At 47.2% G+C, this 121,797-nt stretch overlaps 5 protein-coding genes and 1 pseudogene across 33 annotated transcripts in view; 3 read left to right on the plus strand and 3 right to left on the minus strand.

Annotated features, from left to right (window-relative positions):
* LOC129394721 (orphan sodium- and chloride-dependent neurotransmitter transporter NTT5-like) overlaps positions 1–552 on the minus strand; it is a 3,539-nt gene extending 2,987 nt beyond the window's left edge. Inside the window, exon 1 of one of the 2 annotated variants that reach the window (XR_008622076.2) lies at positions 294–552. Coding sequence is in view for 1 of the 2 variants with exons in the window: in XM_055103547.2 (XP_054959522.1) it covers positions 1–103 (103 nt within the window). In the remaining variant the exon portion in view is untranslated. The other variant, XM_055103547.2, reaches the window with a different exon arrangement.
* An 18,803-nt stretch (positions 553–19,355) lies between these two features.
* Positions 19,356–20,687, plus strand: LOC106634122 (small ubiquitin-related modifier 1-like; annotated as a pseudogene).
* A 13,948-nt stretch (positions 20,688–34,635) lies between these two features.
* SLC6A16 (solute carrier family 6 member 16) lies at positions 34,636–80,372 on the minus strand. Of its 4 annotated transcripts, XM_034946175.4 has the most exons (13): positions 77,140–80,372; positions 57,644–57,740; positions 56,058–56,536; positions 55,478–55,635; positions 55,165–55,291; positions 54,776–54,951; positions 54,425–54,535; positions 54,000–54,241; positions 39,236–39,422; positions 38,696–38,897; positions 38,091–38,250; positions 35,475–35,637; positions 34,636–35,262 (listed from the first exon to the last, which is right to left on the minus strand). In XM_034946175.4, exons 1-13 carry the CDS (start codon positions 77,297–77,299, stop codon positions 34,993–34,995), a joined length of 2,532 nt encoding a protein of 843 aa, XP_034802066.1. In that variant the 5' UTR covers positions 77,300–80,372; the 3' UTR covers positions 34,636–34,992. The 4 variants fall into 4 exon arrangements, with proteins under 4 accessions (XP_034802066.1, XP_063456561.1, XP_063456560.1 ...); XM_063600491.1 differs by lacking the exons at positions 57,644–57,740; positions 77,140–80,372 and adding an exon at positions 70,139–72,472 and having other exon boundaries at positions 38,091–38,196; XM_063600490.1 differs by lacking the exons at positions 57,644–57,740; positions 77,140–80,372 and adding an exon at positions 70,139–72,472.
* Positions 80,373–80,486: 114 nt separating this feature from the next.
* Positions 80,487–85,699, plus strand: CD37 (CD37 molecule). 4 transcript variants are annotated; one of them, XM_003814315.5, is made up of 8 exons: positions 80,487–80,698; positions 80,803–80,875; positions 81,997–82,121; positions 82,235–82,309; positions 83,024–83,128; positions 83,799–84,035; positions 84,431–84,514; positions 85,353–85,555. In XM_003814315.5, exons 1-8 carry the CDS (start codon positions 80,630–80,632, stop codon positions 85,428–85,430), a joined length of 846 nt encoding a protein of 281 aa, XP_003814363.1. In that variant the 5' UTR covers positions 80,487–80,629; the 3' UTR covers positions 85,431–85,555. The 4 variants fall into 4 exon arrangements, with proteins under 4 accessions (XP_003814363.1, XP_003814364.1, XP_008965188.1 ...); XM_003814316.6 differs by having other exon boundaries at positions 80,494–80,664; XM_008966940.4 differs by having other exon boundaries at positions 80,530–80,664; positions 80,803–80,871; positions 85,353–85,699.
* TEAD2 (TEA domain transcription factor 2) lies at positions 85,697–107,629 on the minus strand. Of its 20 annotated transcripts, none has more exons than XM_063600493.1 (13): positions 107,537–107,613; positions 104,963–105,200; positions 104,554–104,618; positions 102,368–102,430; positions 101,100–101,111; positions 100,451–100,558; positions 100,287–100,345; positions 96,439–96,503; positions 93,832–93,974; positions 92,319–92,492; positions 88,372–88,539; positions 87,563–87,715; positions 85,697–86,549 (listed from the first exon to the last, which is right to left on the minus strand). In XM_063600493.1, the coding sequence occupies exons 2-13, from the start codon at positions 105,192–105,194 to the stop codon at positions 86,436–86,438; spliced, it is 1,356 nt and encodes a 451-aa protein (XP_063456563.1). In that variant the 5' UTR covers positions 105,195–105,200; positions 107,537–107,613; the 3' UTR covers positions 85,697–86,435. The 20 variants fall into 20 exon arrangements, with proteins under 20 accessions (XP_063456563.1, XP_008965186.1, XP_057156584.1 ...); XM_008966938.4 differs by having other exon boundaries at positions 100,442–100,558; XM_057300601.2 differs by having other exon boundaries at positions 107,497–107,581.
* On the plus strand, positions 106,872–120,785 carry DKKL1 (dickkopf like acrosomal protein 1). 3 transcript variants are annotated; one of them, XM_008966935.4, is made up of 5 exons: positions 106,872–107,070; positions 109,703–109,875; positions 110,631–110,771; positions 110,915–111,007; positions 119,818–120,785. In XM_008966935.4, the coding sequence occupies exons 1-5, from the start codon at positions 107,040–107,042 to the stop codon at positions 120,127–120,129; spliced, it is 750 nt and encodes a 249-aa protein (XP_008965183.1). In that variant the 5' UTR covers positions 106,872–107,039; the 3' UTR covers positions 120,130–120,785. The 3 variants fall into 3 exon arrangements, with proteins under 3 accessions (XP_008965183.1, XP_003814365.1, XP_034802081.1); XM_003814317.6 differs by lacking the exon at positions 106,872–107,070 and adding an exon at positions 107,629–109,130 and having other exon boundaries at positions 119,818–120,784; XM_034946190.3 differs by lacking the exon at positions 106,872–107,070 and adding an exon at positions 108,112–109,036.
* The last annotated feature ends 1,012 nt before the right edge of the window (positions 120,786–121,797 follow it).

A 121,797-nucleotide genomic window follows, 5' to 3' on the forward strand; every position in this document is an offset into this window, starting at 1 on the left:
GCTGCTTCCAGACCCGGATGTTGTCCACATGCAGCCACTGCCCCATGATCACCTCCATGTATAAGAGCGGGATCCCGAATAAGAGAAGCATGAAGAAGTACATCAGGATGAAGCTGCCTGGGAAGGGAGCCAGGGGCTGTGCTCAGGCAGCCAGGAGTCCTGGCCCTGTCCCCATTTTCCCCTAGGAGCCCACGTGCCCAACCCCAGCTTTCTCCTCCTTCAGGGCCCAGGACTCCAAGCTCCCAGCCTTGAAACTCCTTCCTTAAGCTCAGGACCCAGGCCCCTGGCCTTACCTCCTCCGTTCTGGTGACACAGGTAAGGAGAACGCCACACGCTGCCCAGCCCAACAGAGAAGGCAATCTGGATCAAGATGCTCTCAGTGTTTTTAGGTTGAACGAAGTAGTTTTGGGTCTTGGTGGCCTGGATCTCCTCGGTCTTGAGCCTCCAGGACAGGGAGTTGGGGGTCTGGAATTTCTTAGAAGACTCTTTCTCTGTCAGATAATTCCTCAAGGGACTCCGTGGCTTTCTTCTTTCAGGCCCGGTAAATCCTGAGAAAATCTTGGGTCACCAAGAGCAGCAGAATTTAAAGGACACGTCTCAGGTGCCAGGCTGTGAAATTTCATAACCAGGGCTTTGGAGAAATGAGGGCCAGAGTTTAAATCTTGGCCCTTCTCCTTATGAGTTACTAACTTATGGGCAATATACATATATATTTTTTGAGATGGGGTCTTACTCTGCCGCCCAGGCTGGAGTGCAGTGGCATGATCTCAGATCACTGCAACCTCCGCCTCCCAGGTTCAAGGGATTCTCCTGCCTCACGAGTAGCTGGGATTACAGGTGTGTGCTACTATGTCAGATAATTTTTGTATTTCTAGTAGAGACAGGGTTTTGCCATGTTGCCCAGGCTGGTCTCAGAACTCCTGACCTCAAGTGATCTGCCTGTCTCGGCCTCCCAAAGTGCTGGGATTACAGGTGTGAGCCGCCACACCCAGTTCTGTTTTTCTCATCTTAAAAGCAGCGGTGAATTTCAAAATATTTAATAAAAGCTATGGTGTGAGCACTCACCAATCAGAATGAATGCCAGCCATAAACACTGGAGTATCAGCTGAACACCAGTCCTGTCTGAAATGATTAAAATAACACAATGGAATATTGAGTGCCAAGAGCACAGTAAACAATGGATACACTCAGGTTTCTTTCCCGTTGACTTCTGGTGTACTTGGAAACTTTTAGGCCCAACTAATGCACATAGACTTCTAGGCCAGGTTTTACAAACACAGCTGTTTATCACAGTCACTGGGGGAGCTCTAAAATGATAGAGATTCCTGCCTTCCATTCTGCTAGCCTCACTCCTCTAGATTAAGTCTAAGGTGAGGATAGAGATGGGTAGAATTTTTTTTCTTTTGAGACACAGTCTCACTCTGTCGCCCAGGCTGGAGTGCAGTGGTGTGATCTTGGCTCACTGCACCCTCTGCCACCCAGGTTCTAGCGATTCTTCTGCCTCAGCCTCCCGAGTAACTGGGATTACAGGCACGCACCACCACACCCGGCTAATTTTTATATTTGTAGTACAGACAGGGTTTCACCATGTTGGCCAGGCTGGTCTTGAACTCCTGACCTCATGATCCACCCACCTTGGCCTCCCAAAGTACTGGGATTACAGGTATGAGCCACTGCGCCCAGCCACGATGGGTAGACTTTAAAAGCTTCGTTGGGATTCCACCTTTGGAAAGGCAGCATGAGGAGCTCTGTGGACCCACTCCCTAGTAAAACAAGTCAACTTGTGAGAAATATAAAGAAAAACATTTACGGTCTCTAGAAATTGTCCTAAGGGCATATAGCAAGTGACAAAATATTTATTCAAGAAAATATACTAAAATTCTGGGCAGGCACGGTGGCTCACACCTGTAATCCCAGCACTTTGGAAGGCCAAGGCAGGCAGGTCACTTGAGGTCAGGAGTTTGAGATCAGCCTGGCCAACACGGCAAAACCCTATCTCTACTAAAAATACAAAAATTAGCGAGGCACGTGCTTGTAATCCTAGCTACTCGGGAGGATGAGGCAGGAGAATTGCTTGAACCCGGGAGGTGGAGGTTGCAGTGAGCCAAGATCACGCCACTGCACTCCAGCCTGGGTGACAGCAAGGCTCCGTATTAAAAAAAAAATTTATATATACACACACACACACACACACACACACACACACACACACACACACACACACACACACGGCTCTTTCTCTGCCTTGCTTCCAGTTGAAGGCTATAGTATCTTCCCAGGAGGGACAGGCCACCAGCATTTCTCATTCCTCTCCAGCTACCTGTTGCAAGTGTGGTAAAAAGGTCAGGAGCTCCCTTCTTCTATCCAGTACTGCTCCTCCCCTCTTTTAGGGCAGAGGCTCCACCCCAGCCATTTGAGAATACTGGAGCCCTGATCTCCCCTGGCCCTAGCTCATGTGTAAGGCTAAGGTTACATTCCAGGAGAGGCAAGTTGATAAGAAAGTTTAATGCCCCATCCAGCAACCTGCTGCTAAGGCAGCTGTGTCGCTCAGAGAGAAATAGGCCACTGTCCCTACCCATCTCTGGAGATTTTACTCAGGGAGAAAGCCAAGCCTTCAGAACAAAGAGCTCTGAAAGTCTCTCCCCAAAGAACTGACTTGACTTGAAACAGCGTGGGAGAGTTCAAGCCTAAGGGCATGCTCGAAAATGGTGGAGGAGGTTCTGTTGGTAAGTAATTAAGAGGAAGCTGGTAGCTTCATGAGACACAAGCTAAACCACAGGCCAACTAGTATACCAGAGAGAATCAGGGAAACAGCTAAGAAGGTCCCTCCTGGGTTCAGAACAACTCTCAAACACCAACCTCTTAAACTACTCCTTTAAGGGAGCCTAAATTTAAGCGGACCAGATGCAGAACAATTAATGCCTCAGAGCATTGTCAAAAACAATAATCAGGTGGCAATTAGTGGAGCCTAAAAGCTGAGTGTGGTGAGGGAAAGAGACAGGAGAGCCCACCTAAAACCACTGTCATCCTAGGGTGACAATGCATGTCTAAAGCTGTGCCCTTTGAGGAATATACATTATGACCAGCAGGATTTATTCCAGGAATGCAAGGTTAGCTTAATATCTGAAAATCAATGTTATATCAATAGAATAAAGAACAAAACCCAATAAAGAACAAAACCCATATGATCATCACAGTAGATATATAAAGAGCACTTGACAAAATCCAACATCTTTCATGATAAACACTCAACAAACCTAGAAATAGAAGGAAATCTTGACTTGATAAAGGGAATCTACAAAAAAAATCTATGGTTAACATCATACTTAATGGTGAAAACTGAATCCTTTCCAAGATCAGGAATAAGACATGAGTGTTTTTCTCACCACTTCTGTTCAAGATTGTACTGGAGATTCTAGCCAGAGAAATTAGGCAAGACAATAAAATAAAAGACATCAAGAATGAAAAAGAAATAAACTATCTCTCTTCCCATATAACATGATCTTCTATAAAGAAAATCCTAAGGAATCCACTAAACTATTAGAACTCCAATAGGTTCAGTAAGGTTGCAGAATACAAGATCAATATACAAAAATTGTATTTCTATATACTTGCAAAAAATCCAAAATTTAAGAAAACTGTTCCATATATGATAGTATCTGATACAGTTTGGATGTTTGTCCCCTCCAAATCTCATGTTGAAATGTAATCCCTACTGTTGGAGGTGGGGCCTGGTGAGAGGTGTTTGGGTCATGGGGCCAGATCTCTGATGAATGGCTTGTTGCTGACCTCTTGATAGTGAATGGCTTCTTGTGAGATCTGGTTAAGAGTGTGTGGCTCTTCCTCCTCTCTCTCTTGCTTCTGCTCGTGTGTAGTAGAAGTGACATGCTGGCTCTTTATGACCTTCCACCAAGATTTTAAGTGTCCTGAGGCCTTCAGCAGAAGCAGATGCTAGCACTATGCTTCCTGTATATCCTGCAGAACCGTGTGCCAAAATAAAACCTCTTTTCTTTATAAATTAAAGCAGCATGGGACTGGTATAAGGATGCACAATAGACCAATAGGAATACCAGTCAGGTATTCCTTTATAGCAATGCAAAAGTGGCCTAATTCAGTGTCAAAAAAAATAAAATACTTAGTAATACATTTAAGAAAAGGACAAACTTTTATACTCTGAAAATTACAAAACGTGTTGAAAGAAGATTTAATGAAAAGAAATCCCATGTTTATGAATCAGAAAACTAAGTATTAAGATGGCAATATTTCCCAAGTTGATCTATAGAATTAATGCAGTCCATCTCAAAATCCCTAGCTGGCTTCTTTGCAGAAAATGACCAGCTGATGATATAATTCATCTGGAAATTAAAGGGGGCCCAGAATAGCCAAAACAAACTTGACAAAGAACAATGTCGGAGGACTCATGCCTCCTGATTTCAAAACTTATTATACTGCTACAGTAATTAAAGCTGCATGGCACTGGTACAAGAATGCATATAAACCAACAGGATACCATAGGATAGAATAGCCCAGAAATAAACCTTTATGTATATAGTCAATTTTCAACAAGAGTGCCAAGAGTACTCAATGAGAAAAAGACAGTTTCTCCAACAGATATTGGGAAAATTGGATATCCACATGCAAAAAAAATCACCTTGGATCCTTACACTATACACAATAATTAACAAAAGGGATAAAAGAGCTACATGTAAGAGCAAAAACTATAAACCTTTTAGAAGAAAATGTTGGGGGGCAAATCTCTATGACCTTGGTTTGGCAATGGTTTCTTAAATATGACACCAAAATTTGTCCTTTTGTGCATCAAAAGACATTATCAGAGAGTGAAAAGATAACCCATCAAATGGGAGAAAACATTTGCAAATCAAGTATTTGGTAAGATTCTAGTATCCAGAATATAAAAATAACTCCTACAACTGAAAAAAAACTAAACTCAGTTAAAAAAAATGGGCAAAGTATGTTAATTAGCCCTATTGCGCCATTTCACTACATATACATGTTCCAAAACATCACGTTGTACATGATAAATATATATAATTTGCATCTGTTACTTTAAAAATCAATTTTTTAAAAAGGGCAAAGGACATCAATAGACATTTCTTCCAAGAAGATAAACAGATGGCCAAAAAGCAGATGAAAAGATGCTCAACATTGCTAATCACTAGAGGAAGGCAAATCAAGACCAGAGTTACCATTTCACACTGACGAAGATGGCTACAAGAAAAAAAAAAAAAAATCAGTGGGAAATAACAACTGCTGGGGAGGATGTGGAGAAATTAGAATCATTATGCATTGAGGATAAGAATGTCCACTGGAGCAGCCATGGTAAAAACCAGTTTGGCAGTTCCTCAAAAAGTAAAACAATTACCATTGGATCCAACAATTCCACTTCCGGGTACATACACACCTGACTTGAAAGGAAGAACTCAGGACGGGCGCAGTGGCTCACCCCTGTAATCCCAGCACTTTGGGAGGCCGAGGCGGGTGGATCACAAGGTCAGGAGATTGAGACCATCCTGGCTAACACAGTGAAACCCTGTCTCTACTAAAAATACAAAAAATTAGCCAGGCATGGTGGCAGGCGCCTGTAGTCCCAGCTACTCGGGAGGCTGAGGCAGGAGAATGGTGTGAACCTGGGAGGCAGAGCTTGCAGTGAGCCAAGATCGCGCCACTGCACTCCAGCCTGGGCAACAGAGCAAGACTCCGTCTCAAAAAAAAAAAAAAAAAAAAAAAAAAAAAAAAAAAAAAAAAGATTTAAAAAAGAATAAACTCTGGTATACCCTACAATGGAATATTATTCATCTATAAAAAATGAAATTCAGATACATGCTATAACATGGATGAGCCTTGAAAACATGTTAAATGAAATAAGCCAGACACAAAAAGACAAATATTATGATTCTATTTATATGAAATATCTAGAATAGGCAAATTCATAGAGACAGCATATTAGAGGTTACTAGGGGGGTGCTGGGCAGAGGGAGAGGAATTACTGCTTCCCAGGTGCAGAGTTTCTATTTGGGGTGTTGACATGTTTTGGAACTAGATAGAGATAGTGGTTGCATAACATTGTGAAAGTACCAAATGCCACTGAAGTGTTTCTTTAAAATGGCTAATTTTATGTTATGTGGATTTCACCTCAATAAAAATAATAAAAGATGATGAAATAATGCTACCAGACAGATAAAAGTTGGGAGAATTTGTCATTAGCACATCAGCACTGCAAAAAATATTAAAAATCTTTGGGCTGAAGGAATATTATTGGAGCTGGAAAGAGATGTAAGAGTAAAATAAGAGACGCAGAAACACATACTGCGTGATTTCACTCATACGTGGAATCTGAAAAAGTTGATCTAGAAGTAGAGACTAAAATGGTGGTTACCAGAGTGGGGATGATGGGGGAGTGGGGTGCTGGGGAGTTGTTGGTCAAATAATACAAAATTTCAGTTAGATGAAAGGAATAGGTTTAAGATAACTATCATTCAACATGGTGACTAAAGTTAATAACTACATTGTAACCTTGAAAAATGCTGAGATTTTAAATATTCTCACCACAAAAATAATAGATATGTAAATTAGCTACATTTAGCATTCCACAATGTATATATATTTCAAAACATCATATTGAACATAAATACATATAATTTCATCTGTCAGTTAAAAAATAATAACATAAAATTTAGAAAGGAATAAAGAAAACCTGAAAGGGTGACCCAGCTACTACCTAGGTCAAAGTAGTCCTAGCTACTCAGGAGGCTGAGGAGGGAGGAACACTTGAGCCCAGAAGTTTTGAGGCTGCAGTGAGCTGATCATGCCATTGCACTCCAGTTTGGGCAACAGAGCAAGACCCTGTAGGCAAATTTGAGACTAATGAGTGCTTAAAGTAACAATAGCAGCAATGTATTGTGGGGTTCATAATATGTAGAAGAAAAATATTGGAGAACAATTGCAAAAAAAAAATGGTGGGAAAAGTAGAAATAGAAGGCAACTTCCTTAATCTACAGCTTCCTTAAGCCTATAACTAACATCACACTAAACAATGAAATATGAATGCTTTTCTCTTGAGTTTGGGGACAAGATAAGGATGTTCATTCCACATTGTATTAAAGGTCCTAGCCTGTACAATAAGGCAAGAAAAGTATAAAGATCAAAATAAATAAAACTTTCCTTATTTAAAGGTGATGTAAGTATACTGTCAAGAGATCGTGTATGTAGCTGGGCACAGTGGCTCATGCTTATAATCCTAGTACTGTGAGGCAGGAGGATCAGTTGAGGCCAGGAGCTCAAGACCAGCCTGGGCAACATAGCAAAACTCCATTTCTACAAAAATTAAAATAAAAAATTAGCCAGATGTGGTGGTACATGCCTGTAGTCCTAGCTACTCAGGAGGCTGAGGAGAGAGGATCTCTTGAGCCCAGGAGTTTGAGGCTGCAGTGAGCTGATCATGCCACTGCATTCCAGCTTGGACAAAAGAGTAAGACCCTCTCTCAGGAAAAAAAAAAACCCAGATATTGTATATGTAAAAAGAATCTACAAATGGATGGAATTAAGTTTGTAATCAAATTTAGCAAAGTTCCTAGATATATAAGGCGATTGTACAAAAAATTTTATTTTTATATACTAGCAACAAATAATTGGAAAATACTATTTTAAAACATCAAAGACATTTAATACTTAGTAATCAATGTAGTTAAAATGTGTAAGACCTCGCTGAAAACTACAAAACAATGCAAAAGACTTAGAGAATTTTACCATGTTCATGAGTTGGCAAGTTGAACATTTTTACAACGTCAATTATCCCCAAATTGATCTACAGATTCAGGGCAATCTTAAACACAAAATCCCATATTGTTGGGGTTTTTTTTGGAAACAGACAAGCTCGTTCTAAAATTATATGGAACGCCAAAGACCTTAGAATGGCTAAGGCTATCTTGAAGAAGACCAAAGTTGGAAGACTTAACTTACCGTGGACTTATCTTACTATCTTAAGATTTGCTCTAAGGCTACATAATTAAAATGTGAGGGGAGGGGCGGGGGAGACGGGGGAGGGGCCAGAGAGAGGGGCAGGAGTGTGGTGTTGGCAAAGGATAATAAATAGATCAATGGAAAAGAGAGTCCATAAATATACTCCAGCTTATGTGGTCACTTAATTTATAATAGAATTGCCACTGCGATTGGGTGGCAATGGATGGTCTTTTCAATAAGTAGTGCCAGAATAATGATATCTATGTAGAAAATAAGCTTGAGCCCACCTCACATGACACACGAACATTAATTCAAGATGAATCATAGATATAAATGTGGAGGGTAAAACAAAAGAGATTCCAAAAAAATATGAAAATATCACTTTGACTTTGGGTAGCACATTTTCTTAAATATACACAAAGAAAGCACTAAGAAAATTAGAACTCAACCTCATTAAAATTAAGACGTTTTTAAAAATTCAATGACATCTTTAAGAAAGTAAATAGGTAAGCCACAGACGGAACACATTTGTAATGCACACATGTGACAAATGACTTGTATTCAGAATATAAATAATGCCTACAAAACAATTTAAAAAAAGCCTAAGAAAAGGTGAAAGACTTGAACAGGGACTTCACAAAAGCAGCTATTCAGATGACCAATAGCCATATAAAAGTGCTAGATATCATTACTCATGATGAAAATGCAAATTAAAGCCACAATCAGGTACTACCGCACAGCTACCAGGACGACCAAAACTGAAAACACTGAGCTCATCAGATACTGTCCAGAATGTGCAGTGACCACAGCGCCCTTTCATCGCTGGCGGGAGCGGAAAGTGATTTCACCATTTTGGACGGGTGTTTGGCAGACTCCCTAAAGACAAAAATGCCTGTTCTATGACCCATAAAGTCACGTCTATGTGCATAAAAATATGTACGAGAATATTTGTTGCCACTTTATTCACAATAGCCTCCAAATAGTGGCATATTCATACAATGTAATACACAATAAAAAAGATCCAGTTACTGATGCCCCCAAAACACGAAGCTCAAAAGCTTTTCAGATTTAATAAAATTAATAATTTTAATGGTTAATAAAGTATATTCTTTTTAAATTTAAAAATATTTAATTGACAAAAACTGTATATATTCAAGGCATAATATGATTTATGTATACACTGTATAATGATTACCACAATCAAATTAACACATCCATAACCACCATAATTATCGTGTGTGTGCACGTGCGGATGTATGTGATGAGGACACTTAAAATCTGTTCTCTGGCTGGGTGTGGTGGCTCACGCCTGTAATCCCAGCACTTTGGGAGGCCGAGGTGGGCAGATCACCTGAGGTCAAGAGTTCAAGACTAGCCTGGCCAACGTGGCAAAACTACTAAAAATACAAAAATTAGCCAGGTGTGGTGGTGGGTGCCTGTAATCCCAGCTACTTGGGAGGCTGAGGCAGGAGAATCACTTGAACCCAGGAGGCAGAGGTTGTAGTGAGCTGAGATTGCACCAGTGTACTCTAGCCTGCACGATGGAGCGAGACTCTGTCTCAAAAAAAAAAAAAAAATCTGTTCTCTTATCAAATTCAGGTAAATAATACAGTATTATTAACTGTAGCCACCAGGTATATATTAGATCCCCAGAACTTAATAATCTTATAACTCAAAGTTTGTACCCTTTAACCAACATCTCCCCATTCCCCATAAGCCCTAGCATCTGCCAAAGCTGCACAGCAGGAAAAAAAAAAAAAAGAGGCTAGGCGCGGTGGCTCACGCCTGTAATCCCAGCACTTTGGGAGGCCGAGCCAGGTGGATCACGAGGTCAGGAGATCGAGACCATCCTGGCTAACACGGTGAAACCCCGTCTCTACTAAAAATACAAAAAATTAGCTGGGTGTGGTGGCGGGTGCCTGTAGTCCCAGCTACTCGGGAGGCTGAGGCAGGAGAATGGTGTGAACCCAGGAAGCGGAGCTTGCAGTGAGCGGAGATCGCGCCACTGCACACTCCAGCCTGGGCGACAGAGTGAGACTCCATGTCAAAAAAAAAAAAAAAAAAAAAAAAGGCAATCTATGGAATCAGAAAATATTTGCAATCTACATCCGAAATATGTATGGAACTCATACAACTTAATAGCAAACAAACCAAACAGCCTAATTAAAAAGTGGACAAAGGACCTGAGTAGATATTTCTCCAAAGAAGACATACGAATGGCCAACAAGTATATAAATAAATGCTCAACATCAGCCGGGTGCAGTGGCTCAGCACTTTGGGAGGCGGAGGCAGGCGGATCACCTGAGGTCAGGAGTTGGAGACCAGCCTGGCCAATATGGTGAAACCCCGTCTCCACTAAAAATACAAAAAATTAGCTGGGCATGATGGCATACGCCTTTAGTCCCAGCTACTCAGGAGCTGAGGCAGGAGAATCACTTGAACCCCGGAGGCAGAGGTTGCAGTGAGCTGAAATCATGCCACTGCACTCCAGCCTCCTGGGCAACAGAGTGAGACTCCATCTCAAAAAAAAAAAAAAAATGCTTTGGCTATTCAGGGTCTTTTGTTATTCCATACTCTGGGCGGCAGGCCACCTAGGAGCAAAGGCAAGAGACTGAGGGCACGAGCTGTTCCAGTATAGTAAAATATATAAAACAAGAAGAGTTATACTAGATCATAGACATGATTACATATGAATATCATTAATCATTAGTTTGTAGCAATTTCTTTTTATCCCAATATTATTATAATCCTCGCTCTACAATCATAACCTAGGAAAAACCAGGCCATACAGAGACAAGAGCTGAGCGGACATAGTGAGAAGTGACCAGAAGATAAGAGTGCGAGCCTTCTGTTATGCCCGGACAGGGCCACTAGAGGGCTCCTTGGTCTAGCGGTAACGCCAGCGTCTGGGAAGACAACCGTTGCCAAGCAGACTGTGGTCTAGCGGTAGCATCAGTGCCAAGGAAAAACACCCACTACTTAGCAGACCGGGAAAGGGAGTCTGCCTCTCCCCGGGGGAGTTTAGAGAAGACTCTACTCCTCCACTCTTGTGGAGGGCCTGACATCAGTCAGGCTCACCCGCAGTTATCCAGAGGCCTAACCGTGTCCCTGTGATGCTGTGCTTCAGTGGTCACTCTCCTAGTCTGCTTTCATGTTCCATCCTGTACACCTGGCTCTGCCATTTAGATAGCAGTAGCAAAATCAGTGAAAGTACTAAAAGTCCCTGATATGCAGAAATAATGGCATAAGCTGTCTCTCTCTCCTTTCTCTCTCTGCCTCAGCTGCCAGGCAGGGAAGGGCCCCTGTCCAGTGGACACATGACCCAGGGGACCTTACCTATCATTGGAGATGACTCACACTCTTTACCCTGCCCCTTTGTCTTGTATCCAATAAATAACAGCATAGCCAGATATTTGGGGCCACTACCAGTCTCTGCCTCTTGGTGTTAGTGGTCCCCCGGGCCCAACTGTCTTTTATCTCTTTGTTTTGTGTCTTTATTTCTACAATCTCTCATCTCCACACACAGGGAGAAAAACCCACCGACCCTGTGGGGCTAGTCCCTACACCATACAAATTTTAGGATTTTTTTGTGAAAAATGTCATTGGTATTTTTGCAGGAATTGCATTGAATCTGTACATTACTTTGAGTAGTATGGACACTTTAGCAATATTAATTCTTCCAATCCATGAGCATTGGATGTCTTTCCATTTATTAGTAATCTCTTCAATTTCTTCCACCAATTTTTTATAGTTTTCATTGTAGAGATCTTTCACCTCCTTGGTTAAATTTGTTCCTATGTATTTTATTTTTGGTATTATTGAAAACAGGATTGCTTTCTTGATTTCTTTTTCAGATAGTTTGGTGTTGGTATATAGAAACACTAGTGATTTTTGTATGTTAATTTTGTGTCCTACAACTTCACTGAACTTGTTTAATCTAACAGGTTTTTGGGGAGGCTGTAGGGTTTTCTATATATAAGATCATGTCTTCTGCAAACAAGGACAATTTGACTTCCTTCTTTTCAGTTTGATGCTTTTTTTTCTCTTGAGATGGAGTTTTGCTCTTGTTGCCCAGGCTGGAGTGCAATTACATGATCTTGGCTCACCACAACCTCTGCCTCCTGGGTTCAAGTGATTCTCTTGCCTCAGCTTCCTGAGTAGCTGGGATTACAGGCATGCGCCCCCACCCCCGGATGCCCTTTCTTTCTTTCCCTGGCCTAATTGCTCTGGCTAGGACTCCCAGTACTATGTGGAATAGAAGTGGTACAACCTTGTGTTTTTCTGTATTTTAGAGGCAAAGCTTTCAACTTTTTCCCCATTGAGTATGATGCTAGCTGTGGGTTTGTTATATATGGCCTTTATGGTAACCAACTATGTTCCTGCTATATCTAATTTGTTAAGGGTTTTCATCATGAAGGCATGTTGAATTTGAGATCATATGGTTTTTGTCCTTCTATTAATGTGATGTATCATGTTTATTGATTTGCATATGTTGAACCATCCTTGCATCCCTGGGATGAATCCCACTTAATCATGGCAAATGACCTTCTTGATGTGCTATTTTAAAGAAATAGCATCGGCCAGGCCCAGTGGCTCACACCTGTAATCCCACCTTTTTGGGAAGCCGAGGAGGGAGGATTGCCTGAGCTCAGGAGTTTGAGACTAGCCTGGGCAACATGGTGAAACCCTGTCTCTACTAAAATACAAAAAGTTAGCTGGGCATGGTGGAGTGCACCTGTAGTCCCAGCTACTCAGAAGACTGAGGCAGGAGAATCACTTCAACCAGGTGGAGGTTGCAATAAGCCGAGATCACGCCACTGCACTCCAGCCTGGGTGACAGAGTGAGACTCTGTCTCAAAAAAAAAAAAAAAAAAGAAGGAAAGAAATGGGGTCTATGTTGCCCAGGCTGGACTTGAACTCCTGGACTCAACTGATGTTTCCACCTCAGCCTCCCAAGTAGCTGGGAGTACAGGCACGTGTCACCATGCCCAGCTACAGTTCTTTAAATGTTTGGTATAATTTGTAACTGAATTCATTAGATCCAGAGCTTTTTTTTAATGGAAAACTTTTTATTAATTCAAGCTTGTTGCTCATTATTGGTCTGTTCAGGTTTTCTAATTCTTGATAATATTGGCTGGTTATATGTGTCCAGGAATTTATCCATTTCTTCTAAGTTTTCCATATAGTTGTTCATAATAGTCTCTAATGATCCTTTGTAGTTCTGTGATACCAATTGTGTTGTCTCCTTTGTCTTTTTTTTTTTTTTTTTTTTTTGAGACAGTCTCACTCTTGTTGCCCAGGCTGGAGTACAATGGTGCGATCTCAGCTCACTGCAACCTCCGCCTCCCAGTTCAAGTGATTCTCCTGTCTCAGCCTCCCGAGTAGCTGGGATTACAGGTGCCCACCACCATGCCCAGCCAATATTTGTATTATTAGTAGAGACAGGCTTTCACCCTATTGGCCAGGCTGGTCTTGAACTCCTGACCTCAGGTGATCCACCCACCTCAGCCTCCCAAAGTGCTGAGATTACAGGCGTGAGCCACTGCACCCAGCCTTTGATCTATTTGAATCATCTCTCTTTCATACTTAGTCTAGCTAAAGGTTTGTTGATTTTGTTTATCTTTTCAGAAACCAACTCTTTGTTTCGTTGATCTTTTGTATTTAATTCTCTAGTTTATTTCTGTTCTGATCTTTATTTTTTTTTTTCCTTTACTAACTTGGGGTTTCATTTGTTCTCATTTTTCCAGATTTTTAGAGAAAATCCCTTAATCAGAAAGGAAGACTAAGAGAAAAAGGAAGAAAAGATCTACAAAACTAGGAAAAAGTAACAAAATGGCAGTAGTAAGCCCTTACCTATCAATAATTACCATGAATATAAATGGATTAAATTCTCCAGTTAAAAGACAGACTGGCTGAACGGATTAAAAAACATGACCTAACTAAAGTTGGCCATTGAACAATATGAGTTTGAGCTGCAGGAGTCCAATGTCATGCAGATTTTCTTCCACCTCTGTCACTCTGAGTCAGCAAGACCAGCCCTTCCTCCTCCTCTCCCTCAGACTCCTCGATGTGAAGACCACGAGGATGAAGGCCTTTGTGTGATGATCACTTCCACTTGATAAACATTAAATATATTTTATCTTCCTTATGATTTTCTTGATAACATTTTTTCTCTAGGTTGCTTTATTGGAAGAATATAGTGTATAATAGATTCAACATATGAAATATGTGTTAATTGACTTTTTATATTGTTGGTAAGGCTTTGGGTCAACATTAGGCTATTAGTAGTTAAGTTTTGGGGGAGTCAAAAGTTATTCGCAGATTTTCAACTACATGGGGGTTGGTGCCCCTAACCCTACATCATTCAAGGGTCAACTGAATATGTTGTCTACAAAAGACTCGCTTCACCTGAAAGGACACACACACACTGAAAGTGAAGGGATGGGAAGATATTTCCTGCAAATGCAAAGCAAAAAAGAACAAGTAGTTATATCAGATAAAATAGATCTTAAGCCTAAAACTGTAAAAAGAGACAAAGAGGCCATTATAGAATGGTAAAATAGTCAATACAACAAGAGGATATAACAATAATAAATATATATGCACCCAATATTGGAACATCCAAATTTATAAAGCAAATCTTAAATAAACCTAAAGGGAGAGATAGACTGCAATACAGTAATAGTAGAGGATTTCAACACTCCACTTTCAGCAGTGGACAGATCATCCAGACAAAAATCAACAAAGAAATATCAGAGTTAAACTACACTCCAGACCAAACAGACCTAACAAGACAATTACAGAACCTTCCATCCAGTAACCATGGAATACACATTCTTCTCAAAACCACATGGAACATTATCTAGTATAGATGATATGTTAGGCCATAATACAAGTCTTAACAAATTTTAAAAAGCTAAATCATATTATCTTTTTTGACAATAGAGTAAATCTAGAAATTAATAGGCAGAACATTGGAAACAAATATTTGGAAATTAAGCAACATGCTCCTAAACCACCAATGGGTTGATAAAGAAATCAAAAAGGAAATTCGACACAAATGAAAATGGGAATACAGCATATTAAAACCTGTGGAGGCTGGGCATGGTGGCTCATGCCTGTAATCCCAGCACTTTTGGAGGCCGAGGCGGGAGGATCACTTGAGGTCAGGATTTCGAGACCAGCCTGGCCAACATAGTGAAAATACAAAAAATACAAAAATTAGCCAGGCATGGCAATGGGTGCCTGTAGTCCCAGCTACTCAGGGGGCTGAGGCAGGAGAATCACTTGAACCTGGGAGGCAGAGGTTGTAGTGAGCCGAGATTGTGCCATTGCACTCCAGCCTGTGAGTGAGACTCCGTCTCAAAGATTAAATGAATAAAACCTACAAATACAGCAAAAGCAGTACTAAGAGGGAAACTTAAAGCAATAAATGCCTATATAAAAAATATTTGAACAATTAGTAAACCTGACTGACTGTGGCCTGTTAGGAACCAGCCAAACAGCAGGAGTTGAGTGGAGGGCAAGCAGGGATTATTGCCTGAACTCTGTCTCCTGTGAGATCAACGGCAGCATTAGGTTCTCACAGGAGCTAGAACCCTGCTGTGAACTGTGCATGTGAGGGATTTAGGTTGCACGCTCCTTATGAGAATGGAATGTGTGATGATCTGAGGTGGAACAGTTTCATCCTGAAACCACCCCCCACACTAGTGCCAAAAAGATTGGGGACCACTGAATAAATTGCTTCTGTAATTAGTAACTTTGCTCCAAAGCAAACTTCTGGTGAAGATGACTTCACTGAATCGTACCAGACATTTAAGAAGTAAATGCTGTCAGTTTGGTATAAAATCTTCCAGAATAGAAAAAGTGGCAAGACGAGTATAACTTGAGTACCTAGTCTAGCAAGGGAATTATGATAAAATCACACACCAATGTCATTCATAAACCTTGATGCAAAGGTCCCAAAAAATAACCAGCAAATGAAATCCATCAATACATGAAAACTATATATCACAAATGATTTTGCTTAAAAGAAAATCAGTGATGACATAATAAGGATACAGATCATATGATCATCTCAATTTGTAGAATATTTGATGAAACCCAATAACCATTCATTTATTAACAAAAGTAGCTGGGCATGGTGGTTCGTGCTCTGATCCCAGGACAGGACTTTGGGAGGATGAGGCAGGAGGACTGCCTGAGGCCAAGAGTTTGAGATAAGCCCTTGCAACACAGCAAGATCCCTTCTCTACAAAATAAAAAATAAGATAAAAGCCAACCTCTTAGCAAATTAGAGTAGCAAAGAACATCTTTAATTTCATAGGAGGTATTTATAAGAAAAGCATAAAGTAAACATTATACTTGATAAAACGTTGAAGGGTTTTCCTTCAAAGTCAGGAATAAGACAAGGATGTCTGCCACCATCCCTTCTAGTCAAATTGAATTTAAAGTTTGTGTAGATTGATGGCCTTCATGGTACCAAGTCTTCAATTTTTCCTATATCCACCCCCTCTGCAATGTGATTCTACAGTTTCTCTAAGATCATATCTACTCTCCTGTTCCTTGAACCTGGGCTTGTGTGCCGATTCAGCGCCTATGCTGCAAGAGACCTTACTTGTTACTGCTTATTCTCTAACTCTTCCGCCATCACTATGAGGACATGTCTGGGCTAATCTGCTGGAAACTGAAATATATATTAGAGCTGAATCACTCCAGTGGTACCAGCTTAAGCTAGTCTAGATTAGCCAAGAGGCAGCCCATTCCCTTTTATATTAGCTGAGCCCAAAATAATAACTCATAAGCTGTAATAAAAAATTCTTGTTTTAAGTCACTGAAGTTTGAGGTGGTTTGTTATGCAGCATTATGGTGGCAATGAGTCATTGACACAAGGTACAATAAAATGAAAAAAATGGTTTAGAAAAGAAGAAATAAAACTATTATTTATGGATATGATTCTGTATATAAAAAGGAAAAAAATCACCGAGCGCAATGGCTCACGCCTGTAATCCCAGTATTTTGGGAGGCCTAGGTGGGCAGATCACCTGAGGTCAGGAGTTTGAGACCAGCCTGGCCAACATGGTGAAACCCCATCTCTACTAAAAATACAAAACTAGCCAGGCATGGTGGCGTATGCCTGTAGTCCCAGCTACTCGAGAGGCTGAGGCAGAAGAATCACTGAACCCAGAAGGTGGAGGTTGCAGTCTGTGAGATCATGCCATTGCACTCCAGCCTGGGCAACAAGAGCAAAACTCTGTCTCAAAAAAAAAAAAAAAAATCTATAAATACATTACTAGGATTAATGAGTGAGTTTAGCAAGGTTGCTGGATACAGGGTTAATAGAAAACAATAGCATTTCTACATACCAGCAAGAAATAAATAGGTAATAAAAAAATAAAGATAACATTTATAATAAGATATTTTCTGTGCCTAGGAATAGATCTAACACAAAAGTACAAAACTTCTATACCAAAACCTATAAATTATTATTATTGTTATTATTATATTGGTGTCTTTTGATGAAAAAATGTTCTAAATTTTAATGAACTCAAATTTATCAGTTCCCTCATGGTTAATATTTTCTAAAAGCTATTTAATACATCTTTCTTTCTTTTTTTTTTTTTTTTTTTTTTTGAGACAGAGTTTCGCTCTTGTTGCCCAGACTGGAGTGCAATGGCACGATCTTGGCTCACCACAACCTCCACCTCCCAGGTTCAAGCCATTCTCCTGCCTCAGCCTCCCGAGTAGCTGAGATTACAGGCATGCACCACCACACCTGGCTAATTTTGTATTTTTAGTAGAGATGGGGTTTCTTCATGTTGGTCAGGCTGGTCTCAAACTCCCAACCTCAGGTGATCTGCCCGCCTCGGCCTCCCAAAGTGCTGGGATTACAGGCATGAGCCACCGCGCCCGGCCCTAATACGTCTTTCTTAACCCCCAGATCATGAAGTTATTCTTCCACATAACTTCTAAACACTTTATAAATTTGCCTTTCATGCTTAAATCTGTTAATCCTCATGGATTAACACTGTTCTTGATAATAATAATGATTATAGGCTGGGCATGGTGGCTGACCCCTGTAATCCCAGCACTTTGAAAGGCCAAGGCAGGCAGATCACCTGAGGTCAGGAGTTCAAGAGCAGCCTGGGCACGATGGTGAAACCTCATCTCTGCCAAAAATACAAAAAATTAGGTGGGCATGGTGGTGCATGCCTTTAGTCCCAGCTATTCAGGAGCCTGAGGCGCAAGAATCTCTTGAAGCTGGGAGGCGGAGGTTGCAGTGAGCCGAGATCATGCCACTGCACTCCAGCCTGGGCAACAGAGAGACCCTGTCTATAATAATAATAATGGTTATAGGTTTTGGCATAGAAGTTTTGTATTTTTTTATTAGATCTATTCCTAGGCACTTAAAATAGCTTCATGTTATTATAAATGTTATCTTTATATTTTTCATTACCTATTTATTTCTTGCTGGTATGTAGAAACGCTATTAATATTGTTCTATTAACCCTGTATCCAGCAACCTTGATAAACTCATTAATCTTAGTAATGTATTTATAGATTTTTTTTTTTTTTTTTTGAGACAGAGTCTTGCTCTGTCACCCAGGCTGGAGTGCAGAGGCCCGATCTCGGCTCACTGCAATCTCCATCTCCCAGGTTCAAGCGATTCTCCTGCCTCAGCCTCCCAAGTAGCTGGGATTTCAGGCGTGCACCACCATGCCCAGCTAATTTTTGTATTTTTAGTAGAGACGGGGTTTCATCATGTTCGTCAGGCTGGTCTTGAACTCCTGACCTCGTGATCCGCCTGCCTCGGCCTCCCAAAGTGCTGGGATTACAGGCGTGAGCCACTGCGCCCGGCCAGATTTCCTTTTTTGGGCGAGTTTTGCTTTCTTCTTGCATACTAACCTATCTCCTTTTTATTATAAAATACACATATTCCAAAAAGTGAACAAAACTGAAATGTTCACCTGAATGATTTATTGTAAAGCAAATGCCCCAACCATCCTAGCCAAGATTGAAATCTGAGTATCAGGAAACAATATTTAAGATTAAAAGTACCGAACACATTAGAGACGTATAGTACATGCTCAACACGCAAAGAAAAAAATAACAGCCACAAGCCTATATGTACCAAACAACTGGAGAGCTAAATATTTAAGGCAAAACACGTATAAAACCAAAAAGAAATTGATCAAAATATAACTACGATGGCAATTATCATACAACTTTTTCAGAACTCACAGATCTAATCTAATAGAGAAAAAAAGGACATAGAGAAATTGAATAATGCAAACAAATATGATTTAATAGATACTTAGTCATATTAGAAATGAACAATTTTAGGGAAGGGAGATGGATTTGTGAACCCTGGAGTGCGGTTCTGCCTACTCGAGGCCGCTGCTGTGTGGAGACCCCTGGGTGAAGCCACTGTCATCATGTCTGACCAGGAGGCAAAACCTTCAACTGAGGACTTGGGGGATAAGAAGGAAGGTGAATATATTAAACTCAAAGTCACTGGACAGGATAGCAGTGAGATTCACTTCAAAGTGAAAATGACAACACATCTCAAGAAACTCAAAGAATCATACTGTCAAAGACAGGGTATTCCAATGAATCCACTCGGTTTCTCTTTGAGGGTCAGAGAATTGCTGATAATCATACTCCAAAAGAACTGGGAATGGAGGAAGAAGATGTGATTGAAGTTTATCAGGAACAAACGGGGGGTGGGGGGTGGTCATTCAACAGCTTATTCTTTTTTTATTTTCCCTCGATCCTTTAATCCTTTATTTTTAAAAATAGTTCCTTTGTAATGTGGTGTTCAAAACGGAATTGAAAACTGGTACCCCATCTCTTTGAAACATCTGGTAATTTGAATTCTGGTGCTCATTATTCATTATCATTTGTTTTCATTGTGCTGATTTTTGGTGATCAAGCCTCAGTCCCCTTCATATTACCCTCTCTTTTTTTTTTTTTTTTTTTTTTGAGACGGAGTCTCGCTCTATCGCCCAGGATGGAGTGCAGTGGCGCGATCTTGGCTCACTGCAACCTCCACCTCCCGGGTTCATACCATTCTCCTGCCTCAGCCTCCCGAGTAGCTGGGATTACAGGCACCCGCCACCACGCCTGGCTAATTTTTTGTATTTTCAGTAGAGACGGGCTTTCACTGTGTTAGCCAGGATGGTCTCGATCTCCTGACCTTGTGATCTGCCAGCCTCGGCCTCCTAAAGTGCTGGGATTACAGGCGTGAGCCACCGCGCCCAGCCTACCCTCTCCTTTTTAAAAATTACGTGTGCACAGAGAGGCCACCTTTTTCAGGACATTGCATTTTCAGGCTTGTGGTGATAAGTAAGATCGGCCAATGCAGGTGTTCATAATGACTTTCCAACTGGCCCTGATGTTCTAGCACGTGATTGCTTCACTCCTGGACTGTGACTTTCAGTGGGAGATGGGAGTTTTTTCAGAGAACTGAACTGTGGAAAAACAACCTTTCCTTAACTTGAAGGTACTTTTAAAATTTGAGGGTCTGGACCAAAAGAAGAGGAATATCAGGTTGAAGTCAAGATGACAGATCAGGTAAGAGTGATGCCTAACTCCAAAGATGGCTTCACTGAAGAAAAGGCATTTTAAGATTTTTTTTAAATCTTGTCAGAAGATTCCAGAAAAGTTCTGATTTTCATTAGCAATTAATAAAGCGATACATGTAGAAATGAATAAGACAGAACACTGCTCTTTTTTATTTGTTCTTTTTGGCCTGGGATATGGGTTTTAAATGGACATTGTACCAGCTTCATTAAAATAAACAATATTTGTAAAAATCGTAAAAAAAGAGAAATGAACAATTTTAAAAGAGAAAATAACCTTAATGACTTGGAAATTAAGAAATATGCTTCTGTGGTGAGAGGGTCATTTGAGCTCAGGTGTTCAAGACCAGCCTAGGCAACACAGCAAGACACCCATCTCATATCTATATATCTATATATATATACACACACACACACACATACATACATACACACATACATACACACACACACACTTCCAGATAATCCTTGGATTAAAAAGAAGCTAAGTAGAAAATTACAAAGTTTCCAGGTAGCATAAAAGTGTGTGTGTATATATATATATTTCCAGATAATCCTATACACACACACACACACACACACACACACACACTTCCAGATAATCCTTGGATTAAAAAGAAGCTAAGTAGAAAATTACAAAGTTTCCAGGTAGCATAAAAAGGAGATTATTTCATATCAAAACCTTTGACATACAGCAAAAATTACACTTTACTGAAGACTAAAGATGATGAATAAAGGAACTTAATACTCCCCTTAAGAAATCAGAATAGGCTGGGCGCAGTGGCTCACGCCTGTAATCCTAGCACTTTGGGAGGCTGAGACAGGTGGATCACTTGAGGTCAGGAGTTTGAGAAATCAGAAGAATAAAGACAAAACAAACTAGAAATTGTAATTAAAAAGTTGACATTAATAAGATAGAAAATAAAGTAAAAATGCTAAGTAAATCCAAATGCCACTTGTGAATCTGATTGAGAAAAAGATAAATAAAAATAACAAAACGTAAAAAATGAGAAAAGAGACACAGCCATCAAATTTAGAATTTTAAGGACATATGCTATATGAAATCCTAGGTCAACAAATCTGAAACCTTAGAGGAAACTGAAAGTGTCTGGCAAATGTAAATTACTAAAAATAATCCAAGAATTTTGGGGAAAATTAATGGAAAGGGTTGGAAAGATGAGTAGAGATTTACTGCACAAATGGGCTCTGGGACCAGATGGGTTCAGAGATGAGTTCGATTTAACCTTTAAAAAGCAGATGGTTCTAATGTCAATTACACCAGGCTGCTCAAAGTGTGGCCCACGAATCCTAAGCATCACCTGGGAGTGTGATAAATGCAAATTAATGAACCTGAATCCAGATTCACCCCATAAAAATCCCTAGCGGGCGGCCGGGTGCAGTGGCTCACGCCTGTTATCCCAGCACTTTGGGAGGCCAAGGCGGGCAGATCACGAGGTCAGGAGTTCGAGAACAGCCTGGCCAACATGGCGAAACCTGTCTCTACTAAAACTACAAAAATTAGACGGGAGTGGTGGTGCACGCCTGTAATCCCAGCTATTCGAGACGGCTGAGGCAGGAGAATCGCTTGAACCTGGGAGGCGGAGGTTGCAGTGAGCCGAGATCGCACCATTGCACTCCAGCCTGGGTGCCAAGAGCAAGACTCTGTTTCAAGAAAAAATAAAATAAAATCACTAGAAGATGGGGCCCAAGGATCTGTCTAACAAGCTTTCCAGGTGACTTTCAGCATACTAAAGTTTGAGCAGCACTGGCTTAGGATCACAGAAAAAATAAAGAGCTCCTCAATTTACCTTCTGAAGCTAGCATAACTTTAATGCCAAAATTTATAGAAAGTAGAAAAAAAACCCTCATTTACAAAGACGAGATGAACAAGCTAAATATTAGCAAGTAGAATCTAGAATATATCAAAAGGATAATACATTACACCTACGTAGAATTGATCCCACAAGGAGAGTTCAATATTTAAAATTCTATCAACAAGTCCACTGAATGCTAAAAAGCCATTTGGCAAAATGCGGCAGTTCTATGAATATACTAAATATCATTGAATTGTCAACTTTTTTTTTGAGACGGAGTTTTGCTCTTGTCTCCCAGGCTGGAGTGCAATGGCATGATCTCAGCTCACTGCAACCTCTGCTTCCCAGGTTCAAGAGATTCTCCTGCCTCAGCCTCCCAGGTAGCTGGGATCACAGGCACCCAACACCATGCCCGCCTAATTTTTGTATTTTTAGTAGAGATGGGGTTTTGACATATTGACCAGGGTGGACTAGAATTCCTGACCTCAAGTGATCCACCCACCTCGGCCTCCCGAAGTGCTGTGATTACAGGAATGAGCCGCCATGCCTGGCTGAATTGTAAATTTTAAATAGGTTGATTGTATGGTATATGAATCACATTTCAATAAAGCTGTCACAGAAGACTATCTTAGGCCTCTGGACAAAAGGGAGCTTGGGAGTGTCTGGTAGACATCTCTGATAGCAATAACTTTCCTTAACCCTACCCTTATGGCAGATACACCTGACAGCAATAACTGAAGCTGCCTCTGAGAATGAGGGTTGCCACGTAGAGGTTGCTAGGGGAGGATGCTAAGTGAAAATGCCCTATGAACTGCTTTTTTTTTTTCTTTTTTTTTGAGACGGAGTCTCGCTCTGTCACCCAGGCTGGAGTGCAGTGGCGCAATCTGAGCTCACTGCAACCTCCGCCTCCCAAGTTCAAGCGATTCTCCTGCCTCAGCCTCCCAAGTAGCTGGGACTACAGGCGCCCGCCACCATGCCCAGCTAATTTTTGTATTATTAGTAGAGACGGGGTTTCACCATGTTGGCCAGGCTGGTCTCGAACTCCTGACCTCAAGTGGTCCACCTGCCTCAGCCTCCCAAAGTACTGGGATTACAGGCACGAGCCACCAAGTCTGGCCTGAACTGCATGCTTTTTGCAAATGGTTGTGGTTCTCCTGTCCAGTCCACCACCACTGGCCCAAGCTGCAAGTTCCCCCAAATAAGTCCTGTGTTTTGTGTGCTGGCTCCGGGTCTCTTCTTCAGCCTCTTGAACCTGGTGCCATGGCTACTGAAGTTAACAGGCATTTGGCACGACAACTGATGATCCCAGCAGGAGGTTGGAGAAAATCCTGTGCACGCAGAGTCGATGGGATTGGAGAGGAGAATATCAACGGGGGGCATCTCGGGCTGGCTGGCTGTCCACGTCTGTGTGGGGCTCAACAGCCACTATCCTTGATGGATGAGGCCCAAGGCATGGGTACAGAGATGCCCCCAAAACACTGAAGGGTCTGGAAGAGCTATTGCAGGAGGTGGATCTAACTAAGCAAAAGTTAGATGCCTAAGCTGTGGCAGCTGCGGTTGGCTGGCCACTCCTGACTGTGCTCTGAGCAGCCTCGGGGGCCGGGCTCATGGCGCAGGTGAAGGTGCATCCATTACAAGATGAACTGCGACGACAAAGAGATGCCTAATTAGATCAGACTGAAACATCAGAGACCGACTGTCCTGCCTGCGGGCACGGGATGACAAAATGGAGAGACCCTGGCTTGTCAGGTATGGTCCATTTGAAAAGCTGCTGGCTGCTATGTCAATGAGTCAGGGCCCTCATGACTAAATCATCCTGGGACCCTAAGTTCTGGGACCCCATGGAGAGCTCTAGTGGGGAAGAGAGTGAGGCCTGGGATGAGCTCATGAAGGTGCCCATCCTCTCTGCACGTTTGCTGGTCAACACCAAGATGAAAGCCGACCAACCACAGATGTAGGGGGTCACCCTGCAAGACTTGCCCCTGCCTGGAAGACACCGCAGTGCAGGATTCCACGGTTGTGGAGTTGGTGGAGCTGGGAACTAGGTTCAGGCAGAAGGGGGAGACAGTCGGTCATAGGGTGGCTTCTCTGTCTATGGGACATGGAACAGAGATGAGTGAAATGGCATCCATCACCAACCATCCGGCCCTGAGGTAGTGCCTCGATGGCACCAATAATGAGGATCGGGCCACCCCCTCCTTAGCCGGGTGGTTGCGAGCTGCAAGGCAGCCTGGCCAAATGAAAGGAATGTCCCGGCTGGGTGCAGTGGCTCAGGCTTGTAATCCCAGCACTTTGGGAGGCTGAGGCAGGAGGATCATGAGGTAGGGAGTTTGAGACCAGCCTGGCCAATATGGTGAAACCCCGTCTCTACTAAAAATACAAAAATTAGTCGGGTGTCGTGGCAGGTGCCTGTAATCCCAGCTACTCGGGAGGCTGAGGCAGAAGAATCGTTTGAACCTGGGAGGCGGAGGTTGCAGTGAGCTGAGATGGAGCCATTGCACTCCAGCCTGGACAACAGGGCGAGACTCCCTCTCAAAAAGAAAGAAAGGAATGTCCCCACATCTCCTTTGTGACGACAGATTATGGAGGAATTGAGGGACATTCTCTGGGAATTAGGGGTGACGCTTGCTATCTACACTGAGCATTACCGAGGCCCTGACAAGGAGCTTTTCACTGCGGGCATGAGAAATGCCATCTTACAGTAGGCACACAACCAATGGTGTGGCACACTAGCGTCTATCTTGAGTCCCTTCGTAGGATAGCCAGTGTCTCAGGCGGCCCAAAGGGCCACCGCTTAGGAGAAACAGAAACTGCACAGGCGAGGGGTGCATGCTGCTGGGATAAAAACAAGGGAACCAAAGGAAAAACAGCCAAGGGGCTGTCGGGGACCCCCGACAAATGTGTGACCAGGTAGTGGCAGGAACACCTACTGTGAAAATAGATAAACAGCCTAATGCTGTTCTGGTCAGACTGTGGCAGAAGCTCAAGCCAAAACAGCACTTCACGAAGAAGCCTCAGGCTCAGCCCACTGCCCCTCCCACAGAGGGATACAGGCACCAACCCCTTTAGACTGGGACAAAGGCTAAGGCCCCAGGATCCTGGTAAGAGCAATGGCGGCTGGGTGTCTGGAGACTGGCGGCCACATATAGAGCTAGCTAACTATATATTGGTCACCTAAGAATGCACAGGCTGGCTGGGTGCACTGGCTCATGCCTGTAATCCCAGGACTTTGGGAGGCCGAGGTGGGAGGATCACCTGAGGTCAGGAGTTTGAGGCCAGCCCGGCCAACATGGTGAAACCTCCTCTCTACTAAAAATACAAAAATTAGCTGGGCGTGGTGGTGGGCACCTGTAATCCCAGCTACTCAGGAGGCTGAGGCAGGAGAATCACTTGAACCTGGGAGGCGGAGGTTGCAGTGAGCCAAGATCGTGCCACTGCACTCCAGCCTGGACCACAGAGTTAGACTCCGTCTCAGAAAAAAAAAAAAAAAAGGCAAAAAACCAAGAATGCATCCAGGAGGCAAGGTGGCTTATGCCTGTAATCCCAGCACTTTGGGAGGCTGAGGTGGGCAGATCACGAGGTGAGGAGTTCGAGACCAGCCTGACCAACATGGTGAAACCCTGTCTCTACCAAAAATACCAAAAGTTAGCTGGGCACCAGTAATCCCAGCTACTCTGGAGGCTGAGGCAGGAGAATCGCTTGAACCCGGGAGGTAGAGGTTGCAGTGAGCCGAGATCGTGCCACTGCACTCCAGCCTGGTGACAGAGTGAGACTCCATCTCAAAAACAAAACGAAACAAAAAAACAAGAATGTACAGGCTGTTCCCAGCGGATACTGGAGCTGAATGCACTCTCGTATGTGGTGACATCCGTGGTTCCAGTGGCCTATAACAATAGATGGTCGGTGGGGGCGGGGGTCGTGAAAGTCAGACAGGTTGAGCTAGTATTACAAGTTAGGAGACTGCTGCCCAAACCCTATTTAGTATACAGAGCTCCTATCCCAGAGTACATCTTGGGAATGGCTGTCTCATCAGGATTGTGACCCTCTGAATTCCGACTGAGTTAGGATGGTGAAGCGCGTGATCCAGGGGAATGCGAAATGGACACCAGCACAGCTGCCAGCCCCTCTGTGAATAGCAGTATTGAAACGACAACACCTGACCGGGCGCGGTGGCTCACGCCTGTAATCCCAGCACTTTGGGAGGCCGAGGCGGGCGGATCACGAGATCAGAGGATCGAGACCGTCCTGGCTAACACGGTGAAACCCTGTCTCTACTAAAAGATACGAAAAATTAGCCGGGCGCGGTGGCGGGTGCCTGTAGTCCCAGCTACTCTGGAGGCTGAGGCAGGAGAATGGCGCGAACCCGGGAGGCGGAGCTTGCAGTGAGCCGAGATCGCGCCACTGCACTCCAGTCTGGGCGACAGAGCGAGACTCCGTCTCAAAAAAGAAAAAAGAAACGACAACACCTGCCAGGAGGTCATGATGAGATCGTAGGGACTGAAAAGGAAAGAAGTCTGGGTAGACATTATAAGACCAGTGAACAGCCCATACAATAGCCCTACATGGCCCATGTGGATGCCTGATGGGACACGGAGAATGACATATTACCGGGAGTTCAACAAAGCGGTCCCCCTAATGTATGCAGCTGTTCTCATATCGCCTCCTTTCTTATGAGGTTAGGAGAGGGACTGGACGAACCTCATTTTGTCATTGCATTCACCTGGTATATTAGTCCGTTTTCAAGCTGCTATAAAGAACTGCCCAAAACTGGGTAATTTATAAAGGAAAGAGGTTTAATTGACTTACAGTTCAGCATAGCTGGGGAGGCCTCAGGAAGCTTACGATCACAGCAGAAGGCAAAGGGGTAGAAAGGCACCTTCTTCACCAGGCCGGGCGAAGGAGGAAGAGCCCCTTATAAAACCATCAGATCTCGCGAGATCTCACTCACTGCCACGAGAACAGCCTGGGGGAAACCGCCCCAATGATTCAATTACCTCCACCTGGTGTCTCTGACACGTGGGGATTATAGAGATTACAACTCAAGACGAGATTTGGATGGGGACACAAAGCCTAACCCTAGCTGGGCGTGGTGGCGGGCGCCTGTAATCCCAGCTACTCAGGAGGCTGAGGCAGGAGAATGGTGTGAATCTGGGAGGCGAAAGTTGCAGTGAGCCGAGACCACGCCATTGCACTCCAGCCTGGGCAACAGAACGAGACTCCCTCTCAAAAAAAGAGCCTAACCTTATCACCTGGGAAGAACAATATACCTTTACTGTCTTGCCTTGGGGATATTTCCATAGCCTCACTATCTGTCAACGCCTAGTGGCCACAGACCTCAGTAGATGGACTACCCTGGAGAGGGTACATGTTTTCCTTTACATTGATGTTAAATTCTGAGTCTTTTGCCAGCTAACTTCTGAGTGTCCATAGCCCTCACCTTGCTGTCTCACTTGGTTAACAGAGGATGGGCGGTCAATGCAGACAAAGGCAGGGTCCAGGCTTATCAGTCCAATACTTGGTGTCATCTGGTTGGGTAAGACTAACGGTGTTCAATTTGCCATTCTACATATGGTGCAGGCCTACCCACATCCTACACCACCAAAGCGGCTGCAAACCTTCTTAGTTCTTCTAAGGCCGTGGTGTCCTTTTATTTCCCATTTGGCTCAACTCCTTAGGCCACTGTACCACTTAGTCAAGAAGGGGGCCAACTGGGACCGGTGGCAAAGGCAAGGACACAAACTTGTGCCTTTAGGATTCTGGTTCCAGCTATGGAAGGGGACTGAAGTTACAGTGTCAGGGAGCTATAATTCTGCACTACGTGTTATGCCTTACAGCAAGTGGAAGATGTTCCAAAGGGGTTCCCATGCTAGTACATACCCAGTACCCCATAGTAGGTTAGCTGGGATTACAGGTGCCCGCCACCACGCCCACCTAATTTTTGTATTTTTAGTAGAGACAGGGTTTTGCCATGTTGGCCAGGCTGGTCTCAAACTCCTGACCTCAGGTGATCCGCCCACCTTGGCCTCCCAAAATGTTGGGATTACAGGCGTAAGCCACCACGCCCAGCCAGCCTGTGCATTCTTAGGTGACCAATATATAGTTAGCTAGCTCTATATGTGGCCGCCAGTCTCCAGACACTCAGCCACCATTGCTCTTATCGGGATCCTGAGGCCTTAGCCTTTATCCTAGTCTAAAGTAGGACACCTTCCAGAAACCAAAATCTGGGAATGCCCAGACACAGATTGTGGCCAAATGGCACGCATGCCTGCAACAGAGGAGTACACAAACTAGCACAGGGTTCCGTTTGCTGCTTGGCCCTGTCACCTATGTGACAGCTGAAGGACAGTCTTTGACAGAGGCACTGAGCCTCCACATATTCCCTCCTTTATATAAGAGGGACAGGCCCCAATTCCTGACCAGGCCTGGTACACAGATGGCTTGTCACGAGGCAATCCTTCCACCTGTATCCAGCTGTCCACTGAGAGTATCTGGCTCGATACAGGCAAAGGACATGTAGCCAATGGGCTGAGCTGCCTGGATGGTTTCTTCTAGGAGCCGGACCCAACAGTCCTGTGCACTGACATCTGGGCACCATCTTTAAGGGGCCCACCATGTGCCTACTACAAGGAGAAACACAGGATTGGATGGTAGCAGGCAGCCCCCTTTGGGGGGCTGATATGGAAGAACATTCTCCACTGCACCTGGGGGATGCATGTAACAGTCTAGCGTCTGGATGCCCACACTGCATAATATCCCTATTGTCTTACTCCAGCCTCATGTGACACTTTGTAGAGAGGGGGCCAACCTATTTGGTATTGCAAACCAAGCACCAGGCCACTCTCGGGGTGATGCTGTCTCAGAAGGACACAACTTCCTGTTTCTTGTAAAATGACCATGAGGCTGGGTGCGGTGGTACATGCCTGTAATCCCAGCACTTTGGAAGGCCGAGGCGGGTGGATCACCTGAGGCCAGCAGTTTGAGACCAACCTGGCCAATATGGCAAAACGCCACCTGTACTAAAAAACAAAAAATTAGCTGGGCATGATGGCGGGCGCCTATAATCCCAGCTACTTGGAAGGCTGAGGCAGGAGAATCGCTTGAACCCAGGAGGCGGAGGTTGCAGTGAGCCGAGATCCAGCTACTGCACTCCAGCCTGGGCAACAAGAGTGAAACTCTGTCTCAAAAAGAAAAAAATGACCATGACTTGCCCCTTCTTGTACTCACTAAACATCTCACTTTTCACCCATAGATGGTATGCAGCAAACCTCTTGCCAGCTGGGCACAGACGGTGGTCTCTCTCCAGAACAAAACAGACTGTTGGGTCTGCAGAGAGCTGCCCCTCTCCTCCACTGCGGGCCCGCCATGGTGCCTCGCAGCAGTTAACCTGAGTACCTGAAGCCACTTTTATATTCATTATTTTTTTCTGTTGTAGTTTGTATTGCTGCTGTGGTGTCTGGCTGCAATGCTCCTCCGCATACCTGGCCCCAGGGAAATGGTGGAAGAATGGCACAAGAATGTGAGGGCCATTCAAAGGTATGCTAGAGTGGCCAGGTCGCAGTGGCTTACGCCTGTAAACCCAGCATTTTGGGAGGCCAAGGCATGTGGATCACTTGAGGTCAGGAGTTCAAGACAAGCCTGGCCAACATGGTGAAACCCCATCTCTACTAAAAATACAAAAATTAGCCAGGTGTGGTGGCACATACCTGTAATCCCAGCTACTCGGGAGGCTGAGGCAGGAGAATCACTTGAACCCGGGAGGCAGAGGTTGCAGTGAGCCAAGATCGCACCACTGCACTCTAGCCTTGGTGACAGAGTGAGACTCCGTCTCAAAAAAATGAAAAAAAAAAACAAAAAAAAAACACAACAAGGTGGGTATGCTGGAGTGGAGTGTATATGGTAGACACCCCTGGCAGCAATAACTTAAGCACACCCTGAGGATGAGGGCTGCTGCATGGAGGTTGCTGGGGAAGGGTGCTAAGTGAAAGTGCTATATAAACTGCATGCATTTTGCAAGTGGTTGTGGTTCTCCTGTCCAGCTCATCACCACTGGATCACCCTGTAAGTTATCTCAAATAAACCCTATTTCTCGTTTGCTAGCCCTGGGTCTCTTCTTCAGCCTCTTGAACGTGGCGCCATCCCTATTGAAGCGTCCCGCATGTCAGGGATGCAAATTAGAAAGCAGAATTAGGCCAGGTGCAGTGGCTCATGCACTTTGGGAGGCTGAGGCGGTCGGATCCCTTGAGGCCAGGAGTTCGAGACCAGCCTGGCCAACATGGCAAAACCCCATCTCTACTAGAAATACAAAAATTAGCTGGGCACGGTAGTGTGCGCCTATAATCCCAGCTACTTGGGAGGCTGAGACATAAGAATCGCGTGAGCCCGGGAGGTGGAGGTTGCAGTAAGCCAAGATCGTGCCACTGCACTCCAGCTTGGGCAACACAGCGAGACTGTCTCAAAAATAAAAAATAAAAAAGGCTGGGTGCAGTGGCTCACGCCTGTAATCCTAGCACTTTGGGAGGCCAAAATGGGCAGACCATGAGGTCAGGAGTTCGAGACCAGCCTGGGCAACATGGTGAAACCCTGTCTCTACTAAAAATACAAAAATTAGCTGGGCGTGGTGGTGCACCCCTGTAATCCCAGCTACTCAGAAGGCTGAGGCAGGAAAATTGCTTGAACCTAGGAGGCAGAGTTTGCAGTGAGCCAAGACCGAGACACTGTACTCCAGCCTGGGCAACAGAGCAAGGCTCTGTCAAAAAAGAAAGAAAGAAAGAGAGAGAGAGACAGAGAGAGAGAGAGGGAAACACACTAAGAGAGAAATAAAATATTTTTTCTTTCTTTCTTTGAGATGGTAAGCCCCTACTTTTCAATCCCCCTCTCCCAAGTTCCACCTCCAAAACTGGACCGGGGATGGTGGGGAGGTAGGTGGGAGGGGCCTTGAGGCAGAAGGGAGGATGAGTGCCCTGGGTTCCCAAAAGGGAGGAGGTTGAAGACCCAGACTATTTGATGAGAAGGAGGAGCCCACCGCCGTCTCTCTCCCTTCCCCACATTACCCGATTCAATAGCACAAGTCTTCAAGCAGATAGAGCATTTGGACTTTGGGGGGTGGATGGGCTGGCCTAATAGGGCACAGGAGCCAATGGGTGATGACACAGAGGTGCACGCCCCTGCAGCCCTCCTATCTTCAAGCTTGAAGAGCCAGACTTCAGAGGTCTGGAAACTTCGGATGCCTCTGCTCTTTCCTTTCTGCAGATCCACCTCTTGAGTCCTGCCTGCCAATGGTTGGGGGTGTCTTCTTTTCCTTTATCACTGAAACTTACCCGTGGGCTCTAAGCAATCTAAAAGCCTGAGATCTCTGAGCATTTAAGGGAAACCCATTCCCTGGATCTTTGGGAATCCCAATCACCTCTGCCCACAGCCCCCATCCCCAGCAGGTAACTGACAGGCCCCAGTCTCCTTCTGGGGAGTACTTCAGCACCCTCATGGCACTACCCTCCCACAAGTTCTTAAAGACCCACTCAGTGATCATCCACTGGGCAAGTTCAGTTGATTTGACCCTGGGATAAAAACCCGTGGTGCCCAGTACTGAGCAGCAATGGGACTCTTGGTGAGCTCAGCAAAACAGCTTGTTAGTAACTGGTTGTGGCACTGATTTACAGATGTACTCGGTCCACAACACAATGTTCAAACCTTGAGTGCAACCTCTTTTTAGAAATAATTTTAGACCTATAATAGGATTATCATGTATCAGTAGCAAGAACATTAATATCTTTCCCATCTTTGTTGAAGTCACCATTTCCCAGGTTTCCCTTGGCTAAAGGCCAGCCCGTGGATAAGGCAAGCCTGGTAATCTAGTATCTGAGTTTGCCAGAGCAAGGGGAGGGCAGGAACTCAGGGCTGGACATTTGGCTTTAGAAAGACTGTGATATGGTTTGTGTCCCCATTTAAATCTCAACTTCAGTTGTATCTTCCAGAATTCCCATGTGTTGTGGGAGGAACCCAGGGGGAGGTAATTGAATCATGGGGGCTGGTCTTTTCCATGCTGTCTCATGATAATGAATAAATCTCATGAGATCTGATGGGTTTATCAGGGATTTCCACTTTTGCTTCATTTTCTTTCTTGCCGCCACCATGTAAGAAGTGCCTTTCACCTCCCACCAGGATTCTGAGGCCTCCCCAGCCATGTGGAACTGTAAGTCCAATTAAACCTTTTTGTTCCCAGTTTCAGGTATGTATTTAACAGCAGCATGAAAACAAACTAATACAGTAAACTGGTACCAGCAGAGTGGGGTGTTGCTGAAAAGATACCCGAAAATGTGGAAGCAACTTTGGAACTGGGTAACAGGCAGAGGTTGGAACAGTTTGGAGGGCTCAGAAGAAGACAGGAAAATGTGGGAAAGTTTGGAACCTCCTGAAGACCTACTGAATGGTTTTGACAAAAATGCTGATATGAACAATAAGGTCCAGGCTGAGGTGGTCTCAGATGGAGATAAGGAACTTGTTGGGTACTGGAGCAAAGATGACTCTTTATTATGTTTTAGCAAAGTGACTAGTGGCATCTTGCCCCTGCCCTAGAGATTTGTGGAACTTTGAACTTGAGAGAGATGATTTAGTGTATCTGGCAGAAGAAATTTCTAAGCAGCAAAGTATTCAGAAGGTGACTTGCGTGCTGTTAAAAGCATTCCGTTTTAAAAGAGAAACAGCATAAAAGTTCAGAAAATTTGCAGCCTGATGATGCAGTGGAAAAGAAAAATCCATTTTTGAGGAGAAATTCAAGCCAGCTGCAGAAATTTGCATGAGTAGCAAGGAGCCTAATGTTAATCCCTTAGACCATGGGGAAAATGTCTCCAGGCCATATCAGAGACATTCATGGCAGCCCCTCCCATCACAGGCCCAGAGGCCCAGGAGGAAAAAGTGGTTTTGTGGGCCAGGCCCAGGGTCCCCATGCAGTGTGCAGCCTAGGGACTTGGTGCCCTGTGTCCCAGCCACTCCAGCCATGGCTGAAAGGGGCCAATGTACAGCTCGGGCTGTGGCTTCAGAGAGTAGAAGCCCCAAGCCTTGGCAGCTTCCACATGATGTTGAGCCTGCGGGTGCACAGAAGTCAAGAATTGAGGTTTGGGAACCTCCGCCTAGATCTCAGAAGATATATGGAAATGCATGGATGTCCAGGCAAAAGTTTTCTGTAGGGGCAGAGCCCTCATGGAGAACCTCTGCCAGGGAGGGAAATGCAGAAGGGAAACGTGGGGTCAGAACCCTCACACAGAGTCAGAGTCCCTACTGGGGCACTGCCTAGTGGAGCTGTGAGAAGAGGGCCACTGTCCTCCAGACCCCAGAATAGTAGATCCACTGACAGCTTGCACCCTGAGCTTGGAAAAGCCGCACTCAACACCAGCCCATGAAAGCAGCTGGAAGGGGGGCTGTACCCTGCAAAGCCACGAGGTGGAGCTGCCTAAGACCATGGGAACCCACCTTTTGCATCAGCATGACCTGGATGTGAGATCTGGAGTCAAAGGAGATCATTATGGAGCTTTAAAATTTGACTCCCCTGCTAGATTTTGGACTTGCATGGGCCCTGTAACCCCTTTGTTTTGGCCAATTTCTCTCATTTAGAATGGCTGTATTTACCTGATACCAGTACCCCCACTGTATCTAGGAAGTAACTAGCTTGTTTTTGATTTTACAGGCTCATAGGTGGAAGGGACTTGCCTTGTCTCAGATGACACTTTGGACTTTTGGATTAATGCTGAAATGAGTTGAGACATTGGGGGACTGTTGGGAAGGCATGATTGCTTTTGAAATGTGAGGACATGAGATTTGGAGGGGCCAGGGGCAGAATGATATGGTTTCACTGTGTCTCCATTTAAATATCAACTTCAATTATATCTCCCAGAATTCCCACGTGTTATGGGAGGGACCCAGGGGAGGTAATTGAATCATGGGGGTGGTCTTTTCCATCCTAATCTCGTGATAGTGAATAAGTCTCATGAGACCTAATGGGTTTATCAGGGGTTTCCACTTTTGCTTCTTCCTCATTTTTTCTCTTGCTGCCATCATGTAAGAAGTGCCTTTCACCTCCTGCCATGATTGAGGCCTCCCCAACCATGTGGAACTGTAAGTCCAGTTAAACCTCTTTTTGTTCCCAGTTTCAGGTATGTCTTTATTAGCAGTGTGAAAATGAACTAATACAGACTGGAAGCCTTGTGACAGGAAAACTGAACATCTGAGACATCTATAGGAAAAAAAGATCTGCTTACATCCAGTCCTTAGAGTTCCAGTAGACTGATTTATTGACCAACAGCATTGCTCCTCCAGCTCCATTCCAGGAGACAGGCACCCCAGAAGTAGCAGGACTGGTAGACATCACTAGTATTGTATATGCGTTGTGCATGTATGTGTGTTGAGGAAGAGGATGGGGAAAACAATGATGGTGGTCACCAGTAAGATGGGACCCAGGAAGGGACTGCAAGTCCAGGCCCCATGAACCCCCCCAAAGAATGCCCCTCCTCTTGGAAATAAAAGTGGTTCTGGATCCAGGGAGATCAACAGTTGCAAGCTGATATTAAGAGTTGCCTATTGGATCTGTTCTAAGGGGTATGTTATGTGAAGCCAAATTAATGAAGTTAGGAAGTCACATTACAAGTTGATGGGTACTTTGTTTCATCAACTTGTAGAATTTCTTCCTTTTGAACCTCTTTACTGGGTGTTAGCTGGTGACTTAGTGGTAGGGATGTGGAGGCTGTCATAGGCCCGTCTCCGCTCTTGGGCCTGAAGGGAATCCTATGTATGCGGCAGTATACAAAGTATGCAGGGATGGGGAGGATGACAATGGCAAAAAGGGTGATCATCAAGAGCAGTGCCCATGGTGGGTATGGTCGAAGCACCTCTTTTGACTGTGGAGAGATGGGAAAAGGGTTCAGAATATCAAAATCCCCAAGAGAAGAGGAAGAGTTGTGGAGGGGAAGGATGGGTGGGGAACCAAAGCAGAAAACCCATGAGTCTTCGGGCAGTAAGAGAATGAGATGACTGGGTTCTTTCACCCAGAGTGAATTGAAAGGTCTGGCCCCCACTCCCAAAGGGGTTCTGGGTCCTGGGGGAGGCTCACAGTGCTTGAGTCCCAGGACATGTAGGTGATCGGCTTCATACAAAGATGAACCATCGTGGTCACAAAGATGATTAGCAGCACAACTGGACACAGATGGGGCCACAGCCAACCAAAGACGGGAGAGATGGGGTGGCCCAACAGGATCGTCAGGTCTGCAAGGAACCTGGAGAAGGGCCACCAGAGTGTGGGATGCCCAGTTAGGCCTCACCACCTTGGAGGCAGGGCCAGCCCAAACTTGGCATCTTTCAAACATTCTATTGTATCTCTAATCTCATTTCATCTCAAGTCTTGTCTTCTCTCATCTTCCCCCTAGTCAGTCTGTCTTCTATCCTAACCCAAGAAACTTTTCCAAACACCCCTCTCCTGCTCAAGAACTTTCCATGGGTATCCAATGGCCTCAGGAGAAAGGCCAAGTCTCTTTCATTCATCCCATAAATATGAGAATGTCTATGATGTGCCAGGAACTCTTCTAAGTGCTGGATATCCAGCAGTGAACAACACAGATAAAAGAAAGTGGCATTTGGCCCTTGGTGAACTTATCTAGTTTATTTCAGCCACCTATCCAGTCTCCTTTAGTACATATTCTCAATCTCAATAAATATACAAGTGGGGTCTTTTGGTCTAGGGTGCCCATCACCCTATCTCCACCTATTCATCTGTCCAGGCTCTGCTCAAGCATCCTCTTCTCTAGGCCACCTTCCCTAACTCTCCAGTCTTCCTTAACTAACCATCTATGCCCCCGGAGTTTCCCTGGCTACCTCTACTATAGACTTACCACCGGGTACTGGGATTTTCTGCTTATATACATCTTTCTCTTTGGACTCTGAGCTCTTTGAGAAGAGTATCTCAATGTAAGTCATTCATATCCCAGTACCACAAGGCTTTCCTGACACAAAGTCTCAAGAAAATGTTTGTTGGGTGAGTTAATAAATGAGTTCATAAGTGAGCAAACTGACTCCAAGAACCACTATCAGATGAAAATGCTGAGGCTTTCACCCCTGAATTATACCAGGAACTCTTCTAAGTGCTGGATATCCAGCACTGAACACAGATAAAAGAAAGTGGCATTTGGCCCTTGGGAAACTTATCTAGTTTATTTCAGCCAACTATCCAGTCTCCTTTAGTACATGTTCTTAATCTCAATAAATATACAATTGGGGTCTTTTGGTCTAGGGTGCCCATCACCCTATCTCCACCTATTCATCTGTCCAGGCTCTGCTCAAGCATCCCCTCCTCTAGGCCACCTTCCCTAACTCTCCAGTCTTCCTTAACTAACCATCTGTGCCCCCGGAGTTGCCCTGGCTACCTCTGCTATAGACTTACATTCCACAGTTATATCTTCCAGGTCTCACTCCCAGATTATCTTGTTCTCTTTCCCAGGTAGCTCTACCTTCCAGAATCAGACCACTTCTCTTAATCCACAACTCTTCTACTTTTGACCAAGCCATTCTTAGCTCTCACTTGAAATATTACATAGCTTTCACCAGGCGGGGTGGCTTACGCTTGTAATCCTAGCACTTTGGGAGGCTGAGGCAGGTGATCACAAGGTCAAGAGTTTGAGACCAGCCCGGCCAACATGGTGAAACCCCGTCTCTACTAAGAATACAAAAATTAGCCGGGCGTGGTGGTGCATGCCTGTAATCCCAGCTACTCAGAAGGCTGAGGGAGGAGAATTGCTTCAACCCGGGAGGCGGAGGTTGCAGTGTGCTGAGATCGCACCACTGCACTCCAGCCTGGGCAACAGAGCAAGACTCCATCTCAAAAAGAAAAAAAAAAAAAGAAATATTACATAGCTTCCAACTCTTATCCTGGCTTCACTCTTGACTCTTCCTGGTCTGTTCTCCAGACAGCAGCCATAGATACCTTTTTAAAAAACAAATCTAATAATGGCACTCCCACCTGAAAATGTCATTCTCCTACTCAAAACCCTCCAATGCTTCATCTGCCATTCTGCATACAAAGCTGAGTCCTATCGTGGCTTACAAAACCCTTTGACTTGGCCACCATCACTTCTCTAGCCCCATCTCCTAATATCTTCTATTCCAGCCTCTCTGACTTCCTTGTTTCTCAAAAACTCTAGGCATTATGCTTCCTCTGGCCTTGGTAATTTCTGTTTCCCTGCAGGGAGCACTTTCCTCAAAATCTTGTCATGACTCCCTCCCTCCTATCATTCAGGAGTCTGCTCACATGTCACCTTATCGGAAGGGCCCTCCCTAAAGTCGTATGTGACTTGGTGCCCACACACACTCCCACTATGGGCCATCTGACCTCACCCTTTGATTCTTCCTATCGCCTGTATTTATTTTCAACGTTTTTATTCTTTATTTGCTAATTTGGTTATTGTCTCTCTAGACCACTAAAATGTAAGCTTTCTGAGAACAGGAATACTTCTTTTATTCAATGCCCCTATCCCTGATGACTAAAATAGTGCCTGTCACATATTCAGCACCCAAAATATATGTGAAAATGGATGAATGAATAAAAAGATTTCCCAGAAGACTCTGAAATTAAGGGTCCCTATGTCACACTAGGTGGGTTGACAGTAGAGGCAACAAGAAAGGGGTCACCCTTCCCTATAGTCCCATGCTTTGTGAGAACCTGGGCTTAGGACATCACCTCCTGGCCCCATAGGCCCAGGATACAGCCATGGTTTCAAATACGACAATGACGATGATGGGGAAGACTATCCAGTAGTCACTCAGCAGTCTGATGAAGTAGCTGCCTGAAGGTTGAGTGAAGAAGAGGCCGCACACGAACATGAGCAAAAAGACTCCCACTGGAGAAAACATGAGATCTGGATCAAGGTTAGAAGTCAGGGCTGGGTGACAAGGGCTAAGTAGAGGTCATAGACCAGGGCTGGTGGCAGACCCAGTGGTACCCGGGCAAGGTGGCTTACATCTGTAATCCGAGCATTTTGGGAAGCCGAAGTGGGCAGATTCCTTAAGCGCAGGAGTCTGAGACCAGCCAGGCAACATGGCGAAAGCCCGTCTCTACAAAAGCTACAAAACTTAGCCGAGCGTGGTGATGCACGCCTATGGTCCCAACTACTGGGGAGGCTGAGGTGGGAGGATCCCTTGAACCCAGGAGGCAGAAGTTGCAGCAAGCCGAGATCACACCACTGCACTCCAGCCTGGGCTACAGGGACCCTGTCCCAAAAAAAGAGTCCCAGTGGTGTCAGGGGATCAGGGTCATTGTTAGGAGTAGGGCCTAGGTCAGAGTACCTATGAGCAGCTTTGTATGTTTCCTGAAGAAAGAGAAGGTGTCCTGGAGTGGAGTAATGATGCCCTGCATAATCCCTATTGCGCTGCTCAGCCCCATGGCCAGCAACATCAGGAAGAAGATAAAAGACCAGAAGACAGACGGAGGAAGGAAGGACATGGCTTCAACAAAGGACAGGAATGCAAACTTTGGGCCCTCGCTAGCCTGCAAAGAGAACAAAGAAGTGTGAAAGTGTCATTGAACTAAACAATAACAAAAAAATATAGACAAGTATACATTCTATCTTCCCTGGAAAACTCCTGAAAATCCCTGGATCACTGAGAAAATCAGATGTCCAAGCTAACCCCCTGACATGGAAAATCAATCCACCTAGCATTATCCATGGAAGGCCATTCCGCAAACTATAGTACTTTGTATTACTGAGAGCCACAGATGATTCTGGTGCTTCCAGGATTTTTGCTGGTGCTAATAAAAGCTAAAATTTCTGTTGTGCTAAAGGCTTTCAGGAACTCTAGGCTCCCCCCTCAGCTATGTTTACTGACCTTAAGAAACTGAGTCTCTATGTTGCACTCAGTCACCTCGCGGAGAACCATGCTTTTGATGTGCTGGGGAAGGCCACTGAGCCAGGCATTGTAGATGGAGGTTGGGTTGTAAAGCAGGTTGACAGGGGGCTTGGCGTCAGGAGGCAGTTTCCCTAGGTTTATCAGCTTTAAAAGTATTTCAGCATTCCTGGGGATAGAGGGTTGAATCAAATCGAACCATTTGGCCCAGTAGGAGATAGTCTCCTTTTCCCTTATCTTCAAGATAAAAAAGGCTATCACTGGCTTAGCATTACTGATCTGGGTAAGATAGAGCCTGGGATGAATCCTAGAAGGCACCCGCCTTCAGGGACGTGAATTCGTTTGCGTGATCCTGGAGAATTTATGACCATGGGAGAGCCTAGGAGAAGCATTTTCTACAGTCTTCTTGGGGACTCTGTGGTCTCTGCTCTAGTGATGGGGTTTCTTATTCACTGTCTACCTTCCCTCTCCACTGAGACTAACGGGTAAAAGCCAACTTTCTAAAGTTCCTATTACAGCATGTCCGGGAGCACACAGACTATGATCATAATGTTCCCATGGAGTCGTGCTGTGTGACAGCAACTGCTGGTTCGACTTTTTGATGTGAGCCCTGCTGACCATTTTGGCCTCATATGTCCCTATGGCCCTCTTCACATTCCATGTTCTGGCCAGATTAACTACTTACCGTGTCAGGGCCCATCATACCCCCTCACACACAATACCAACTCCACCCCCACCACCATTCTTCACTTGGCTAACTCCTACAAATCCTTAAAAATTCAGCTCATTGATCGAGACCATCCTGGCCAACATGGTGAAACCCCGTCTCTACTAAAAATACAAAAATCAGCTGGGCATGGTGGCACGTGCCTGTAGTCCCTGCTATTCGGGAGGCTGAGGCAGGAGAATTGCTTGAACCTGGGAGGCAGAGGTTGCAGTGAGCCAAGATCGCGCCACTGCCCTCCAGCCTGGGCGACAGCGAGACTCCATCTCAAAAAAAAGAAAAAATTCAGCTCATTGCTCTGTAAGAACTGCAATGGACAGCTTGCCAAGGTTCACTGATAAAAGCAAAAGGCAAGCAAGTAGAGTTTGATCACATTTTAGAAAATAAAATACTATATGCTATTCCAGTAATAAGCTAGAGATTTGAACCAATTTTCTCATTGGAAATAATTTAAAAGGCTGGAAGATATTTTTAAATCTTCTAACAAAATAAAAATGTTGACAAGATAATAAGGAATTATCAGGCAAACGTTGAAGTACAGGCAAAGCAGTGGAGAAAGGGGACTTCCAAAGATACTTTGTCCCAAAGATGTATGCCAAATACAACAAACTGGACCTGCAGTTTCCAATTTTATGACTTTTCAGATACAAAAAGGGGCCATGGAGGCCAGATATAAAACACCAGAGCCTGCCCAAAATAAGGATCAGAATAGAAGTTCCCCCCTTAAATCTGACACTTCAAAGGGCTACACCTTCACAATAAAAATGAAGCAGAAGCTTGCTCCTGGCCCTTCTACACAACTGGGAATGCAAGGAAAGCTGTTTCAGAAATGATCTACAGATTTGATGTAATCCAATTAACACCACAGCAGGATTTTTATTTTCTTTTTCTTTTTGAGATGGAGCCTCGCTCTGTCGCCCAGGCTGGAGTGCATTGGTGCGATCTCCACTCACTGCAACCTCCGCCTCCCAAGAATTCGAGCGATTCTCCTGCCTCAGCCTCCCAAGTAGCTGGGACAGGCGTGCGCCACCATGCCCAGCTAATTTTTGTATTTTTAGTAGAGACAGGGTTTCATCATGTTGGCCAGGCTGGTCTCAAACTCCGGACCTCAGGTGATCTGCCCGCCTCGGCCTCCCCAAGTGCTGGGATTACAGGCATGAGCCACCACACTCAGTCTGGGAAGGTAATTCTAAAATTTTCTTGGAGAACAAAGATCTACAATAGTCAAAACAATTTTGGAAAAAAAATAGCACAGTTGGAGAACTCATACAATTTGATTTTAAGGTTTACTATAATACCTTAGTAATCAAAGCAGGGAGGTATTGGTTTAAAAAAAATAGACATGTTAACTAATGATACTGAGTAGAGCCCAGAAACATATTGTGGACAACTAATTGTCAACGAAGATACCAGGAGAAAAATCTTTGCAACCTTGGCCAGGCGCAGTGGCTCATGCCTGTAATCCCAGCACTTTTGGAGGCTGAGGCAGGCAGATCACTTGAGGTCAGGAATTCGAGACCAGCCTGGCCAACATGGTGAAACCCCGTCTCTACTAAAAATACAAAAATTAGCCAAGCGTGGTGGCGGGCGCCTGTAGTCCCAGCTACTTGGGAGACTGAGACGGGAGAATCACTTGAGCCTGGGAAGCAGAGGCTGCGGTGAGCCAAGATCGTGCCACTGCACTCCAGCCTGGGCAACAGAGTGAGACCCTATCTCAAAAAATATATATATATTTGCAACTTTGAGGTAAACAGAACTGTCTTAGGATGTAAAAAGCTCAAAACATGAAAGAAAATTGATAAATTGGGCATCATCAAAATTATGTCTTTTCATCAAAAGGCTTCATTAACGAAAGACAAACCCCAGAATGAGATATAATATCCACAATATGTACAACTGACAAAGAACTTGCATTTAGGATATATAAAGAATGCTTACAACTCAATAATTTCACCGCCCAAAAAAAACCCTGATTTTTAAAATGGGCAGTAGACTTGAAAAGATACTTTACAAGACAAGCTCTGTAAAAGGCCAATAAGCACTTTCCAAGGTAGCCAACATTAGTAGTCCTGAGAAACAGGCAAATTAAAATCACAATGGCGTACCACACCACACATCTGCCAGAATGGTTAAAATTAAAAAGCCTGATGTCATCAAGTATTGACAAGGATGTGGGACAACCAGAACTCTCATACCATACTAGTAAGAATGGAAAACTGATTTAAAACCACTTTGGAAACAGTTCCACAAATTCTTATGAAATTAAACATACTGTTACCACATAACCCAGTGACCCAATGATCCTTCTCTTAGGTGTTTATCCAAGATAAATGAAAACATATGTCCATACAAGGACTTGTACATGAACTCTCAAAGCAGCTCTACTTGAGACAGCCCTAAACTGGAAACAACTCAGATGCCTATGAGTAGGAGAATGGATAAAGAAATTGTGGTATAATCATAAAATGGAATAATACTTAGGAATAAAAAGGAAAGAACCTCCAATACATCCAGTATCATAGATGAATACTAAAAACATGCTAAGTGAAAGAAGTCAGATATAAGAATGCATATAGTATGATTCTACTTACTCTGAAGAAAAAAAAAGACAAATCTAATCCATGATGATAGAAAACAGATTGGTGATTAATTGGGGCCAGGAGTGAGAGGAACATAGGTAGAAAATATGAGAGTTTCTAAGACCTAGATGATATAGTAAAAAGGTCTAACAAATGAGATGACATGGCCAGTGAGTCAGAGACAATATGTGAACAAACAATGGCTGAGAATTTTTGGAACTAATGAAAAAAGTAATCCATAGATGCAAGAAGCCAAAAGAATCCCAAGCAAAATAAAAAGAATTCCCCATTAGATATATTACAGTGAAGGTGTAGAGAAACAATGTTAAAAGGTACCTGTGCATTGGCAAATAATTTATGAATTAAAAGTCCTTAAAAGCACTTGCAACAACAAAAATTGACAGACAAGTGGGATCCAATTAAACTGAAGAGCTTCTGCACAGCAAAAGAAACTCAACATGAAGGAGAGAAAATATTTGCAAACTATGCATCCAACAATAGTCTAATATCCAGAATCTATGAGAAACTTAAGTAATTTGATAAGCAAAAAATAAATAACCCCATTTAAAAAATGGGCAAAGGACATGAACAGATACTTCTCAAAAGAAGATATACATGCAGCCAACAAATATATGAAAAAATGCTCACTGGTGTGTTTCTCGCCACACCAATCAGAATGGCTATTAAAAAGACAAAAAATAACAGATGTTGGTGAGGCTGCAGAGGAAAGGGAATGCTTACACACTGTTGCTGGGAATGTAAATTAGTTCAGCCACTGTGGGAAGCAGTTTGGAGATTTCTCAAATAACTTAAAAGGGAACTACCATTCAACCCAGCAATCGCATTACAGGGTCTATATACCCAAAGGAAAATAAATCGTTCTACCAAAAAGATACATGTACTCATATGTTTATCACAGTACTATTCACAATAGCAAAGACATGAAATCAAGCTAGATGCCCGTCAATGGTAGACTGGATAAATAAAATGTGATACATATATACTGTGGAATACTATGCTGCCATGAAAAAGAACAAAATCATGTCCTTTGCAGCAACATGGATGCAGCTGGAGGCTATTATCCTAAGTGAATTAACATAGGAATAGAAAACCGGCCGGGTGTGGTGGCTCACGCCTGTAATCCCAGCATTTGGGAGGCAGAGGCAGGCAGATCACGAGGTCAGGAGATCAAGACCATCCGGCTAACACAGTGAAACCCCGTCTCTACTAAAAATACTAAAAAATTAGCCGGGCATGGTGGTGGGCACCTGTAGTCCCAGCTACTCGGGAGGCTGAAGCAGGAGAATCATTTGAACCCAGGAGGCAGAGGTTGCAGTGAGCCGAGATCACGCCACTGCACTCCAGCCTGGGCAACAGAGCGAGACTCCATCTCAAAAAAGAAAGAAAGAAAAAAAAGAAAGAAAAGAAAAGAAAGAGAGAAAGAAAGAAAGAAAGAAAAAGAAAGAAAGAAAATCAAATACCACATATTGTCACTTATAAATGGGAGCTAAACATTGAGTGCACATGGACATAAAGATGGCAGCAATAGACACTGAAGACTACTAGAAGGAGGAAGAACGGAGGGGAATGAGGATTCAAAAACTACCTATTGGGTACTATGCTCACTAGCTGGGTGATGGGATAATTCATACCCTAAACTTCAGCAACACACAATTTACCCATGTCACAAACCTGCAGATGTACCCTCTGAAACTAAAAAAAAAAAGTTGAAAAGGTAAGAAAGGTTGTTTGTGAAAAAGACAAATTACCTTCAAACTGACAACTGAATTCTCAACAGCCATAAAGAAAGCTGGGGGCCGGGCACGGTGGCTCATGCCTGTAATCCTAGCACTTTGGGAGGCCAAGGTGGGCGGATCACAAGGTCAGGAGATTGAGAACATTCTGGCTAACATGGTGAAACCCCGTCTCTACTAAAAATACAAAAAATTAGCCAGGCGTGGTGGCGGGCGCCTGTAGTCCCAGCTACTCAGGAGGCTGAGGCACAAGAATTGCTTGAACCTGGGAGGCGGAGGTTGCAGTGAGCCAAAAGCCTGGGTGACAGAGGGAGGCTTGGTGTAAAAAAAAAAAAAAAAAAAAAAAGAAAGAAAGAAAGAAAGAGAAAGCTGAAAGATAGTAGGCTATCTTCAATGTGCTAGGAAAAAAAAAAAAAAAGCACTGCCAAGCTAGCAATCTATATCCAGATACAACAGATTTCAAAACACAGTGAAAGATATTTTCAGAAAAGAAAAGTAGGGAATTGGCCACTAGCAGACTATCACTAAAGAATAATTTAGGCTGGGCATGGTGGCTCACGCCTGTAATCCCAGCACTTTGGGAGGCCAAGGCAGGTGGATCACCTGAGGTCAGGAGTTCAAGACCAGCCTGGCCAACATGGTGAAACCCCGTCTCTACTAAAAATATAAAAACTAGCTGGGCGTGGTGGTGGGTACCTGTAATCCCAGCTACTTGGGAAGCTGAGGCAGGAAACTGCAGTGAGCTGACACAGTGCCGCTGCACTCTAGCCTCAGCGACAGAGTGAGACTCTGTCTCAAAAAAAAAAAAAAAAAAAGAGAGTAATTTAAAGGATATTCAAGTAGAAGGAAATCCCTCATGGAAGGGCCAGGATGCAAGATAGAATAAAGATCAAAGAAAGCAATAAATAGGAAGTAGTACATCTAATTGAACATTAACTATATAATAAAACAATAATATCTTTGCATTTTAGCAAAATAATATGAAATAAAAATACATGAGGTGCATGCTTGTAATCCCAGCTACTCGAGGGGCTGAGGCAGGAGAATCACTTGAACCCAGGAGGCAAAGGTTGCAGTGAGCTGAGATTGCACCACTGCTCTCCAGCCTGGGTGACAAAGTAAGACTCCGTCTCAAAACAAAACAAAACAAAACAAAACAAAAACATGATATAACATTCAAATGTAAGTTAGGAATGCATGTAAATGGATATAAAGAGTTTTGGAGCCCTTATCTTGAGAGACAGTGAAGTACTGATTACCTTTAGACATCGATAAATTAAGAATGCATATTGTGAATTCTGGGGAAATCACTAAATCACTGAAAGAACAGAAAACAGAGTGGATAACTTCCAGACTAGTGGAGGAAAAAAAAATGGAATGATAAATAACTACTAAGTCAATCCAAAAGAAGGCAAGAAAAGAGAAAAAACAAAATACAGACCAGGAGAAACAAATAGCAAAGTAAGATGGGAGACAGAGCCAATTATTTCCTATCATGATGGCAGAGAAAGGGATCCAGCCTCCCTTTCTCTATAAAGAGCAACAATTTGGCAACTATCCTTGAACAAAAATTACTCTGGGCCGGGTGCGGTGGCTCATGCCTGTAATCCCAGCACTTTGGGAGGTTGAGGTGGGAGGATCACTTGAGGTCAGGAGTTCGAGACCAGCCTGGCCAACCTGGGGAAACCCCCGTCTCTACAAAAAATACAAAAATTAGCTGGGCATGGTGGCGCGTTCCTGTAATCCCAGCTACTTGGGAGGCTGAGACAGGAGAATTGCTTGATTCTGGGAGGCGGAGGTTGCGTGAGCCGAGATCAGGCCACTGCACTCCAGCCTGGAAGTCAGTGAGACTCCGTCTGAAAAATAAATAAATAAATAAAATAAAATAAAAATTACTCTGGAAGAATTGAGAAGTCGGCTTCAGCTGACTTTTAGTGGGAGAAAGAACCCTAGAAAAACCCACACAGAAAGGATGGAAAGAACAATTCCATTTTGCCCACATCACCCCATCCCCCGAGCCAGCACTGCTCAGCATGGAGAGGGAATTCCCTGGCTCGCATAACCCTCTTTCAGGGATAATGAGAGCAGGCTGTACCATCAGCTTCCCCAGTGTTTTGGGACACTGCCCAACCAGCTTCAGTTTCACTCCATTCACATTTCCGTGGGGACTGGCATTGCCGAGACATACGGAGATAATGGGGAACCAAGAAGTGGGACAGGCTGTCAGTATCAGCCATGCTGGTGGGAGCCACAGCGCCCCCTAGTGGCCTGCTCAACACGGGACTCTAGCAGACTTCTGTACTGAGGACCTCAACAGCACTCCTGGCCACTGTGCAGCTCCCCACAGTTTTCACCACCAAGAACACCTTGGTGTTACCAATGGCTGATGCCAGCACCATTTTCTGCAGAGGAACCAAGCAGCTTTCACAACTGAGGAAACCAACTGCCAGCACTGCAGCAGCAAAAGCCCTGTAGTTTTTTCCATCTTCACAGTCTCCAGGTGCCTGGCCCTCTAATTTCTCCTTCCTCTGTCCCTGAAACCACCTAAGCTGTTCAATACCATGGTCACCCAGACCAGACCCAGGGACTCACCCCAGTGGCCATCGCATTCTCTGGGTGCCTAAGCCAATACCCCTCCTCTATGGAGTCACCCCAGCTGCTGCCTCTACAAGTGCTCTGAGCCAAGGACCCAGCACAGCTACCATGCATGTGCCTGCACACAGCCATGCCTCCCCATCCCCAGGTTCTAACTCCAGCATCACGTTTGCACCCTCAGCTAGGCCCCGCGGCTGCATGTGCACACACGCCTCCAGCTCAGCCCTGCAACTGCCCACGTACATGCAGATGGCCTGACCTCTGTGGCCAGACTGCAGCAGGCCCCTGCAGTTAGGCACAAGCTGTCAGCCCCCACTGCCACATGCATGCCCTTAGTCAACCCCAGCCCCTGCCTCTGACTCCACCCCTTGCCACCATTAATGAGCCTGCAGCTAGCCTCTGCTGCCATGCTTGTGCCTACAGCCAGCCTCTACAGCAGAGTGTGTGCACACCGACCCCAGCCTCCACTGCTGTGAGTCCTGGCCCCTAGATGCTAGGCAAGAGGCACAGCTGAGGTCCCAGAAAACTCTGTGGGAGGTTCACAGCCACTGTGGACCTCCCACAGCTGTTGCCCCCAAGGACCATGCAGGTGTCAACATCACAGCCCCCAGCTGCCTGTGCTAACAAGACTCTGTGTCCCTCCAACCTGGACCCACCACACGCACCCCCACCCACAGTTGGCACTCTGTGCCACTGGACCCAGTGCCAGAGAGCACCACTCTTCTCCCCAAAAAAAGCATTTGAAGTTAATGCTTCTTCAAATGCTTTTCTCAAGACTATAAAAATCATGAAGAATTGGAGAATCATGACAACACCAAAGGAAAACAATAAACTTCCATTAGCTGACTCCAAAGAATTGCAGATCCACTAGCTGCCTGACAAAGAATTCACAATAATGGTTCTAAAGAATCTCAGTTAATTATAAAAGAACACAGAAAACAATTTAACAAAATCAGGAAAACAATAGAACAACGAAAGAAGAGGCTAAACAAAGGCACTGAAAACATGAAAAAGAACCAAACAAACATTTTTGAGCTGAAGAATAACAATAAACAAAAAATACAATAGATGGCTTCAACAGCTGACTAGAAAAGCAGAAGAAAGAATAAGCAAATTCAAAGACATCATTTTAAATCATCCAGTCAGAGGAGAAAAAGAAAAAGAAATGAAGATGACCAAAGAAAGTCTACAATATCTATGGGAGGCCATCAAGAGAACATTTACATAACAAGATTTACAGAGGAGAAGAGAGAAAAGGACAAAGTTTATTTTCAAAAATAGCTGAATACTTCCCTAATCTGGAGAAAGATACAAACATCCAGGTACAAGAAGTTCAGAGGTCTCTAATAAAATTCAACCCAAAGAAGAGTTCATTGAGACATATTATAAACAAATTATTTAAAACTGAAGACAAAGAATTCTGAAAGCAGAAAGAGAAAAGCATATCACATATAAGGGAGCCCCAGTACAAGTATCGACACATTTCTCAACAGAAATCTTACAGTCCAGGAGAGAGTAAGATGATAAATTCAAAGTGCTGAAAAAAAATCTGACAACCAAGAATACTTTAAAAAGTATGTAGGCCGGGCAGGGTGGCTCACGCCTGTAATACCAGCACTTTGAGAAGCCAAGGCAGGCGGATCATGAGGCCAGGAGTTCAAGACCAGCCTGGCCAATATAGGGTTTAGTAGAAACCCTGTCTCTACTAAGAATACAAAAATTGGCTGGGCATGGTGGCGCCTACCTGTAGTCCCAGCTACTTGGGAGGCTGAGGCAGGAGGATCGCTTGAACCCGGGAGGCGGAGGTTGCAGTGAGCTGAGATCACGCCACTGCACTCCAGCCTGAGTGACAGTGTGAGACTGTCTCCAAAAAAAAAAAAGAAAAAAAGCCACACCATTAGAATAGGTCTCATCTAACGCCCTTCAGTCATTTGATTTATACAAGTGATAAGGTTTGGGGCACAAAACTATTATCATATTACTATTAATTTTACTTTATATTTGCCCTTTTTAAAACTTTGTATCTGTCACTTGTTAAATTTCTACAGAAGTACAACTCCTAACAAAATAATGCTGGCCCAGCCAAACACTTTGAGATGATAACAAAAGACTATGGAACAGACAAAATTGAACTTCATAATGAACCTCAGATAGACTTAGCCTAAGAGATACTCCCTTCAAATGTCCCTTGTTGCTCAAATGTGGCTACAAGAGTTTGACACTGACTCCAAGTCACCCATCATTCCCCTCAATGTGACATGAGACCAGCAACTGGGATAGGCCCATCATGACATTGAGGGACAGGAAAACCCAAATATGAATGATTGATCAGTGATGCTTTTGGAGAAAGATCTTGATCAAAAGAGGAAATGTGAACGTTATCAGAATAAAATGGAGTCACTAATGCTAAGAAAGCCCTAGCAAATTGAGCCAAGGAAGGCCATGAAGAGAGGGTTCTCACACTTGTATGTCTGATTAGAAAAACAACTACAAAAACTATAACCATGCATAAAGGCCATTGCAACCTTACACACACAAAATATTCCTGCAGAAACATCTGCCCAACAAACGCCTATCCAACCTTGGACTGGTGTCACCCTTGTTATTGATCTCTGTAGTCAAGGAAAATTATTTCAAAACAATTATGTTATCCTTCTCATTTTTTTCCTTTAAAAACCTTTGTCGGCTGGGCGCGGTGGCTCAAGCCTGTAATCTCAGCACTTCGGGAGGCTGAGGCGGGCGGATCACCTGAGGTCGAAAGTTCGAGACCAGCCTGACCAACATGGAGAAACCCCGTCTCTACTAAAAATACAAAATTAGCCAGGCGTGGTGGCACATGCCTGTAATCCCAGCTACTCGGGAGGCTAAGGCAGGAGAATCGCTTGAACCTGGGACGTTCAATGCACTCCACCAGGTGGGAGAAAAGAATTTTAATATATACAACTGGAAAATGACTACATATCCAGAGTATATAAAGAACTCCATAGAAAAAGACAGATCATCCAATATATTTTTTTTAATGGGCAAAAATGAACTTGACCACACATTTTGCTTTAAACTATGACAATACAAGTATTTGCACGAGTGAGGTAATGAGAACTTCCATACACACATTTCATATACATACAATTATAAATTGGCACAGATACTATGGAAAGTAATTTGGCATCATCTGTGAAGCTGTAGATATATGTGGTAGATTGAAGAAATACAGCCACAATATTTTGGAGCTCCTCCAATTAAGAGGTAAAGTCTATTTTTCACCTTTGGAATCTGGGGTAGCTTTTTTACTTCCTTCAACCAAGAAATGTAGCAGCAATGGAAGCAGTCCTATACTTCGCTTCAAGACACTTTGCTGAGTCTGCCTTTGTGCTCTGTGAGCTACCATGTGAAGAAGACCAAACTAGCCCCATGGAGAGGCCTCATGGAAGAGAGCAGCCCTTGCTGGCCAGCCAATTGACTACAAACAGGAGTGAACCCAGCCACCACCACTTAAAGAAGAGCAGTGCCGGCCGGGTGTGGTGGCTCACGCCTGTAATCCCAGCACTTTGGGAGGCCAAGGTGGGTGGATCACTTGAGGTCAGGAGTTTGAAACCATCCTGGTGAACATGGTGAAACCCCGTCTCTACTAAAAATACAAAAATCAGCTGGGTGTGGTGGCTGGTGCCTGTAATCCCAGTTATTCGGGAAGGTGAGGCGGGAGAATCGCTTGAACCCGGGAGGCGGAGGTTGCAGTGAGCCGAGATTGCACCATTACACTCCAGCCTGGGTGACAAAAGCAAAGATCTGTCTCAAAAAAAAAAAAGAAGAAGAAGAAGAGCAGTGAGCAGCGCCATCCCTGCTGGGCTCAGCCCCCAGCCAACCCTCCAGCTAAATGCAGCCATGTCAGTGAACCCATACAAGCCCAGCAGAAGAGCTTTCCAGCCAACCCGCAGAATCATGAGATAAATCATTGTTGTTTTAATCCATTTACTTCCAGAGTGATTTGTTACCCAAGAATAGACAACTATGCCCCAACAATCTAACTCATATCCCAGAAAAATGTGCACATATGTAGTACATCAGGAACATGCATAAGAATGTTTGCAGCAACATTGTTTTAATAGCATAAAACTGGAAAGACTACAAATGTTATCAATAGTTGAATGGATTTTTTAAAACTGTGGTATATTCATATACTGAAACATTATACAGCATTTTAAAAGCACAGATTAGGCCTGGCACGGTGGCTCATGTCTGTAATCCCAGCACTTCGGGAGGCCGAGGTGGGTGGATCATGAGGTCAGAAGACCAAGACCGTCCTGGCTAACACGGTGAAACCCTGTCTCTGCTAAAAATACAAAAAATTAGCCGGGCATGGTGGTGGGCACCTGTAATCCCAGCTACTTGGGAGGCTGAGGCAAGAGAATGGTGTGAACCCAGGAGGCAGAGGTTGCAGTGAGCCGAGATCGCACCACTCAACTCCAGCCTGGGCAACAGAGCGAGAGTCTGTCTCAAAAGAAAAAAGAAAAAAAAAGAGCACAGATTAAAGTTATACACAATATGGATAAATATTACAAACATGTTGGATGAGAAAAAGAAGGCACAAAAGTAAGCAAAGAGAATGTATATATGAGGGAACAAATAACTAAACATATTGCTTTATATAAGTGGACAAATTATATTGCTTAGCTATGCATACATAGATGATAGAATATAAAGAAAAACATTAATCACTATCCTTAGTTCTTTGTTTTTTTTTTTCTTTTTTTTTTTGAGAGACAGTCTCACTCTGTTGCCTAGGTGGAATGCAGTGGCACAATCTCAGCTCACTGCAGCCTCCACCTCCCAGGTGCAAGCAATTCTCCTGCTTTGGCCTCCTGAGTAGCTGGGACTACAGGTGTGTGCCACCACGCCCGGCTAATTTTTGTATTTGTTAGTAGAGATGGGGTTTCACCATATTGGCCAGGCTGGTCTCAAACTCCTGACCTCGTGATCCATCTGCCTCAGCCTCCCAAAGTGCTGGGATTATAGGCATGAGCCACCGCACCCGGCTTGTTTTTCTTTACATTTGATCATCTATGTATGCGTAACTACTAAGCAATATAGTAACCACTATCCTGACTTTTATGATGGTTACCTCTGGGAGGCAGTAAAGAGATTATGATTAGAAAAAGATACACAGAGAGCATCTAGGGTTATTCTAGTTCTTAATACAGGTGATGTTTACTTCATGGTTCGTTACACAGTACATTGTTTTATATACTTTTTTCTTTCTTTTTTTTTTTTTTTTTGTTAGAGGCAGGGTCTTGCCCAGCTGATTTCAAACTCCTGGGTTCAAGCAATCCTCCCACCTCAGCCTCCCTAAAAGCTGGCATTACAGGCGTGAGCCACTGCTCCCGGCCTTGTTTTATGCATTTTTCCATATGTAGGTAATAGCTCATAATAAAAGGTTTTTTTGAAAATACACAAAAAAACTACCATTACACTCCCACCAGACTGGCAACAATTTAAAAGTCCAACCAAGTTTAATCAAGTGTTGTGCAAAAAGTAGAACAAATGGAAGTCTCACACATCCCTGATGGGAGGGCAATGCATTACGCCACTTTGAAAACCAGACAATATATGATAAAATTGAAGGGGAGCACACCCTACTCAGCAATTCCTTTCCTAACTATATGCTGTCAAGAACTCTTGCACACGCACACACGTATATTCCCAGGCATCTTCTAGAAGAAAATGGTGGTTATTTGTGAGGGTTAGGATTACTAGGAGAGGTCGGGCGCGGTGGCTCACGCCTGTAATCCCAGCTTTTTGGGAGGCAGAGGCAGGAGGATAGCTTGAGCCCAGGAGTTCAAGACCTGCCTGAGCAATATAGTGGGACCCTGTTCTCAAAAATTTAAATTAAAAAAAAAAAATCTGCTGGGAGACAGAGGAAGAGGAGGAGGAAGCAAAAAAAAAAAAAAAAAAAAGAAAAAGAAAAAGAAAAGAAAAAGAAAAAAAAAGATTACTGGGAGAAATTCAACTCAGGGTTGCCTCCTCTGGAAGGCCCCATCTGACTAGTCCAGACAGAATTAATGGCTCTGTCTCCTGTCCTCACCCATCACTTCAGTTACCAGTTAGCACAAGTTTTTGGCTGTCTCATTCTCCTTTCCTTCCCCCTCCAAAATTGAAAACTTAATGAAACAAGGACTGTGGTCTGATTCACCTGTCCAAGTCTCTGTTGTATAGAAAGAACACTTTCTAAATGTCTGTCTGATGGATGTTTTTGGAATTAATGCCTAAAAATAAGAAAAATAAGAAACAGGGGTGATCAGACAATCAAGGTTCTAGTACAGAGAATCCTTTTGGAGTTTCTGCTAGATTGACAGAAATCCCCAATTCAGGAGTTAACAGTTAAGAATGGGGGCCTTAGGGCGCGGTGGCTCACGCCTGTAATCGCAGCACTTTGGGAGGCTGAGGCAGGCAGATTATGAGGTCGGGAGATCGAGACCATCCTGGCTAACATGGTGAAACCCTGTCTTTACTAAAAATACAAAAAAATTAGCCGGGCCTGGTGATGGGCGCCTGTAGTCCCAGCTACTCAGAAGGCTGAGGCAGGAGAATGGCTTGAACCCAGGAGGCAGAGCTTGCAGTGAGCCGAGTTCGCGCCACTGCACTCCAGCCTGGGTGAAAGAGTGAGACTCCATCTCAAAAAATAAAAATAAAATAAAATAATGGGGGCCTTCTACTTCTCCATTTTTCCAAGGATAGCCTTGGAAGTCTCTGTGTGGTATGGTCTTGGATGGTATTTTGTTGTGTATCTGGGATTAGAGAAGCCTTCAATGTTTGCCATTTTTAGTACATCCCTGTTAGCATAACCACTCTGAGGTGGATAGCTGGCAATCTCTGAGTTTGAAGATTTATTTGTAGGGTGGCAAAAGGCTCTGAGAAGGATAATATATGATAGGAGATTCTATTGTCTCCATTTTTAGCTATGGGGAAGGTAGAGGGCTTGCAAGTGCACCCAAGGTTGAAATGTGTGAACGTGGGTCTTTGCAGCACCTTTAAGGTTAGGGTCTCAGAGTTTTAAAGTTCCCTGGGGCTGGGACCCTTAACAAAGGGGCCGGCCTTACCTCTCACAGCAGCGATGTGTGATGACTGTCGCCCAGAAGCCCAGGACACAGAAGTTGAAAGATGTGAAAATCAACAAAGTGAGCAGGTTTATCACAGACACGAGAAAGGCATCACTGAGACAGTTGTTGGACTGCGGCATGTAGGAGGCTAAGGAGGCAACGGAGCCAAGGCCTATGCCTGTGTTAGACAAAACTTGACCCCCTGCTAGAGACCACACACTCATATTGTACACATCCGATATCTAAAAGAGAGAAGACAAGCATAAGGGGGTTGTAAAAGAAGAAGCAGAGGACAACTATAATAGAAATGTTGCAGGGAGGAGAGAGGGAGATACAGAAGTAAAGAATGGGGAAAGGAAGCTCTAAGAATAGGCAGCTGTGGTGCCCTACAAGGCCTGACGGGGGAGTGAGGAGATAGATTTCACCTTGGCAACCACCAACTGTTGAAGGCCAAATTTTGCCCCTTCCAGGAGTAGAGTCCGGATGAAGAAACCGACAATGATGAAACAGGGGAGCAGTACCAAGACATAGATTACCTGAATCGAGAGTGGGACATATCAGCAACCGTGTACCAGTAGGGGTCAACCAACAGTTAGGAGGGATCAAAAGTTCTGAGTCAGAAATGAGTAGGAGTTAGAAGAAAGCCTTCAGCAAGAGTCAGGGGCTAGGGGAGTAAAAGGCCAAAGGAGTAAGAGATTAGGAGATCAACAAGTAACAAATTGAGGTAAGGGCTAAAGCATCTGAGAATTTCAAGGAATCCAATACTGGTGGCTCACCTTCCCAGTGGACTTGAGCCCATTGATCATGAAAGCACCAACAAGACACCAGCAAAGAAAGAAGGGCAGGACCAGACTGTAGACTGGTGACCCGCCATCCTCGATTCTGTCTGAGGCCTTCAAGGCCTGCTGGTACCAGAAGTATATGGAGGGTGTTGTCCGTTCACATTCAGGATCTGGGGGGACCTGGCTTTAGACATGCCTGCTAGACAAGGTACCCCCTCTTCTTCCTTATCCCCTCCCCCACCTCCCTTTTCTCTTTCCCTCTCCCATTTCTTTTTCCTTCTTCTTCCTCTTCCTTGTCCCTCCCCACTCTCTCCTCTTCCAAATTCCCTTCTACTTCTACTTCTCCATTTTTCCCTTCTCTTCTTCTTTCACTTCCTCCTCACCAAAGCCACTAGAGTTCATCGTTAAGGGACATTTCTCCCATGGAACGGGAAACTGGAAGGACTGGCTCATGTAGAAGATGATCCAGGAATTGACCACATTGAAGTACAGGCCGAGGATGAAGCACACCTGGGGGCCAAGGAGGATATGGCTGGGGAGGAAGAGCAGGGACAGGAAAAGGGAGGGGATTTGACAGAGGATTGGGGAACCAAAGGGATCTGACCCATGGAGGTATTCACAGGGCGCATTTCAGGAGGAGGGTTGGGATGGGGGTGGGGTGTAAAAGTCAGGCCTGGGCAGCCATGGGCTCCTCACCATGAAGCTAGAATACCCCACACCACCAATCCAGGGGGCAATGATCTTCCATACACCCATGCCACCCTGACGCATGCTCTGACCAGCTGCCATCTCCAGGAAGAGAAGAGGAACCCCGACCAGGAACAGCATGAAGATGTAGATGGCAGCGAAACTGCCTGTGAAGAAGATTCAGGAGGGACTCTGAGAACCATGTGGCCTTTCAGTGCCTGGACTCCAGGAGCCCAGGAAAACATTCTCCCTACCAGCGACCTCTTCCAGGGCCACAGGCATCAGGGCTCACCCATGTCTACATCCCTCACGGTCCCAAGTGTCCAGTCCTCTGGCCCCCAAATCCTGGAAGACCCAAGTACCTAGTTTCCAGCCCATCTTGGGCCCAGGCCTCCAGCTTTGCCATCCCCATGTTCAGATACCCTGAACCTCTCATGATCCTAAGTGTCCAGGGACCTGGCTCCTATCCTGCTCAGAGCACCAGGTCTTTAGTCTCTACATATCTCAGAAACATTCATGGTTAAAGCCTGGACAGGACTCTGTCCCGATTGCCCCTTGTGGACCCAGGTTTCCTGGTCCCCAGACTTACAGCCTCCACTGTTAAGCCACAGGTAGGCAAAGCGCCAGAGACAAGATGGCTTCATAGAGAAGCCCACCTGAGCCAGAATATACTCAGTTTTGCTGGACCAGAACGGTCGGGCAAGGAGGACCTCACTCTCTTTCTTCTCTGTCATCTGCACCTTCTCATGCACGGGTTTCTGGTTCAGGCCTGAGGCAGTTAACGCCTCCAATACAGAAATTTGCTTGGGCTGACTGGTCCTGGCCTGAGCCTCTGCAACCCGGGCTGCTGAAACTTGGGCCTCTGAGGTCCAAGATGTTGCAGACCAGGTCAATGAACCCTTGTCTTCCCACGTTTGACTTCCTGGGACATTGTCAGAAATCACTGTGCCAGTCCATGAGGTGTTTGCCAGCGAGGATGTCGAAGGCTGGGCCTCTGTCTTCATCTCAGACAGACTCTCTGGGGCAGCTCCCACTTCTGCAAGGGAGGGTTCATCTTCCTGAGGAGACCTGAAGGACACCAAAATCTGTAGATTTTAGATTTTAGAGTCAAGTAACTACTGAGTTACAAAACAATCCTCAACATCTCCTTAAAGCAAATTTTATACCACCACTGACATTTAAAGCACAAAAAAATCTCTTGCGTAAGTTTCACTTCTTAGAAATGTTTTCACGTGGTGGCTCACGCTTGTAATCCCAGCACTTTGGGAGGCCGAGGAAGATGGATCACCTGAGGTCAGGAGTTCGAGACCAGCCTGGCCAACATGGTGAAACCCCGTCTCTACTAAAAATACAAAAATTAGCTGTGTATAGTGGCAGGCACCTGTAATCCCAGCTACTCAGGAGGCTGAGGCAGGAGAATCGCTTGAACCCAGGAGGCGTAGGTTGCAGTGAGCCGAGATCAGGCCACTGCACTCCAGCTTGGGAGACAGAGTGAGGCTCCATCTCAAAAAAAAAAGAAAAAAAGAAAAAAAAAAGAAACGTTTTCTTGTACAGGATAGGGATAGAGACAGACATACCCAAGAGTCAGGAATCCCTGCAATCAAAGGATTTCTTTTTTTTTTTCCACCTACTGGATTCAAGCGATTCTCCTGCCTCAGCCTCCCAAGTAGCTGGGATTACAGGCGCCCACTACCACACCTGACTAATTTTTGTATTTTTAGTAGAGCCAGGTTGGTCTTGAACTCCTGACCTCAAGTGATCCGCCCACCTCAGCCTCCCAAAGTGCTGGAATTACATGTGTGAGCCACTGCACCCAGCCTGAAATAAAAGGATTTCTAAGAACACTGAAGTACTATTTACAGAGGGCTTCTGAATTTAAAAACAAAACTAAACTAAACTAAACTAATTTAATACTAAATCTGCCTTGTAACCTTAGAAAAGTTACTTTACCTTTCTGAGCTTTCTAATCTGTAAAACACTCAGATCTCTGCTCAAATATAGCCTCACCAGAGATGTCTTCCCTGTCCACCTATCTAAAATAGCAGCTACCTACCCACAACTCTCTTTACTTCATGGCATTTCTCATCTCCTGACTTTATTATCTATTGATTGTTAATTTATTCATTGTCCATCTCTGCCTACTGCTCTATCTCCAGCAAAAGGATGGTGTTCTACCTCACATCTAGGGCTATTCTCCTCCTTAGTCTCCAAGTTCCCGCCACTCTGAACTTCTGTTGGCTCTTCAAATACAAGAGAACGGGCAAGGAGTGTGCTGGAAAAAAAAAAAGTTACATGAAAGAGAGGAAGAGAGAGGGGAAACTGGAGTTTTCTTTCAGTGGGGGAAGGAGCATGCTTTCCAAAAGCAGAGGCAGTAAGTGGGCCTCAAGGCAGCACTGGCACATTTGGGTGACATGGATAACTGCTTGTGAGACACAGCTTCCAAAGAGCTCTTTGTTACTCAAGAAAATGCTTATAATTCAATTACAGGTTAAAATCATAAAACTAAGATACAAATTTCTATCTTTAGTTCTATCTCTACTACATTTAAAAATGCAATGAAAGGCTGAAAGGAAATACATCAATATACAGAAGATGATCAGGCCGGGCGCAGTGGCTCACGCCTGTAATCTGAGCTACTCAGGAGGCTGAGGCAGGAGGATCGTTTGAACACAGGAGGCAGAGGTTGCAATGAGCCGAGATCGCACGACTGCACTCCAGCCTGGGCAACCCTGTCTCAAAAAAAAAAAAAAAAAAAAGACGATGATGGCTACAAATATGTTTATATCCTTATCCCTGCTTTTACATTAAATTTTTTAAAATCTTGTATTACTTTTTTTTCAGACACAGGTTCTCACTCTGTCACCCAGGCTAGAATGCAGTGGCATGATCCACAGTTCACTGCAGCCTTGAACTCCCGGGTTCAAAGGATCCTCTCACCTTATCCTCCAAAGTACCTAGGACTATAGGCATGTGCCACCATACTCAGCTAATTTTTAAAAGTTTTTTTCAAGATGGGAGTCTCACTATGTTGCTCAGGCTGGCCTCGAACTCCTGTGCTCAGGTGAGTCTCCTGCCTCAGCCTCCAGAGTAGGTGGCATTACAGGCACAAGCCACCATTCCCCACTCACCTGTATTACTTTAATAATCAAGAAAAATACGGCCAGGCATGGTGATTCATGCCTGTAATCCCAGTACTTTGGGAGGCCAAGGCAGGCGGATCACTTGAGGTCAGGAGTTTGAGACCAGCCTGGCCAACATGGCAAAACCCTATCTCTACTAAAAATACAAAAAAAAAAAAAAATAGCCAGACAAAGTGGCAGGCACCTGTAATCCTAGTTAATAGGGAGGCTGACTTAGGAGAATCACTTGAATCGGGAGGCAGAGGTTACAGTGAGCCAAGATCATACCACTGTACTCCAGCCTAGGTGACAGAGTAAGACTCTGTCTCAAAAAAATAATAATAATCAGCCGGGCACAGTGGCTCACGCCTGTAATCCCAACACTTTGGGAGGCCGAGGTGGGCGGATCACCTGAGGTCAGGAGATCGAGACCATCCTGGCTAACACGGTGAAACCCCATCTCTACTAAAAGTACAAAAAATTAGCCAGGCGCAGTGGCGGGCGCCTGTAGTCCCAGCTACTCAGGAGGCTGAAGCAGGAGAATGGCGTGAACCTGGGAAGCGGAGTTTGCAGTGAGCTGAGATCACGCCACTACACTCCAGCGTGGGCAACAGAGCGAGACTCCGTCTCAAAAATAATAATAATAATAATAATAATAATAATCAAGAAAAAATATGTATTGATAAGTGAAAATAAAAAGATCATAATGGACAAAGAAATCCAATTGAAAAAGCTCTCATCAGCGAAATCTGGACAAATCAGAACATCAAAATAAAGAATAGTAACAGATGAGAACCAACAGACTAAAACAAGAATCCATGAATCCACAGGGATACAACTCAGGAAAAGGAAAACCTCTTCCTTATAGTAAAATACAAACTAATAAATGTACAAGGAACGATGAATTAGAAGGTCACTGCTTATCATATACTAATCAAGTTGTACACATGAAATATGTACAGTTTTTTACTTGTCAGTCATCCGTCAATAAAGATGTCTTTTTAACAAATCATTGTTTGGAAATTACCAGAGTAATAACTGACACAAGCAAGAATCATCAATGGTTGCTAAAACAAGATGATGAAAATTTGATGGGGACAGGATAATTGCATAGTATTACTGTATCTCCCCACAAGATATTCCCCCCCAAAAAACCCAAGAAAATAGTATCTTTAGAGTATTACACACTACCTAAACCAATAATAGTCACCTGATATCATATAACTCCTGATACAATGCATTAAGAGCACAACATCATTTCTGTGGGATTCCTGCCAAAAACATGCAACAAAACTCCAATCGTGAGGAAACATCAGAAAACAAATCTAAATTGAAGTACATTCTGTAAAATAGCTGGCCTGTGCTCAGTAAAAATGTCACAGTCAATGAAGACAAGGAAAGATGGAAGTGTTGTAAGTCTGAAATTATGTCAAAATTTTGTTAAATTTTTTAAACTTCCAAGCACCTGCCACTCCTACAATTCACCATCAAAACAAAAGGAAGTTTCTTCTAAGATAGCCACATGAACACCAATCTCCAAACTTACCCACAATCTCCCCCTACCCAACAAAAAAAAACCAATGATTTTAAAATATTACAAATATGGGGATATCTGCATCATTTCCGAAAAATAGGTTCCATCCTCATGTCAAAAACAGAGAAACTTCTGCTACATAAACAAGAAACAGGACCAAACTGTAATCACTGAGGAGTCAGTTCACATCTCTTTTTCCTGATGAAGTGGTTCAGTGTTTCAGGAAGTAAGTAAATACTTTCCCAGCAACTTGTGGGAAATAAAAACAATCACTTGCCAAAGACCTTCTGCTCCAGTGAACCAATAGCTTCCAGAAGCTGTATGCCAGAGAATGCAACAGCAGGTGGGCCACTCCTCTGTTATTGGATTTATTGGAGTTATTGGTGGGTTGATGGGCGTCTCCCTGAGACAAATGATGCTTCCGCAATATTAAGAGAGAAGCAGGAAATCATGCAGGCAAGAAAAGGCTGAAGAAAAAATTAGGTACAAAAATCCAGCCTTTGGGGCTGGTCATGGTGGCTCATGCCTGTAATCCTAGCCCTTTGGGAGGCTGAGGCAGGAGATGTTTTATGTAAGCTTCGTGGTAACTACAAAGCAAAAAACTCAGTAGAGATGATTCAAAGCATACCACTAGAGAAAATCAATATAATTAGTCACATTGATATAATAAAGAAGAAAAATATTATCATCTCAAGAGATATAGGAAAAACATACAATACAATAATGATTTAAGGAGAAAAACTTCTAGCAAACCAGGAATAATTTCCCTAACCTGATAAATGGTGTCTCTCAAAAAAAAAAGATTATACTTAATAGTGAACATATGCTTAAACATAGGCACGTATTTAATAATGAAGTGAAGAAAGCTTGCCTTTTGAAATCAAGAACAATCAATGAAACCAGCTATCAGCACTTCCTTCCCATTGCATTAAATATTTTAGACAACACAGTAAAGCAAGGGGAATAAAAGACAAAGATTAAACAAAACTCACTATTCACAGATGATATATCTATGTGGAAGATCCAGAATACTACAGATAAATTATTTAAATTAATAAGATAATTTAGCAAGATTGTTGGATGCAAACAGCAATAAATGAACATTATTTATATGTCTATGCTTGCAATACATAATTAGAAAATAAAATTTTAAAATAATAATGCCACTTATAAAATAATTTTTTAAATATAGAGTAAAATCCTGGGGAGGTAATGGCAATAACAGCAACATTGTTTTAAAATCTTCCCAAATACCCACATGAAAACAAGTAGTTCTACTAGATTGCAAGCCCAAAATCCATGGATAATATTTACAATATCAAGACAAACCCCAAAAGACAAGTCTATGAGAACAAACCATAAGAGCCACAGACCTGTATAGAATCGGCATCTGTGTGGGAGGAAACAAAGGAAGCAAGAGAGCATCTGACAGACCTGGGGATGGGGGACAGGGAAACCAGCCTCTCAAAATAATCAACAGGTACTCACCAGAAATCATGGGAAGGCTATTAGAGAACAGCAGCTAAAACTAGAAGATGTCTTGCCTAATCCAATAACAGTTGAGTGCATGGAGTCAACAATAGAAACTTAAGGGACCAGGGCAGACTAGATTCTATGAACTCTTAAAATTAACCAACCAGGGATCTTTTCCAACCCAGAGGCCACAATGAGGAGAAATTCCTGTGAGTAAAGCCAAATTGAGCAATACAAGAACAAGAATGATGAAGGATAGGCCAGACACAGTGCCTCGTGCCTGTAATCCTAGTACTTTGGGAGGCCAAGGCAGGAGGATCACTTGAGGCCAGGAGTTCAAGATAAGCCTTGACAATGCAGTGAAAACCCATCTCTACCAAAAAAAAAAAATTAAAATTAAAATTAGCCAGGCATAGTGGCACACGCCGGTGGTCCCAGCTATTTGGGAGGCTAAGTGGAGAGGATTGCTTGAGCCCAGGAGTTCAACGTTGCAGTGGGCTATGATCACACCACTGAACTCCAGCCTGAGCAACAGAGTGGGACCTCGTTCTCTAAAAAAATAAAATAAAATAGGCCAGGTGCAGTGGTTCATGCCCGTAATCCCAGCACTTTGAGAAGCCAAGGCAGGAGGATCACTTGAAGTCAGGAGTTCAAGACAAGCCTGGCCAATATGGTGAAATCCCATCTCTATCAAAAAATACAAAAATTAGCCAGGCATGGTGGGACACACCTGTAGCCCCAGCTACTTGGAAGGCTGAGGTGAGATAATTACTTGAATCCAGGAGGGGGAGGTTGCAGTGAGCCAAGATTGCACCACTGCACTCCAGCTTGGGCAACAGAGTAAGACCCTATCTCAAAAATAATAACAATAATAATAAAATAAAATTAATTAATTAAAAGATAATTTTAAGAAAACATAGAAATGAAGGATATACAGGATCCAGATAAAAATGGGGAGAAGAAATTTCCACTTTTGACCATGAAAGCAAAACAGTGTCTGGAGTTACCTCCACAAAAACACTACAAAACTGTACAAATAGGCCAGGCGCCGTGGCTCATGCCTGTAATGCTAGCACTTTAGGAGGCCGAGGTGGGCGGATCACGAGGTCAGGAGATCAAGACCATCCTGGCTAACATGGTGAAACCCCATCTCTACTAAAAATACAAAAAGTTAGCCGGGCATGGTGGCGGGCGCCTGTAGTCCCAGCTACTCGGGAGGCTGTGGCAGGAGAATGGCGTGAACCCAGGAGGTGGGGCTTGCAGTGAGCAGAGATTGCACCACTGCACTCCAGCCAGGGCAACACAGCGAGACTCCGTCTCAAAAAAAAAAAAACTGTACAGATAATTAAAACAACTATTTTCACATATTAAACAAAGGCAGTACAGCATTGCAATCTCTAAAAAAAGGCCAGAAAACAAGGTAACTAATTGCACGATTGCCCCATTTTTCTGCTACTAATTTCCAAACTTTGGCACAGGAGGAAGAATACAAACAGAGCCTGGCAGTCTCAGCACTTGAGGAGGCAAAAGTCAGTTCAGGAAGGCTTAGGTGACTAGAATTAGCTGGGCTAAGTACTCAACAGAAGGGAGCCACAGAGAAAGAGCTCTAGGAATCTGGATAAAGTACCTTCGAGCCATTAGCTAAATATCAACCTGCACATGTATAGTATGAAACCTCATAAGAACAGGCAAAGAATAAATTCCAAGGAAAGAAAAGTACTGGGGAACTACAGGTAAAACAATTCCTAGAACTTGGAGAAGAACAAGAATTACTCAAGTTTCACTCAAGTTTCCATCAGCCAGTGTGGAGAGACTTTACTGAATACTTGGAACATTTAAGGTGGTATAAACTAGCTCTAGTTCTAGTAGTAGGACTACTTTAGACCTGAAAAAAAAAAAGTCTTAAAAGCAACCCTTAAACAGCCAAAACTGATCTTCAAGTAACTTAACTGCCTGTCACAACAAAGGCCAACATTCCTTAAGATAATACAGACAAACCTAGCACTGAACAACAAAAAATTCATAATGTCAACCATCTAGTCAAAAATTACTAGACATGCAAAGAAGCAGGAAAAGCGACCCATAATCAGACAACAAAAATAGAAATGATAGACTAATGGAATTTACACACCATAACACTAAAATAGCTGTTACAAATATGCTTAATATGGTCAAGGACTTAAAAGGAAAACATGAACAGAATGAGGAATATAAGATAGCTAGATAGCTAGCTAGCTAGACAGACAGATAGATATTTTCTCTTTTGAGACAGAGTCTCACTCTGTTGCTCACACTGATCTCAGCTCACTGCAGCCTCTGCCTCCAAGTTTCAAGCAATTCTCCTGCCTCAGCCTCCCAAGTAGCTGGAATTACAGGTGTGCACCACCACAACTGGCTATTTTTTTTTTTATTTTTAGTAGAGACAGGGTTTTGCCATGTTGGCCAGGCTGGTCTCGAACTCCTGATCTCATGTGATCCAGCTACCATGGCCTCCCAAAGTGCTGGGATTACAGGCATGAGCCTCCATGCCTAGCCATGATATATTTTAAACATCAAATAGAACTTCTAGAGATGATACAACACCTGAAATGAAAATTTCACTGAAGATTACTGGCAGATTTTAATAAATCAGTGAACTTGAAGATATAGCAATAGAAACAATCCAAAATGAAGCACAAAGAAAAAAAAAAGACTGAAAACAATTACCAGAGCATTAGTGGCTGTGAGACAATATCAAATGGCCTAAAATGTGTAACTGGAGGTCCAAAATAAAGGGAGGATGGGAAAATGAAACCAGACCAATTTTCCAACAAGCCAGATGCCCATAGAACTGAAGCTTGAGAAACTTACATTTGTACAATGAGATGAACCCGCTGTATGTTGACCAACTACTCTTCTTTACTCCTCCCTAATTCGTTCATATATGTGTGTGTATATATATACATATGTATATACATATATACATATACATATACATATATGTGTATATGTGTATATGTATATACATATACTTATACATATATGATATATACATATACATATATATATCAAGAAAAGACTCACATAATTGAAAGGATAAAAGGACAGTTCTACAATAATAACTGGAGACTTTAATACCCCACTACGAACAATGGACAGAAGCAGCAGACAGAAGATAAGCAAGGAAATAGAGGACTTAACACAATAAACCAACCAGATCTAACAGATGTATTCAGAACACTCTAGCCAACAGCAGCAGAATACACATTCTTCTCAAGTGCACATGGGACATTTTCCAGGATAGACCACAAATTTGTAGGCCACAAATTTCCTTTTTTTCTCAATAGAATTAGAAAGATAAATATCATACAAAATATCTTCTCCAGCCACAATAGGATGAAGTTAGAAATGAATCACAAAAGTAAAATTGAAAATTTTACAAATTTGTGGAAATTAAACAACACACTCTTAAACAACCAATGGATCAAAGAAGAAACTACAAGGGGAATTAGAAAATACTTACAGATAAATGAAAACGAAAACACACATACTAAAATTTATGGGAGGCAACAAAAGCAATGCCAAGGGGGAAATTTATAACTATCAATGGTTACATTAAAAAACAAAAAAGAGGCCGGATGCAGTGGCTCACGCCTGTAATCCCAGCACTTTGGGAGGCTGAGGTGGGTGGATCATTTGAGGTCAGGAGTTCAAGACCAGCTTGACCTACATAGTGAAACCCCATCTCTATTAAAATACAAAAATTAGCTAGGCATGGTGGTGGGTGCCTGTAATCCCAGCTACTCAGGAGGCTGAGGCAGGAGAATCGCTTGAACCTAGGAGGCGGAGGTTGCAGTGAGCCGAGATCACGCCACTGCACTCCAGCCTGGGCAACAGAGCAAGACTCCCTCTAAAAACAAACAAACAAACAAACAAACAAACAAAAAAAACCAGATCTTGAATCAATAACCTAACTCTAAAACTTAAGAAACTAGAAAAGTAAACTAAACCCAAAGCTAGCAGAAGAAAATAATAAAAATTAAAGCAGAAATGATAGAGAATAGAAAAACAATAGAGAAGCCAAAAGTTGTTTCTTTAAAAATATCAACAAAATTGACGAACCTTTAACTAGATGTACTAAGAAAAAAAGAGAAGATTCAAATGATTAAAATCAGAAATGAAAATGGGGACATCATTACCAATTCTACAGAAATAGAAGGATTATAAGAGAGTACTATGAACTTATGAACAACTGTACACCAATAAACTGGATAACCTAGATTAAATGGACAAATTCCTAGAAATACAAATCTACTAAGACTAAATCACAAACAGAAAATCTGAATAGATCTATAACTAGTAAGGAGATTGAATTGGTAATCAAAAATCTCTCAACAAAGAAAAGCTCTGGACCTGATGGCTTCATGAGTGAATTCTACTAAACCTTTAATGAATTAATATCAATCCTTCTCAAACTTTTCCAAAAAATTGGAGAGGAGGGAACACTTCCTCATTCATCCTATAAGGCCAACATTACCCTAATACCAGAGCCATACAAAGACATTATAAGAAAAGAACACTACAGACCTATATTCATTATGAACTTTGATGCAAAAATCCTCAAAAAAAAATACTACCAAACCTAATTCAGCAGCATATTAAAAGGATTATATACCATGACCAAGTGGGATTTATTCCTGGAATGCAAGGATGGTTCTGCATACAAAAATCAATCAATATAATATACCACATTAACAAAATGAAAGAAAAATAATGATTCTCTCAACGGATGCAGAAAAAACATTTGACAAAACTCAATACCCTTTCATGATTTAAAAAAAAAAAAAACTCAGCAATCTAGGAGTTAAAGGAAAATACGGCTGGGCATGGTGACTCATGCCTGTAATCCCAACACTTTGGGAGGCCTGACAACCACTTGAACCCAGGAGTTCAAGACCAGCCTGGGGCCAGGTGCAGTGGCTCACATCTGTAATCTCAGCACTTTGGGAGGCCGAGGCGGGTGGATCACTTGAGGTCAGCAGTTCAAGACCAGCCTGGCTAACATGGTGAAACCTGATCTCTACTAAAAATACAAAAATTAGTCAGATGTGGTGGTGTGCACCTGTAGTCACAGCTACTTGGGAGGCTAAGGCTGGAGAATCGCTTGAACCTGGGAGGCAGAGGTTGCAGTGAGCCAAGATCATACCACTGCACTCCAGCCTGGGTGAAAGAGCAAGACTCCATCTCAAAAACAAACAAACAAACAAACAAACAAACAAACAAAAAATTTAAATTACCTGGGTGTGTTGATGTACTTCTGTAGTCCTAGCTACTCATGAGGCTGAGATGGGAGAATCACTTCAGCCCAGGAGGTCAACGCTACAGTGAGCCATCATGACACCACTACACTCCAGCCTGGGTCACAAAGTGACACCATGTCTCAGCAAAAAAAAAAAAAAAGGAAAATATCCCAGTGTAATAGCCATATATGAAAAACTCACAGCAAATGTCATACTTAATGATAAAAGACTGCAAGCTTTTCCTCTAAGATTAGAAACAAGTGTAGAATGTCTAATTTTGCCACTTTTATTCAACATAATACTGGAAGTCCTAGCCAGAGAAATTAGGCAAAAATATAAATAAATAAAAGAAAACCAAACTAGAAAGATTATATGATCTTAAACGCAGAAAATCCTAAACTTTTCACCAAAAAATTTTTTGAGCTAATAAATGAATTCAGCAAAGTAGCAGGATACAAAGTCAACAATCAAAACTCAGCTGCATTTTTATACACTAACAATGAACAATCTGAAAAGAAAATTATGAAAACAATTCCATTTGTAATAGCATCAGAAAGAATAAAATACTTAAGAATTAACTTGGCTGGGCACGGTGGCTCAAGCCTGTAATCCCAGCACTTTGGGAGGCCAAAGTGGGCAGATCACCTGAGGTCAGGAGTTCGAGACCAGCCTGACCAACATGGAGAAACCCCGTTTCCATTACCAAGTTACCCAGGCATGGTGGCACATGCCTGTAATCCCAGCTACTCAGGAGGCTGAGGCAGGAGAATCACTTGAACCTGGGAGGCAGAGGTTGCAGTGAGCCGAGATTGCACCATTGCACTCCAACCTGGGCAACAAGAGCGAAACTCCATCTCAAAAAAAAAAAAAAAAAAAGAATTAACCAAGAAGGTGAAAGACATGTACAAAGAAAACTACAAAACATTGCTGAAAAAAATTAAAGGAGACATAAATAAATGGAAAAATATCCCATGTTCATGGGTTGGAAGACAACACTGTTAAGATGTCAGTATTACCCAAAGCAATCTACAGAATTAGTAGCTTTTTTTTTTTTTTTTTTTTTTTTTTTTTTGCAGAAATAGAAAAACACATCCTAAAACTAACATGAAATCTCATGGGACCCCGAACAGCCAAAATAATCTTGAAAAAGAAGAAAAACGCTGGTGTACTCACATTTCCTGATTTCAAAACATATTACAAAGCTATAGTAATCAAAATAGTGTGTTACTCACATAAAGAAAGATACAGACCAAGGGAACAGAATAGAGGGCCCAGAAACAACATATGGAAAAATGATTTTTTACAAGGGTGCCAAGACTACTCAATGAGTAAAGGACAGTCTTTTCAACAAATGGTGCTGGGAAAACTGGATTATGTACAGGCAAAAGAGTAAAGATGGACTCTTACCTAACACCACATACAAATACACAAAATAAATCAAAGACCTAAATGTAACACTTAAAATTATAAAATTCTTAGAATAAAACATACGACAAAAGCTTCACGATAGTGGATCTGCAATGAATTCTTGGATATGACACCAAAGGCAAAAGCAACAAAAGAAGAAACAGACAAACAGGATTTCATTAAAATGTTTTAAATTTGTGCATCAAGAGACACTATCAAAGGGGTGAAAAGATAACCCACAGAATGGGAGGAAATATCTGAAAATCATATGTATAATAAGAAATTAATATTCAGAATATATAGAGAACTCGTAAAACTCAACAACAAAGAAACAAACAACACAATTCAAAAATGGGCAAAAGACTTAAATAGACATTTCTCCAAGGAAGATATACCAATCTCCAAGAAGTACATGAAAAGATGTTAAACGTCACTAATCATTAAGGAAATGCAAATGAAAACTACAATGAGATAATACCTCACATCCAATAGGATGGCTAATATAAAAAGGCAGAAAATAAGAAGTGTTGGTGAGGATGTGGAGAAATTGGAATCCTTGAGCCTTGCTGGTCAGAATGTAAAATGGTGCAACCACCATGGAAAACACTATGGTGGTTCCTCAAAAACTTAAAAATAGAATTACCATATGATCCAGCAATTCCACTTCTGGGTATACACCCAAAATAAGTGAAAACCAAGCCTGCAGTGGCTCAGCCTGTAATCCCAGCTCTTTGAAAGGCTGAGGTGGAAGGATTGCTTGAGCCCAGAAGTTCGAGGCTGTAGTGAGAGGTGATCATGCCACTGGACTCCAGCCTGGGAGACAGAGAGAGACCCTGTCTCTTAAAAGTAATAATAATAGGCTGAGCACGGGGGTTCACACCTGTAATCTCAGCACTTTAGGAAGCTGAGGCGGGTGGATCGGCTGAGGTCAGGAGCTAGAGACCAGCCAGGCCAACACAGTGAAACCCCGTCTCTACTAAAAATACAAAAAATTAGCTGGGGGTGGTGGCGCACGCCTATAGTCCCAGCTACTCGGGAGGCTGAGGCAGGAGAATCGCTTGAACCTGGGAAGCAGAGGTTGCAGTGAGCTGAGATCGTGCCACTGCACTCCAGCCTGGGTGACAGAGTGAGACTCCATCTCAAAAAAATAAATAAATAAAAAATAATAGATTCATGTTTCTTAAACACATTCTAGAACAGTTGCCCTTAAAAGCAAGCTTTACGGAAGGGAAAGAACTGAGTTTTGGCCAACTGGCCACTTCCAACACCCATAAAGCCCCTTGAGCCCCAGGCGGACTCCTCTTCCCATATGGGTGCAACCCTCCATGGTGCCCCTACACTGTCATCCCAAGCAACTCCTAGGCTCATGCCCTGTGGGGAGTGCTCAGGATCCCCCAGAAATGCCCATTCCCCTCACATTACCTCCTTCCCTGGAACTATAACCTCCAGAAAAGGAAAATAAGGAGCTGGTGTCCCATTTCTGCAAAAAGCAGAAAATAACTGCCCTAACAGACCAGTGATGGGGCTAGACCCAGGTTTCTGCCACTCGGGCACTTGACACTGATGGCCTTCCCCAAAGGCAGGGACTGATGGCCGAATCCTGTCAAGGAATTGGCTCAAACTCGGACTGGATGAGTGAGGAGAGCCGAAGACAGTTTCCTGTGTCCTACGTGGGGGGTAAAGGAGGGACCCCTTTGATCCCTCAGCTCCACAGAGCCCAGGGCAACCAGGAGGCTCCCAGCCAGTTACCTGTCACCCGTCAGTGGAGCCCAGTGGGCCCGGGCCTCGAAAATGGTGCCCAGCTCCACACACCCCAGATCTGGGAACATTTTAGGGCTCCCTGGGCCATGACCCTCACCCCAGCCCCAAGGCTTCTGCCAGGTTCTTCAGTCCAGCCAGTCGGACAAAAATGAGGGTGAAGAAGCCCCAGCTGAGAAGCCTAGCAATCTCCTCAGGCCCCTTCAGGCGTCGACAGATCGGTTTGGCCGACACCCCTCGATCTGCCTGGCGCGCGGCCTTTCCCGCCGATTCTCTGCGCATGCGCCGCTGCGCTCCTCACTCTTTCCTTACAGCTGTAGCAAACACTGTAACCACTCCGCCCTCCCCAACTCCCTGCTCTCTCCCCACACGCACGCACGTGTGCACATCCTCTGACTGCTCACGCGCCACTCCCTTCCCCACCGCACCCCACCCCGACACCCACGATGCCACGCTTCAGGCGGGGCTCTTAAGACAAGGCCTTTCTCTGGCACATGCACTTTGCTTCCACTTCATGTAAGGAAGAAGAGGGTAGGAAGTGGGAGAATCGTCTCATTCATTCCTTCTAGCCTTCAAACCTTTCGCATTTACTTAAAGATCGCCTACTAGAAACCAAACCTTAAATATGCGTCCAACAAGGCAGACAGGGACGTTGCCTTAAGAGAGCTCAGAAGCCTACTAGGGCTGCAGACAAGAATTAAAAACTCAAAGATTTACTTAGGTCATCCGTTCTCATACTTTCCGGTCTCTTAAGAATTATTAAGGACTCCAATAATTTATGAGTTACATTTATATGGGTTGTATGTTTATGTGAGTGGTATCTATCAATATTAAAATAAATTTCTAAAATAGTCATTGTTTAAAAATTCATTATGTGTCAAAATAACATTTTTATTTATAATAACTATAATTTCTACTCCAAAAGAAATTTTGGCGCTGGGCGTGGTGGCTGACGCCTGTAATCCCAGCACTTTGGGAGGCCGAGGCGGGTGGATCACGAGGTCAGGAGTTCGAGACTAGCTTGGCCAACATGATGAAACCCCGTCTCTACTAAAAGTCAAAAAAAAAAAAATTAGCCGGGCGTGGTGGCACACACCTGTAATCCCAGCTACTCGGGAGCCTGAGGCAGGAGAATCGTTGGAACCCAGGAGGCAGAGGTTGCAGTGAGCCGAGATTTTGCCACTGCACTCCAGCCTAGACAACAGAGCAAGACTCCGTCTCAAAACAAAAAAAGGAAAAAAAAGAAAAAATTTGGGGAGAAGAATGGCATCATTTTACATTTTTGCAAATCTCTCTAATGTCTGGCTTCATAGAAGACAGCTGGATTCTCATATCTGCTTCTGCACTGAGTGTGTCAAAATAGCTCATGTCTTGCAGCTTCTGGCAAACATCACTATATTCAAAGAGGAAATGAAAGTGAAAGGCAAATAATATCTTAGTAGTATTATGAAAATAATGTTCACCTCATGGACCCCCAAAAGTGTTTCAAGAGCCCCCAGGAGTCCCTGAGCCACACTTTGAGAATCAAAGGCTTAAATTGTTCTGATTGAACAAAGAGATGAAGAGGAAATTTTGGGGGTGCTGTAAGAATTCATCACAATCTTTGGGAATCATTCAATCCTTCAACACGTATTTATCGAGAGTCTACTAAATGCTAGGAACTGGGAATAGAGTAGAGAACAAAACAGACCCCATTCCTACCCTCGTTTTGCTTCACACAACAAGAAAACAGATATATGATGAATCTCAAATAATTACATGATTATAAATTGTATTAAGTGCTATGACAGGCCGGGCATGGTGGCTCACCCCTGTAATCCCAGCACTTTGGGAGGCCAAGGTGGGTGGATCACATGAGGCCAGGAGTTCAAGACCAGCCTGGCCAACATGGTGAAACCCCATCTCTACTAAAAATACAAAAATGAGCCAGGTGTGGTGGTGCACGCCTGTAATCCCAGCTACTCGGGTGGCTGAGGCACAAGAATCACTTAAAACCATGAGGCAGAAGTTGCAGTAAGCCAAGATCACACTACTACACTCCAGCCTGGGTGATGGGGTAAGACCCTGTCTCAAGGAAAAAAAAAAAAAGTGCTGCAACAGAAAAGGGCCACAGACCTATTTATTTCTATCGAAAATTTTTTTTTTTTTTGAGACAATCTCACTTTGTCACCCAGGCTGAAGTGCAGTGGCATAATCTCGGCTCACTGCAACCTCTGCCTCCCGGTTTCAAGCAATTCTCCCTGCCTCAGCCTTCCGAGTAGCTGGGGTTGCAGGTGCCTGCCATTATGCCTGGTTAATTTTCATATTTTTAGTAGAGTCAGGGTTTAGTAGAGTCAGCCTGCCATGTTGGCCAGGCTGGTCTTGAACTCCTGACCTCAGGTGATCCGCCCGCCTCAGCCTCCCAAAGTGCTGGGATTACAGGCGTGAGCCACTGCGCCCGGCCCATAGACCTAATTTAGAAGGAGGATTTCTCTAAGGAAATAACACTGGAGCTGAGGCTTAAAGGATGATTTGCTAGGTGAAAAATGTGTGTGAACATCTCAAGCCTTGAGGCTGTGCAAAGGCCCTGAGGCAGGGCAAACTGTGTGTTCAAGGCACCAGGAAAAGTCTCAGTCGGTCAATCAATATTTATTGAATGATGTGCCCCACATTGTCCTAGACCCCTGGGATATAGTTATGAAAAAGATTTTACATTCCAGTTGCACAAAGAAAGTAAATGCCTAAATAGAAAGAATTTCAGAGAGTAAGAGTACTGATAGGGAGTTACTTTAGACAGGGTAGTCAAGAAGGACTCTTGGGGAAAGTGATATTTCAGCAGAGAGCTGAAGGAAGGGAGCCTTGTGAACAGCATAGGGAAGAACATTCCAGGCAAAGAAAATGGCAACAGCAAAAGCCTTGAGGCAAGAAGTACACTTGATGGGTTCTGGAAACGGCAAAGAGTCTGATATGAATGGATCCCAGTGATTGAGGAAAGGGTAGCAACAGATCAGATCAGAGCAGTGGCAGGGGCCAGAGTATCATTTGGAGGCCCTTATAGGTCATGGTCGGAATTTTTTTTTTTTTTTTTTCTGGGTGAGATGAAAGCTATTTGAGGGTTCTGAGTCAAGGAGTGACTTTCATTTTAACGGCAGGCTCCCCCTGGCTTCTGGGCAGAGAATAGCATGTATGGGTGTATTCCTCTGGTTTCACACTGCTGTAAAGAACTGCTCAAGACTGGGTAATTTACAAAGAAAAGAGGTTTAATTGACTCACAGTTCAGCTTGGCTGGGGAGGCCTCAGGAAACTTACAATCATGGCAGAAGGCAAAGGGGAAAAAAGGCACCTTCTTCACAAGCAAAGGAGGGAAGAGCCCCTTATAAAACCATCAGATCTCATGAGAACTCACTCACTATCACAAAAACAGCCTGGGGAAACCACCCCCATGATTCAGTTACCTCCACCTGGTCTCTCCTTTGACACATGGGGACTATGAAGATTATAATTCAAGATGAGATTTTGGGTGGGGACACAGCCAAATCATATCAGTGGGCTAAAGATAGAAGCAGAGAGCCCAGTGAGGAGGAAATCTCTAGTCCAGGCAAGTGATGGTGTTGATTAGATCTGGGTAATAGCAATGGAGATGGTGAAAAGTGGTCAAATTCTGGATCTATTTCACGAATAGAGCCGACATGATGTGTTGATGGATTGTGTGGTGGTTTTAAAATACGTCTGCAAATTCTTCAACACTTTGCAAGATAAAGTCTATTTCCCCAATCTCTGAGTGCAGGCTCTCCTTAGCGACTGGCTTCCAATGAACAGAAGTAATGGTGGGGAACTTCAGGACTAGGTCATAAAAAGCATTGCTGTTTCTTACTTGCCCATTCCCTTCAACTGATTTCTGTAAAGGAAGACAGTCACCATACGGTGAGGACACTCAAGCAATCCGTGAAGAGATCCATATAAGAGAAGAGCTGAAATTCCCTGCCAGCAACCAGCACCAGGTGAGTGAACCATGGTGAAGTGGATCCTCCAGCCATAGTTAAATCTCCAGATGACTACAGCCCCAGCCAACATCTTGACTGCAACCTCATAAAACACTGTGAGCAGAAATCATCCAACTAAGCTGCTCCCGGATTCCTGACCCACAAAAACTACAGTAGGTAAGAAATGTTTATTGTGTTTTTTTTTTGAGATAGAGTCCTGCTCTGTTGCCCAGGCTGCAGTGCAGTGGTGCGATCTCAGCTCACCACAACCTCCGCCTCCCGGGTTCAAGCAATTCTCCTGCCTCAGCCTCCCGAGTAGCTGGGACTACAGCTGGGACCACGTCCAGCTAATTTTTGTATTTTTAGTAGAGACGGGGTTTCACTATGTTGGTCAGGCTGGTCTCGAACTCCTGACCTCGTAATCTGCCTGCCTCAGCCTCCCAAAGTGCTGGGATTACAGTGAGCCACCGCTCCTGGCCTAAGAAACGTTTATTGTTTTAAACTGCTAAATTTGGGGTAATTTGTTACAGAGCATTAGAAAACTAATGGTGATTAGGTTTGGGGGCTGAGAGAAAGAGAGGAATCAAGACTCAGCCGGGAGCGGTGGCTTGCACCTGTAGTCCCAGCACTTTGCAAGGGCGAGGTGGGAGGATTGCTTGAGGCTAGGAGTTTGATAGTAGGATACTAGCCTGGGCAACATAGCAAGGCCTTGTCTTTTTTTTTTTTTTTTTTTTTTTTTTTTGAGACAGCTAGTCTCGCTCTGTCGCCCAGGCTGGAGTGCAGTGGTGCAATCTCCGCTCACTGCAAGCTCTGCCTCCCGGGTTCATGCCATTCTCCTGCCTCAGCCTCCCGAGTAGCTGGGACTACAGGCGCCCGCCACTATGCCCGGCTAATTTTTTGTATTTTTAGTAGAGACGGGGTTTCACTGTGTTAGCCAAGATGGTCTCGATCTCCTGAACTCGTGATCCACCCGCCTCGGCCTCCCAAAGTGCTGGGATTACAGGCATGAGCCACCGTGCCCAGCCTGGCCTTGTCTCTTAAAGGAAAGAAAAGTGTTTTTTAATAGCCAGGTGTGGCGGCACGCATCTGTTGTCCCAGCTACTCAGGAGGCTGAGTGGGAAGATCACTTGAGCCCAGGAGATTGAGGCTGCAATGAGTCATGACCGTGCCAGTGCACTCCCGCTTGCGTGACAGAGCAAGACCTCAAAAAAAAAAAAAGACTCCAAAACTTTGGGCCTGAAGAATTGGAAGATGGAGTGACAATTTACTGAAAAGGAAAGTACTGGAGTGTGCAGGAGGTGGGAGGGAATCAATAGTTTCGTTTTGGGCGTGTTAAGTTTGAGATGTCAATTATACAGCCAAAGGCAGAGGTTAAGTTGTCCTTCACTGCAAGGAGACCTGGGAAATGAATCTTCCTGAGTCCGCAGTTCAGGGGAAAGTTTGAGGCTAGGCATATAAATTGGTAAGTCGACAGTATTGTAGATTGCGATGAACACTATGGCACTGCATGATATCATCTCGTGAGTGAGTGTAGCTAGAAAGGGCTAGGACTCTCCAAATTTTAGAAGCTAGAAAAAGGACGATCCACTGAAGATTGAGGAGAACCAGCCAGTGAAGAAGGAAGGAGGAAAAGCAAGAGGGAATTTGCCAGTAAAGGAGGAGGGGATCAGGTGAATTCAATGGGTAGAATTGCTGTTCTCAAACGTTAGTGCACATCAGTCACCAGGAAGGCTTGTTAAAACACAGACTGCCAGGCCAGGTGCAGTGGCCTGCCTGTAATCCCAGGACTTTGGGAGGCCAAGGTGGGCGGATCACCTGAGGTCAGGAGTTCAAGACCAGCCTGGCCAACATGGTGAAACCCTGTCTCTACTAAAAATACAAAAATTAGCTGGGCATGATGGTGGGTGTCTGTAATCCCAGCTACTCAGGAGGCTGAGGCGGGAGAATCGCTTGAACCCGGGAGGCGGAGGTTGCAGTGAGCCAAGGTTGTGCCATTGCACTCCAGCCTGGGCAATAGCGTGAGACAAAAAAAAAAAAAAAAAAAAGATTGCCAGGCCCGCCCCCAGAGGTTCTGACTGAGCAGGTATATTCGCTTCCCGAGACTGCTGTATAAATTACTACAAACTTAGTGGCTTAAAGCAACAAAAATATATTATCTCACAGTTCTGGATGCCAAAAGTCCAATATTAAGGTGTCAGCACGCCACTTCCTTCAAAGGCTCAGAGGACAATCCGTCCTTGACTCTTCAGTTTCTGGTAGCTCCTGGTGTTCCACTTTTTTTTCCCCTGTAGGGTCTTGCTCTGTCATCCAGGCTGGAGTGCAGTGGTGCAATCACGGCTCACTGCAACTTCGATCTCCCAGGCTCAAGCAGTCCTCCCACCTCAGCCTCCTGAGTATCTGGGACTGTAGGTACATACCACAAAGCCCAGCTAATTTTTTTGTTAATTTTTGTAGACAGGGTCTCACTATGTTGCCCAGGCTGGTCTCGAACTCCTGGGCTCATGTGATCCTCCTGCCTCAGCCTCCCAAAGTGCTGGGATTACAGGCATGAGCCACCTCACCTGGCCCATAATAATGTTTTGATATATATAGTGTATGCAGTAACAGGTATTCTATTTGTAGTTGTTAGGATGTTTAAGGTTAGCTGCTTTAACAAACAACCCTAAAATCTTAGTAGCTTAATACAACAGGTTGTTACTTACATAAAGTCCAAAATGCTTTATGTAAGTCCAAGGATAATTCTCAGCTTCCTGCAGCCAGTGAGTGAAGGGAGAAAGAGTAAGGATTATGGAGGACATTTCAGGCTGAGTCTAGAAATGGGCTGTGTCCCTTCTGCACCCATTCCATTGGCCCAAGACCAGTCACATGGCCTCAACTTCACTGCAAGGAGACCTGGGAAATGAAGTCCTCCTGTGTGCCTAGGAAAGAAGAAACCAAGTTGGTGAGCACCAAAGCTGCAGTGAGCCGTGATTGCACCACTGTACTCTGCCACCTACCCTTCGACTTCTGGTTAATCATGTACTCATCTCTGAGGAGGGATCAGTGGGTGGGAAGGAGGGATTGGTGTATTAGTCTCCTATGGCTGAAATAGCAAATTACCACAGACTTACTACTTAGAACAACAGAAATGTATTCTCACATGGTTCTGTAGGCCAGAAGTCCAAAATCAAGGTGTCACCAAGGCCACACTCCCTCCAGAGGCTCTGAGAGAAAATCAGTTCTTTGCATCTTCCATCTCCTGGTGGCTCCAGGAGTTCCTTGGCTTGTGGCTGTAGAACTCCAATTTCTGTGTCTACCATCACATGGTGCTCTCCTCTTCTGTGTCTTCTCCTCTGTGTGTTTCTTAGAAGGACACTTGTCAGCCGGGTGCGGTGGCTCACGCCTGTAATCCCAGAACTTTGGGAAGCTGAAGTGGGTGGATCACGAGGTCAGGAGTTCAAGACAGCCTGGCCAAGATGGTGAAACCCCATCTCTACTAAAAATACTAAAATCAGCTGGGTGTGCTGGCAGGCGCCTGCCTGTAATCCCATTTACTTGGGAGGCTGAGGCAGAGAATTGCTTGAACCTGGGAGGCAGAGGTTGCAGTGAGCCGAGATCGCACCACAGCACTCCAGCCTGGGTGACAGAGCGAGACTCTGTCTCAAAAACAAAAACAAAAACAAAAAACAGACACTTGTCATCAGATTTAGGGGTCACACAGATAATGCAGTATCTTGAGATCCTGAATGTAATTATACCCGCAAAACCCTTTTTTCCAAATAAGGTCACCACAAGTTCTGGGGATTAGGACATAGACATATCTTTTTGGAGAACGCCATGCAACCCACTATAATCAGCTATAATTATTTTTGTAGAAAACGATGGGAACCTGACTTAGGATGGTGGCCTTGGAAAGAAGTGGCTGGGTTTGCAATGTACTTTAGTGGTAGAGCAGAGAGGCGTTGGTGGTGATTAGAAACAGAAGCTGAGGGGCTGGGCGCAGTGGCTTACACCTGTAATGTCAGCACTTTGGGAGGCCAAGGCAGTTGGATCACTTGAGGTCAGGAGTTCAACACCAGCCTGGCCAACATGGTGAAACCCTGTCTCTACTAAAAATACAAAAATTAGTCAGGTATGGTGGTGCACGCCTGTAATCCCAACTACTCGGGAGGCTGAGACAGGAGAATTGCTTGAACGCAGGAGGCAGGGGTTGCAGTGAGCCATAATCATGCCACTGCACTACAGCCTGGGCAACAGAGTGAGACTCCATCTCAAAACAAACAAACAACAACAACAACAAAAACCTGGGTGTGGTGGCTCATGCCTGTAATCCCAGCACTTGGGGAGGCCGAGGTGAGCGGATCACTTGAGGTCAGGAGTTTGAGGTCAGCCTGGCCAACATGGTGAAACCCCGTCTCTACTAAAAATACAAAAATTAGCCGGGCGTAGTGGCTCATGCCTGTAATCCCAGCTACTTGGGAGAATGAGGCAGGAGAATCGCTTGAACCCAGGAGGCGGAGGTTGCAGTGAGCTGATTGCACCACTGTACTCCAGCCTGGGCGAAGAGTGAGACTCTGTCTCAACAACAACCAAAAAAATAAAAGCTGAGGGATGAGGCGGGTGGTGACTCAGCGTTTGGATACAGAACTGTGTGGCTCAGGCCTGGGTTTCAAAAAGACCCCTCTGGGGCTATGTTGGGGACAGACTGGAGGGAGAAACTAGAAGCCAGGGAGAAGCCTAGAGTCAGGGTCCAGGTAGGAGAGCAGGAGCCCAGAGCCTGCCTGAGCCCTCAGGACAGAGAAGAGGGGTGGAGTGGAGACTCAGCAGGCAGGAGGGATCTGGCTTAGAGACTGATGCGGTGTTGGGGAAGAGGGGACAAGATGGGGCTTTGACCTCATGACTAGATAGATGGTGGGGCTGCCTCAGATGAGGAAACCAGGTGAGAGAATTTGGGGACATCAGAGGAAACTGCAGAGGCCACTGGGTGTGCACCTGCAACCAGGCACTGCAGACCCAGATCTGACTGTCAGGATCCCAGGCTCAGTGCCTCCTCCTCTGGGGCCTCCGCTCCTCGGGCCCCACTGCAGAGGCAGGAAGTACCGCCTGATGCTCAGCTTCCGCTGGGGGTGTTGGCACGGCCCAGAGCCCTCCCCACTCCCAGGGACCTTCCCACCTCGAGCCTGTAGCACTTTCACTTCCCCCAGGTACCCAGCCCCTGCCCCCAGCACCTGGGTGCTCCCTGGTCCAGAACAGGCTGCAGACTCTGAGAGGCACAAAAACAAGTGGGGAAGAGGGAGACAGAGAAAAGAAGACAGGCTGGGCACAGTGGCTCACGCCCATAATCCCAGCACTTTAGGAGGCCAAGGCAGGAGGATCACTTGAGCCCAGAAATTTGAGACCAGCCTAGGCAACACAGTGAGACTCCCATCTCTACAAAAAATGAAGAAAATTAGCCAGGCTTGGGGGTGTGCACCTGTAGTCCCAGCTACTCGGGAGGCTGAGATGCAAAGATTGCTCGAGCCTGGGAAGGTTGGGGCTGCAGTGAGCTATGATCACACTACTGCATTCCAGCCTGGGCAACCCTGTCTGAAAAACAAAAACAAAAGAGAGATGAAGAGAGAAAGGAGGAAGGACCCAAAGAAGGGGCCAGAAACAGAGAGAGGCCAGGCACAGTGGCTCACGCCTGTAATCCCAACACTTTGGGAGGCCAAGGCAGGAGGGCCGCTTGAGCCCAGAAATTTGAGACCAGCCTGGGCAACCTAGTGAGACCCTATCTGTTTTTTTTAATTAAATATAAAAAATACAACACTCCCACTCCATAGCAAGACCCCATTTCTACAAAAAATACAAAAATTAGCCAGGCATGATAGTGTGTACCTGTAATCCCAGCTACTCAGAAGGCAGAGGTGGGAGGATAGCTTGAGCCCAGGCTATAGTGAGCTGTTTTCCCCACCGTACTCCAGCCTGGGTGAAAAGTGAGACCCTGTCTCAAAAAGAAACAAATATATAAATAAAATAAAGAAACACAGAGAGAGGGAGGATAGAGACCCCAGGAGGCAGGAGGACAGAGACACAGAGGAGGGAGAGACTCTGCTGAGATAAGGGGACAGAGATGGGGAGTGGCAGGAAGGTGGGGACAAAGACCCAGAGAGGAGGAACAAGAGACCAAGGGCAGGAAATGGGAGACACAGCTGGATGCAGAGATGGGAGGGCTTAGCAGGCCATGAGGTCAGAATGTCTGTGAGGTCAGCTGCTGTCCAGGGTCAGCCCTGAGGTCCCCATGCCCAGAGGTGGGTTCCAGTAGATCAGGGGTCCCTTTAGATCCCCCAGCGCCTGAGACATGGAGACCTGGGAGGGACTGCCCCATGAGTCCTTGGTGCCCACAAATTCCAAGGCCCCTCAGGTACCAGAGCATGTGTCCCAGTGGAGCAGGTGAGGGAGACAGGGACAGAGAGAGAGACAGAAAGCCACCTTACATGAAGCGGGAGTGGGTGGAGCCCCACCCCTGGAACTTCCTCTTTTGGGGTTCTTCCTTTCTCTCTCAGCTCTCCGTCTCTCTTTCTCTCTCAGCCTCTGTCTTTCTCCCTGTCTCCCCCACTGTCAGCACCTCTTCTGTGTGGTGAGTGGACCGCTTACCCCACTAGGTGAAGATGTCAGCCCAGGAGAGCTGCCTCAGCCTCATCAAGTACTTCCTCTTCGTTTTCAACCTCTTCTTCTTTGTGAGTTGCCTTATGGCTACCCAGCCGGGGCCCAGCCCCTGCCGCTAACCCAGCCCTCATCTTCCCCCGTGGCCCACCCCCGTATCCGCATCTCCTCTCCCCAGGTCCTCGGCAGCCTGATCTTCTGCTTCGGCATCTGGATCCTCATCGACAAGACCAGCTTCGTGTCCTTTGTGGGTGAGGGGGGCTGGGGCAGGTGGGAGGGCCTCCCCCAACCCAAGCAACTTCCTGGGGTCTCCCTTGTCTCAGGGAGACCCACGGTGCCCTACTCTGCAGGCAGGCCACAGGCTCCCATCCACTGCTCACCGGAGGCTTCTCGGAGCCTGAGTCTTCTTCCGGCAAATGGGGTTGTGCATACAAACGACAATGATCATGAGAGCCATTTCTCAAGCACTTCCTATCTGTCGGGACTTGTGGCTGGTCAGATGCCCCCACAAACCTTCCCCTCGCTTGAGGTTCAGAGAGGGGAAGCCCCTTGATGGATGTCATGCAGCAAGGAAGTAAAAGAGCCAAAATAACAATAATAGGAAAATAATAATGAAGTATGACCCTAAATAATAATGAAATATGACCCTAAACGCTCATATTTAAGAAGTCTTTGCCCCGTGTTGAGGACTGGGTTGAACACATGTCCCCATGTGTCTCTCAAAATGACTCTAGGGGCCGGGCGCGGTGGCTCACACCTGTAATTCCAGCACTTTGGGAAGCCGAGGCAGGTGGATCACTTGAGGTCAGGAGTTCGAGAATAGCCTGGCCAACATGGTGAAACCCTGTCTCTACTCAAAAATACAAAATATTAGCCAGGCATGGTGGCACATGCCTGTAGTCGCAGCTACTAGGGAGGCTGAGGCAGGAGAATCACTTGAACCTGGGAGGCAGAGGTTGCAGTGAGCCGAGATCACATCACTGCACTCCAGCCTGGGGGACAGAGCGAGGCTCCATCTCAAAAAAAACCCCTAAAAAATAGATACCGTCTCCTAGGCCTCAGGGAGGTTTAAGGAGACAAGCCAATGTCACAGAACAAGTGATAGGGCTGAAACTACTGGGGATGAGGAGGAGCTGAAGGAGGAAGGAGAGGGTAAGAGGAAGAGAGACAGAGATCCAGGGACGGGAAACAGAGGCCCAGAAAGAAGAGAAAGTTTCAGAAGGAAACAGGGACTCAGGGTGGGGCAGGGACAGAGTCCCAGAGAGAGGGGCACCAAGATACTGCTCCCCACTTGGGTGGCTGCCTAGGTGGGAAATGGGGCTGCCTGGAGCTGTGCCACACAGCTCATCATCGCTCCCCTCACCTCTCCCAGGCTTGGCCTTCGTGCCTCTGCAGATCTGGTCCAAAGTCCTGGCCATCTCGGGAATCTTCACCATGGGCATCGCCCTCCTGGGTTGTGTGGGGGCCCTCAAGGAGCTCCGCTGCCTCCTGGGCCTGGTGAGTGCACCATCCCTCTCCGTCCCTAGGAACACTCCTATCCCCACCCTCAAAAATGGCCTGGGCCGGGGTTGCAGGGGTGGTCAGCCTGATCTCTCCACTCTGCTCCCCAGTATTTTGGGATGCTGCTGCTCCTGTTTGCCACACAGATCACCCTGGGAATCCTCATCTCCACTCAGCGGGCCCAGGTGAGCTTCCTGCAGTGGCCACCACCCACCCCCAGCAGGAAGGAGAGGGAAGGGAGTGGTGGGAGAGGGTGGAGAGAGACCAAAACAAAGGCAGACAGGGGCTAACCTAGATAAAGAGAAATAAGAGGCTGGGCCTGGTGGCTCATGCCTGTAATCCCATAATCCCAGCACTTTGGGAGGCTGAGGTGGGAGGACTGTTTGAGTCCAGGAGTTTGAGACCAGCCTGGGCAACATAGTGAGACCCCATCTATATTAAAAAAAAAAATCCGGGTGTGATGGTGTGCACCTGGGGTCCCAGCTACTTGGGAGGTTGAGGTAGGAGGATCACTTGAGCCAGGGAGTTTGAGGCTACAGTGAGCCATGCACTCAGCCTGGGTGACAGAGTGAGACCCTGTCTCAAAAAATAAATTAATAGAAAGACACACCGACCTGCACCAAGGGAGACAGGCATAAACAGCTCCAAAGGGAAACACACGGGAAAAAGAGAGAACAAGAGAAAGAAATAGACGCCCTGAAAGAAGAGACAGAGACTTATGAGCCGTAGAAATAGTGGAAGAAACAGAAAGACAGACCTGAAGTACACAGAGCTAGCCATTCAGTAAGGATTTGAGACTGGCCCAGAGATGCACAGGGACCGCCTGAGGCTGGCACAGCCTGAGAGGGGGAGGGGTGGGGTGGGGAAGATGAGGCCCAGCCTCACTGGTGGCCTCTCAGCTGGAGCGAAGCTTGCAGGACGTCGTAGAGGAAACCATCCAAAAGTACCGCACCAACCCCGAGGAGACCGCGGCCGAGGAGAGCTGGGACTATGTGCAGTTCCAGGTAAGCCCCCCTCCTCCAGTTCCCTCCCGGACTGACCCGCCTCAGCCCTGTGCTTCGAGGAGACTCCACCCCAACGTGGGCCCGACCCCCAGCTCTACGATCCTAACACACCCCAATCCCTCCCAGGCCCGACGCCCCCCACTCCCCAGATGACACGACTGTCCCCGGCGTCGCCCGGTCTCCCAGTACCCAGACCCTGGCGTGGCTTCGCCATCTACCTCGAGAGACTCCGCCCCCGCCCCCGCCCCGACCAGAGGTTGTCAGGCCCCTAGTCCCAAGACCCTAGCGAGACACGGCTTCCTACCCTGTAGTGACTCTGGCTTCCACCGGACCCCGCCCCCGATGAGACTCACATGGTCTCGCACTCCTATTCACCTGTCGGGTATCAGAGGCTCAATTGCACCACCCACCCAATCTCTAATCCACAGCGCGACCCTGCAGCTCCTTCCCCAGCCCCAGGTCACCCCGTGACTCGTCTTTCCCAGCCCCATGTTCCCGTAATGTCCCCTGGCTCCGGCCCCATCGTGACCCCAGCCCACTGTCCCCCACTCCACACCCACCACTTAGTCCCTTGCTCCCCGACCTGACCTCATACCCATCACCTTGTCCCCTGATCCCCAACATCATATGTCTCCAGTCCCGGTCCCTCTGACTCGTATCCCTCTCCCAGCTGCGCTGCTGCGGCTGGCACTCCCCGCAGGACTGGTTCCACGCCCCCATCCTGAGAGGTAACGGGTCGGAGGCGCACCGCGTGCCCTGCTCCTGCTACAACTTGTCGGTGACCAACGACTCCACAATCCTAGATAAGGTGATCTTGCCCCAGCTCAGCAGGCTTGGACAGCTGGCGCGGTCCAGACACAGTACAGACATCTGCGCGGTCCCTGCAAAGAGCCACATCTACCGCGAGGTGGGCAGGGGTTCGGAGCATAAACCTGTCGAATGGGGCTGGGCCTGAGGGAGGGGGAGGGCTGTCAGTGAGTAGCGGGGCCTGAGAAAGGGCGGGGTCTACGAGAAAAGGAAAGGTACGGCAGGAGGGGCGGGGCCCTCTGAAGGGGGCGGGGTCTGTAGGAAGGGCAGGGCCTAAAGAAAAGTCTGGGCTGGCTCTGGAATACAGACGTCTAGGGAGGGGCCAGGCTTGGAAAAGGTGAAGCGAGGGTGCACTAGTAAGGAGACTAGAGTGCCCTGGTGACTAGGGGAGCGGGTAGATGCCTGAAGACGGTGAGGGTTGGGCTGAAAAGAACGCTGGGCCTGGGCTTGAGAGTCCCAGAAAGAATCCCTTTAACTTTTCCCTACACCCCCCAGGGCTGCGCGCAGAGCCTCCAGAAGTGGCTGCACAACAACCTTATTTCCATAGTGGGCATTTGCCTGGGCGTCGGACTACTCGAGGTGATCTGGCCCCGCCCCCACCCGCGATCGGCCTTAAATCCCTAGATGGCCCTGCCCTTCATTTCGCGTCCTTCGGTTGCCTGGGAAGGACGAGCTCAGGGCGGAGCGCAGCCCACCCCGGCCCTCCCGCCGCTCCACCCAGCACCGGAGGGTGGGGGCGGCCCAGCTTCAGGGAGCCCTGATTGGGTGTACGCAGGGAAAACCTCCTGCTATTGGCTGCGATCTCCCTCCCCTTTCCCCGCAGATGACTGTCATGGTGCTGAGCGTACAGCTACAGCGCAGGGCACTCCGCCGGAAATGCGAGCCGCACGTGCCAGGCGCTGGGGATTCGAGCCCCGGGCCCAGCCTGATCGCTGACGGCGGCGGCGGGCGCAGCGGCAGTCTGTGGGGTGGCTGGGGCATGGCGGGTGCCTGCCCCAACTGGGGAGACAAGGCACCGCAGGGCAAGCTGCCCATGGCCCTGGGGCTCTGGCCGCTGTGGGTTCAAGACGAGGACCAGCCTGACACTGGAAGTGCGGGCGCAGAATTAGAGGAGGAGGCACAATTAGAGGCTGAGGCAGAGGGGGAAGACAGATGAGCCTCCAAAATAAAGGACCCTGGGCTTGCTTCCGACCTTACTCCTTCTCAGCCTCTACCCCCACTTGTAGCAGCTATTCCCGCCTCATCAGCCAGCCCTGCGGCAGTTCCCGTCGAGCCCCGCCCTTTTCTACCTATCCCCTTCTCCAGCCCCTTCCCGCCCAATTCACGGCCCCACCCGACCTTTCTCGCCCGGGTGGGCATCACCCCCGTCTCGCCAGCACCCCTTCGACTTCTCTGACCTCATCTCCTTTCTCTATAGCTCGGGTTCATGACGCTGTCGATATTCCTGTGCAGAAACCTGGACCACGTCTACAACCGGCTCGCTCGATACCGCTAGGCCCCGCCCTCCCCAAAGTCCCGCCCCGCCCCCGTCACGTGCGCTGGGCACTTCCCTGCTGCCTGTAAATATTTGTTTAATCCCCAGTTCGCCTGGAGCCCTCCGCCTTCACATTCCCCTGGGGACCCACGTGGCTGCGTGCCCCTGCTGCTGTCACCTCTCCCACGGGACCTGGGGCTTTCGTCCACAGCTTCCTGTCCCCATCTGTCGGCCTACCACCACCCACAAGATTATTTTTCACCCAAACCTCAAATAAATCCCCTGCGTTTTTGGTAAAATAGCTTTATCCTCTGTCAGAACACAAACCAACAAACTTTGAGAGAGAAGGAAGGAAACCGTCTAGCTCAGGGCTCACTTAGGAGAGGGATGAGATTAGAAAGTTCAACACACTGCTTGTGCAGCGGAGATAAAGTCAAGACCCTAGCACCCACTTATAAATATCTCGTTATATTAAAAAAAAAAAAAATATTTCCAGGGCCCACCTGGCTCTGCTCCTGCACAGAAAGGGTTCATCTTCACTTTGTGATCTCACAGGTCATGGAGTGAGGGTGGTAGAGAGGGGCAGAAATTTCAGGGGGAGGGGTGGCTGGGAAAAAGTAAAGGGGACAAGCCAATGTGTAACTAGCGCTCTCCAAGACATGCAGAGGAGTGGGGGGGGAGGGGTGGCCTGTCAGGGGCTGAAAAGAAAAGCCAGTGCTGTACCTGGGGGGTTGTCTCACTCCTGTCCCCACAATCCCTGATACTCCGGAGTGATCTGTCCTTTCAGACACCCACTGTGAGGTCCCAATATCGGGGTTTATCCTTTCCTCAGTCCCAGCCTGTTCAGCTCTCCAACCAAGTTTTGGGGGCCCCTCTAATGGGGGGGATGGCCCCAGTTGCTTAGGCCTCTGAGGTCAACCCCTTTACATCACAGCCCTCTCCCCAAATAAGAAGCATGAGGTGAGCTGGAGGACCCTCCCTGGGAGGAGGGTGTTCTGGGGGGTGAGCCAGTTTTGGGGTCCCCCTTCAGTCCCTGACCAGGCGGTAAATGTGATGCTGGGCCCCACGCTCGCTGGTGGAGACCTCGAAGACATAGGCGGTGCAGAGCAGCAGTTCCTGGGTGTCTCTGTTTGTCACCACCTGCCAGGAAGGCCAGGACAAGGGACTTATGCTTAGAAGGGAGGGCAGGGACCCCTGTGCCCCCCTGCCAAGCTATCATGGAATACCCAGCAGGCTCTTTTCCATCTCCAGGAAACAGGCCGCCACTATATCATGTTCCCCAGGAGAAAGGGATGCCCAAAAGTCAGTTCCCTGGGCAATGGGGGTTACCCCTCAGCTGAGCGTTGGCAGTTATGGTGTATCACATCTCAGGGTTAATCGGGTTCCCATCACATCACATTCCCTGGGTAAAAGGGGTCCCCATCATGTCACAAGCAAAGGGAGAACCCTCCCTGCAGGTTCCGCAGTCAAGGGGTCACTGCCTCAGCAGTCCAAAAAGTTAAAGGGGCTCCCACCATATCATGTTCCTTGACAAGCTGAGGATCTGCCTTCGAGTGCCCTCCAGTCAGCTTCACCAGGGAAGGAGGGACCCACCTTATGTGCGAGTGCTGTGGGGCTGGGCGTGGTGGCTCACGCCTGTAATCCCAGCACTTTGGGAGGCCTAGGCAGGTGGATCACTTGAGGTCGGAGTTCAAGACCAACCTGGCGAACATGGTGAAACCCCATCTCTACTAAAAATACAAAAATTAGCCAGGCGTGGTGGGGCATGCCTGTAATCCCAGCTACTCGGGAGGCTGAGGCAGGAGAATCACTTGAACCCGGGAGGCAGAGGTTGCAGTCAGCCGAGATCTTGCCACTGCACTCCAGCCTGGGCGACAGAGCGAGACTCCATCTCAAAAAAAAGAGAGAGAGAGAGTGCTGTGACATCCCCACCACATCAGTTCCCTGGGTGAAGGGTCCCCTAAACTAAGGGTCAATGGTGGGGTCCCCGCTGCATCAGTTTCCTAGTTAAAAGAGCCTCAGGCTGAGGGCTCACTTCGGAGTCCCTGCTGTTGTCAGTTCCTGGGTGAGGAGATCCCATAGACTGAGGGTCTGTTATAGGTACTGTCCCTCCACACTGGGGGCCCCCACTCCAGCCCAGCCCCAGGCATCACCTGGAGGATGGTGAAGTTTTCCAGGACGCTGTTCATCATGTATCGCTCAGGCAGCTGCCGCAACTTGTGCAAGAAATTCACCAGGTACTCGCACATGGGCGAGCGTAGCAGGCGGTACACAAATCTGCCGTCCTCCAGCTGGGCCCGTTCCGTCTGAACCAAGGGGGAGTCGGGAAAATGGTGGCTGAGAGACCCACGGGTCACCCCAGGAATTGGGCTCCACCCTGTGCCTCTAAGATGCCACCACACTCACTCTCACTGCCACCTTCCTTTCATCACCCCACCCACAGTGACTGGAGACTGGGCCTGAACCCTCGGAGATCCGAATCAGGATCTCTGAGCCTGCAAATCACAAGCCCCTCAAAGTGATTCTCTGAACCCCCAAAGACCTCTGGACTCCTCTAACCTCCCAGCCCTCAGATACCCTCCAAAGACCCCTCCATGACGTCTTCAAACTCTGACTTCTAAACTTGAGACTTCCCCAAGTCTCCAGCAACTGTAAGTGTGACTTCTGAAACTTCTTGCCCTAAGAACCTCTCCATATCCATAAGACCCTTCTCAATCTCAGTGACTCTAAATCTCTATACTACACATTACCTGTCAGCCCTCAGAATGATCCCAACCTGTGACTTCTGAACTGCCCATTAGCTCCCAACGCATGCATTAAACCCTCAAAGAGGCTGGGACCCACTCCCTCTGCGCATACTCCCAAATGCCTGAGTCATCATGGCTTCTGGTCCATTCTGCACCCCCAAGTGCTGGGTGGCTGGGCGCTCACCTGCCCCAGAGCTCCATCCCTCCAGCCTCACCTCCACCTTCTCCACCACCTGCTTGCCAAAAGAGCAGACCTTGGAGGAACAGGTGAGGGTCATGTGTTCCAGGCTCTCATACTGGCTGCTCACTCCATAGAAGCCACCACTGCTGATGCTGCCACCGGCCCCTGCCTCCTCACCACTTGGGCCCCAGTTCAGGTCCGCCTGGGAGATGGGAAGGCACAGATGAGTCAGAGGGGACATCCCTTATAAACAGTGGGGACTACCAGGTGCAGTGGTTCACACCTGTAATCCCAGCACTTTGGGAGGCCAAGGTGGGTGGATCACCTGAGGTCAGGAGTTCGAGATAAGCCTGACCAACATGGAGAAACCCCGTCTCTACTAAAAATACAAAATTAGCCGGGCGTGGTGGCGCATGCTTGTAATCCCAGCTACTGGGACACTGACGCAGGAGAATCACTTGAACCCGGGAGGCAGAGGTTGCGGTGAGCCGAGATCATGCCATTGCACTCCAGCCTGAGCAATGAGAGCGAAACTCCATCCTAAAAAAAAAAAAACACAGTGGGGACTCTACCCCATAGCCTACCATTACCCCTGCAGTTCCCGGCTTGATTCTTCAGTGTTGTTTTGTTTTTTTTGTTTGTTTGTTTGTCTTTTTTTGGGGGGGGAGGGGGAACAGGGTCTTGCTCCGTCACCCAGGCAATGTGTGGTGGTACAATCACAGCTCACTGCAGCCTCGACCTCCTGAGCTCAAGTGATCCTCCCATCTCAGCCTCCTGAGTAGCTGGGACCACAGGTGCATGCCACCACATCCAGCTAATATTTTGTATTTTTTGTAGAAACAGGGTTTCACCATGTTGCCCAGGCTGGTCTCTAACTCCTGGGCTCAAGCGATCCTCCCACCTTGGCCTCCGAAAGTGCTGGGATTACAGGCGTGAGCCACCACATCAGGCTTTCAAAGTTCTCCAAGGGCTGGTTTCTGGAGAAGATCCACCGTCCATCAGCGTCGAAGAAGTCTGGGTCCCCAAAACAGCCTTGGCCCTGTCTCCCCAGTAACCAAAGGAGCCCTGGAATTCAAATTCAACCTTTTTTCTTTTCTTTTTTTGTTTCTGAGATGAAGTCTCGCTCTTGTTGCCCAGTGCAATGCTGCGATCTTGACTCACTGCAACCTCTGCCTCCCGGGTTCAAGCGATTCTCCTGCCTCAGCCTCCCAAGTGGCTGGGATTACAGGCACACGCCACCATGTCTGGCTAATTTTTGTATTTTTAGTAGAGACAGGGTTTTGTCATGTTGGCCAGGTTGGTCTCGAACTCCTGAACTCAGGTGATCCACCCGCCTAGGCCTCCCAAAGTGCTGAGATTACAGGCATGAGCCACTGTGTCCAGCCAATTCAACCTTTTTCTCTTGAAGCCCGCAACTCAAGAGTTCAGCCCCTTCCAAGGGCCTGGTTACTATGGCAGTTACTCCTTAGCAACCAGTTCAAGATGAATACCTCCCTCTAAGCCCCTCTCACCCTGGTTGCTAAGGCAAGTGGCTACTCCCTAGCAACGGGACCTCACGGACCCTGAGGAGGCCTGACTCCTCCTCAGAGCACTTCCCCCTCGGCCAAATCTGAGAGGTCAGACTCCCTCCATGACCCCAGTGGCCAAGTGTGTGTAGACAGCTGGCCAAGTGTCACTAGGCCAAGTGGGGCCTAACGGAAGCCTAAGAGCTCATCACACCTTTGGTCTGAGTCACCTCCTTGCGAGGCGCACCTCTTCCTCTTCCTAACTTTAGTTGCTAACACTGTGCCAGGTCCGTCTTCTCAGGGGCCCGACTCCATCTCTCACCGTGGCAAAACCAAAGACCTTACCAGCTGCTCCTCTGAACCCCTTCAGCAGCTGGGCTTCCTAAGGGGGTGGCTCTCCAGTCCTGGGACCTGATAAGGCCTGTCTTAAGCCCCAACAATGTCTAAGCCCTCAGCTGCACATCCCCAGAGCAGTTTCAGGCTTCTGCTTCACATGGCAGAAAGCTCCAGAACCATGAACAGCAAGCTCTAGAACAACAACACTCCCAGCAAGAACAGTAAAGGTCAGGCCCTCAGCAGGCCTTTCCTTCCTTTCCTTCCTTCCTTCCTTCTTTCTTTCCTTCTTTCTTTTCTTTCTTTCCTTCTTCCTTTCTTTCTTTCAGCAGGGTCTCATTCTGTCACCCAGGCTGGAGGGCAGTGGCACAATCTTGGCTCACTGCAGCCTCCACCTCCCGGGCTTAAGTGATCCTCCTGCCTCAGCCTCCACAGAAGCTAGGACCACAGGTGCACGCCACCACACCCAGCTAATTTTTTTCATTTTTTGTAGAGTTGAGGTCTCACTGTGTTGCCCAGGCTGGTCTCAAACTCTTGAACACAAGTGAAACCCTCGCCTCAGCTTCCCAAAGTGCTGGGAAGATAGGAGTGAACCACCACATCTAGCCAGGCTTTCTTCTCAGAGACTAGATCCCTCCACCACCTTTGTTACTATAAGAACTAGCACCCCCTAAACATCCAGGCAACATTTATTGAGCCCTGGCCAGGCGCTGTGGCTCACACTTGTAATCCCAGCACTTTGGGAGGCCAAGGTGGGTGGATCACTTGAGGTCAGGAGTTCGAGACCAGACTGGCCAACATGGTAAAACCCTGTCTCTACTAAAAATACAAAAATTAGGCCAGGTGCAGTGGCTCATGCCTGTAATCCCAGCACTTGGGGAGGCCAAGGTGAGCGGATCACATGAGGTCAGGAGTTCAAGATCAGCCTGGCCAACATGACGAAACCCTGTCTCTACTAAAAATACAAAAATTAGCTGGGCATGGTCGTGCATGCCTGTAATCCCAGCTACTTGGGAGGCTGAGGCTGGAGAATCACTTGAACCCAGGAGGCAGAGGTTGCAGTGAGCCGAGATCGCACCATTGCACTCCAGCCTGGGCAACAAGAGCAAAATTCCATCTCAAAAAAAAAAAAAAAAACCAATAAAATAAAATAAAACACATTTATTGAACCCCTGTAGTGTTAGTCGTCATACTGGACACCAAACCAAGTAGCCCTAAGAAACACGCAAGATGGGCCCTCTTAGTCCCAATCATATAAATAGCAGCTGACACCAGGTGTCTATATAGGAAGTGCTCAATAAATGATTGCTACATAAATACAGGACTTGGACGGGTGCGGTGGCTCACACCTGTAATCCCAGCACTTTGGGAGGCCAAGGTGGGCAGATCATTTGAGGCCAGGAGTTCAAGACCAGCCTGGCCAACATGGTGAAACCCCGTCTCTACTAAATATACAAAAATTAGCCAGATGTGGTGGCGGGTGCCTGTAGTCCAATCTACTGGGGAGGCTGAGGCAGGAGAATCGCTTGAATCCAAGAGGCGGAGGTTGCCGTGAGCCAAGATACAGCCACTGCACTCCAGCCTGGGTGACAGTGAGACTATGTCTCAAAAATAAATAAATAAACAAATAAATGAATACAGGACTTGACAAAGCCACTCCATGGCTCTTTTCATCACTTCCTCAAAGCCAGACATTCTCTAGCAACAAGGTCTGGTGAAACTGATGCAAAGCATCAGTCCCCTCTTTAGAAACCAGTCTCCACAAGTCCACTGGCTAAGGGGAGGGAATCTTTCCTTAGCAGCAAGGCTTGGTGCAGTCAGGTGGGGCACAGGGAAGCCTGGAACATGGCAAGCCCATGCCCAGGACCCTATTAGCTACATGGCCAGGTAACTCACCGTACTAGTTACATGTGGCAATGTCTAGTGGGATCCAGGGAGGCCCAGACACCTCCAACCCACCCTGGGGGCTGGCCTCTTCGGTGTTCCTTGTTGCAAAGGGGGCTGACACTCCAAGCCATGAGAACTGACTGGTAAGTCCCAGGCTGACCTGGTAGGGCCCGCGACAGATTCTCTCAGGGCCAGAGGCCTTTGCTGGGACACCACAGGATTTGTGAGCACTTTTGATTTTGCTGTGAGAACTCACCCAGAACTTGACCAGGAAGAAGGCATGGGGGGGGCCACGATCATATAGCTCTCGGAGGCCACCCTTTTTCTCAGGGAATTTGTCGTAGATCTGCCGGACGTCCACACTCTCGAGCGGCGGCGCTCCGGGGCTGGGGCAGTGCTGGCTGATGTGCACGAACAGGTGCCTCTGGTACTGAGGATGGTTGGCCGTGGGTGAGAAGTCGGAGGTGAGCTGGATCTCCAGCCCGTGCTGCCTGAGCCCACCAAATGCCGTCACCATCCCCACAGCTCTGGCCAGCTGTTCCACACAGTCCACCCAGCACTGGGCCTGACTGCCACCCATTGTCCCCACTCCTGCTTCTGCACCCAGTCCCCTGCAGCCCTGCAGTCCTACAGTCCCCAACTCCCTGCCACAACCCCCCCAACTCCATCCTCACTGCCTCAGCCTCACCTCAGGCCTCCCACCCTCACCCCAGCCTCCAACCTCGCCTCTCCAGTTCATCCCTCATGTGGCTCCAGACCTGCCCCTGACCCTTCCCTGGTCATGGCCCTCCCATAGCTCCCCAGCAGCCCCAGGGCAAAGCTCACACCCCCTAGGCCTGGTCCTATATAGAACAGGTGCTCATAAATGGTCAGTGGATGGAAGAGTGAATGAATGGGAATCCACAGAGGTCTTGTGGTTGATGTTTTGATTGATGTTTATATGGTGTGGCAGAGACTGCTACGTGTTCACAAATCCTGGTTCCTTTACACAGTGTGAAACTACATTTCCCAGGCCGCTTTGCAGTTAGGTGTGACCACATGACTAAGTTCTGGCCAATGGGATGTGACCAGGCCTGAGAGTCGACACATCCAAGTCAGATTCCTAAAACCTCCTGCACAATCTTGACTCTCTCCCTTCCTCCATCTGCTGGCCAGATGCAGAGACTCCATCAGCAGATTCTGAAGCCTTAGAAAATGGCAGAGCCACAAAATGGAAGGAGCCTGGATCCCCAAATCACTTGAGTCCAAGGCTCCTGCTGAACCTACATTGAAATGTTACATGCAACTTATCTGGCATTCAGTCCCTAAGAGTTAGGAGCTGTTTCTTCTAACAGTCGGCCCACTCCATCCTAGCCCAGGAGAAGCTCAAGCACAGAAATAAAATCTTTTCCAAGTTCCTAGTATGCATCACAAAGCCTAGTGAACAGTAGAAACTCAAACACGTTTGATGAATGAATGAATGATGTCCTGGGGAGCTTTTCTGACCTTCCCAACTTGTCACCCTATGACCTTCCAGTTCCTTTATGCTAGTAGTTCTCAAAGTACGGTCCCCAGACCAGCTGCATCAACGCACCTGGTAGCTTATTAGAAATGCAAATTCTCAAGCCCCACATCACATCTAGCAAATCAGAAAGCAATCTCTGTTTTAAGAAGCCCTTCAGATGATTCTGATACATGCTAAAGTTTTAAAACCATGACTTTATACATTCCCTTCCTGTCACCCTCTATATTTCAAAATCCCTCAGCAACTATACCAAAATTTCACTCACAGAATCAACTGCATCTGGCGGTTCCACGAAGGCTGAGAACTCTACCAGCTGCAACCGGGCGGTGCCCAGGGCCCGAGCCTGCCAGGCTGGGGGCGATGGGGTAGGTGGGGGCAGGGGTGAGAGGGCTTGGGGGGGCTCGTACCCTAGAGAGAGAGAAGAAAGAACAATACAAATTGCTAACATTTATTGAATATATCAGGTACTGTTGTCTCTTGCCTGCCTCCACTTAGAAGCTGAAAAAGCTAAATACTCACTTTCCCAGCCTCCCTTGCAGTTAGAAGTGGCCATGTGACACAGTCCTAGCCAATGAGACGTTAGGGGAAATCTGCTGGGGGGGCTTCTGGGAAGGAGTTTCTTCCTGAATGAAAAAGACAGAACTTTGGGAGGAGAAAGCTTTTGGCCCTGGCCAAGTCCTGCTTGGGACATTGATATGGTTTGGATATTTGTCCCCTCCAAATCTCATGTTGAAATATGATCCCCAGCTGGGCACGGTGGCTCACACCTGTAATCCCAGCACTTTGGGAGGCCAACGCAGGCGGATCACAAGGTCAGGAGATTGAGACCATCCTGGCTAACATGGTGAAACCCTGTCTCTACTAAAAATACAAAATATTAGCTGGGCATGGTGGCACGTGCCTGTAATCCCAGCTACTTAGGAGGCTCAGGCAGGAGAATGGCTTGAACCCAGGAGGCGGGGGTTGCAGTGAGCCAAGATTGCGCCACTGCACTCCAGACTGGGGGACAGAGTGAGACTCTGTCTCAAAAAAAAAAAAAAAAAGTGTGATCCCCAAGGTTGGAGGTGGGGCCTGATGGGAAGTGCTTGGGTCATGGGGGTGGATCCCTCATGAATGTCTTGGTGCCTTCCCCATAGTAACAAGTGAATTCTCACTCTTTGAGTTGATATGAGCTGGCTGTTTAAAGGAGCCTGGCTTCGCTCTCTTGCTCCCTCTCACCATGTGACATAGTGGCTCCCCTTCCCCTTCCACCATGATCCTAAGCTTCCTGAGGCCCTTACCAGAAGCATAGGCTGGCAACATGCTTCCTGTACGGCCTGCAGAACTGTGAACCAAATAAACCTCTTTTCTTTATAAATAACCCAGTTTCAGGCATTCCTTTACAGCAATGCAAATGGACCAACACAGACATGATCCCTGGAGTTGCAACAGCCATCTTGGGACAATAAGACAGACATGAGAGGAACTACAGAGATTCCAGTCCTGATATTGCTAAGCCCACATGGGAACAGCCCACCTCCAGGCTTTTTGTTGCATGGATTCATAACATGAATGCTTTTACTATTTAAGGCACTTTTAATGTGGGTCTTCTGTTACTTGCAGCCAAAAGTATTCCTAATTGATAAATCTATGGAAACTAAGGGACTCCCTCTTTCACTGATGTGAGTTCTCAGGGCCATATCAGCATGGACTTCCAGAAGCCATCTTTGCTGCCAAGTAGCTGAGTCTGCCTGGGAATGAAGCCACCACAGTGGAAAGCAGATCAAAGTAATGACTGATGCCATCACTTGAGCCGCTGGATCCAGCCATGCCTGAGGCCATAATTCTGAACTGTCAGTTACTGGAACCAATAAATCAATACATTTTTCTTATTATTTTTTATTTTATTTATTTATTTATTTTGAGACAGAGTCTTGCTCTGTCGCCCAGTCTGGAGTGCAACGGTGCCACCTCGGCTCACTGCAACCTCTGCCTCCCAGGTTCAACTGATTCTCCTGCCTCAGCCTCCCGAGTAGCTGGGATTACAGGCAAGTGCTACTGCTACCACGCCTGGCTAATTTTTGTATTTTTTAGTAGAGGTGGGGGGGTGGGGGGGGGGGTTTCACCATGTTGGCCAGGTTGGTCTCGAACTCCTGACCTCAGGTGATCCACCCGCCTAGGCCTCCCAAAGTGCTGGGATTATAGCTGTGAGCCACTGCACCGGGCTCTTCTGTTTTAAAATGTTGCTTCAGCTGGCTTGATTTGGATTTCTATCACTTGCAGCTAAAAGAATCTTGACTAACATACCTCCTCCATGTCTCATAAGCTAGCAAGTGGCAGAACACAAACCCAGTGTGTGGCTGCAAAGACCAAAATCTCCTAACCATCACCAGTTCCACCACTCAGCTCTCCAGCCCCTCCCGGCTCCCCCGCCCCCAACACACACACCCTGCCTCAAAGCTGGGCTTCAGTAAGAATGTATCCCCTAATTGGCTGGGCGCGGTGGCTCACACCTGTAATCCCAGCACTTTGGAAAGCCGAGGCAGGCGGATCACAACATCAAAAGATCGAGACCATCCTGGTCAACATAGTGAAACCCGATCTCTACTAAAAATACAAAAATTAGCCCAGCATGGTGGCGGGCACCTGTAAGCCCAGCCACTCGGGAGGCTAAGGCAGGAGAATCACTTGAACCCAGGAGGCGGAGGTTGCAGTGAGCCGAGATCACGCCACTGCACTCCAGCCTGGCGACAGAGGGAGACTCCATCTCAAAACAAAACAAAATAAAACAAAAAAAACAATGTATCCCTCAATTGATGGAAGGTTGAAGGAAAGGCAGTAGGGGTCGAAGAGAGAGAGGGGAGACAAGGGAGGGTGGAGCGCAGGCTCTTACCTGGGAGGTCAGTAGACGGGGGAGTCAGTGACAAGGTGAACGGTGTCTGTGAGAATGGCTTCACACTGAGGGAAAAAGGAAGCCAGGGGTTAGCCAGGTAGAAAGATGCTAATGTCACCAGCAAATGTTTACTGAGAGGCCACGACAAGCAAGACCCTGTGCATTTTGTGCACAATCTCATTGAAGCCTCACAGTGCGTGAGGTAGGTAGAATGACTGCTCTTTTCATTGCACAAATGAGGACAACTGAGGTATAGAGGGGTCAACTGACCTGCCCAAAGTCACACAGTTGAGATGCAGCAGAGCTGGGACTTGAACCCAGGTCAGTCTCAGCCCGGTATCTCAGGCTCTTGATGATGACATTTTGGTATCTCTCACAAAATGTCAGAAAGAGAGGAGAAACCAGCCTGGCGTGGTGGCTCACACCTGTAATCCCAGCACTTCAGGAGGTTGAGGCGGGCAGATCACTTGAGGTCAGGAGTTCGAGACCAGCCTGGCCAACATGGTGAAATCCCATCTCTACTAAAAATACAAAAATTAGCAGAGTGTGGTGGTGTGCGCCTGTAATCCCAGCTATTCAGGGGGCTGGGCCAAGAGAACTGCTTGAACCTGGGAGGCAGATGTTGCAGTGAGCCGAGATTACGCCATTATACTCCTGGGTGACAGAGCAAGACTCCATTTCAAAAAAAAATAAAAAGAAAGAGGAGAGAAGAGAAACCAAGTCTTGGAAGGCGGGGAGAAGACACAGAAGACAAGGAATTTGGAGGAAGAAGAGGCTGAGGGGTTGGGAGGGTGGGAAGAAAATGACCAACAGTCAGGAGATGGGACATGAGGCCAAAGTCGGGGTGGGGAGGCAGCACTGGCCAATAGAACTTTCCAGGGATGGAAATGTTCTATTGGATGGAAATCTGTGCCATCCAATACGGTACCCAGTGCCCACATGTGGCTACTGACCACAGACCACGTGGCCACTGAGCACAAGTGTGGCTCATGGACCTGAGAAACAGAATCTTTAATTTTATTTAATTTTAATTTAAATAGCTGCATGAGGCTAGTGGCTACAGTATCAGTCACAGACCTAGTAGCCCAAGAGATAGTGGTGAAGAGACTTAGATGTCAGAGGTCAGACCAGGCGCAGTCGCTCACGCCTGTATTCCCACCACTTTGGGAGGCCAAGGCAGGAAGATCGCTTGAGCCCAGGAGTTTGAGACCAGCCTGGGCAACACAGCAAGACTCCATCTCTATTTTTTTTTTGAGACAGAGTTTTGCTCTTGTTGCCCAGGCCGGACTGCAATGGCGTGATCTTGGCTCACTGCAACCTCCGCCTCCTGCATTCAAGCGATTCTCCTGCCTCAGCCTTCCAAGTAGCTGGGATTATTACAGGCTGTGCCACCACACCCAGCTAATTTTGTATTTTTTTAGTAGAGACGGGGTTTCACTATGTTGGTCAGGCTGGTCTCGAACTCCTGACCTCAAATGATCCACCCACCTCGGTCTCCCAAAGTGCTGGGATTACAGGCATGAGCCACTATGCCTGGCCTCCTTTTCTTATTAATTCTTTGTTTATATGTTTATTGTCTGTCTCCTCCCCCGCCCACCAAATATATGAAGCTCCGTGAAGGCAGGAATTTCACCTGTCTTACTGCTGTGCCCCCAAACCAAGCACAGTATCAGGCACTTAGTAGGCACTCAACAAATACTGGACTGGCCTCCTCTAGATTCCTGGAACCCAGAAAGATCTCCTACCTGAGGACTTTGTCATGTGCTATTGTGTCTGCCTAATATATTCCCACTCCCATTCTTTTTTTTTTCCTTTGAGATAGAGTCTCGCTATGTTGCCCAGGCTGGAGTGCAGTGGCACAATCTCAGCTCCCTGCAACCTCTGCTTCCCAGGTTCAAGCGATTCTCCTGTCTCAGGCTCCGGAGTAGCTGGGATTACAGGCGCACATCACCATGCCTGGCTATTTTTTGCATTTTTAGTAGAGATGGGGTTTTACTATGCTGGACAGGCTGGTCTCGAACTCCTGACCTCAAGTGATCCGCCCTCCTTGGCCTCCCAAAGTGCTGGGATTACAGATGCAGGCCACCATGCCGGGCCTCCCACTCCCATTCTTCACCTGGCTAAGTCCTACCCAGCCTTCAATGTTATCTTCTCAGAGAAACCCCTAGAACTTTCTCCTCCACCCCAGAACCTGCTGTGGTTCTTCACAGCACCTCACACATTCTTCGATTTTCTGTTTATGCAGGTGATGATTTGATGAACGCTCATTTCCCCCATTTGACTAACAGCTCCATGAAAGCGGAAACCCCAGCGTCAGGGCAGTGCCTGCCCAGCCCCCTACCTTCCAGCTAAGCAACCCCCCTGCAAAACCCTCAGCCCCCAGGTACTTGATCTGATGCTTCCCATATCCCCATTCAGCAGCAGCTCCCCAGTGACCTTCCTTCTCTTCCAGTCTAGATCCCACACAGCCTGTCACTGCATCACTGCACTCTTTTTTTTTTTTTTTTGAGCTGGAGTCTCGCTGTATTGCCCAGGCTGGAGTGCAGTGGCACAATCTTGGCTCAATGCAACCTCTGCCTCCTGGGTTCAAGTGATTCTCCTGCCTCACCCTCCTGAGTAGCTGGGACTACAGGTGCCTGCCACCACGCCCAGCTAATTGTTGTTTTTTTTTTTTTTTTTTTTGGTGTTTTTAGTAGAGACGGGGTTTCACCATGTTGGCCAGAATGGTCTTGATCTCCTGACCTCGTGATCCACCCGCCTCAGCCTCCCAAAGTGCTGGGATTACAGGCGTGAGCCACCACACTCGGCCCTCACTGCACTTTCTCTGACAATACCGTCAACACTCCTGCCTCACCGTCCTGCAGCCACACTACCCAACCAATGCCTAGCCTGGATCCATCAGTTCCTCTCTGGGCTGAGAAATACACCCCCAGCCCGCCACGGTGGCTCACGCCTGTAATCCCAGCACTTTGGGAGGTCCAGGCAGGGGGATCACTTGAGCCCAGGAGTTCAAGACCAACCTGGGCAACATAGCAAGACCCCCGTCTCTACAAAAATCAAAAAATTAGCCAGGTGTGGTGGCACATGCCTGTAGTCTCAGCTACTCAGGAGGCTGAGGCAAGAAGATTGCTTGAACCCAGGAGGCTGAGGCTGCAGTGAGCCATGATTGTGCCACCGCACCCCAGCTTAGGCAACAGAAGAATATCCTGTATAAAAAAAGAAAGAAAAAAAAAGCACTTCCCATCATCTTCTGGGGCCCATTTCTATTCTTGTAGGCTGCAAACATATCCCGTCACCTCAAGGCTCTCTCAGAACTGAAAAGGACACTCCCACTTACCTCTGGGAAACATTTTCTTCCTTCTGAACCTAAGAGAAGATTAATTATAACCTCTGTTCTACCCTCAGGTCCAAGAACCACCTAATAGAGGCTGGGCACGGTGGCTCACGCCTGTAATCCTAGCATTTGGGGAGGCTGAGGCGGGTGGATCACGAGGTCAGGAGTTCAAGACCAGCCTGGCCAACATGGTGAAACCCCATCTCTACTAAAAATACAAAAATTAGCCGTGCATAGAGGCAGGCGCCTATAGTCCCAGCTACTCGGGAGGCTGAGGCAGGAGAACTGCTTGAACTCAGGAAGCGGAGGTTGCAGTGAGCCGAGATCGCACCACTGTACTCCATCCAGCCTGGGCAACAGAGCAAGACTCCATGTCAATAAATACATACATATATACATACATACATACATACATAAATGGGGGGAGACAGGAGCTAGAAGGTGGAGTGAGAAAGGTCTCTGTGGGAGTGTGAGGGTGGGGGGCAGGTGCTGAGCCAGGACACATAGTACTCACTCTGGAACATTCCAGGGGGGCCCAGATCCTCCAGACCAAAACTGGAAAAGCTCAGAGGCCTGGATAGGACACAAAGAAAAATGGTTGGTCAGTCCCCTGTGGACAGCTGCAGCCCCATCCATCCCCCTTTGCCCCCACGTCCCACAATCCCCAACCTGGACCACCTGAGGACCAGTGGGACCCAGTTTGGCCTGCAGAGAAGGCGCGGAGATGAGCTGGGCAGAGGACATGGTTGCCATTGTCTGGAAAGCCTTGTCCTTGGAAACCTGGTCCTGGAGGAGGAGGCAGAAGTTCATGTGAGAGGGGCATCTCAGTCAACATGGCAAGAGGGGGATGGTGCCAGGGTGGGGTGAAGACGGGGAGGTGCAGAGGTGGGGAGTCAAGGCAAAGGGTTAGTGGCCGGGCATGGTGGCTCACGCCTGTAATCCCAGCACTCTGGGAGCCGGAGGCGGGCAGATCACTTGAGGTCAGGAGTTCAGTATCAGCCTGGCCAATATGGTGAAACCCTGTCTCTACTAAAAATACAAAAACTAGCCAGGTGTGGTGGTGCACACCCATAATCCCAGCTACTAGGGAAGCTAGGGCACAACAATCACTGGAACCCAGGAGGCAGAGGTTGCAGTGAGTGGAGATCGTGCCCCTGCATTCCAGCTTAGGCGACAGAGCAAGACCCTGTCTCCAGAAAGAAAAAAAAAAGGCAAAGGCTTGGGTTGGGGGAGGGTTGAACCTCTCACCACAGCCCTCTGCCCCTCCTCAGGGACAGGGCACTAGTTTGGAGTGAGCGTGGGTGGGAGGATGGGCAGAGGAACTTACCACGTTCAGAGCCTGCCCGTGGGGGTGGGGGAGGGTGCCAAAGGAGGAAAGAAAACATGACTTAGGAAGTACGGCCCGGACTCCCCCACCTCCCTGCCCTACCCGCCCACACAGCCCCGCCACCCTGAGCTGAGCAGTGCCAAGGGATGGATGCGCAACAGGAAGTGGAGGTGGCCAGTCCTGGAGGGGAAAAGGGGCTCCCTGCCCAGAAAGACAGTGATGGGGGTTTCTAGAACAAGGAAAGCCAGAAGGTTCCCAGATGTCCAGGAGACAGGAAATGAGAATTTCAGAGCCAGCGGGAAGACAAGGTGAATGTTTCCTAATCCAGACAGAACAGACAGGGAACACAGAAGGTCGAGAACAGACCGGAAGGGAAGGGTTTCAGACCTAGAGAGAAAGAAAGGGAAAGCTGCTGGATACCAAAAAAAAAAAACAAAAACCGGAAGCGACCGTCCCCAAGTCCAGAAAAAGAGACAGAAAAACCCCCACACACCCAGAAGGGGGACAAAATGAGGGTCTCCGGCCAACAGGAACCAGGAAATCCAAAGGATGAGGAGAAGGAAATGAATGAGGAATCTCCACCAGGAAATGAAGATTTCTGGGCACAAAGAGTAGGCAGGTCATGCAAAGGTCAGGAAATGGGAAAACAAACCAGCAGAGATGAAGAGGAGGCCTTCACAGCACAAGAGGGGGAAGATATGAGACCGCCAGGAAGAGGGAAAGGAGGGACAGGAGCAGAGGGAAGGGAGGGGGACAGGAACAGTGGTCAAGGGAGGGGACCGACGGCTCATCCTTCCTGCTGTCCTGAGCAAAACCCTCAGCCTCCTCCATGCCATCGCTCCCTGCCCAGGGTCTCAGCAACCGCACCACCATCCCTATGCATCTCCCTTTGTGGGCCACTGACTCCCCACCCTGGATGACTGCACCCCCCGCCCTGACCACAGAGGTCCCTCACCTGAGGTCTCTGTCCCCCTCTGTCTCTGGGTCTCTGTCCCCCTCTGTCTCTGGGTCTCTGTCCCCCTCTGTCTATGGGTCTCTGTCCCTCTCTCTCTGGGTCTCTGTCCCCCTCTCTCTCTGGGTCTCTGTCCCTCTCTCTCTGGGTCTTGGTCCCCTCCCCCAAGTCTCTGTCCCTTTCTCTCTGGGTCTCAGTCCTCCCCGCTCTAAGTCTCTGTCCCCCTCTCCCTGGGTCTCTGTCCCTCTCTTTCTGGGTCTCGGTCCCCCACCCCCAGTCTCTGTCCCCCTCTCAGGATGTCTGCATTGGTCCCTACCTTCAACTTGGACTGGATTTCCCTTGATTTCCTTCGGGCCAAAACCTGGATGTGACTAGAAACCTGGAAGGATCAACGGAGAAGCAGATTCAGGCCACAGCCACCGCCCCTGTGTTCACTACCCCTTCTCTCCCTCCAGGTGCCTCACTGAGCTGCTGGACCATGAAAGGTGAAAAACACACTGAAGATGAGAGCCATCTCGGGAGCACCCGAACACAGATGTCCATAAAGGAGCTCGTGAACACCACGGACCCTCCCGGGACCCATCCCATCCAGGCCTCCTTCCCCTCCACCATGCTCTCTCTGTGGCTACTCTGGGTCTAACACAACCGCTAGAAAAACTATCCCCAAACAGGCACAGTGAGAGCACACGAACAGACATGCTGATACAGCTCGGACATTCGTCCCTTCCAAATTTCATATTGAAATGCCATCTCCAGTGTTGGAGGTGAGGCCTGGTGGGAGGTATTGGATCATGGAGGCGAACCCCTCATGAATGGCTTTGCACCATCTCCTTGATGATGAGTGACTTCTCACTCAGTTCACACAAGATCTGGTTGTTTAGGCCAGGTGTGGTGGCTCACGCCTGTAATCCCAACATTTTGGGAGGCCTAGATGGGCAGATCACTGGAGGTCAGGAGTTCGAGACCAGCCTGGCCAACATGGTGAAACCCTGTCTCTACTAAAAACACAAAGATTAGGGCTGGGCTCAGTGGCTCAGCTGTAATCCCAGCACTTTGGGAGGCCGAGGCGGGTGGATCACCTGAGGTCAGGAGTTCGAGACCGGCCTGCCCAGCATGGCGATACCCTACTTCTACTAAACATACAAAAAATTAGCCAGGTGTGGTGGTGCGCGCCTGTAGCCCCAGCTACTCAGGAGGCTGAAGCAAGAGAATCGCTTGAACCCGGGAGGCGGGGCTTCCAGTGAGCCAAGATCACGCCACCGCACTCCAGCCTGGGCAACAGAGCGAGACTCCGTCTCAAAAAAATATTTAAAAAATGAAAAAATAAAAATTTGCCAGATGTGGAGGCACATGCTTGTAATCCCAGATACTTGGAAGGCTGAGGCAGCAGAATCGCTTGAACCCGGAAGGCGGAGGCTGCAGTGAGCTGAGATCACGGCACTGCACTCCAGCTTGGGAGACACAGTGACTTTTCTCTCAAAAACAACAACAACAAAAAGATCTGGGTGTTTAAAAAGAGTCTGGGACCTCTGTCTTTCTTCTGTTGCTCCTACTTTCCATGTGCCAGGCCTGCTCCCACTACCCCCTCCGCCATGACTGGAGGCTTCCTGAGGCCTCACCAGGAGCAGATGCCAGCTCCATGCTTCCTGGACAGCCTGCAGAACTGTGAGCCAAAATAAAGCTCTTTTCTTTCTTTCTTTCTTTTTTTTTTTTTTTTTTGAGGCGGAGTCTCGCTCTGTCACCAGGCTGGAGTGCAGTAGCACGATCTTGGCTCACTGCAACCTCCGCCTCCCGGGTTCAAGCGATTTTCCTGCCTCAGCCTCCCGAGTAGCTGGGATTATGGGCACACACTGCCACTCCCAGCTAATTTTTGTATTTTTAGTAGAGACGGGGTTTCACCATGTTGGTCAGGATGGTCTCGATCTCCTGACCTCCTGATCCGCTCACCTAAAGTGCTGGGATCACAGGCATGAGCCACTGGCCCAGCCTAAAGCTCTTTATCAATTATCCAGCCTTGCCAGGCACAGTAGCTCACGCCTGTAATCCCAGCAATCTCAGCACTTTGGGAGGCTGAGGTGAGTGGATCACCTGAGGTCAGGAGTTCGAGACCAGCCTGGACAACATGGTGAAACCCCATCTCTACTAAAAATACAAAATAACCCAGGCATGGTAGTGCATGCCTGTAATCCCTGCTACTCGGGAGGCTGAGACAGGAGAATTGCTTGAACCCGGGAGGCAGAGGTTGCAGTGAGCCAAGATCGCGCCACTGCACTCCAGCCTGGGCAACAGAGCTAGACTCCATTTCAAAAAATAAACAAATAAATAAATAACCCAGCCTCGGGTAATTCTTTATAGCAACACAAACGGACTAACACACATGCCGAGAAGACAGATGAACGCACAGGAAGCAGCTTCTTCCTTGAACCTGAACCTGCCCATGCGAAGATGACCCTAAGAAGACCGGCCCATCCCAGACAGAAGCCCACAAGTCCATTCCGAGACCTGTTTTCGAGTTCGGGTCTTCCCCGTTCTCAGCTTGATGTAGCGGGCGATCAGTTCATTCCGACCTGAAGATTCAAAGACGGAACAGAGTTAGTTAGACTTTCAACAGAACTTCCCCACAGCATGGACACCAGGGAAGAAGAAAGCAGCATGGGTCCCCAAAGGTCTGCAGCAAGTGGGCTGCCGGTCCCCTCAGCTACATGGAAGCCAGACTGCTTGGGTTCAAATCCCAGCTCCATCACGCACTGGCTCTGTGCGACCATAAGCAAATCACTTAACCTAGCTGTGCCTCAGTTTCCTCATCTGTGCAAATGGTGATGCTAGCTCCTACTTCAGAGTGCTCCATAAACCTTGGTTACTGTCATTATTCATCAGTGGGGGCCAGGGCAAAAGACAGAAGTAGACTCACCATACATCTTGCCTTCATCAGACAAAATAATTTTCCGGCGGCCGCAGGGTGGATAGATGGCCAGGGCCTCCTGGAAGCTCTGCTCAATGTCTGGGCTCCACACCCCCTCTGCATCCGGGCCCCCGTCACCCCCAGCCCCCTCACTGCCGCCGGTACCCTCCTCACTGCCTTCCTCACTGCCCGTCCAGCCGCTGCCATCGTCCAGGGCGGCCCCAGCCCGGGGTTCCCCCATCTGGGCCTGGAGGAACACAGAACTCAGCAAGCTTCCCCCAAACCCCACCCTCAAGGGACTTGAAGCTGAGAGGGCTGGGACTCTGGACCACTGGGTCTGAGGGAGGAGGGGCTGGGGACCTGGACTCCTGGGTCTGAGGGAAGAGGAGCTGGGGGGGATTCCTGGGTCTGAGGGAGGAGGATCTGGGGCCTGAACTCCTGGGTCTGAGGGAGGAGGGGCTGGGGCCTGGACTCCTAGGACTGAGGGAGGAGGATCTGGGGCCTGGACTCCTGGGTCTGAGGGAGCGGGGGCTGGAGGCCTGGACTCCTGGGTGTGAGTGAGAAGGGGCTGGGGTCTGGACTCCTGAGTCTGAGGGAGGAGAAGGAGCTGGATTTCTGGGAAAGCTGAGGATGGGAGTGTTCTCAGAGTTTCCAGAGGAACTCAATTGTGATGAAGTCACAATGATTACCCTAGAGTAATGCCGAGGGCCATGAAGGCTAAAGGTTCGGGTATGAATTACGGGTTTTAAAGAAGACAGGAGGCAAAAGTTAGTGGTGGGGAAGGAAGGTGTGGGTGAAACTTCCCCTGTCCCACCCCAAGAACAGGTGGTAGGATGTGAGCAGCAGCTGCCAGAAAAGAAGAGGGGCCAAGCAAGACTGAGGGGAGGTCTAGAGAGAGGGGGACAGAGACCCAGAGAGGGAGGGGGACAGAGACCCAGAGAGGGGATGGGGACAGAGACCAGCAAGGGGGGGGACAGAGACCCAGAGAGAGAGGGGGACAGAGACCAGAGAGAGAGGGGGACAGAGACCCAGTGATGGGGGGACAGAGACCAGTGAGGTGGGGATAGAGACCCAGAGACAGAGGGGGACAGAGACCAGAGAGAGAGGGGGACAGAGACCCAGTGAAGGGGGGGACAGAGACCAGTGACGGAGGGGACAGAGACCCAGAGAGAGAGGGGGACAGAGACCAGAGGGAGGGGGGGACAGAGACGGGGGGGGGCCAGAGACCAGAGAGGGGGACAGAGACCCAGAGAGAGGGACAGAGATCCAGAAAGAGAGGGAGACAGAGACCCAGGGAGAGGGGGAGACAGAGACCAGAAAGAGGGGGACAGAGACCAGGGAGGGGGGGACAGGGACCAGAGAGAGGGGTCCAGAGGCCCAGAGAGAGAGGGAGACAGAGACCCAGAGAAAGAGGGTAACAGAGACCCAGAGAGAGAGGGTGACAGAGACCCAGAGGGAGGGGGACAGAGACCCAGAGAGAGAGGGACAGAGACCCAGAGAGAGAGGGGACCAGAGACCCAGAGAGAGGGGGACACAGACTCAGAGAGAGGGGGACAGAGGCTCAGAGAGAGAGCAACAGAGACCCAGAGAAAGGGAGACGGAGACCTAGAAAGGGCAGGGACAGAGACTCAGGGCAGCAGCTGAGGCCGAGACCAGGAGAGACCCACAGAACCACAAGCTGGGGGACAGGGGCGCCCTGCCATCAGAAGAGCCAGAACAAAGGGCCCAGACGTCCCCTCCCCCAGCTTCCCACAACCCCCATCAGGGGAGGGGCTTGCCGGCCAGGGCGACTCCCCTCCGGCACCGGGCCCCGCCCCTCCCCTCCCCCGTGCGCCGTGGGCTCTGATCCAACTCAAGTTCCCAGTGACTTTCCGGAGGCCGGGAACAGGGAAAACTTTTTCCAATACAGTCAGATCCCGCCTCCCCGGAGGCTCCATGTCCTCCACAGCTTTCCCAGGACCCCAGAGTCCAGGCCCCTATTCCCCTCCTCCCGCCGACCATAGCAGACAAAGACCCCAGGCCAAGCCCAGTGGCGCTGCGGCGTTCAGGACCCCCGTAGGCCAAAATCCCAGCCCAGCCCTTCCCCATGTGGCCAGACAAAGGGACGGTGGAGCCGGGTAAGAAAGGTCCCCCTAATTTCCCGCCCCAGACCCTAAACCTCCAAAGAGGCAAGACTTAAGATCCAGAAAGCCCCGTAACCTCCCCTCGGCCACCCCAGAGGCCCTCCCTTCTCCGTAAGAAGTATCAAATGCCCCCCAGATTACACACGGGGTCCTTCTCACTCCAAAGTGACACCGCCGCAGACGCACGCCCCACACCCCGCCAGCGCCCTTGGCCCGCACCCGCTCCTGCGCGCACGCCCAAACTCAGACCCAGCCGCAGGCACCCTAACTCCGGCCAGAGTTCCCACTCCTCACTGAGGCTCGGTCACGGGAGCAAATTCGGGCCCCCGGGCAAAAAGAGGGCTGCGAACCATTCAGAGACGGTCCCGCAAACGCACGCCTCACCTCCTAAGAAGCAACTCCCCACCCCAACTCACACACCCCAAAGCAGGATCCCCGACTCCCGCCGGCGCCTTCCTACCTCCCGGCCTGGGGCTGGGGAGCCGCGTGCGGGCGGGGCGCTGCGAGGGAGAAAGTTGCCGGGAGCTTTGTTTGGGAAAAGTGGGAGGGACCGGAGGGGGGGGCGGGCCCGGCCGGCGGACAGCGGGAAGGGGGATCCGACGGTGACAGTTTGGGGGAGGATTTTTGCTTTGGGAGAGATTAGTCTATCTCGGGGCTGGTAGGAACTCAGGATTTGGGTGCTTGGGAAAGGAGGGGGATTGGGGGTTCGGACTCCAAGTCGGAGGGAAAAGGCTGATAGGAGCCAGAAACCCCTGATCTGAGGGAGGAGAGGCTGGGGGCTGGGACTCCTGGGTCTGGGAGAGGAAGCGGCTGGAGATATGGGCTCCTAGGTCTGAGAGGGGACGGGGCTAGGCACCTGGAATCCCGGCTACCCTCGTGTTTGTGTATTGGGGGTGTGGAAGTGATACGAATACAAAGAGTCTTTACTGTTAAGCCCTGAGGTTTTTTTTCTTTTTTTCTGTTTGGTTTTTGGTTTTTGTTTTGTTTTTTTTTTTGAGGATTGGGGTCTGGGGATGGGTTTTGACTGATTCCTATGACAACCTGGTTTCCTTGTGACCTCACCACAGTTAAGAGTCGTGGGCAGGACCACCGGGAGTTTATTGGAGGCCCACGTAGGTGCAGATTCCTCATCTACAGGCGCTAGTGGACTGGAGACGGCTGGCGGCTGTCCCAGGACGGGGAAGAGAGCTTTGGTGCCTGAGGGAAGATGGCTTAGGGCCCGGTCCCTTAAGGGTGAAAGGCTGCGTGTTCAAAATTACGGGACTAGAGGGGGCTGGAGTCCGGACCTGAGGTCCTCAGGGAAAAGGGAAGTCTGATTCTGGGTTCCTTGGAAGATGAAATATACGACTGGATTTAGGGTTTCCGGAGACAACGGGACTTTTTAGTGGAGCGGGAGCGGGAAAACCAGAAGGGACACGGAGAAAAGGTTCCGAGACAGATACACAATTAGAGTGCGAGCTAAAAGGGATGCTTGTACTCCGGTGTCTCCAGTAGGAGGAGCCTAGGACTGGAACTCGGGGTGCTGAGGGCAAGATCTGGGACGCAGGGGCGTGGTCCAGTGCAGGGGCGTGGCCCAGTGCAGGGGCGTGGCTTTCAGCCAAGGGGCGTGGCCATTGCGATTGGGCGGGACTCCGAAACGAGGGCCGCAATCAGAGAACACCGCCAGGACTTCCAGGACTTGGTCTCCAGGACTGAGGTCAACTGACGGGGGCGTGGTCTGACGGTGTGGGCGTGGCCAGGGAATGAACTCACGGCTCTGGCTTAAGGGGTGTGGTGAACGAAGGATGGGGCGTGGCTCTGTCACCAAGGGCGTGGTCATGGAGTAGAGGCCCGGGCTCCTGGGTGAGGCCGGCAAGTTTGGAGCGTGGTCAGACAATAGGGGCGTGGCTACGGCTCGCGGAGCGCAACCAACGCTCTAGACCAGACCTGGGCTCGAGACAATAACTGTTTGGCTTTAACAGTACGTGGGCGGCCGGAATCCGGGAGTCCGGTGACCCGGGCTGTGGTCTAGCATAAAGGCGGAGCCCAGAAGAAGGGGCGGGGTATGGGAGAAGGTGAGGATTGAGATCTGGTGGTGAACGTGGGCAAAAGTGAGGAAAAGACCATTGGATGAGGCCGGGTGCTGTGGCTTACGCCTGCAATCCCAACACTTTGGGAGGCCCAGGTGGGCGGATCGCTTGAGATCAGGAGTTCGAGACCAGCCTGGGCAATATGTCGAAACCCTGTCTCTACAAAAAATACAAAAATTAGCCGGGCGTGGAGGCGCGCGCCTGTGGTCCCAGCTACTTCGGGGGGCTGAGGTGGGAGAATCACCTGAGCCCGGGGAGGTCGAGGCTGCAGTGAGCCGTGATTGTGCCACTGTACTCCAGCCTGGACTACAGAGTCTCGGTCTCAAAAAAAAAAAAAAAAAGCATATGAGACAGAACCCAGAAGAGCCGGACCTGGGAGAAGAGGGGGCCTGGCAAGGTGGAGGGTGTGGGAGTAGAAGAAAGAAGCAGTGGGGGAAATGAGCGCGGTGTGGGAGTTGCCTGAACTGGGGAGGCGGCCTGGGCAAGGTGCTGGAGAGGGGCGTCTTGGGTGGGGGTGTGGCCACTGTGCGGGGCTCTGACCCCGACCCTTGCCACAGCCTCCCCACCTGCCCCCGCAAGGCGGCATCTGCTGGTCCTGCTGCTGCTCCTCTCTACCCTGGTGATCCCCTCCACTGCAGCTCCTATCCATGATGCTGACGCCCAAGAGAGCTCCTTGGGTCTCACAGGCCTCCAGAGCCTACTCCAAGGCTTCAGCCGACTTTTCCTGAAAGTAAGCGATGGCGGGGGGATGGGGGAAGAAGTACTGAGAAGAGGTTCAGGGACACAGAGTGGGAGATGGTTCAGGGCCAGGCAAGGGGACAGACAGGATGAGAGGGCAACAGGGAGACCAAGAGATAGGAAGAGGGAAGGGACTGGGCCCAGGCTATAATCACAGCACTTTGGGAGGCTGAGGCAGAAGGATCATTGGAGCCCAGTACTTGGAGACCAGCCTGGGTAACATAGTGAGACCCTCATCTGTACAAAAAAATATAAAAAATAGTTGCAGGTACATGCACCTATAATCCCAGCTGCTTGGGAGGCTGAGGCAGAAGGATCCCTTGAGCCCAGGAGGTCGAGGCTGCAGTAAGCCATGATAGCACCACTGCACTCCAGCCTGGATGACAGAACAAGGAGACCCTGTCTCTAAACAAATAAATATATACGTGCATAAATAAGAGAGGAAAGGTAACAGGCAAAGAGAGAGGGAGATGGGACAGAGACAAGAGACTGGGGAAAGAGACAGGAGGAGAGGGGGATGGGGACAGAAGAGGAACAGGGATAGTAAGGCAATGGGACTGAGAATAGAGAGAGAATTCATGGGGGATGGAGGCCGGAGGTTAGGCCCTAAGTATCAGAGGGCAGAAAGTAAAGGGGATGGGAGGGACTTGGGGCAAGGCCTCGGGAGCATCCTAGCAGGGCTGCAGAAGGGGCTGTACTGAGGAGATGTGAGGTCCAGCAGCTCACCAGTCCCTCCTCCGGCCCCAGGGTAACCTGCTTCGGGGCATAGACAGCTTATTCTCTGCCCCCATGGACTTCCGGGGCCTCCCTGGGAACTACCACAAAGAGGAGAACCAGGAGCACCAGCTGGGGAACAACACCCTCTCCAGCCACCTCCAGATCGACAAGGTGCCTATGCAGGGAAGCCCTTCCTGAAGTCCCCTTGGGATCCCTCCATCCCTCCATCCCTCGTGCTGCAGTATCTGTTGGGAGGGAAGGAGGGCGGAGGAGGAAAGCAGGTTTGCTCTCACTCTCTCATCGGATCCTCACAGATGACCGACAACAAGACAGGAGAGGTGCTGATCTCCGAGAATGTGGTGGCATCCATTCAACCAGCGGAGCGGAGCTTCGAGGGTGATCTGAAGGTTAGGATGTGCCCCACCGTCAAAGTGTCCAGGCCCAAACATTTTCTTTTTTTCTTTTTTAAAGAAGAGTCTCACTCTGTCACCCAGGCTGGAGTGCAGTGGCACGATCTTGGCTCACTGCAACCTCCGCCTCCGAAGTTCAGGCAATTCTCCTGCCTCAAGCTCCCTGGTAGCTGGGATTACAGGCACCCGCCACCACGCCCGGCTAATTTTTTGTATTTTTTTAGTAGAGACAGGGTTTCTCCATGTTGGTCAGGCTGGTCTTGAACTCCTGACCTCAAGTGATCTGCCCATCTTGGCCTTCCAAAGTGCTGGGATTACAGGCATGAGCCACCATGCCTGGTGAGGCCCTAACATTTTCTGTAGTTTAGGAGGACAAGAAGAGGAACTGACCCTCCTACTCCTCTGTGTGGAACTTCCTCCTTCTGAGCCTCAGTTTTGCCATCTCTCAAGTGGGGCAATCCAACTGTCAGAAATGAGACTTTTGACCTCAGAATACATCTGCAAGGGTTTAGTAGACCCTAGAGGGTTTTGTGAGTATCAAAGTGGTTTTCTTTTTCTTTTTTTTAACTACATAATAGTCAATCAAAGTGTTTCTATGAGCACCAAAATGTTTTATAAACCAAGAAGGGTTTTTAATTCTAAGTGCTTGGAAAGCTTCACCCTCATAAACCCCAAATTGTGTTTTTGTCTCAAAGTAAGTGCTCTGCAAACTTCAGAGTATTTTTCAATCTATCCCAAAGTGATTGGTAAACCTCTCCATTATAAACTCCAAAATGTTTTTGTTGTTATTGTTGTTTTGATTTTTGGGTTTTTTTTTTTTTTTTTTTTTTTTGAGAATGGAGTCTTGCTCTGTTATCCAGGCTGGAGTGCAGTGGCACAATCTCAGCTCACTGCAACCTCCAACTCCCAGATTCAAATGATCCTCCCACCTCAGCCTCCGGAATAGCTGGAACTACAGGCGCGGACCACCACACCCAGCTAATTTTTCTATTTTTAGTAGAGACGGGGTTTCGCCATGTTTCCCAGGCTGGTCTCGAACTCCTGAGCTCAGGCAATCCGCCCGCCTCTGCCTCCCAAAGTACTAGGATTATAGACATGAGCCACCACACCTGGCCCAAAATGTGATTTTCTTCTTCTTTTTTTTGTTTTTTTTGAGATGGAGTTTTGCTCTGTCGCCCAGGCTAGAGTGCAATGGCACAATCTCAGCTCACTGCAACCTCCGCCACTGAGGTTCAAGTGATTCTCCAGCCCTAGCCTCCCAAGTAGCTGGGACTACAAGTACGTGCCACCACGTCCAGCTAATTTTTGAATTTTTAGTGTAGACAGGGTTTCGCCATGTTGGCCAGGCTGGTCTCGAACTCCTGACCTCAGCTGATCCACCTGCCTCGGCCTCCCAAAGTGCTGGGATTATAGGCATGAGCTACCGCGCCTGGCCCAAAATGTGATTTTTAATACCAAAGAGCTGTATGAATGCTAAATGCGTTGTGTATTTCACCTTTGGTAAACTTTTTTTTTTTTTTTTTTTGGAGACGAAGTCTCGCTCGTCCCCCAGGCTGGAGTGCGATGGTGCGATCTCAGCTCACTGCAACCTCCATCTCCCAGGTTCAAGTGATTCTCCTGCCTCAGCCTCCTGTGTAGCTGGGATTACAGGTGCCTGCCACCACACCTGACTAATTTTTCTATTTTTAGAGAGACAAGGTTTCATCATGTTGGCCAGACTGCTCTCGAACTCCTGACCTCAGGTGATCCAACTGCCTTGGCCTCCCAAGGTGCTGGGATTATAGGCGTGAGCCACCATGCCTGGCCAGGCCACCTTTGGTAAACTTCTACAAGTGATTCTAATTATGAAGTGCTTTGCAAAATCAGGGTATTTTTAATCCTGAAAAGTTTTAAGAAACCCAAAGAGCTTGATAAATCCATATGATACCCACGTACACCCATGCAATATCTTCATTTTAAAAATGTTTATTTAAAATTTTATTTTAAAAATTTCAGGACAGGCACAGTGGCTTACACCTATAATCCCAGCAATTTGGGAGGCTGAGGCAGGAGGATGACTTGAGCCCACGAGTTTGAGATCACCCTGGGCAACAGAGGGAGTCTTCATCTCTACAAAAAAATTTTAAAAGTAGGCCAGGCATGCTGGCTTACGCCTGTAATCCTAGCAATTTGGGAGGCCAAGGCAGGCAGATTGCCTGAGCTCAGGAGTTCGAGACCAGCCTGGGCAACACGGTGAAACCCTGTCTCTACTAAAATACGAAAAATTAGCCGGGCATGGCAGCCTGCATCTGTAGTCCCAGCTACTCTGGAGGCTGAGGCAGAAGAATTGCTTGAACCCGGGAGGCAGAGGTTGCAGTGAGCCAAGATCATGTCACTGCACTCCAGCCTGGGGGACAGAGTGAGACTCTGTCTCCAAAAAAAAAAAAATCAAAAAAGTAGCCAGGTGTGGTGGTGTGTGCTGTGGTTCCAGCTACCCAGAAGCCTGAGGTGGGAGGATTGCTTGAGACGAGGAGGTTGAGTCTAAAGTGGGCCCAGATCATGCCACTGCACTCTAGCCTGGGCAACAGAGTGAGACTCTGTCTCAATAAATAAATAAATAAATAAATAAATAAATAAATAAAATTTCAAGCCTACAGAAAAGTTTTTTTTAAAAAACATACTTTATTATTTTGGAAATGGAGTCTCCCTCTGTCACCCAGACTGGAGTGTAGTGGTGCCATCTTGGCTCACAGCAACCTCCACCTTCTAGGTTGTGGAAAGTAAAAAAGTTTCTCTTTAAAGTTTTTATTAAATAATAAATCACAAGTGTTAGAAATAATATTTTTAATTAACTTTTTTTAAGCCTCTTTGCTTTGTGTTAGTAACTCTTTTTTAAACCATATCTTATGTAGTTGTTAGATATAAGGAAATAAGTACCTTCTGTGTCCTTGTACGTTAACCAAGATATTTGGTCTCGACGTGCTCAAGCATGTCCCAGCTCACAGCTTATGCCCTTTCCTTATTTGGAAATGTTATTACTTCTCCAAGTCTTTTGGCAAGCAACTTCCTCTTTTCCTTTGTTGTCCATTGCCTTTACCTATTAAGAAAGTTTTTTAAGTTGTTAGCCAATTGGGTTTAGCTTAGACTGTGAGGTCCAGCTCCAACCAATGGAGACAGGACACAGTAGTAAGGACCCAATGCATAAGGGATAAATATTCCTGCCTTTCTTGTTCATTGTGCTCTCCTGGCAGGATTGCTGATGGGCAGCACCCTTTCTACAGAAAGTAAAATTGCCTTGCTGAGAAAACTTTTTGTCTGAATGCTAATTTTTCCTTGCAACACCAAGAAACAAGCATTTTGATTCTAACACAGGTTCAAGTGATTCTCCTGCCTCAGCCTCCCAAAGAGCAGGGATAACAGGCACGCACTACAATATCCAGCTAATTTTTTTTGTTCGTTTTTTGTTTTTTGTATTTTTAGTAGCGATGAGGTTTTGCTATGTTGGCCAGGCTGGTCTTGAACTCCCGACTTTGGGTGATCCACCCACCTCGGCCTCCCAAAGTGCTGGGATTACAGGCAAGAGAAGTTTTTTTTTAAATAGTACAACAGATTTTAGGCTCTTCTGTATCTGCCCACCGAGCTACTCTGTTCCTGGCTTAGAGAACCAGGAGAAGGGGAAGGGGAATCACCTGCCAGATGCTGGAGGTTGGAGCCTGTGGCACCATGGCTTGCCTCACTGCAGTTGGTGGTGGCAACAGAGGCTGCAGTGTGGCCAGAGTGGCTTTTCTGGCTTTGCCCGCCCAGCCACTCTGAGAAAGGCTGGAGGAGAAAGTGAAGGAGGAGTCACCTGTGGTGAGGTGGAGTTTGGAGCTTGCAGATGGCATGGCTCTGTGGCTCACCTCCTACAGTTGTGGCAGTGACAGCGAGGGAGACTTCAGCCTGACTGGAGTAGAAGGGTGCTCGTGAAGGCTAGAGTATTGCCTCCAAGATGCAGCAGTGGATACTCAGGTTTCAGGAGAATCCACTGTCCATGGCGAATCCATGGTCTGCCAGCGCAGTTTTAGAGAGAGAATGTGCCACCGCAGGTGTCATCCTCATGTGCACCCTGGCAGGTAGCCATCTGAAGATTTCAAGGACAACCTGGCGGGGGAGCAGACCAGCGACACTTCCTCTGAACAGGTTCTTGCTGTTCACTTGACAGACTCAGCAACTCAGGCAAGTGTTCACATGGAAGATATCCTGGAAGGATACCAAGCCAGTGAAAGCTCAGATGAAAATGCCCCATGGCTTTGGAAGGCCAATGAATGTGCCAAGGAAAAAGGTGCCATGGAGGATCCTCTGGAAGACCTCGCCAATGAAATTTCAGATTAGGACACCCCACTGGATTTGAAGGCCAAAGAACGTGCCAAGGAAAAAGTTCCCATGGAGGATACCCTGGTGGAAGACCTTGGAAACGAAAGCTCAGATAAGGATGCCTCACTGGACTTGAAGGTTGACAAACGCACGAAAGAAAAAGTTCCCACAGAGGATACCCTGGTGAAAGGCCTTGCCAATGAAAGCTCAGATGAGGACGCTCTACTGGATTGAAGGCCGATGAATTCACCAAGGAAAAGTTCCCACGGAGGATACCCTGGTGGAAGACCTCGCCAACAAAAGCTCAGATGGGGATGTTTTGCTAAATTTAAAGGCTGACAAATGAGCCAAGGAAAAAGTTCCCATGGAGGATACCCTGGTGGAAGACCTAACCAACGAAAGCTCACATGAGGATGCTCCACTGGATCTGAATGCCGACAAATGTGCCAAGGAAAAAGTTCCCATAGATAATCCAGTGAAAGAATTTGCCAACAACATCAAGGAAAAGGAGGCCCCGTGTAATGTGAAGGCACCCTAGGGAGTCCAGGCAAATGATTTCAAGGATGACCTGGCAGGGACGGTGATCAGTGAAAAGTCCCCAGAAGCAGCCCTATCTCTTCACAGGGCAAAATGAGATGCCAAGAAAAAAGATTGCTTCGCCATTCTTGTAGCAGAGCTTCCTGAAGAGATGTCCTCAGGGCAAGTGCTGGCCGTTGTCACCGTGAAAGGCATCAAGAAAAATGGTGGCTCTGAGGACAGCTTTTCTAAAACCAGTAATGACAAAGACTCTTCCTGTAGTGGAGACACTCAAGCTTCTGGAGCAGATATGGAAGAGTCCAATCATGCAGATGACCATCAGCATATGCCAACAAGTACTCTCCCAGCACCTGCAGAAAAAACAATAGAGACAAAGCCTGAAAAGGCAGAAGAAATGTAACCCAGTGAGTTCAAGGAGGATGAGGATGCTGCAGAGCCTGACCTGACCTGTTGTGACCTTTGTTTTTTATGCTAGAAGTCCCTACAGATTTTTTGAACACCTGGAAGGGCTGAGACACAAGACCTCACCCTGGCCCCGCAACCATCTGGACCGTGAGAGTTTTGGGGATTTTGCTACTCTCTCTGGACTTTTACATTGTCTTAATTTTTAAAAAAATATTCTTTCTTTAACCTGTTTTAAGATGCAAGCTGTCATTGCGTCATCATAGTTACATTTTATTACTCAAATAATTTTTCAATTGTTTTACTAGTTTTTTTGGATCTTTGTCCACTGGTTTTAGAGTTTTTGTAATTTTGATAAATGATCTTTTATGCTTTGTAACATTTTCTTAATGACTTACCTTAGTTTTTAACAAATCCATGGTACAGTAAGTTATATTAAGACATAGTATTTTTATGTTTTTTTAAATTATACTTTGGGTTCTGGGGTACATGTGCAGACGTGCAGTTTTGTTGCATAGGTGCATGTACCATGGTGGTTTGCTGTACCCATCAGCCCGTCACCTGCATTGGGTGTTTCTCCTGATGCTATCCCTCCCCTGACTCCCCACCCCCCACCGACAGGTCCTGGTGTGTGATGTTTCCCTTGCTGTGTCCATGTGTTCTCATTGTTCAGCTCCCACTTGAGTGATAACATGCAGTATTTTGTTTTCTACTCTTGTGTTGGTTTGCTGAGAATGATGGTTTCCAGCTTCATCCATGTCCCTGCAAAGGACATTAACTCATCCTTTTCTGTGGCCGAATAGTATTCCATGGTGTATATGTGCCACGTTTTCTTTATCTAGTCTATCACTGATGGACAATTGGGTTGGTTCCAATTCTTTGCTATTGTGAATAGTGCCATAATAAACATGCATGTGCCTGTGTCTTTATGGTAAAAAAAAAATAGTATAATAAATATCCCTATAGTCTCTTTTCCATAAACCAAAATTTCTTAAGGTTGGCATCATTGGCATGTGGGGCTGGATAATCTTTATTGTGGGAGCTGCCCTGTGCACTGTAGGATATTTGATAACATCCCTGGGCTCTATCCACTAGAGAGAAGTTGCCTCCTGCCAGGCACAGTGGCTCATACCCATAGTCCCAGCACTTTGGGAGGCAGAGACGGGCGGATCATGAGGTCAGGAGTTCGAGACCAGCCTGGCTAACATAGCGAAACCCCGTCTACTAAAAATACAAAATATGGGGCCAGGCACAGTGGCTCACACCTGTAATCCTAGCACTTTGGGAGACCGAGGCAGGCAGATCATGAGATCAGGATATCAAGACCATCCTGGCTAATGCGGTGAAATCCCGTCTCTACTAAAAATACAAAAAAATTAGCCAGGCATGGTGGCAGGCGCCTGTAGTCCCAGCTACTCAGAAGGCTGAGGCAGGAGAATGGCGTGAACCCGGGAGGTGGAGCTTGCAGTGAGCCGAGATCGTGCCACTGCACTCCAGCCTGGGCGACAGAGCGAGACTCCGTCTCAAAAAAAAAAAAAAATACAAAGTATGGCCAGGAGTGGTGGCTTACACCTATAATCCCGGCACTTTGGGAGGCCGAGGCGGGCAGATCACCTGAGGTCAGGAGTTCGAGACCACCCTGACCAACATGGAGAAACCCCGTCTCTACTAAAAATACAAAATTAGCCGGGCATGGTGGCACATGCCTGTAATCCCAGCTACTCAGGAGGCTGAAGCAGGAAAATCGTTTGAACCCAGGAGGTGGAGGTCGCGGTGAGCGAGGATAGCACCATTGCACTACAGCCTGGGCAACAAGAGCGAAACTCCATCTCAAAAAATAAATAAATAAATAGGCTGGGCATGGTGGCTCACGCCTGTAATCCCAGCACTTTGGGAGGCCAAGGCAGGTGGATCACCTGAGGTCAGGAGGTTGAGACCAACCTGGCCAACATGGTGAAACCCCGTCTCTACTAAAAATGCAAAAATTAGCTGGCATGGTGGCATGCCCCTGTAATCCCAGCTACTCTGGAGGCTGTGGTGGGAGAATCGCTTGAACCCAGGAGGCAGAGGCTGCGGTGAGCCGAGATTGTGCTACTGCACTCCAGCCTGGGCTACAAAAAAAAAAAAAAAAAGAACACAGTCATGTTGGATTAGGGCCCAACCTAATGACCTCATCTTCACCAATTATATCTGCAATGACCCTAGTTCCAAATAAGGCCACATTCTGAGGTATTACAGGTTAGAATTTCAAAATATGAATTTGGGGAGGAAACAATATGGTTGTTTGTTTGTTTGTTTGTTTTTTAAGCCTGGGTCTTGCTCTGTTGCCCAGGCTAGAGTGCAATGGCACAATCTTGACTCACTGCAGCCTCTGCCTCCCAGGTTCAAGTGATTCTCCTGCCTTAGCCTCCCAAGTAGCTGGGATTACATGAGCGCGCCAGCACGCCCAGCTAATTTTCGTATTTTTAGTAGAGACAGGATTTTGTCATGCTGTCCAGGATGGTCTCAAACTCCTGACCTCAAGTGATCTGCCCACCTCAGCCTCGCAAAGTGCTGGATTACACACGTGAGCCACCGCGTCCAGCCAGGAGGAAACAATTTAACACATAACAATCTCCTGCACGGCTTCTCAGACCTCATCTTACTAAAAGGCAGACTGATTCAGCAGGTCTGAGTGGGGTGGGACCTATTAATTTGCATACCTAACAGCAGCAGCCCACCCTTTGAATTGCAAGGACCAAACAGACACTCAGTCCATATTCAAACTTTCTCCCTCGACTCAAAGCTGTCCTTGAAAGCTTTATTTTTTTTTTTTTTCCCTTGAGATGGAGTCTCGCTCTGTCACCCAGGCTGGAGTGCAGTGGTGCGATCTCGGCTCACTGCAAGCTCCGCCTCCTGGGTTCATGCCAGTCTCCTGCCTCAGCCTCTCGAGTAGCTGGGACTACAGGCGCCCGCAACCATGCCCGGCTAAATTTTTTTGTATTTTTAGTAGAGACAGGGTTTCACCGTGTTAGCCAGGATGGTCTCGATCTCCTGACCTCGTGATCCGCCAGCCTCGGCCTCCCACAGTGCTGGGATTACAGGCATGAGCCACTGCACCTGGCCCCTTGAAAGCTTTTGATTCAGGATCAATGAAGGATCACACATTGCATTTATGGTCATGAGTCTTCAGTAAACCCAAGAGCTTTTAGTCCTAAAGTGCTTTGTACATTTCAAACTGCTATCCTCTAAGCCTCAGAGAGGATTTAATCCTAAAGTGCTCTAGAATCCCAACAGGCATTATAATCCCTGAAGTGCTCTATTACCTCCCTTTTGAAAGCCCCCAAACAAATTTTCCAATCCCAAAGCATTCTGTAAACCTCAGAGTATTTTTAATCCTTAAGTGTAAACCCAAGTGCTTTGTAAACCTCAAACAGGGCTTTTGAACCCACAAAGCATCCTGTCATCTGCAAAGTGGGCTGAATAGGTCAGTGGGGACTGACCATCCTGGGGTGCTGTTTGGAGTATGAGAGGGTCTCCTTGTTCTTCCTCCCCAGGTACCCAGGATGGAGGAGAAGGAGGCCCTGGTACCCATCCAGAAGGCCACAGACAGCTTCCACACAGAACTCCATCCCCGGGTGGCCTTCTGGATCATTAAGCTGCCACGGCGGAGGTCCCACCAGGATGCCCTGGAGGGCGGCCACTGGCTCGGCGAGAAGCGACACCGCCTGCAGGCCATCCGGGATGGACTCCGCAAGGGGACCCACAAGGACGTCCTAGAAGAGGGGACCGAGAGCTCCTCCCACTCCAGGCTGTCCCCCCGAAAGACCCACTTACTGTACATCCTCAGGCCCTCTCGGCAGCTGTAGGGGTGGGGACCGGGGAGCACCTGCCTGTAGCCCCCATCAGACCCTGCCCCAAGCACCATATGGAAATAAAGTTCTTTCTTACATCTAACAACACCATCTCCTTTCACTATTTATCCCCAACCGCCTGCCAACCAGGCCATGGCAAAGGCCCCCAGTCCCAGCTCTGAGCATGAGAGCTGGCTGTGCTAGCTCTTGCCTAAGTCTCCCAGGCTTGGTTTCCTCATTCAGGCATTGTCTGTGCTGTAGCCCCATCTGTCCACTCAGCACCCAACCCTGTCACCTCCAGCCCTGTCTGCACTCCCAACTCTCAGGTTTTTTTTGTTTGTTTGTTTTGTTTTTTGAGAACAGGGTCCCACTCTGTTACCCAGGCTGGAGTGCAGTGGCACAATCACAGCTCACTGCAGCCTTGACCTCCCAGGCTCAGGTGATCCTCTCACCTCAGCCTCCCGAGTAGCTGGGACCACAGGTGTGCGCCACCACGCCCAGCTAATTGTTGTATTATTTAACATAGGGATCTCCCTGTGTTGCTCAGGCTGGTCTTGAACTCCTGGGCTCAAGCGATCCTCCCACCTCAGCCTCTCAAAGTGCTGGGATTAGAGGCTTGAGCCACTGTGCCTGGCCCCCAACTCTTTCACTCCAGTCCTCTCTACTTGGCCCCCGTACTGTTACTGCCATAACAAATGGGCACAAACTTGGCAACTTAAAACAACACAAATGGATTATTTCACATATCATCCTCGTCAGAAATCCAGGATGGCTCCGCCGGCCCTCAGCTCTGGGTTTCACAGGGTGTCAGCCACCGGAGCTCTCATTGGGAGGCTCTGGGAAGAAGCTGCTTTCAAGCTCATTCAGATTTTAAGCAGAATCGAGTTGCTGGGCTTGTGGGACTGAGGTCCCCACGTTCTCACTGGCTGTCAGCTGGGGGCCACCCATGCTTCCACGCTTAGCTCCAAGAGGCCTCTCTCCAGTTACTGCAGGTGGACCTGACATCCCAGAGCCACAGCCCAGTATCATGGCGGGACTCTGACTTCCCCTTGTGTCCCATCTCTGGTATGCCTTCCTCTTCTGGCAGAGACAGTCCTCTGCTTTGAAGGGCTCATGTGATTGGACTGGACCTACCAGGACAACATATTTACAGTTTTCAGGAATTATGGGGTGACCATCTTTGGGAGACCACTATCCAGCCCCACTCAGGTCCTTCCCATGTCATCTCCAGCCTCAACTCTGTGGTGTCCACACCCACCTATCCTTGTCTTCATCTTCTCATTCTCTGACTCCCCCCTGACGGAGAGACTCCATCTCCAACTTGCTATTTCTCTCTCTTTGTCCCTCTATCTGACCCTCCCTGCTCACCACCTCAAACTCCCTCACTTCCAGGCCTGATGCCACGTCCAAACTTGGAAGCTCACAGAGCTTGCCTGTGGTGGTCTGTCCACTTTGTCCTTCCTCAGAGCATTTCCTGTCCCCTCTGAGAATCCTCCGTCATGACCCATCAAGGAGAAAGCTGATCTGATCCTCCCCAGTGCTGAGTCCCATCTAGGACCCGGACACGGCATGTACTCTCTCCCTTGAAGCCCAAGCTGAGCGCTGGATCACCCCATAGACTCACACACTCAGGAACCCAACAGTGAGTACAATGAATACAAGTCAACTTTTTTTTTTTTTTTT

The sequence above is a fragment of the Pan paniscus genome, chromosome 20 (genome assembly GCF_029289425.2).
Source record: "Pan paniscus chromosome 20, NHGRI_mPanPan1-v2.0_pri, whole genome shotgun sequence".
Lineage (NCBI taxonomy): Eukaryota > Metazoa > Chordata > Mammalia > Primates > Hominidae > Pan > Pan paniscus.

Bases quoted from the DNA above. Each gene is read 5' to 3' on its own strand.
- DKKL1 (XM_008966935.4), top strand. From the start codon at position 107,040: ATGTGGCCAGACAAAGGGACGGTGGAGCCGG. The intron at 107,071-109,702 runs GTAAGAAAGGTC...CCCTTGCCACAG, and splicing joins CAAAGGGACGGTGGAGCCGG to CCTCCCCACCTGCCCCCGCA. The intron at 111,008-119,817 runs GTTAGGATGTGC...CTTCCTCCCCAG, and splicing joins GCTTCGAGGGTGATCTGAAG to GTACCCAGGATGGAGGAGAA.
- SLC6A16 (XM_034946175.4), bottom strand. From the start codon at position 77,299: ATGGTAGACACAGAAATTGGAGTTCTACAGCCACAAGCCAAGGAACTC. The intron at 56,537-57,643 runs GTAGAACACCAT...GGTGTCCTTCAG, and splicing joins AGAATAGCCCTAGATGTGAG to GTCTCCTCAGGAAGATGAAC. The intron at 35,263-35,474 runs GTGAGCCTCCCC...ATCTCTCCACAG, and splicing joins TGTCCTGGGACTCAAGCACT to TCAAAAGAGGTGCTTCGACC.
- CD37 (XM_003814315.5), top strand. From the start codon at position 80,630: ATGTCAGCCCAGGAGAGCTGCCTCAGCCTCATCAAGTACTTCCTCTTC. The intron at 82,122-82,234 runs GTGAGTGCACCA...TCTGCTCCCCAG, and splicing joins TCCGCTGCCTCCTGGGCCTG to TATTTTGGGATGCTGCTGCT. The intron at 84,515-85,352 runs GTGATCTGGCCC...CTTTCTCTATAG, and splicing joins TGGGCGTCGGACTACTCGAG to CTCGGGTTCATGACGCTGTC.
- TEAD2 (XM_008966938.4), bottom strand. From the start codon at position 105,194: ATGGGGGAACCCCGGGCTGGGGCCGCCCTGGACGATGGCAGCGGCTGG. The intron at 102,431-104,553 runs GTCTCGGAATGG...TGATCCTTCCAG, and splicing joins AGACCCGAACTCGAAAACAG to GTTTCTAGTCACATCCAGGT. The intron at 88,540-92,318 runs GTGAGTTCTCAC...CCCATCTCCCAG, and splicing joins TCTTCCTGGTCAAGTTCTGG to GCGGACCTGAACTGGGGCCC.